Source organism: Lichenostomus cassidix, chromosome 3 (genome assembly GCF_008360975.1).
Source record: "Lichenostomus cassidix isolate B80296 chromosome 3, HeHo_3.0, whole genome shotgun sequence".
Taxonomy (NCBI): domain Eukaryota; kingdom Metazoa; phylum Chordata; class Aves; order Passeriformes; family Meliphagidae; genus Lichenostomus; species Lichenostomus cassidix.
The window spans coordinates 18,740,667-18,884,845 of record NC_139483.1 but is presented as its reverse complement, the minus strand read 5'-3'; the positions used below and the strand labels follow the sequence as shown (position 1 = coordinate 18,884,845).

Sequence of the window (144,179 nt, the reverse complement as noted above, 5' to 3'; positions counted from 1 at the left end):
ATGGGTGTCCAGTGTGATTTTCATACAGGCTTGGTGTCTGACTCCCATAAAACAGAGCCTCCATCACAGACACTTTCACAACTGCATTTCTTTGCATGGCTACAGACTTATTAAATTCTGTGAGCAAAACCTGGCCACATTCTATTTATTGCCATTACTGCCTACAAAAAAAGATTTCACTTTATTCTTATCTACTATTGTTGCATTACAAAAAAATAAAAACAAACCTAAAATAATGGGGGGCAGAACAAATAAAATTGCAAGCAACTGAAAGAGCTCTGTCAGCAACAGAGAGGACTTGCATTAAGTTGTGCCTGATGTGCTGCTCTGAAGCAGCTATATGGACTAGTGTTCCTAAAAATGAATCATCTTTTCCATATTTGTGCAAGTCTAGCTGTCCTTTTGACACTCTAATTCCATGAATTCTTGCAGTAATATTGGTGATTGGATCAAAGTATAGCTTTATTATGTTGTTCTTTTTCTTAAAGCAAGTTATCTGCATTGCTGGGGATGAAAACAGGTTTGTTTTCTAGCAAAGGTAAGTCTATGTGTCTGGTCTTCAAAAAGACCATGCTCTCTATCTGTTATGTTGCTCAGTACAACTAAATAAATTGATTTTTAGCAGAGATTATCACAGAACAATAAAATCTAACTAATAAGAAAAGCATGGATAAATGCCAGAAAGAATTATAACAATGAAACTGCCTACACATTACAGAAAATGTCTAATCCGGGTGAGTAGAAAAAAGGGTTAAAAAAATTGCAAGAATTCAAGAAGCTGAGATGACTTTGGAAACACAGATCAAAAACAAAGAGACTGGAAGTATAATTAACTCCATTACTGCTCAGTCAAATGAAAACAGCTGTGACACCCTGTCTTATTTATGACAGCAGCAAATAGCTCTATTCCCTTGCTGGTTATTGCTGTAGGACAGCAGTGGTTCTACAGCAGGTGAAATAGAAACAAGCTGCTAATATTTATGTCACTAGATCAGGTTATGGATACAAGATTTATGCAAAAGTTCTATAAAAATATCCAAGCAGCTTTTATATCTTCTGCAGCAATCCTTTTCCAATAGCAAACTAAATATCTCTTTATTAAATGTGATCCTACGCTCTAAGTCATCCTGTGGCACAAAGGCAGCTCCCCCACTGCTGAAGATGAGAAAGTGTTTTCACTGCAAACTCAGTTTTGTTCACTCTAAAACAAAAATAAAAAGCTTTTTAGCTTTCAAAACCACTCAGTTATTTGCAAATCCAAGCTAGACTTTTTCATTGTGGAGTCGGATATGTGGTAGCTTGGTGAGAGAACTGTTTGCTGTACTTTGAAAAGTCTGTGCTTTAAAAGTGTGGAAAGCAAAGAAGAAAAGCTTTCAGATTAAAACCCTTACTTTAGTAGAAAATGTCATTATCTCCTGTGATATAAAAAAACCATGTTAGTGGGCAGATTTCCTGAAGCAGTTTTTTACCCCACTGCTTTAATCACTGTGCTTACCACACCTAATCGGTCTTCTTACTCAGACTAACTGCCCATTAAATAATGACTGAAAATAAGATTGTCAATAACAGGACAGAAAATAAAGCAAGTAGGATGTTGCATACTTCACTGCTAACCTTTTTACCCTCTCCCCTGCTCATTACCCTCCTCCTCCCATTCCCCTTCAGTTTTGATGTTGCCTGTACTCCCCTGCTCCATGGTGCATTGACACTTGCTGAGCATCACAGCCCCTACCTGCCACCCCACAGACCCAAACCCTTAATTTCTCCACACCTCTTCCATTGTGCACCAGGAGTTTGTTCTCTAAGCACTTCACTCTGATCCCATAGGGCCAGATTCCAACTTAAGAGGCCCTGCCTTCCAGGGGATTTGGGCAATGCTGACATCCCTGCCAGAAGAGCACATCTCCTCCACTTACCCCCATGGATCCTGCACCAGGGACTCAAGTGGCAAACTGGGTCCTGATCCCTCTCCTAATACAATAGCATATGCCAAAATGCTCCTTCCCACCCCTTCCAACATCACACTTTTCCCCTCCTTCTGGTTGTTTGATATGAAGTGTATCATCAGGAACCAGCCTCTGGGGCTTGGCTATGCTGGAACACCTTAGTGCTGCTGTGTCACCATCCCCAAGTAAGACAGGACTAATGGAACAGATGAATTTGGGGACCAGAGAGATTTCATGTGTCATTGTGCCCCCCATCTAGTTCTTGCCTTTTTTTTTAAATATTTCTCAAAAATCAACGGTGCTGATAATATTCCCTGCAATTTTTTAGACCCATCAACCACATAGTCAAACAAACTGCTATCAAGATGACCTTGAGGGTTTCAGATGTGGGTGGAAACAAATCTGCCCTTTTTCTACCACACAAATATGTGGTTCTAAAGCGTTTAAGACTTCCTTCTGTTTCACTTTTTCACTGAAAATAATGTGCAGAAATTGGCTGAATAACTATGTATGTATTTAGGGATTTAGTTATGTAAACGCACAACACAGAAAGTTTTCCATGTGGTCCCATCATTACACCTTTACTCACCTTTTTTGCACCTGTCCTTAAGAAACCATAGGCATCATCTCTCATCATGGTAGCCTTTAGCATCTTGCCTAGCCTTGAAGATATTTTTTGATCCTTATTCTTCCAGTTATCCATGGTAGAGAATACAGGAGTGAATCCCTGGATCTGACAAAGCTGTGAGCAAAACTCCAGCTGGCCTCGGCAGTGCTAAGGTTGAGCTGCTGGCACTCCTGTGGGCACATGCACAACAGACACTTTAAGACATCTTGGCACCTTAACACTAACACTGAGCTGCTGCTTCCAGCTCTTCCACAACCCAGATGTTTTTGCCTCAATCTGGCAAAATGTTAACCCGAGTTTTGAGTAACAGTGGTAAGAGCTGCAGTTTTTATCTCATAAAGTGATGAATTCCACCTGTGTTTACTTCCTGCAGGATGGAGAAGCAGCTCTAGATGCCCATAGGAAATAAGGATATCATAAACATATTTACTAGCCCTTTTCTTCGGCAATAAAATTTCTCATTCCTGCCTAGTACAAAGCCGTATACCCACAAGATAACTTGTGCAAGCTATGCAAATTATGAAAGTGGTAAATGCATGCCTGGATTTGGACCACTAATCAAACTCTCCCAGACCTCACTGAGATCCCAGATGATTTCCCTGCTTCCAGGGCAGACCCTGCATTTCTTGGCTTTCAGCCTCCCTGCAGCTGCAGCACCAGCACAGCTGTGAAGGCAGCACAGTGTCCAGCTGTGCTGGCAGGGCTGGGCTTCCCACGCAGCCATCCCTGTGAACGCTGCTCACACAGCTCTTGGACAAAGGAGCTGAACCTCCCTGGCAGCCACAGCCACATGGGGCCTCCTTCTGCCTGGCGTCACTGAGAAGACCCAAAAGTAGGGTTTTTCATTTCACCTTTGTGGAGACAGTCAGATTCTAAACCTGATTATGAAATTACATTTTTGTTTCCTCTGGGTGAGTTATTTTGTTGGTGGGCAATCGCAGCCAGCTCTAGGGAGCTGCTTGCTCTGGAGCAGCCCTCAAGGACTGAGAAGCACAGAAGAACCAGAGCACAATGAAAACCTGAGCTGGTCAAAAGAAGGGCAGGGTATAAAGGATGCTTCACAGGGCATGCAGCTGGCAAGGCTGAATCCCTTCAAATCTTGGGTCAGGAGATGGATTGGAAGGCACCTGAGGCACCTGCACAGAGGACTGATATCCTGCAGAATTTAGGGAGTCTTGCACCCTGTTGGACAAACAGATGTAGGAGCACAGGACAGCCAAGATACCTCAAAGGATGCCACAAATCCAGGTTTGGGTTGCTGGATGGAGCTCTGAGAGCTGACACTGAGCCCTGGGCCATTGTCACAGGAAAACATCTTTCTCTTGCCTTCTGTAAAAGGTTGTGCCAAACCCAGGGAAATGGCTGACATGGTAATGTGAGTGCTGAGACAGGAGACTTCATCACTAAATTTGTCATTCCATTTCTTATATTGCCAATAGCATGACTAAAAGCTTCCCTCTATTATAATAGGAAAATCAGATGATCCTGGCTGTTCCTGATGAGGAAGCATATGAGGCTACACACACTCAGCACAGGTATAAACAAAATATTATTTTGTAGCCTTAATGACAGATTCACTTATTTCAACATATCTTCCCAGATTTGGTCTATAACCTAAAGATAGGCAATGTTTAAAAATACAAAACAAGTAGTTCAGGCTACCCTGGCATAATTCTGCACAATTCTTTCAGCAACATAATCAAGAGAAGAATGTAGTCTATGAGGTATTCATATGTTTAGAAATTAAATAGTTGTTGCCTTAAAATAAATATGATGCCATTTGATACAATTTACCCTGAGAGCAGAAATATAATAGTACTCCAAATCAAAACACAGGAGCCAAAAATAAAATTAAGAAAACACATTTAAAACATACTGTTCTTAGTTAAAATAACAGCTAAATGTCAGTTTATATTTCTATATAGGAATATCTTTAAGCTGCAAAGCACCACAAAAATATTTTGTCTTTAATATAGGGAACTATATTAATTCTATTTTGTGAAAGGAGAAAAAAAAAAAGATTTTTAATTAACAGCTGGAAATTGCTTATTAACCTCAAAATAAATTAATTTCTTTATCTGTCCCTAACCCACATCACTGAGATGGCAATAGTAATTAAAAAACAGATAAACTGTTAAAAAAGTCCATAACTTAATGCACACAGGCAACCTGAGTTCTTAAGTGTGCAGCGATAGAGATATTAAAAACCATCACACTGATAAGATTCTGCTTTAAAGATGAGACCTCATATGCCAACTTTCAACAGAGAGTGATTTCTTAAAGTCAAGCCATAAACCCTAAAACTGGGATTTCATGGCGACACTATAATTTATAATACTTCTGCAGTTTTCAATTATTCAGATGCTCATGGCCCAACAAATTGAATAATGAATGGAGTAATGAATTGAACCCTGACAAGATGATAACAGAAAATATTATGAGGAGTCAATACACAGTGGAACCCACTTACAGAAAGATCCCTCAAAGAAATAACTTGTTTGAAGGACACATTTTCTCTTGAAATCCAAAAGACTTGCGGGAAAATGTGTGCAGGAGTTGCCATTAACAAATAACCGCTGAAGGCATAAACCTGCAGAACTGTAGTATATTTCTAGTGACCGAACTGTGAATCATAATCATAAATAGACCAGTTATATTTTCTGTGGATGTAGGTTATGCATTTCATTATTGCTTTTTTTTTTCCTCCCTCTAATGCCACAGAGAGAGAAAAAGAATGGCCATATAAATTCTTAAACACTTTAGCTGCAGGCTTAGCCTTGGAGGTGTGATGATATTCCACAGATGCTAAAGCACACAGGTCTTAACAGCATTTAATACATTTGCATCCACACTGCAAGCCAGAAACATAAATAATAAAAATGATAAATATACTGTTCAGAAATGGCGAAGGTAATGCACGTTTGTATCTCCCAGCTAGTATTTAAAGGAGAAGTGCAGGCAGCCAGCAAATGCCATGTTAAAAAAAAATTACACGGCTTTAAAAAAAAAGAAAATAAAATCAACACAACAAAAACCCCCAACCCAAAATCAGATTCAGACAAAGCACTGTTCTGCATTGGCAAAGAGATGGGTAGCTTATCTTACATATTGAAATTTGATAAGATATTGATGGTTTTGAACTAAGGTAAACAACACTGCCTTCCAAAACTTGCCCCCAAACATTGTGCCAAAAATTAAAATAAGCCTTTTATGGAAGCCTGGAAAATATTGGGCTTACTATAAGAGAAAAAAAATACTGACTCCTTTTAGAGTAGGTCCAAACACAAGGCCAGTTATTTGTGGCATGTTTTGCTTGAATCCAGGGTTGGTCTTCAGTGCTGGGTCAAAACTTTTACTGGGTTCACACCAAACACCCAAATAGGTGTCAACACTGTAAAAGCTAGAAATAAACTGAACAGCTCCAGACTCTTTGTGACTGTACTATTGTACTACCAAAATTGATTCAGTGAAGAAAACTAGAAGGTTTCAGAAGCCCCTGAGCTTATTTTATTTTGTTTCCCACAAAGTAGGGCTAAAAAAAAAATAAAAAGGAAATTCAGAAGTCTGGATGTTTTATATCCAATACTCAAATATTATAGTGGGGAAAAAAGTGTGCTTATTTCTGTCAAGTAGTGAAAGAAGCTGCCTCCTTCCAGCATTATGAAGAAAAACCCCAGTAAGCCAGCAGCCAGGTGGCTCAGGCCACCTTTCAGCAGCACTTCCAGATGGACACCTCTAATGTGCAGTGAAAGCTCATCAAAAAGCTGCATCAGTTCGAAAAAAACAGACCTACACTCTCACATTGAATATGAACTCATCCCAGACTACCTCGGTCGTGGGTTGGAGCTGGGTTACAGTGCACAGCCAGCCCACACCACACACAAACCAATCCCTGCTTATTGACTTCAAAGGAGGATTTAGTCAGCTCTCAATACCTAGAAGATCCTGTTCTTAGGTCAAGGAGAAATTCAGATCTCTGCTGTTAATAGTGTAAATCCATAATTAACTACATGAATGGAAGAAATACAAATATCTGAACTGTGTGTATATGATTTTTCTTTATTGTTTTCCTCTCATAATAGAGGGGAAAGACAGTTATATCTGGAAATTTGGACTAGTACTAGCAGTGAAAAGGCAAGCCTGTATTAAGAATGAGTTGGCTTTGAAAATGAGAAGCTGTGACAAAATCACGGTAATTATACCTAAAAAATCACTTACATTTTTATTTCAGCATTTTCAGCACCCTGCTGGTATTAAGTGACCTCCAGTCATATTCTAAACACTAAATAGCACCTTTTGCCTTCCCATTTTTCTTCAAAAATTTCTTTTCTAACAGGTCTGTCACTGTTCTTTTTCCATGAGCATTTTTTTTCCTACTATTTAACTCATCAGCTGTGGCAGCTTGCATTGCTTATCAAATCCAATATCCCATTATTGAAATCATTATCTAGCCATAAAAACACATTGATTTGTGTTTACTGTTAATATTTTACAGCTTAAAGCACATTTTCCTCACCAGACGCATGATTTGGTGCTCAATTCTGTCATCCTAGCTCATGCTGAGCTCCTGCAACGAAGCCAATGGAATGGGAAGACTCAGTGTAGCACAGAGGTATGATCCTCAACTAAAGACAGAAACTTTTAAGGACTTTATTTGAAATATTGCTATCATTCCTAAGCTCAATTGCTATTGAGGCCAGTGGGAACCACTCCAGAGAAAACCCAATAACTAGTTTTATATGGGCTCAAATTGTGCTCACCTTCCTTCATTTCCCTTTCCCACAAAACAGCTGTGAACTGGAGTGCTAAAGGGAAAGACATGCAGCGCTCTTGCAAAGGATATGGGAATGCTTTTTGCAAAAGGTCTGACCTGGCAATAGTCTGTCTCACCTGAAAATGAGCCTCCTGAACAGACATTCAGCTGTTCTCATAGGGATGCTTCAGTAAAGACATCTCAATTTCAGCCAGGTACCGCCAGTATAATTTTGGTCTGGTGGATCCCTGCCCTGCAAGGTGGGGACTTAAAGGAAAGATTTAAAGTCAGGAACATAACATTTGGAAAATGTCAGCCAGCTACTAATAGAGCAAAATAACCTAAAATATGTATTTCTGAAGCAATAGCACTGCTAGAACTTTTTTCTAGTGGCATTTTCTTCAGCTGGTGTTTGACATTTTTCAGAATTCTTCTTTTTTTTTTTAACTAGATGGCTTTTCTGCCATAGGAAAAGCACTTCCGTATCTTCATTACTAGCTTGCATTCCTCATCCTTTGTCTGGTGTCTTTAAAAAAATAATTTCCTTCATGGAAAAAACTTCAGCCATATGTAGATGGTGAAGAGCCCTGGGCAAGGCTATTGTCTTTACCCTGAGACACTGGAAAACCTCCCCTACAAAGACAGGCTGAGAATGTTGGGGCTGCTCAGCCTGGAGAAGTGAAGGTTTTGTGGAAACCTTATATCAACCTTCCTGTATGCGAAGGGGACCACGAGGAAGCTGGAGAAGAACTCTTCAACTGTAGTGATAAAACAAGAGGGAATGGCTTCAAACCAAGAGATGGGAAATTTAGTATAGATATACAGAAGACATTCTTGACTGTGAGGGTGGTGAGGCACAGGAGCAGCTTGCCCAGGGAGGCTGTGGACACCCTATCCCTGTATATGTTAAAGGCCAGCTTAAATGGGCAACCTAATCTAGTGGAAGGTATCCCTGCCCATGGCAGGATTGCTGGAACTAGATGGTGTTTATGGTCCCTTCCAACCCAAACCATTCCATGATTCCACCTGCATAGCCCTGTAGTGTTTGGCTCTCCATTAAACAGTCTGGGTAAGAAATGACTCAAAATTTTAATATAAAGGTAATTTGTTTCTATGCCTTAACCTACACATTGACAATAACAGGAAAGGCACTAAAACAGGGGTAATTTTTAAGTTCTGTTAAGATTAGTGCTCCAGTATTCTTCAAACATGTTGGGCTCTCCAGACTAAAGACATCTTGTAATTATAAAATTGCTATTTTATTAGGGTTCCAATTGGTTCTGTACAACAAATCTTCATAGCACTAACTCAGCTCTTCTTAGGCCTTGCACAACTTGCTGCTGGTGTTTCAGGACAACATCAGAGTGGCTCAGTAATTTTCACTTCCCTGCACACCACAGAGCAACATTTATGCAAGGAGGTCATGCAGATGCTAATATATGGGTTATCAGCATAAATCCACTGCTCAGTATGGGGAAAAAACCTCTAATTCACCTATCAGGCTTCTAAAAGCTCAAAACTGAAACTCTGCCTGAAATTGCTACCCTATTGCTACCTGAAGATAATTCAGAGGGTATAGGTCATGTTGCTATTCAGTGCACACACACACTGATACTCACACTTATCCAAAAGGAACAATAAAATCAGTCACAGCAATAAACTTTTGGTGCAAAACAAATGGAAACAAGGGATGGCAATTTGACATGAGGTCAAGATTCACTCTGTCTTCTACAGATCCACTCTCAATCCAAGTTTGCTCCTTATCCTATGCCTCCCTCTTCCAGCAGTCATCCCCATGTACTGAATGACAGCTCTGTAGCCTTCAAAACACTAGTGTTTGTACGGCAAGCAAAATGCCCTTATGAAAAAATACTGGGATTTTTAGGGGATTTTTGGTTTTGTTTTGGGGCACAGATACAAAAAGACACTTCCTGTAAATACTGAGGGGGCCTGGAGTTTTTAACTCCAGACCTAATATGATTTAGCACACCAAAAATTCACTTCTTTACCAGACCAGACCAGACCTTGTGGTCCTTGCACTCCTATGGTGAGAAGATATGCCACTGTCCCAAAAGCACTCTACTTCCCTGGAAGTGCCTAAACTTCATTCAGGTTTAAATGTCAAATAAACCTCGTACTGGTATTTTGCACAACTATTAATACCATCAGTACCTAACAACCTGATGTATGTAATTTATCACAAATTTTAGATGTTTCTGTAGGAACTTCTGCTTTATATTATTGACACATCACTGGTAAAGCCAGATGCTTACACAGTAGAATTAAAAAGTGAAAACTCCGGAAACAAAAATTAAAGCATTTAAAACTGCAAAAATTATTATAAATATTGTGCTAAGGCCTTTCTAATTGTTAAAGAAAAATGAAATGCTAAACCATGTTTTATTAAACCATAGCTTCTATGATATCTTCTCTTCCATAAGATTGTCTCATGTTTCATTTTACTAACTCTGGAAACACTCCTAGAGTTAACTATAAAACAGGAAGCAGTTTGGGTTTTTTAAATCATGCTTCACAGTTAAATCTACTAATCCAGTTAAAACTGCATCACTTCAAAGCCTAATGTAGAAAACATTTTTATCTCACGTACTAAGACCAGGCTAAAGAACACTTTTGACTTACAGAGCAGACTGACTTGATCTGCTAAACACACAGCTCTACTCAGTGAGAGCCTGGTTTGGAACAGATTCCTTTATTTTTGGAAATCTTTAGTGTCACTCAGAAAATTCTTTAAAAATGTGTACATACCAAGTCAAATGTGTATATACAGTCCTGCTGGACTCAGTGGGATTCAATGTTTTAAACCACTGCAGCTATGGAGCATTATGCTGGATGAGAGCTGCACAAAATGTCAACATCTGGATTAAAGAATAAGCATCCATAAAATTCATACCTAAATCAAAATTTTAGCACAGTTCTAACTACTCTAAGCACTTAGATAACATTATGTACTTGGACAATCACATATGGGGAACACATACCTAGCATATAGCAGTAAATGTGGTTGGAATCTGCCTGACTGGGAGAGGGACATGGAAATCTGATGGACAACAAACAATGTTAATTTTGGAGACAGGGATTGAAAGGAAACCTGAGTGCCTCCAGCTTCACTGAACACCATCCACAGAATCTGGCTCATGATGTGAAGGTGTCTCCAAGCTCTCTCAAACAAATTTCTGAAGGATATTATTGCAAACTATTTTTCATATGGACAAGTCAAGTAGTCCTGCAGGATTTCATGAGGGAATGCAACCGTACAAACTGAGCAACTATGTAGACTGGTCACCTTATTCAAAATGAATACAATTGTAGGTTTTTTTCTCTCTCTCTCTTCAAGAAGACTACTGAGACAAGGAAAATATCCTTTCTGGACTCTTGAAAGTCCCTCTCCTCTAGTTGCAAGCTCTCTATGTGGCAGTGCAAGCATTTTTCCTTTTGCTCTTCACCTGTCACTTCACACACCTGTGCCCAGCAAGGCCTTCTCTTGTCATGGAGACAAAGTCCAGTGCTGAAGGGCTCCAACTTGAACAGAGAAGACCATCATGATTGCTGTGGGACTTGGTCCTGACCACTTAACCTCCTCCCTTGCTGCTCTCCAGGAGGTCAGGCTTCAGGAGAAGTCAACGAAGCACAACACAGAGATGCTTTTGCACATTCAAGAGGTATTTTTTAATAGTAAAATAAACAAGGAAGGTGGGGGAAAGGAGAGGAAAAACTTCCTCTCTGATCATTAGTGTAAACCTAGTTCTTGGCACACTATGGGAAATTAGTAGCTTTTAAGAAAGGGCTTTTAATTGCTTAATCTAAGTAATGTGGACAATGGCATACGTGTTTTATTTTAGGGTCTATCTAGCCCACTCAGAAAATGTAATGGACCTAATTTTCATTTAGTATAGGTCTGTGCAGTTCCTAAAACATCTAAATGGCTATTAATTTAATCAGGTAATTTAACTATAGCTCTAGAAAAGGCCACCAGCTAGTTGTCACGCAATGATTATGAGGATGACATTTCTATCCCATGATGCCAGAGGCAGACTTTGATACATCATTTTCTTTTTGAAGGTTAAACTCAGATAACCTGCCTTTGGCATTTAATTAGCTACATATTAAACACTCTTTTAATAATAAAATGATTAAAAATTTTATTGCTTCTCAAATGAGGCCCTTTTAGATAGATTTAATGACTTGGTTAGAGCACTGTAGTTTGTGAACCAAACCTTAGTTAGACCAGTATATAGTATAATGATATGCTTTACAGCTTGCAAAATCTGTATTTTATTCAAATGACTGCCATAATCATTTTGGGTAAAACTTATAATGCATTCTTCTGTATTTTTAAGTCTAACTGTTAAATGTCATTGAAAAGTAACTGAGAACCAACTGATTTCAGGATTTAAAGAAATGATCAAATTCGGGTAGTTACATTAAGCTGCAGCAGGATTAATGTACTGTATTTTATACAGAAATTGTTTATCCTTTTAAAAATCATTTTTTCACAGTTCAGTATCTGTTAAAAAAACCCCTCATGTTCACCTAGCAATGATAAAAAAGCGTGAAGTGGCTGACAGTCTCCACTCTTTATTTGGTATAAAAATGTTAGCAATTTAATGAAAACTGACACAAAAAAAGATAATATTTTTCTCGTTCCTGCATGGTAATAACAGTGTCATGACTGCAAAATAGCTGTAAAGATAATAATTCCATGGGCTGTGCCCACAGAGCAAATAGTACTATAAGGCAAAGCAAGACATGGCATTTAAGAATATATATATATTATATTTGTGTGCATATAGATTTCTCTCTAAACTTCAACCAAAGAAGCACCTTATCTACAGATCAAGGTAATTATTAAAAGCTCAAATTTTTGTGGCCAGGACTTTGGCCTGCCAAAATCCCATCACCTTCACAGCCAGAACTAGGTCATCTCCTCACAGGCAGTTAGCTACTGGCAGAGACGCATAATGTAGGAATCAACCTACCATCCAGTCCCCTTAAAAGTGGTCCCTTAGGGAAGAAGTACATTGTCAGGACAGCTGGATAAAGAGGGGAGCTCATCTACAAGTCTGTCAACCTAGCACTTTTCATGGGCATAAAAATGAAGGAGAAAAAACAAGAGCAAACCCAATGAAGAACTGAAAAGTGATATATTTTAAATTGTACTGCCTTGTTTCCAAGTTTTTGAAAGATTTCTCATCACTAAGATTCTGTTGGAAAAATCAGTTGCTCCTCAACATCTACTCAACCCAGTCATGACTGTGTAAAAGCTGGAGCCTTTTTAAACCTGCCCTTTAGAAGCAAGAAGGACAATGTATTTTCTTTGCCAAGATCTATTTGATAAAGGAAAAGTGGGAGGCCATCAGGATTGTGGTTATGCCCTTTTAATTTTCCAACTGCCTTAGTCCCTGTCCAGATGTAAATTAGGACAAAATACAAGTTACTCTGCTCACAGACTCAGCTGAGATGCCACAGGGAGTAGAGGTCTACTTCTCCCTGCTCTTCCCATGTCTCCTGTGCCAGGGCAGCCATGCACCAGTGTCCTTCTCACCACTGACATCCCCACAATTTAACACCTCAGTCTGACACAAGACACCACATATCTGTGGGGTCAGGGCAGGTGTTTGTGGCACATCAACACTGCCCTGAGCAGCCTCTCAGGCAGAGGTCACCTGCCTTTGTGCTTTGGTGGTACCTTGGCCTGGCATGTCCCTGGAATTTGTAACCACCAACCTACCTGAGTTGTTGGCTGACCCTGGTTGCTGTTGTTGGACTCAATCTGCTCCTCTTTTTCAGGTCCCATGGGGCTAAGAAATTTCTGCCTGAGCTTCTCTCTTTCTGTTACCATTGCCTCTGGTCTCACCAACCTTGGGAAGCAGCCTGCTCCTGCTGCTCCCTGGCAGGTTGCTAGGCAGTACAAAATGCTGGGGTTTGGTTTTTGGCTTGTTGGAGTTTTTGGGTAGGTTTTGGCTGTGGCCTTCCCTTTCCCTTTCCCTTTCCCTTTCCCTTTCCCTTTCCATATCCCTTTCCCTTTCCCTTTCCCTTTCCCTTTTCCCTTTCCCTTCCCCTTTCCCTTCCCCTTTCCCTTCCCCTTCCCTTTCTCTTTCCCTTTCCATTCCCCTTTTTGTAGTAGATAAAAGAAAAAAAGACCAGGTTATCTGCTCTTGGGCAGTTCTCACAAAGGCAAAGAGAGAGCATGTAAAATACCACCATTTCAGTTCACCTCCACTTTAGTAAAATGCAGTTAAGCCACTGGGAGCCAGAGCTATGTACCAAGAAGTAAAGGTTTTGGGAGCTATTTCTTCTCATATGTAGCAGACATGTTGCTTCAAGAGACAGTTTATCACTGGGGTGGTGACACTCACATTTTTGCCTTTGCACTACCCTTTTGTGAACGGTGGGGGGACAAAAATCCTTCAAAGTTTGTCTTCAAGCAGGTACACACTTCCACTCCAGAAGAATGATGGTAAGGAAGAAGAAAGGTCAAGGATCTTCTTAAGTACTAGATCTACAAGCATGTCAGTAAGAAAAAAGAAATACTCTTTTTCAGTATCATCCATTTTACTTCCAACACTGTTAAGCTTTCCAGGATAACTTTTGTTTTCTGGGGGTTTTGTTGTGGAAGTTGAACCTTCCTTTTCAAACCACCTAACTCTGCAAGCTATTGTGACTTGAAAGCAGAGGAATAAAGCAAGCAGCAAATCTGTCTTAAAATGCAAATGCCCTCTTCCAGTCATGCATGTGCCTGCTCTGGAACCATGCTCACCTTCTGCAAAAATTCCTGGGCATATCAGCTTCCATATTCTCATTTTTCTTTGTGAATAATGGCTATCCCTTTTCTTATGTTACACTTCTGTGCCCAGCTATTCAGTTTCTGCTTTTACACAGGGGAAAAAGCTATGATCTTAACATCATGGGATGCTACTCTAGTGAATTATTTTACTATGCATCTATGCTGCAGGTGAACTAGTGGGTGAAGAAGGTTCAGGCAACACTTTCTCTTTTTTCTCCTGTTTTGAAACTATGCAGAATTTTTACTCTTTGAATACTACAGAAGGTCTTCCCTAGTGTGGTGGATTACATAGCCAAGGACTAAATCTATATTGAAATACAAATTTTTAGCCATTTTGTGCCTCTTGCAGTGCCCATCAGGACTGGTAAATGTGAACACAAGTCAGAAGCTGTCCTCCAGCAATGCCACCAAGCAGGTACTCAGGTAAAAGCCTGACTCTGGGAAACTCTGCCTGCCTGCAGTGATGCTCATGTTTCACCCAACTTACTCAAATACATCAGTTATAGCTAAGACAAAGGTATTGTATTAAGGGTGCCATATTAATGGTCAAGCCAAGGTAGCCACTTGTTGCCATGAAGTAAAACTTTTCCCTTTCTCCTGGGCATGTGATGCCACAATATCCTACAAAGTCAGTTCATAACGTCAATTAGCATCTAACTTGCCAAGGAGAAAGTTTTCTGGTCGCACAGTCAGCAGAGCTGGCTCACTAAGGAATCTGACAAACCCAGGGCTGGCCTAAGGGAACAAAGCTGGGACTGGGATGGTCTCTTTGAACAACAGTGAGCTTTTTGCTGTCATCAAATTATGTCCTAAATAGGAACTGAAACATAAAAATACCTCTCCAGCACTCCTTCCACAGAAAGATAAAACATGGCTGTAATTTGTTGAGAAAAGGCAGTGATCTATCTTTGTAAAAATCACTGAGTAATCACGTAACAAGACTTCTAGCATTCAGCATCTTCTCATGATGTTTGATGACACAAGCAAAGAGAATTGGACCTGCATCTTATACTTTAGCTCCAAGCTACCTGCAAAGTAGTGAAAAATACAAAGTGGATCTGGAAACAAAGTATTTCGCACTCAGAAACTGCAAGAACTTCAAACATTCAAAACCACATTTCTAATCATTATTTAAAACTACCCACAAAAACAAAACCCAAAGCTCTGCATGTGAAGTTTTAAGGTCATCCCATGATTAAGAACTGACAAACTAAGTATTTGTAAGAAAAAGGACACTAAAAGCACTGTGCCAGCATGATCAGAAGTACAACACTTAAAAATAAAAAAAGGAAGATGAGATGCTTCCATACAAAAGCTCCATGCAAAATTTCAGGGGGTAAATAATCTTTCCTTTGACTTCAATGGCCCTTCTGTGAGGAGTCAAGTGTCTGAATTTAAGAGGTATTTTTTTGCTAAGATAATTGGAAACAGAAGATAAAGCTACTAGGATTCCAAGTTTACCTCCAAACACTGTATGAATGGGAAAAAAAAAAAGGTAATCTTTGAAATGCAGATATGGGTACCCCATCATTTGCAGAAGAGTATCTGGTTTCCTACCTCATTTTCTATGGATACAAATATCCCCTTCCTACTCTTACAACACTTACTAGACTTCAGACTTGTATTTGCTTATGTTTTACCTTCAGAAAGTAGAAGGTGGTGAAAACCACTGTGAACTTTATATGCTTACTTACACACGAGAAGTGCAGTAAAACTATACATATGGTTTTTTTCTTCATTTGGAACCTAACAAAATAGAAAACACACAACTATAAAGAAAAAAACAGACAATGAAGAAGACTTTTATGTTCAGAAAGATACATGGTTTGGCCAATACAATAATAGTGAGGTTTTTAGTCTCTTGGGGGTTTTTAGGTACATTTTGGTAAGCTCTTATGCAATTTGTATTGCTTTTATTTTGGAGAATGGTTTAATGGCCAGAGCTAGAAAGCAGCTTACTGATAGGTCCAAGCTCAGAAGACAAATATTGGTTTGGAGTTCCACATACTTATGGCATGTAATGCTTCTGGCAGAATGACAACAAACCCAAGAAAGTATAAGGTTATTAAGCTTTTGTCATGGTTTAAACCCAGCTGTCCACCAAAGCCCCACATAGCTGCTTGCTCACTCCCCCACCAGTGAGATGAGGGAGAAATTGGAAGGGTAAAAGCTGGAAAACCCATGGGTTGAGGTAAAGACAGTTTAAGAGGGAAAGCACACAAGCAAAGGAAAAACAAGGGATGAATTCACTGTTCCCTGTGGGCAAGCAGGAGTTCAGCCATGCCCAGGGCCCCATCACACTCCATCACACCTGAAAAACAGAGCATCCCCTTTTATATGAAGTTCTGGTTCAGGCCCTGGTGGCCATAAGAGCTTCCATGAGTTAAAGGATCACCATAAAAATAGGAATCACAATCTGCTTTCTTAGAATGACTCTATTTAACCCCAAAATTACTTTTTCTCTTCAAACTGGGTGGATAGTTTCTACTGAATACTACTCGATTTCCAAATGAAAACTAGTTATCCATAAGGATTCATATTTAAATTCCTATTACTTTTTCTACTATTGTGTGTATGAACTCAGAATTATGTGTACAGTTTGTTCCTGAACCCAAAGCCTCATGACCTAAGAAAATGGAGCAATATACTTTTCCAGCATATTCTTTGGCCTGTGCCAGAAAACAACTGATCCTTTTGTTTTATTCCTGGCTTAGTGTCCAAAACAGTAAAGAAGTCATCACTTGTAAGGAAGTGTTTCAAATCATTAGACATATTTTGATCAGACATTTGTCTCATAAAGAGTGATGAAAGACCAAAGTTGACTGCCTTTGTGGCAATAATGACTCAGGAGCAACAAGAAAGTGATTAACTTTCTGCTGATAACCCCATTGACCAGTCTTAATACCTCTTCACCTCCAATAGAAACACCCAAGTGTTGCAAAGAGGAAAGCTTTCCATACAGGTTACACATTCTCAGCAGTCTACTGAGCTCAGCTGCTGTGCTCAGCCACACGTACAAGATGTAACACTGCATTCTCATTACTGAAAATTCTTTGCCTGTAGCAGTCCTTGTTGCAGAAGAAAAGTTGGATGTGCCCAGTGGAAGGGAGCATTTGCTCCACTGTGGAATACATTACCAGTGCAGAAGGCCAAAAGAGAAATTGCTGCAATTTTTTAAAATATATATAAACTTCCCACAGACATGTACAGCTTTTCCTGTGTAGGACAACAGCAAGGATTCTTGCTTTTACAAAACCAAGTAAAACCCAGCTCTGCCTGACAACTACTACCTGCAAAGCACAGGAGCTTTCCTTTCCTTACACGACACACATGAAACGTCACTCCCTGCCACACAACCCCAAACCCCAAAGCTCTTGTTTCTCTGCACATTTGCTGCTTTGCTGTCTCCCCTCAAGGACAGAATCTTGGGGGTTTCATGTAATTTGTATGAAAATGTAATGCTTTCCAGCTCTTTCATTTCTGTTATGCAAAGTCAGTATTCTCCTCTCCAGAATTTAAAGCATACCCAGTGAAACTTGACAGGTAAGGGAGGGTAGGTGGAGGAAGGTCTTAGAGGTCTGAGAAAGCGAATATAATTTACAACGCCTAAACCCATAAAATCTCATTAAATATGTAAAGGCAGCATACCTAGCAGGAGAGGAAACTGGGCAGGGCTGGCCCCAAGCACAGAGGATGTGCTCCACAGAGACTCCCCAGTGACCTTCAGTGGGGAGAGGACTGTGTGTCAGGGAGCTTTCCTGCACTGTGGCTCAAGTCCTGTGGGATGCTCTCCAGCAAGGCAAGATGCTGGGACACCACTCCATCCACCCTCCCTCTGCATCAGCAGTGGGTGAAGTGTGGGCTCTGTGTGTATATTTGTTCATTGTGCCACTCCTTTGCTCAGCAGGGATTGCTGGGGTGTGTGAATGAGAAATCATTACCCTGTTGCACTACATTTAGAAACCATTCCTGTGAAGTATCCATGATTTTTTTTGCAGTTTCTACCATGGGTCTGATCATCTATTGTTTTGACCACACAGGTAAGATGTAGGAAGTCCTGTGAAGTATGATCCACCACAGCCCAGGAAAACACATCATTGGGCAGAACTTACCCTTGTCTCTCATTAAATTCTTCCCTAAATCCTCTCAAACCAATTCTAAGTAAAGCACTATTAAAATGCTAAGTCTAGGAAATGCTCAATATCAACAAACAAATTTTTCAGAGAAATGCTGGTTTGGGGCTTTCCCAGGCATGTCACACTCAGTCTGCAGATGGGGCCAATTTCTATGGGGCCAATTAAATCATATGTCCATTGGTCAAACAATACAGAACCATTTCCAAAGGTTTCCAGATGCCTAGTGTTCACTAAAAGGACGACAAAATACATGATTTACTATGACACCAACTGAAATTCATCCTTGTCCTTTTAGTTCCTTACCCTTTTTTTTTCCCCTCTCTCTGCTTTCTGCTTCAGTGAAAAAAAACTCCATCTTAAGCACAGCACTCAGCCTCTCAGCTTTACTTTGAATATGAAAAACAAATGTTCAAAAGAAATGTACCTGGCTCTGTGAAGGTCTCTAAAATACCAGATGCAGTGAAAGAGCTGTCACAAGTCTTACTGCAAGTATAAAAAAAAAACTCTGGGGTTTTTCCTTTGCATGCTTCACATCTAATCAATTTACAGCCTGACACTATTCCTAGAAAACCTTCTTTCTCACTGTATAAAGGCCTGGTATTCAAGCATTTTTGAGTGATAATTCAATAGGATTAAATTACACTCATGTGACAGTTCAACCTCACTAATGAGGTACATTTCAGTAAACTGTTGACAGAACTGTCTGGAAGGCTTCTTTAATTTACCAACATGTAACAACATGGGAAAAGCATTAGTCAACTAGATGAAGATGAATAAGCACTGGGGTCTGGGGGCATTTTGCATTAACACATGACAACCTAAAAGTGTTTTTGTCATTTGCTCTTTTTAGCCCAAGGCAGTCACTGAATAACTGGTACCTGTTAGCGTGATTGACTTACCAAAGCAACAGAAGGGATTATATTTACAAATGTCTGTATGGAAAACAAGCCAGAGAAATGTCTTTCTTTTTTTCTTAAAAGATAACAGTTGTTCTGTGGGAAGATGTCTTACAGCTACAGCCAGGCTGAAAGAATATTTAAATCTCCTCAGTCTGCCAGAGGGCTACATCAATTATTTCATTTCAGAGTTCTTTAGGACTAGAATGTTTTTAAGCTTGTTTAAAATATATAATTCCATAGAACTGCTGAATAGCAATAGTACATACAATCTTTTACTAAGCAGAAAGTGTAAAAGGAAGAGTAAAGGATGCAGAGACAAACTCTATGGCTTCAAGTGACCCCAAACTCTTCATGTGTATCAGTTTCTGCACATATGTACTTCTATTAGCACACTTAAATGGAAGCTGGGGGATACTTAAGGAACTGGTGACATCATTAAACTAAGGAGAGACTTAGGGAGACTAAAATGCATACAAAAGCAAAGACAAAACAATGCCAGTAATTTTAAACGTGCAACTTCCTGTAGGTGTAAATCAGTGCAGGCAACTTAAAAGATGTGATGTGTCTTGCCCGATGCACTCAACTAACATATCTGCTGCATTTTTAGAACTAGGAAGGTTAAATACTTGCAAATAGCACAAGACTTAAGCAAAACAGGTTGCACCATGACTGAGGGGAAGTGGCCAATGAAGGAAAAGTCTGCCTTTCTATTTAATCAGGTTGCATATTCAGTAGGTGTGTGTGCATTTTATTCTGTTTTTCCTTGGTATCATCTGATGCAATGAGTTTACTTCCCCAGCAGGGACTGGCTGCCTCAGAAGAATTAAAATTTTTCTTGATGGAGGGGGAAAAACAGACAACTGAGCCAGAACACAAGTTTTCCAGTGTAGTGGAAACAAGATAAACATCCTAAAACAAGACTTTGGTATAGGAATGAGGGGAAGCAGGAGATTTTGCAAGCTTACCAAAAGAGAAAAATTGAGAGGCTGAATTCACTTGAAGGGGAGTCAGACCCCAAAACCACATAGCTGTCTGATTGTATTTAATTTGAACAATACAAAAAGAAGAGAAACAAAAGAGACATAAATAAATCTTGCCATAAGCTGATGAGGTTAAGTGATAGATAAGCACTGAGTCTTTTAAAAGATTCATCTTTTCCCATTTGTGCTACTCTGCTGCTGAGGGCTACAATCACCTTAATTTTTTCCATCTGTCCTGGCTGTACTACCTGAAGTCACCACTTCTTTCATCTGTTCCTTATTAAAACAAGACTTCATCTCACCAAGGTAACCCTATTGTCAGTGATCACAAAATGGAAAATCTCAAGTTTTAATGCCCATTAACAGCCCTGCCCAGTCTCTTCAGCATTTCAGACTGGTAAATATGACTGATGAGAACTAAAAGGGCTACTTGGTTAACACCTGGGGAGTAGCATGACTGCTGTAGTCTCATGCTGAGCGTCCCTGTCACCTCCCTGACACTGACACACTGACACCCCTGGCACTGTACAGGAGCAGATCCACAGAACAGCACAGGCACAACATTAAGGACAATCTTAACAGTGCAAAGTAACCCACATTTTTGCTCCCTTCACACCTATTACAAGTTAATTCCCACAAGAATAAAAATATTGAAGGTCTGGTGCTGGCAGGTGCTTCTGTCCTCCTCTGCCAGGAATCCTCTGCATTCCTTCCCCTGTGATCCTCTCTTTAGGGCTGTAGTGTTGGTGTTTGCTATGGGCTGTGCTCTCCTTCACAGCAAGTGCTGGGGAGCCAAGAACTTTTGACTGCATTTGCAAAACTGTTTTGAAAATGTATGGGGAAATGTCTCAAATGACAAATATCCAGAAGAAGGAAGAGGGGAGGGGAAAGGTGATTCTCATATATAGAAGAGCTCATTTAAAATTGTTTCTGAAGACCCTTGCACCTTGCAATCCCAGTGATGGCTGATGGAAAGCACTGATGCCACGAAAGTAGAGTAGGAAAATAGATGCATGCTGTGCCCATAATGTATCTTTTTTAACAGTTTGAGTCTCTGGGGCTAAAAAGGGCTGGTGCGTGACTTTGTCTCTTCCTTTTTTCCCTCAACTCAGATGCAAGTGTATTTATTATGCAGCAAGCCGAAACCTTTTTGTCACAAAAAGTTAACTTTTTTCCCATTGAGTTTTACAATTTATTGGAAAGGGGAATTACTTACAGCATTTTCATGACTGCAGTGCCAGAGCAGCTCACAGTCCTGGTGTATTCATCGTCACAGAATTATTTGAAGGAGGGGTAACACTATTACCCACAATTTGTGAATGGCAGAACTTGAGCTCAGAAGCTGATGCATTTAAACTCAGTGACTTGCCCAACATTACATAAACTTCTCTGCCACAACGAGGCCCTGAACTTGGGTCACACAAGGTTGTCTATATGGAAAAATCAGCAATTCAAGGAGCTTTCTTTTCAGTAAAACCAGCTTCTGAAAACACATTTAATTGGTTCTTACGTCTACCAAAAGTCTACAGCTGCCAGATGACACCTTGAATAATTCTCAGGATAATATGATCAGGCATAAGAATAAGTCTTTTGATGGCTTTTGGTGTTTTTCCTCTTTTGCTATTTTAATATTAATTGTTTTTAACTACAGTGTAGTCAGTGAGACTGAAAATGCTGGCATGCATTGGCTAGCCAGGGAAAGGCTAAGAGCCACAGCATCCAAAATACCACCAGAAGTAATTGTCTCGTCTGTTGAAAACACAGGGATTCGGGCTTTTAAAAAGCACAAAACTTCCCTAACTAGTCACCAGTGTCCTTAGGAATAATTTCAGCTGCTTTCCAGGGGAAATAGGCAGGAATCTTGTAAATTTGTTCCTGCCCGTCAGTACTTGACCCCTTACAGAAACAGAACTACAATTATAAGGAGAGGTGCTTTTAGAGACCAGAATTAATAGGTTTCCTCCCTTTTCCCTTCTAGCAAAAGTACTTGGAATTAGTAGGACTTAAGAAACCACTCTGATCCTCTGTAATGAAAAGCAGCTTTTTTCAAGTCCATCTCATGCATTGCCAAAAACATGTAAAAATTAGGGAAAGTTAAAACACTTTCTGCATTCTCATTTACTTTTGGATGACAGAAGGCAGCTTCAGAGCATACACGAGCCTTAACAACTTCTTGTCCTTGATGAGGCAGTATTTAGGAACATCCATGGCTTATGAACTATATTGTGTTTTCTCTCCCACCCCATGACTTTTCCAGGCACAACAGACGATGCCAGGGAAGTGAGTGTAGCTGAATGAGCACAAAGATCTAATCCATGTAGGCTCTGCAAGAACAGAGAACCATAGAATATTCTGAGCTGGAAGGAACTCACAAGAATCATCAAATCCAACTCTTAAGTGGTATCAAACCCACAACCTTGGCATTATTTGCACCATGCTCTAAGCAACCACATCACAGACATCCAGCAGGGAATTCACCAGTGGGTCAAATTTAAAATCCTCTGGCACATGAACAGAATGACTTCGCTCATACTCAATACTGTCATCCTTTCTCTACAAGGGAAGAAATCGGTCAGTGCAGAACTTGAAGTGGGAGACACAGGGGTGCCAGAAAATCTGGCTTTGAGTGCTTCTTCCCTAAGAGAACCAACATGCACACAGCCTGAGCTTGCTGGCAATGCTCAGCCTCTCCAGCACCCTCAGCAAATGAGCAGAGCTCGGCAGCCTCCCTTGCTCCGTCCCATAAGGGAAGGACAGCAATTCCATCACATCTTTCTGACAGTTTTATTGTGCAGTTCCAGAGCTGGATCTTGGGGCTATTTTATCTCTGTGTTGAAACATCCATAAGTTATTAATTTACTATATGCCCATCACTTTGTTGATTCTTTTGTTCAGTGAAGAGTCCCATAAGCCAGTGTCCTTTATTTAAGATTGTAACACAAGCATTATACTGGTGGCAGTGCCTTTGGGCAGCGATACCTGCAAAACCTGCACTTTCCAGTCCACAGGCAGTGCAGGCAGAAGTCAGAAAAGGTTGTCAGCTCCATCCTGTCCTCCTCAGCTCCAGTTCTCAGAACATAAGTCCCACTCCTGTCTCTGCTGACCAAGGGTAACCTCTGGGGCAGAGCTGATGAGCTGGGCTGGAGATGCAGCACCTCCACAGGAGTCAGCTGCCCGGGGTGGCTCCTGCCTGCAGCTGTGGGCCTCAACACCAGTGGAGCAATGGCCTCAGGTCACACTCCCTGGAGACATCTCACAGCTAACGAGCACCTCAGCAAATAGCTCAGGTCCTACCTTGTCCTTCAAAACATGTCCCTATTCATGTTTGTGCAGCACCACCTAACAAAGGGAGAGAAGAGGCACCATCCCAAAAAATTCCTAATTGTCCTAACAAGTAAGCACCGATCCCAAAAAACCTACATTGCTTGTTTACAGTGTATAGCCTTGAGCTGCACTGAGAGAGTAGCTGGGTGGGCAGAGTGTGGATATCCTGCTCCATCTTCCAGGTCAGGGAGAAAAGCATATCCCAGGCTGCTACTGCTGCTATCACTCTGCTCCTCCAGCTCGGAGCACTGACAATTCCAGGTCCTCTGCCCTTATCTGCTACAAGATCTGCCAGCCAAAAGATGACACCATGTCTTGTTATGACAAATTGCTTAATTACAAGTTTGGCAATATGTAATACTTTGTATTTGCTGCTATCGTTAAAGCTGAAGAAAATGAAAAAAAACATCCATTACCCTGAGAAAAAAGTCTACTCTTACCATAAATTTCTGATAAAGAAATGAAGTAGGTTCAAGTTTAATCACACCAGCAGTAAATCAAATATCAAATTTAAAACAACGAATTACAAAGAGCCTCCTCACAGTCACTTAGCATTGATAAATTAGTAATGTAATATTAAATTATTCATACCTTTTTTTTCCTTAGGACTATAATGATATACTGTACACAGCACTGATAATTTACTTAGGCTGAGTCCATTCATTTAATTATGCTGCTAAACTTGGTAGGCCAATTGGTCATCATGAGAGTTTCCAGGCAAGCTAATCACAAATATATAGAACATGTCCCTTATTGTCCCCAGCGGCTAAGTGCTAAAATGCTATTTAGTGCTCAGAAGGTTAATGTCCTGCTTATGTAAATTGTCCAATTTAACATTCAGCAGCAGTATCATAAATTCTGGCTCCAGGATTTCATTAAACGTATGTTCAAACTAGTTGACCTTAAAGGTTAACAAGCACAAGTTAAACAGGACAATTATTTAACTCGCTTCTTATCAAGAGACTGAAGCGCTCTAGCCATTTAATAGTTATGCATACTTCACAATTAGAATTCTTAAAAGGTCTCTGATAAAGCGGCAGGTCATGAATTTTCATAAGGATGTCAGATAATAACTATTTATCTGCACTTGTTTTTCTTTCTTATAAACTTAAACTTTGATCTTAACATTCAATTAGAAATGATTCCACAGAGAAAGACTAGGTGACTCAAGGAGCTTGTCTTCACATTAATTTGAATCTAAATTAAGCTTTAAAAACATTGCATCCATATTGTCTCCTACAGAAATTAATTCAGAAGTTAGCAACCCATTCTTCATGCAAAAACCACTTCAGCCTTTCAGCGTTAGGCGATCGAAAACCACTGAATGCCAAATTATTACAACAGGTTAACCACTGCATTTTAATGCAAATCACAGGAAAAAAACTATCCCTATACATCACGAAATAATTTGTATCATACACAATCAGCTTGCCTCATACTATTTTAACCAAAGATGAAGACAGATTAGCCGAGATCATTCCTTCTTCACGCTGCCCTATTTCTCACACAGCCTCTTTTCCAGAGGCTTTGGTGAAATATGAACAGCAGCAGCTCCTGGAAGTGGCTGCCACAGCCACCACTACCTATGGCAGCAGTGATGCATTGAGAGCAGTTCCTCTGCTGACATTTCAAATCCCAAACACAACTTCTAAATGCAACAGGATCAAGTCATAGCTTCAGGGATACATTAAAGCAGTAAACATACACGAGAAATCTCTGGAGCTGACAGTAACTATATTCCAAGGAAGTCATAAGAAACCTTTTTTTTTTTCCTGAAGCTCAAAGGTACAAGGTGATTTCATTTTCAGATAAAATAGCAACTACAGTTTTATATTTATAAATCATGCAATCGCCACTGTATTTTAGAAAGAAGAGAAACTAAGCAGAAATTGAAGGGGTTTTTGAGAGAGAACAAGCCTTTTCCTTTTTCAATATGATTATGCTTGCACCCAGCTCATGAGGATTTTTTTAGTACAAAATTTTGTTCCTGAGTGTGTCTTCAGTAAATAGGACCTCAGTACTATTTTAGAGCTAGGGCCTAACTTTTTCAGTAATACATAATAAAAAATGCAAATCAGTTGGAATAAGTCCACGAAGATAGGAAGTTTGCTGCATATATTCCACTATTCTATTTTAAAAAATTTTCTATCCTAAAAGAGATCAGAAAGCTTTGGCACACACTTTGGCATAGGACAAATAGTCAAGAATAAAGTTACGTCACGTAAGCCTTGAGGGGAAGGGACCAGGACTCTGCTACCTGCAGTACATTGAAACAGCCCGCGGAAGTGCGATATATTCTAATTTTGTGAAATTAGCAGATTACTTTGGCTTGCTTCACCAGAGTTTTGTTTCCTAAAAGCACTGTAATTTAATGATGGCAAAGCAGTACATGATGAATACTCATTTGTCTTTCTAAAGGTTATTGAAAACCTTGCAGAAAGAGAAGAATTTTCTAGCATCCTGAAAGTGACAGCTTTTTATGACCTCATGTGTGGCTCCTTTTCCAAACTTCATCTTTTGAATTCTGGCTTCAAATTCTTCCTGAAAGAGGACATAAATAAAACTGAATGGCTAATGGACTAAAAACACTTATGATCAGGTTTTCATAACGAACATTATTAATGGCTTCCTTTGCACATGCACTGACATATAGTGCAATACTCATTTCTAAAGTAAGATTTAGAGCCCTATTTGCAATAAAAAGCTAACAGATGCAAATAAAAAATGAGAGATTCCATTACATAGCGACACACAATGGATTTCTATTAAAGATAAACAGAAACATTTTCTTCTAAAGGCAGAAAGAGCTTCATTAGAAACTCACACACTGATATAGGATTCACATGTGTCTTCCCAGACAGATGTGGGTATGTTTCTTTTATTGCTATCAACAGTTCCCAAACCTTGGGTCTGGTTTGAGTAGCAATGGACACACACATCGTATTTTGGCTCTTCCTAGAGTTGTGAATCTTCACACCTGAACAATCAGGTTGACAGAATCAAGATTATCTCCAAACAATGCAAAAAACCACACCAAACCCAACAAAAAAACCCCAAACCAATGCCCTCAAAACCAACCCCAAATGGATGTATATCCTTCTGCCAGACTTTTAGCCTTTCTCCAACATCATACCATCACCACCTTTTTCTTTTTAAAGGGCAATAATGACACAGAAATGAAATCCAGAAATGAAGACAGGCAACTTGAAGAGCTACTCTTACACAGAACACTGCAGTCTGTCCATTTATTGATTAAGATCACCAAAAATCCTCTGCTCTGGCTTTTCATAAAACCCATAGTTAGGTAAATATTGAAAATATTTCTATTGAAAATATTGAAAGACAAATTGTTTTTCCTGCTGCCACCATGGGACCCCAGGCAGCCACAGAACAAATGCAGATCCACAGTCCTGCAGAACAAATGAAGATCCTGCCAGCACAGGGAGGCTCACTCAGGCAAGGAGGCTGAACAGCCCCACGAGCCTGATTTACTCAATAGGATTTACTCTCACAACAAAACCAAGAACATGTGCAGAACTAAGTACTTTTGAACTTAAAAGTAAAGCTAATTTCTCTGACTTCGTGTTCTACCAATAATTTCCTAACATCCATTCCAAACATCCAAACTCATTGCATCAAAAAAATGTAGGGATTTCATTTGCAGTAATTATTTCTGTAGAGGCTACAGGGAAAAAAAGGCAATTTGAGTTTAATTATTGTCAATATTCAGATGAAAGCTGAACCATTCCTTTTATAACAGGTTTGCCCATTAGCAATTCCATCATCAAGGTAAATCACTAGAAGTGTATAGGCAAGAAAATGAACTTAACAAACAACAACTAGCAATTACGGTTTTGCACAGGAAACAAAACTATGGTATGTAATATTATTTTCCCTGAACACAGTGAGGGATCTGACTTTGTGGGAACCAGGAATTTATTCACTTGTCTTTTACTAAAAATGAAAGACTCCTAAAACACTTTGAAAAACAATCCCAAAGTTAAGTGGGAGGGTGCCTGTTGTTAGAACATAGGAAGAGGAAAACTTGATGAAGACAGATGGGATGATGAATCTCTCCGGCAACTTTCTTAACAGAATGGGCTTCTGGCTTGATAGAGCCACCTCTTCCTTTACCTTTAATTCAACATCTCTAAACATAAATTCACTGAAGATTGTAGATCCCCCTAATTATGTCCCAGGCATGGTAAGACTCTTGATAGATCTCACTTCATTTAAATAAGTCTTAACTACAATTGTTGGCAAAATTCTCATTCAGCTGAAGGAATATTAGCTGGATTCACTGATTTGTAAATGATTTTCACTGTGAGGAGGAGGGAGTGGAGGAGGAAGAAGGATTGATTTTTAAGAATAAATTACTTTGCAGCAATATATCTGAATGCATAGTTTCCTATATTTAAAGTGTTCTTGTGACCTTACTGCTAGCAAAGTTCAGGTTCCTAAAAACATTCCATTACTTGAAAATCTGAGCTTATGACAAGAGACCAGTTGTAAACCAATTCCCATTGAGCTTCAGCTGTCAGGAGGAAAAAAAAACCCAAACAATCATTTTACAGAATATTTGCTGATATGAGAGTTATGGCTTTTCATCAGCAATTGGGTGCAAGTAGCACATCCCAGTAACAGCTCATGTGCCCACAACCTCGTGTATTCAGACTTCATCAAGTAATTACACATAGGCTGAGTAAGCACATGTTTCAAGCTTGCAAGAATTCATTAAGATCTCATATGCTGAGAAGTTACAGGTATGTAAGTCTTGCTGAAGAGGGGTTTAGAAGCTTTTTGAAGCTGGATTTTTTTTGGTGTTTGGGGTTTTTTTTACTGATTGGTGTAGGACAACTTGTGCATCAGGTGGTATTGAAGGGAGTGCAAGAATACATGCACTTGCTGATCTTGTGCAAACAAGTTTGAAGTAAAGGTCAAGTCCAGCTAAAAACAAGGATTTTCCTGTCTTAGGGTCTAAAAAAACACATTATGAAAATTTTAAGCTAGTTTAACATGATCTTTCTTTAGCTCTTACACCATTGCACAAGGGTATTATCTCATCCTACTCAATTATCCCAGTACAGATTTTGCTTTGTAGTTACAATACTGTTTTTGGCTAACCCTTCTGCATCTCTATTTTATAATGACTTTTACGGCCAATGTGAAATCACTGCAGTGAGGCTTCACGTGGTTTTGTGAAGACTGTTATAATAATGAACAAAGTAGTTCTGGAAAATTTTACTATTTGAGGAAATAATTAGGCATAATTTAAAAATATTTAGGCAACAAATATATAAACCTTTCAACTAAAATATATATATAAACTTCCCTGAGTCTATTCTGTAGTAGGAAATGACTCATAATTAGTCACCTTACAGATATATCTTTCTCTGCATTTTGCTGCTTTATAACTTGTGTCCCTGCACAACCCTCAGTGCATTCAAGCTAAGTCACTTTTCTGGCACCTTTGTCCCACTTGGAGGTTTAATTATGATTTGGGTGTCAGGCATTTAGATTTTCTTCTACTACAGACAGGCTCAAGCCACAATATCTTCTGTGATTCCCAGAGAGCAGGAGACAACTTTCTGAGCTTACCTAAGCTTTTCTGGCTTTCCATATATGCAAGTTCACTCTTCTCTTACTAATGATTACTGAGAATTCTTTAAAATTATCTGCTGTGATGAACATAGCTGGCAATAATTTAAATGTAAAAACCCCATCTCTAAAGCCTTAACGATTTGGATACAACATTTATTGTCTGTTGTGCTCTCTCCCTACCCTCCTTGACAAGTCCTTAAACATTTAAAATCTACTGAGGACATAAACCCACATTTTTGGGCACAAGCTGTTTTTCTCATTTGCTCATCATAGCTTCAGCCAACTCCTGTGATGCAATTATTGATAAAATGGAAAAAAGTCTGACATGAATTCCTAAAATTCCAGTCACTGGTTTGTGTTTTGTACTTGATTATGTCAGGTAATATATCACTACCATAATTAATTCCTGTGAAATATAGGAATAAGAATTATTATTCAGCCTGAATAAATGAATGAACAGAGTTAGGGGAGAAGAAACACAGAAGAATTTAAGATTTAGGTACATATTAGGTAAATTAAGTCATTTTATTGATCTTTCATTTTCTATATTAATGACGGAGAAAATAATAATTGTTCCTCAACATGACACATAAACTTACATATCTCAAACCAGGAAGCTGTTTTTTAAATGGCACCATGGTATTGGTTGAAAGCTGATTTAAAATATTTAACAACTGCATGCAGAATAAATTGTGTCAAATAGTAGGGATAGCTGCAAACTCAAGACCTTTAAGTTAGGAAAACACAGATTTCAGATTACCCAGCATCACTGCATGCATACACAGTGTGCAAACCTGTTGCATTCAATGGGCAAGACTCCACAGTTTTTTTTAGAATAATTTTTCAGTCCATGATTCTGAGCTTGGTACTCTTTACGTACACAAGAGTTCTTGTCTTTTTTTTTTTTTTTCATTGCTGAGGTAGCTAACAGTTGCACAAGCATTCAGCTAGATCTACAAACATATCTATGTTTACGACTACAGGCACAAAGGTTTGCAAATGTTGTATTTACCACTCTGTGTCTACCTCCTAAAAACATTAAGATTTACTGCACTGGTGTTTGTGAGGCTCAGGGATCAAATGAATTCACGTGGAAAGAAATAGAAAGTTTCCACCTGACCTTGCTGGGAGCTGGACTAGAACTTTCATGAGGTAAAACATTTGCAGAGGATCAGGTAGTACTTTATTATGATTTATTAAATGTCAGTTTATATGAGTTTTATTGAATATGAGATTAGAGCAGCAGTTATTATATGACAGCACAGTATTCTGTGATTTACTCACGAACTTTTTTCTTCATCTGCAAATACCCTGCAGAGCTGAGGGGAAAACATGGCATCAGCTAAACCAAAGAAATGGAAATGAGAATAAACATGTTTAAATCTTGGGGCACTGGAGAGCTTTATCATGCTCATCTCCTATCTGGTATTATTGATCTCTCTTAGTGCAGGAATCAGGCTATGAATATGACCTACAAAAGTGGCAAAGATTTTAAACTTTATTATGCTGGCATGGAATTCAGTCTTCATTGGAACAGAAAGGGCAATTATTTGGGGAATATATGTGAGTCAAGGCAATTTGTTCAGAAAGGGAATAGGAAGAGAGTGGTAGCAGCCATGGGAGAAAGCTGGAAAAGGAAACAGCTGGAAAGATCCAAAACACTTAGCTGTTCAGTTGGGATAATATGGTCTCAGTACTTGGGAAGCTGAAGATAATGACACTTAAACATGTGAGGAGTGCTAAAATGCTCAATTCTCACAGATGTCAGTAAGAATTTCTAGTATAGAACAAGGGGCTACATTAATAATTTCATTATTTTTTAATTTCTATTCTATTGAAATTTAAGCACGAAGAACTTGATCCAAAGGCCACTGGAGGCAGCAGGTCTCTACATTTACTTCCAAACACATCCAATTAAGTCAAAACTGGAGTGCTATCTTAAAGGCTTTTGGTGGGAAGTTTTGTCTTTATTTGTCATCTATTAGAAAGACAGACCAAGAGAGCTGGGGTTATTTGTCCTGGAAAAGAGAAGGCTCTGGGGAGACCTCATAGGACCTTTCAGTACCTAAAATGGGTGAGAAGAAAGCTGGAGAGGGACTTTTCACAAGAGCCTGTAGTGATAGGACAATGGATAGCGGCTTCAAACTGACACAGGACGGGTTTAGATGAGATATTAGGAAGAAATTCTTGAGTATGAGGGTGCTGAGACACTGGAACAGGTTCCCCAGAGAAGCTGTGGATCCCTCATCCCTGGAATTGCTCAAGGCCAGGCTGGATGGGGCTCTGAACAACCTGCTCCATGGCAGGAGCTCACAACTGGATGATGTTTGAGATCTTTTCCAACCCAAACCATTCTATCATTCTATGATTTTGCTGCTGCTGTTTTTGTAATTAGGAATACACTTGAGTAACTGCTTCAACTGAGCTGTATCCCAGCATTGTTGATATCTAAACTTTCAGCCAAAAAAAAAAAAAAAAAATTAACGTATTTAAAATCTTAGGGAAAAAAAGTCAGGAACGCAAATTCCCGTGCCATCCTTTTTACACTTTCTGGGTTGGTTTTTTTTTTTTCCAAATATTGGCCCTAGTGCATCCACAGATCAAAGTTTTGTACTTCATTAGCCACGGTTTCACTAGCTGAGGTTTAAGTACAGAGCTATACACACAGAATGACAGCTTGTGCCTCTGCTGCTCTTCAGACACTGTTCATAATGATAAACTGGGATGTAACTGCTGCTTTGTCTGGCCTAGAAAGATTTTGCAGGCTGGTTGTATCTCCAGCATTCCTTAGACCACAATTTCAATACAGAAAACATTCAGACCAGAGTGATGGGAGACAATGACAGTCATTTGAAATGAGGTTTGGCAACAAATTTCCTGACAAATGCTCTGGGATAATGCTTGCAGAGAGAAGTGTGCTCTCGGAGATGTGACTTGTTAATTCAGTCAGAGGGAAGAAGATTCAGAGCCGTCATTTATTGGAACCTATTACAGGACTTAATCTGAAGATTTTGACACACTTCCAAGACAAATAGGCTACCACGAGTGAGACACGTTCAATAAGGTGTGTGTTCTAGGAAATGAGGACTGTAATTGCCATGCTGAGAGCTTGTTGGCTATGCAATTTAATGACCTTCTCCTAGCAGTGTCCCTTCTGACACAACGTGGTTCAGAGATGAATCATGCCAAGCACATGGAAAGTGTCTTTATCATCACACGGCAGACTTGACCAAATTACTGCTTATTACTGGCAGGCAGTGTAGGATTTGAGCCCCACAGAGTAAAACATTTGGAATTGCATCTCCTGTAATGCTTGGGCCTTAAACATCATGGGGGTGTTTATAGTTTCCTTCTCACCCTGCAAATCACAGCACTGGCCCAAGTTTTTCAGCACAAGTTTTCTCTTTGCTTGTGAGTTAGACTGAATTTTGTCCCAGATAGCTCCACTCAGCAGCACAGATTATGACAGAAACAAGAAGTCCAATCCTGTTTGTCCTTAGCCAGCACTTAACCAGGACACACTTATTTAGTCTTTGTAATCTTTCCTTGTGAAAGTTTCCCCAGCCACGGAAGAATTTCTGTCACCATTTTCTGACCTCTCTCCAACTTCCAATTTTCCCACCTGATACTGAAGCAGGAAAAGAAATTTGCTACTTGGCTGCAATCCACATCATTGAGGAAAAAATGAGGAAAGATGGAAGTACAAAGACATAGGTCACTTGTTGTGCAGGGTTATGACAACAAAAGAAATGTTTGTAAAAATACAGGGTGCAGAAATCAAACAGCCTTTCTAAGATTGTAAAACCTGCAAAATACTGAAGGCTTTGCTGCATGTACAATCTTCCCCTTTTTACTAGTGATACTCGTATCTCCAGATGTACTTGGCAATGTCCATGGTTATTTCTGCTGCACTGCTTTGGGGCTCAAAGGAATCCTGGAGCTTCTGCCCTCTAGCACATTTCACTGCTACAAGAACAGCAGTTCTTAATAAGTAATTTTTGTTTGTTTAGTTCAGAGTGCTTCTGCGTAAAAATTTGCCTAGGATTTGCTTCTTTTGCAGTTCTGGTGTTCTAGGAGGTGCTGTTTTCAGGATGTGCTTCTTATAGATGCATTAAATTGAATAATTGGATGACTTGGTAGCATTAAAATCTGGCCTTAAAATCGGTGTGTCTGTTTACTGGTTGTGAAGTGACAGAAAATTAGCGTTATTAAGATTTCTCTCACCTCATTTAGGAGAGGTGTTTTCCTACACACAGTGGTTGGCCTGTTCTTTTGACTGTGCAGTGCTAGCAACAAATACCACACTAAGAGAAAGGGGTTTCAGCACATCAGCTGGAGTTTGCAAACATTTCTGGCCTCTCCTTTTGGGCCTTAAAGCAATGTTTGAAAGCGTGGCTAAGTTATCAGGGGACACCAGCGCTGCGGTGGAGCCAAACACCCTACAGAAATACAACACTAATTTATCTTTATCGTTGTAATGTCCAGCCACAGCAGCTCCCCAGGTGGAAGCCAGCAGGGCAGCCTGAGTTTGGCAGTGTTTGAGCTGTTCCCATGCCCGGTGAGCTCAGCATTGCCGGCACAGGAGCCCCGGGCAGCCCCGATCGCGGCCTGAACAGCTGAACGCTCTGCCCACGGCCGCACGGAGCAGCAGCCAGGGCCTGGCGGGCAGGAGGAGCCTGGGCAGCCCTGTTTGCTTTATTTACGGCCCGTTTCTGCCCGGCCGAGCCCCCTGAGCCCGCAGCTCCCTCCCCGCCCCGGAAGCACCGCTCGGCTGCCGGAACCTTTGTTGCCGGAACGCGGGCTGGCGGCGCGGGGCCGGGCCGGAGCGCGGCGCTGGGCGGACCCGGGGAAGATGGCGGCGGCCGTGGCGGGCCCACGTGGGCGCGGGGCTGCGGGCACGGACACGGACACGGACAGCGGTAACGGCAGCGGGAGCGGGGTGGGGCCTTCTCTCCTGCTGCAGCCTCTCCGGCCGCCGCTCTGAGCCATCCCTGACCTCGGAAGCCTTTCCTCTCTGCCCCGTGCGAGCCCGCCGGTGGGTCCGTGGCCCTTCATCCCCCCGCTCCGGGCCCTGCTCCTAGGGCCGGCGCCGCTCGGTGCGGGGAACGCGAGCTCAGGCCGCAGCCCGGCCACCTGCTGGAGCCCCTGCCCAGCGGCGTGTGGCGTGGGTGACATTCCCGCGGTGCCCGGTGCTGTGGCTGCTCCTGCCCGCTCTGCGCTGCCCCTTTGCGCTTTTCCCCGCGCAGCCCGGGGGTACCGGCAGCAGCTCCTCAACTCCCTGCGCCCACCGAAATAGCTTTCGCTCCCGTGTTGGGAGAGGGAGAACGGCTGTGCCCTGTGCGCGGGTTGCGTGTCTGTGCAAGCGGGAGCTGCTTCTCTTCCAAGGAAACCCCTGGGACACTGTTTACAGTGATTTACCCTGAACTCGGGTTCTCCACTCCTTCTCGCCTCCTTGCGTGTTGTGGCGCTGTACCTAACTAGTTGTGTTCACTTCTTAATTATATCCTGAAATTGGATTTCTTTTTTTTCTTTATTCCGGGAGGAATCAAGGCTGTGGCCCTTTGGAGCTGTAGCTCGCGTTGGTTCTGCTTGGTTTGAGCCACAAAACTGAACCCGATGGGAAGCGTTGTGGGGGAGCTGCTTTAAGGGCTCATTGCTGAATGTCTGCTCTGTTTTAACTGTGTGTCTGCACCGTGAGACTGAGCAGGTTTGAAAGAGTAAAGTAGAGAGATGTGTATGTGTATTCCTCACACACACACAGACAATTAGAACTTCCTACATTAAATCTGTGCCAGACATCAGTCTCTTCCATTCAGAATAGGGCCCCAGGTCCTTCTGATAGAGTCAATCTAGATTAAATTATTTTGAAATACCTCTTCCTTATCTCATGCTGTTGCCTGATGTTCTGATGTATTAAAGAATAAGTTACGGCTGGTAGTGGAAACTTTGTTAATTTCTCTGTAATTGTAGAAAGCAAAATGTTGTTGGTATTATTGTCCTGTTTTGTTGATAGAAAATGTTACGTAAAGGAAGTGATACACACTTTTGCAAATTTCCTTTTTGTAAGTCTGATCTGTTTTTCATGGCCAACGGCAGAAGTCAATCCTAAGCAGTGGGGGGAATTCAGGTTTGGACTTACAGTTAAGTGTTAGCTTTTGCATGTATAAAAGATGTCACAAGCAGGGTTGATTCCTTGTTTGAAAGCTAAATAGCAATATCCTAGCATGGACAAGGCCTAGGGGTGAAAATTTGACGTTGTTTTATGTGTAGGAACCAGGATGGGGTGATGCACCTACTTCTTCACTGGCAATAGTTTGAATTTATTTTTTATTTGAAACTCAGGATATGGATACTAAGATCTAAAAGGATATTAAAGGATAAAAAAGATGTGTTTAAGTAGTTACCAAATGTGTTGAACAAATTTGCTGCTTCTAAATTCCAAATTTATTGTAAGGACTGTTGGAAAAAAAAAACCCCAACTATAATTTATTTTGAGTAGAGGATGACACAACACTGTGTTTGCCTTGGTGGTAGTAAAAGTCATACCAATACAGATAATGACCAAGTGATTCAGTAATTATTTCTCTCCTATGTTTGTTTAGTAAACAGGGACTCCTTCTTCATTCCACTTTGGTAACTAAATGCTCCCCAAGCCTCTAAACATGCCTGGGCATTAGAGTCTTTGTTTTTAATTGGTCAATGCCACTGTTTTGCTGCTATATTGTTTGTTAGGTCTTTTTCTGGTTTAAATAGGCACATGGAAAAGGCAGAATAATGAATTAGTCTGGCAACAGGGTGTATGTTTATGTTTGCTAAGTAATTAAATAGACAGTTGATTAATGGGGAATATCATTAATAGCTGCCTGCATGGTTTTATGGAGAATAGATCTTATGAAGCACTCCTGACTTCATTCTCTTAATGGTTTGGTTGATAAAGGTAGTTCATGGGATATAGGAGTGCTTACAAAGTAATGCACTTGGCTCAGTAGTAGTGTGATTTTGAATTTAAATTTTCTTTTTCAAGTTATGTGAGAGTGGTAGATGGATGAAAGTGAGTGAGCTGGTGGGGTATCAGTCCCTTGCTGGTGGGGCTGGGTGGGCTCAGAAACCAGCTCCCTTCTGTCCAGCACTTGATTTTGCAGCCTTGAAAGCTGTAAATAAGATAATTAAAATTTCACGTGGCACAAATATTAGTGGAATAGTAGTTAGTGGTGGCAGGACCTGTGTATGCTCTGCTCTTGATTACACGATTAAGTGGGTGCACTGAAATAACCAACCATATTTTAGCACACCCTAAACCTGCAGCCCATTTCATTGTAGTTAATCATCTGCGCTGTTGAAGACTTCTGTTTTTGCAGTGTGACTCACTGAACAGGGTAGTGAGAACTGAATCTTTGCATGTTTGTTGTGCCATCAGTTTGGCTGTTTTCAGCCATCCTAATGTTACTTAACTCCAAACTTTGGTATTGTAACTTCAGTTCCCTCTTTTTTTTTTTTTTTATTTTGAAGGGCTCATAAGGGTAAGAAAACTTGACTTTGGGGATGTTTTATTTGTGTAACTTGAGCAGTTACTTATCCCAGAAAAGCCCAGTGCCTCTGGTTTCTTTTGAGCTGCCTGATGACTGCCTCGATTCCGTATTTCACAAAGCAGTCTCCCCTGGGTTCATTACGCTTAAGTAATTGTATTTTTGCTGGCAGTGTTCTCTCTGAGCAGCTTTTGCTTTCATGTAAGAAATGCCCCCCAGCTTCAGTGTAATCCCCGTGGCTGTTTGCACTCAAACGCCAGATGTCACTGTTGCAGTTTGTGTGTGACTGTGTACATACACACATATATACAGATGTATTTGTGTGTACAAGCATTTAAAAGTTACACTTTTTAAACTGGAAAATAGAGGGGTTTCCCCCCTACAATTACCAGCCCTAAACATACAAATATTCAATAACCTAATAATAAATATCCAAGGCTGCCTTTTCCCTTTTGCCCAGCCTCTTTCAATCACTTTAAATCGTCACTGAGATGAGCAAGCACTTGCACTGCATAGTTTCTAATAAATTCATTATGATGGTGTGTGCCTGCTTGAGGAGTTAATTTTAACAGTACATGCATAGTTTTACACGTGGCTCTGAACTCACATAACATACACATGTGGAGTAAATGGCTCTAGTGAATGATTCTTACTAGAAACAACTCCTGATACTTTATTTTTGCTTCTTTTTTAAATTTCTTTTTTTATCCCTAGGTTCTGAGTTAAGCTCAGAACTTCCAGAAGACAGCTACTCTTCGGGAGGTGAAGCCCTGGATGGTGATGATGAAGATGAAACAGCAGCCCCTGGCAACACGGCTGAAGAGGCAACAAGCTCCAAAGATGGTCCAAGTTCAGGCTGGGCAGATGCTATGGCAAAAGTGCTCAACAAAAAGATTCCACAGAATAAGTCCACCATCTTGGCCAAGAACAAAACCCTGGAGAAGGAGAGAGAGAAGAAAAGACAGGAAAGGGAGGAAAAGAGAATGAGGGTAAGAAAATGCGGTATTCCATGTGCAGTGACTGTCAAATGGGTTACGTGCAAGATAGTCTCAGAGCACTCTCCCAGATCTGTGCTGAGGCTATATCAGTTTTGGAATCTCTCCTTCACAGGGATCTTGAGTAGCTTAATTTTTTTTTTACTTTCCAGTCATGCTGTGTAAGGCTTTTTCCCTTACCGCTTCTTCTGGGTCATCAGGCAGGCTGAACTTTGGCAGCAGGACTGTTCCAGTCTGTCAGCTTAAGGTGTTTTCATTGTTGAGAGGGTGAAAGCAGCTGCCTTAAGCTTGGTTTTCTAATTGCTCTTGTTAATTTGGGGTGGAATTTACTTTGTTGGCATTACAAATTTAAATAGTTCTCTACCGTGGCAAGTGAGAGGAAGAAAGAGAAGAAAACTGCTTTCATTTAAATTTGTGCTGTGACTTTCCAAATCAAGGCCTCTAGGCTGAGATTGCAGTAATCGTTGATGTGGTGATGAATTGTTGTTTGCTCCCCTCAATCATTTTCCTGATGGGAGTTTTCTATTATGGTGTCAGTGGTCTAAATTGCTTCTGATTCTGAAACTGGTATGAAGAAAGCAAAACCATGTTGGCAAGTAAGTCATTTGTTTGTGCCATTAGTGGAACTTTTAATTCCAGGCTCTGATTGATTCACCTTCAGGCTAGAAATACATTAATAGTTCCAATGTCTCATCCTACCAGTTCTGTTTCAGTGGGATAACCAGGTTATTCACCTGACGGCTTGGGACATGCTGTGGTTGGGCCATGGCTTGCCTTTTAAATACAGAGAGCTTCAGTACAGTATCTGCCCAGTTATGGGTGTCCTAAGTACCTCCTCTCATCCAGTAAATATGTGAGAATACTGCAAAACAGAGATGGGCCACAGGTCCCCAAACTGACTTGTTTACCTTAGAAAAACTTGAAGGCAGTTTGCCTCTCATTGATTTCTTGCTGATGAAAGGTAGGATAGGACAGTTCTTTTGATCAAAGGCCAAAACATGGTCATAAACTCAGAAATTCATAGTGGTCTGCCTAGAATTATAAAGATAAGGACTCTGAAATTCCATTAGAGACTTCTTGCATAAAACAGATTTAATGGAACTTCACCAGGCCTAAAACACTGTTAAATTGTTCAGAGGGGAAGAAAAAATATCACTGCCTTACTCCTGAAGCAGAGGTCATGAAATGCAGTGGTCTCCTATTGTAGCAGAAATAAAGCTGGTGGCATTGTGTCTGCTGGTAAGAGAAAAGTGGATCAGTTTGGTTTTGAAACAGAGAGCCTCCAAAAAAAAGACAAAAATCAGTATTGTACACGTGACTTCTTGTCTGGTAGACACTCAGGGCTCTCCCTGGTGCCTACTGCACTCTTTGCCATGTGTCACTGTTGGTCACAAAGCTATACTGGGTTTAATTCAGCCGGGGAAGTCAAATTCCCAAGGCTCAAAATGTGACATGCATGGCTTGATGGACCCAGGATTTTATTATGTATAAATTTCTCTGTAATCAGCTTGTGATGTCTGGGATTTGAAGGCTGTCTTTGAATATTTTCCTTGTTCATGGCAGTCACTGTGAAATAATTTTTTTTCCCTAGACTTTTGTTACTGGAAGCAAATGATTCTCTAAGATTTGACTGTGACCCCTGGTGTGTCAATGCAAGAAATTTGCTCAGACCTGTTGTCCAGCTCCATATAGGAGCTCCTCTTACTCTTAACCAAACTGAACTTTACAGACTTTTTTTTCCTCCTGCTACATACTCTATCAGAGTATGCTGTATTCTCAAATGTCCATGTTGTTTCACATAACAATATTTATAACGCAGCTCGATAAAAAGCGGGAATGGGAAATGATGTGCCGAGTGAAGCCAGATGTTGTCAAAGACCGAGAGAAAGAAAGAAATCTTCAGAGAATTGCCACGAGGTAAAAGGTTTTCTGAATGCTTTCCTTAAATATATGTATATCAAAAAGAGGAGGAAAAGGCCTGTGCAGGTAATCTGTTTCCAATCAGATTGAACTCTTAAGAAGTGACTAGCAGGAGCCGAGAGATTTATAGAGAGGTCTGCATTGTACAGTATCAGGTTCAACAAAAGATTTCAGAAGCTTTATGAAAGAGTGAAAATGTAGATGGGAATCTAATGTTTGCTTAACAGAAGCGCTTTGTTGGACCCCCTTATTTTGTCAGTTTAATGCTTTAAAAATGCAGAACAGTTGTTTCTACTGTTCTGGTTTTTTGCTTCTCTGCAGAGGATTCACCAGATCCATGGCTGTGAAGTCCAGCTGCCTGTTCACGTTGTGGTAGTGTGGTGTCACAGACCTCATTGAACACATTGATGTGCTGCCTGTATCTGTCTCCTTACTCATTCCTCTGCCTTATCCCCCCACTTCAGCTGCCATTAAGAACTTGCCTGAGTAATTTAAGAGCTGATTTTAGGACGAATAACATGCTCCCAAGGATGGAACATGCTCAAGGATGAAACTGATCTCAGTGCTGTGTTCCCATACTTCCTTCTGAGTCTGCATAGTTATTTGTGGATTTGTTTGTTACTGGTTCCTAGCAATAAGTCTGAAGGAGGAGGGAAAATTGAAAGCCTTTTATATTGTAGTAAATGTTAATTCTTAATCAGACTGAGATTCCAGGTAACCATTTTGGGGGGCTAGAAGTCATCCAGCATCTGCATTGATTAGTTGCTTTGGTAGGGGGTTCATTTGTCTAAATGGAACTTAAATTAAAAAATTAGCTTTGTTGGTTTTTTTTTCCCTGTCCCAGAGGTGTTGTACAATTATTCAATGCTGTCAGGACGCACCAGAAGAAAATGGATGAGGAGGTGAAGAAAGCTGGGAGCTCTGAGAGGAAGCGTGCTAAACTGATGTCTTCTGTTTCAAAGAGAGATTTCATCGATGTTCTAAGAAACATGGAGGGTGCTAAAGGAGGCAAGAGTCCTGCTGGAAAGGCCACAAAAAGTAAACAGGTAAGGCTTCATCTGTGAGAAAAAAATGCATACAAGGTACCTTCTCAGTATGATGACTCTCTGTTAATGTGCCTGCTCTTCATAACGCATGTGATCCAAATGGTTGGGGTGTTTTGAGACTTCTGGAAGGGACTAAATAACTCTTAGCCTGTTTTCCCTGTCTTTTGACTATCAAAGTACAAAACACTGGGAGCTCTTCTGGTAAAACATTGAGCCTTTTATGCAAATAACTTGGTTTAGCTCTATGTTAAAATCCAGTGTTTCATAATCTTTTTTGAATCTTGGATTTTGCACCAGGCATGGAACAGACTGCTAGACTGTGGTGGGTTGTGACGTTTGGAATTTGGCCAATAACATTTAGCTCCTTAAAATTGCTAAAGACATGGAGGCTCTTCATCTTGCATGGTGTATTAGACTGTAATGCTTGTATGTCCCCATGGTTTGGTCATGTCAAACTCACTTCTTTGGGTGATTATAGTGTCTGAAACTGAAGGATTTGCCATACAGAATGAATACCACAACAGAAAGAAACAGAGACATATTCAACCTCATATGTAGGCTTTTCTTTCCCCGATTCTCTGTGTGTGTTGGGCTGGTGTGGCTTCCTTGCTCTTGTAGTGTTTTGGAAAGAAATACATTCGACTTTTTCCAAATGTGTTTGAGACACAGTGTAGCTGGACTCGTCCAACTCTTCATCAGTTCTTTCAGCTCACCAAGTAGCTCAGGGTTGAAAACAAGTTGCTCAGACACACTCTTTCTCGTGTTTCAGAAGCTGCACATTTTTGAAGAGTATTTGTGTTCAGGTTTGAACTCTGTGCTTGGTAGTGGGTGGAATACTGCAGTTGGCCCAGACACACTGCAGTTAACTAAGTACTTTTCTGTGCCAGGAAGAAATACTTTAATCAGTTGGGAGACAACAGTTTGTCATATGTTTTTTGTTTGTGTGCACTTGGGGAACATGCTGAAACACTGCCTGGCATGGAGTGCTCATACAATTTTCATGCAAGTGCAATATTAAAGTATTTTTTAAATTCTTTGGATAATGAGAACAATTTAGCTTGGTGCTGACACTTTATTTCTCCTTAAATAATTCCAGCTTGCTTGTTTGGGTGGGGGGTTGTGTGCGTGTGTGGTTCTCTTTTTTGGGTTTGTTTGTTTGTTTTTCCTCCCTTGGAATGCAAGAATATTGGAACAATGGCAGTGCCAACTACTATTGTAGTCAGCATTGAATCAATAGCTGAGCAAGAGCTAGGACCTTTGTTTTGTGTCACATTGTAGCAGGGCAGTTTTTTTATTAGTAGGTCAGAAAACACAGATTTCAAATGTTTCTGTACTAAAAAAAAAAGTTTTATTTTGGCAGCATCAGTAACAGCATATTTCCATTCAAGACCTCTGGAGATGCTTTGGATGTTGGCTGGTTAGTGTTGGGTTTGAGTATTAATATAGGTGCTGATTTCCCATTGCTTGTGCACAAAAGCTGGCGTAGGGATCAGGGTTTTTGGTTGGGTTTTTTAATTGCATGTCTGCCTAGATAGACCACCAAGCCCCTTCCTCCCTCCCTTGTTGCTTTTGCTTCAGTGAGTCTCCATTCAATACTGAACCAAACTCCTTTTCAAGCTGTTCTTAATCTGCCTTATTTTCTCTTGAGAACATATCTTACTCATTTAGCAGGCTCCCCTCCTGGTAGTTGTTGATGCTTGAGGTTGAGGCCAAAATCTGCTCTTCAGTCTCCTTCTCAGAATTACACAGATATTTAGCCACTGAACAGTTCTGCTGGCCTCCACTGTCAAATCTCTGCTTCTTGGTCTTTGAGGGTGTTTCAGAGGGTAGGAAGCCTGGATGAGGCTTTTCAGTAGTAAATTCCTTGCAGCAGGAGTTCAGCAGATTGTTAGTGCTATCTGAAAGCTTTTGTTTGTTTGTTTTTAGCAGTTGAGAGTATAGAGTGTATTTCGGCTTTGGAAAAGGGGGGGGAAATACATTTATTTCAGCAAAAACAGCGGAAGAGATGCCAATCCCAAACTCCAGGCACTCTGCCATCAATTAAAAGGCAGTCCCAAACAATAAAAACACTACCCCACCCACATAAAACAAGCAGTCAGCAGGAAAAATAGCAGAATAAAGCTTTACCAGTGAAAGCAAACATTTGACTAAAGCCTTGTGCTGTGACATGAGACTTGACTGAATTTGTGAGAATGTGGGAATGCATTTTCTTCCTCTGCAGCAGTTTCTGAATGCAGAATTTGCTGTGTATTTTTGAAAGTCTGGTGATTTCTTTCAAGTGTCAAGGGTTGTTGAAGAAACCCCTTATAAAGCTCTGCTGTGACTGACTGTTTAGCCAAGAATATTTATGTGTGAAAAAAAGAAATTAAATGCTCTGTAAAGGCCCATCTGCAGCAGTATGATTTCAAAGTAGCATGTCCAGCTTTAAATTTTGTTCTCTATTTTCATCAGCTTCATGCATTCCTGGGAAGGACAGGTAACCTGTGCCCCACTAGAACATTGTTTATAGTGTTGTTTACTTTTAGCCATTGGCCTAAATGTTACATGGCATATACCTACCAACATAACTGTGAAGGAAAGACTCTAAGGCTGTGAAAGTTTTCCTGTATCCTTCTTGTGAAACTGTAGCCCTTCTTGGAGTTTTGTGTGCCCAGCTGGGAGTAATTACTTTTCTGAGCTGGAGCCAAAAGCTTTGCCTTTCATATCATTTGCTGTTTATCAAGGTATTTCTTAATCCTTGCTGAGCCAGCTGACTTGTGTAATATTTTTTCCTGTTTTTTTTCCAAGTTACTGTGCATGATGCTTGCCTCTGGGTAAGATCATCTAACTTCTCTCCCCTCACCACCTTGTCTGAAGCCTTGCAATGTGGGAGAAAAATGGAGTAATTAAAAAAAATTAAAATCCCAATTGTTTGTCTTCAGGTGGGCTTTTTTTAAGTTTTGGGGTGGGTTTTTCTAGGAATCTTTTACTGGCAGATATGAAGGCTTTCAGCCTTGTTCAACACAATCCTTGCAGACCAACTTTTCATTTCAGTATGTGTTGGTTGCATCTTCCAGCTTCCCACCTGTAAGACACTATAAGAAACATTATTAAACTACTGGTCTAGAAAGGGTACATATCAGAGATGCTGTTTTTTTCAGGCCTCGAGGCTGAAGTAATTTTTATGTGTGTAGAAGAAATACGAAAGTAGGCAGTGGCAGTAAAGGATTCCTTGCAGGAATCTTATGTTTTTTCTAGGTCCTTAGAAATTTCAGGGTGCTCACAGGTACTTCCTTTGTTTCCAGGGTTGAAGTTTCTGTTCTCTTAGAGTTGCATAGACATGTTGGCTGATGTAGTGAACTACATGAGGTCTTGAAATCTTAATTGTAAGAAATGAGGAAATTCAGAGTTAGCATTCTCAGAGGAGCCTCAGCTCTCCTCCCTTGAAGTGTGTCAGTGACAATTTCATCTTGACTTTTTGCTTGTCATTTGTACTGCACCCTGTAGAGCAGTACTGTGTGGTAAAACATTTTTAGTGACACATAAACAACTGGCCTGAAAGTTACAGATACTCTTTATGACAAGCATAACCTGCACTCATGAACCTTTCATTTTAATTAGGCCTTTGTAGCATGATTTTGCTTCAATTTGTAAGTTTTCTTACACCAGGTCTGCTGCAGAGCATTTCAGTGGTGGAAATAAGAGCAGGATTTCCTGGTCTACTTCAGTAACCATGATCCAAATTCTGCAAGGTAATCTTTCTGTAAGCTAGGCTCACTGCATGACCTGGAGATACAGTTTGCTTCCTGTGTTGTGGTGGCATCTGGAAAAAATTGGTGTATTGGTCTCAAAATATAGTACCTATTCTAAAATAATTTATTGTTGGGAAGGAAGATGAGCAGAGAAGAATACAAGGGCTATTTCGTAGCAGCTATTGCTCATATGGGACTTAAAATAAAGTGCTTTTCCAGAAAAGTTCCTTTTACCTCAAGCATGTTTTATAAATGCTCCAAGTATCTGGTAAGTAATTTGTAAGTGCAGTGATTAGAGTCAGGCTTACTACAGATTTTTCTTTTATTCATAAGACTTTAATTTTCAGCAGTAGTTTGCAGATTGTTCAAGAGCAGGAGGAGTACTATACTTCTGACTTTTACTGCTGTTCTTGCTGGGCTACAAGGAGTGGCCTGGGGGCTTCCATTTTTAAGCTAAATGGGGGTGTAAAATGAGCATTCCAGTTTAAAAGTCAGATCAGTTAAAAAACTGTGAGAGTGACTGCCTTCTTTTTCTTGCAGCTTTGTGAGTATTGGCCATCAGCATGTTCTCCTTTTTTTCCACTGTTTCTACAGTGTAGAAATGGGGAGGGTGAAAAAAACCCACTATTTTCATTCATATACTTTTTTGGCGTGACAGTATGAACAGTTGCTTCAAACCTGCATTAAAAAATTGTTTCTGAAGTATGGGTGAAGGCAGAGACGACTGCTTGAAATTTGGTAAGGTGCATCTACACCTCTTTTAATCTTTTAAGGAAACTTCCTTAGGTGATAATGGCATTGCAGAGTAGCAGAAGTTTATTACTACAGCTGTTGTGTGCTGGTTTTACAGACCTAATTGAAGGAGTAACCAGGCATGCATGTATTCCAGCAGATTTGAGGGGGCAGCCAAGTATTAATTTAGTTCAGCTGTAGCCAGAGTAGATCTATTCTCCCAGTTTTAATAAATGTCTTCCCATCACATGCACAAAAACTTTTAATTTGGATTCCTTTGGATTCTGCATTTGTATCTGTTTTACCCAACTGCGTGTGCATTCTCTTGAAGGTCACCCCATGTATGTTTGGAGCTGATGCTTTCAATGAAGTTTCTTGGGTTTGTACCAGAAGGTTGCTGCCTACCTAAGTGTATGCTATGTTCTTAGGGATAAATGCAGTGCAGCCTGCCACCAGTTTGCTGTATCCTGTATTCCTTATGTTCTTTAAGCTGAATGGTTGCTGTGCAATATTAGAAGTTGGTTGATGGTGACATTTTTACTTTAAATCTGTTCAGAAGTTGTATTGGCTTACACAGTTCGGGTTATCAGCAGGGTTAGGTTTTTAAGATGTGAAAGCTCAGTTCCCTGATGGTTGTCATAGCAGGTAGTGCACATCTGTGTTAACATGGGAATGCAGGACTTGGTCAATATTTAAATGTCAATTTAAATTTGTCAGTGTTTAAATATTTAAATTTGATTGATAAATGTCAAGAATGTGACACTGTAAATTCAACTCCAGATAAGACAAGGGTTACGTGGTGGGCTGGATTTTACTAGGGTCACCCTTTTGCCTGTGTTTTCATAGTCAGATTTCCCTGTCTGTCCTCTTTTTCAGATACTTGATCAGAAGTCAGGAAGGGAAAAGGCTGTGATTTTGCACTTTGTTCCCATCTACCTCTTTATTTTATCCTCTTCCTGTTGTGTGTTCCAGACAGGTTCTTTTCCCCTGCACCTGAGGGCCAAGCACACAGCCCAGCATCCCGTGCCTGAGGCAGGAGCAGCCTTGACAGCTGTTCTCACAGAAAGGCCAATTCCCTGTGTGCCATCAGGAGTCACTCACAGTTCAGCTTAATGCTGTCTGCTATGATGCAGATAGTGTGGGATCAGTGAGGACAGATATCTTAAGAGAATTTGGATGCTGAATGCCTGTTGCATCTGCTGAGGTGATGACCTGAGGTTTGGGGAGGGCAGTCTTCCAGATGTTTATAACTTGTACAGATCCAGGCAAATGTTCATGGAGATAGCAAAAGATACATTGCCAGCTCCAAAATACATCCTTAACTGATTTTTAAATACAAAAAGAATGAATGATGCAAAGCTTTAATGGATTCCTGTAGAAAATGTCTCTCTTCCTTAGAGCTGAAAAGAAAATATTTTGAGTTTGTCTTTTTGTGAAAAGGAGTTAAATGGTTATATTTGAAATATTGCAAAACCCTTCAGCATGAAGCAGTTGAAGTTTGGCAAATTTTTAAGTGAATATAAATAGGGACTTGTGATTGAAATGTCAGGCAACACTGAGACAGCTCCATCTGTCATATTTGAGAGTAACTTGCCTTGCTGTTTGTTTATTAGTGCACAGAATACTATGATGGTGTTCTGTTTTCCCAGAAGATGTTGCAAGGCTTTTTTTGCAGTAAAACTATGTCTAAAACAACCACATTTGAAAAACTTGTGGTATACATCATCTTTTGATCTTCCTGTGAGTATACAAAGCATGATGAGTCAAATCCTATTAGACTTTTATCTGGTAAATCAAATTTGAAGCCTTACAAAAGCAACTCTCCACTTTTGGCTTTGTCCATAACTCTTATAGGCAGGGCAATGTACTCAGAGAAAAATGCATCTAAACATTTCATAAAGTTTTACAGAAAAATGTTCTCTGAAAGTAAGAAGGTTTGGGTGGAGCTTGTGTATCTGAATAAGTTTGTTTCCCCCATCTAAGGATTTGCTATTGGAAATTATCTTGAAAAGTGATTCCTTTACTTTGAAGTTTTATTAAGTTATAAAATGTTCTGATTTCCAGAGTGTTGAACCAGCAGATGTGTATTATAAATTACCTCTTTGGTACCTACTCATCTGTTTATCTTGGTAGATAGACTTCAGGAGTGGGGGGTCAAACTGCTTCCAGCTTGCAACGGTTAGAGTGTTGCTGAGTTCAGTACTTTTTTTTTTTTTCACTACTATTGGAAATCCTGGCCAGGTTTTAATGAGTGTTTCTGAGATTTACTGAAAGATTAGAAAATACACTTTTTTTCTTTTTTCTTTTTTAACCTCGTACTATTACAAATTATACTAAAACTGCATCTTGGAAAGGTCTGACCTCTTTTTGTTTGCTGCTGAACTTTGGACAGTGTTCTGCAGGTGGTCTGTGTCATTTCGTCTCCACCTGCAGCAGTTGGGAAAGCCCATACAGAAACATGGAGGGAGATGGAAAGGTCAGAAATGCAGAGAAAGGGTAGCCAGATGTTTCAAATAAGGGATTTGGATGCTGGGCAGGTTACATCTTCCTTCATCAGGTTTAAATTGCTTTTAGAAAGCAGCCTGGGAGTGTTGAGGGGTATGGTCTGTTCCTTAATGAGCTTGCCACTCACATGTGACAGTGTGAGGGGAAATACAGGAATATAAAATCAGAGAAACGTGAATTTGGACACCTCTAGGATATGTAGCAAAAGCCATTAAAGTAAAAGCAGGGGCAATGACTGTAGGGAGGTTAAATCAGACAAGCTGCTTAGCAGACATGAAAACTTCATCATTTCGTATTTAATAATAACATTGCACAATGGTTAGTTCCTTGTGGGCTCTGGTTTTTTTCTCTTTTCCTCACCCTCCTACCTCATAGCTTTTTGGATCCTTATGCTTCTTCTGGGACTCAAATGTAAGTGGAAATCCTGAGTCAGGAAGAGGAGGCTTTTTACTAGCCCCACTTCTTCCTCATCAGCTGTTCTGTGATATGATTTCTTAAGTGCTGGGAGTGATGGACATGTTCATTACTGCAGCCTTCTTTGTTTGAGACAACCTTTTGGGACTCACTCTGTTATGCCTCTTGCTGAATCATAATGAAAAACAGTGATGATTTCAGCATCATTTTCAGAAAATAGTTTGAGTAATATTCATATTATTCAAAAATTTGCATACTGCTAATTTATTCTTTATACTCCAAACAGCTGCAGATCTGCACGTTTCCTTACTGGGCCAACAGGCAAGATTTTATAAAAACCTGCAGAAAACTTTAGGTACCTAGCTGAAATAGTGTATAAATGTCTTTCATAAATGGGTGACAAATGAGAAAAATCTGTTGTGACTTAAAAATGTTTGTCTAACGTAGACTGTTGAAAGACATGAGGATGTGACTTGTGAGGGGATAGCACAGGGATGGCCTTAGTCTTGACTGAATGCTTTTTACTAGGCACTCTTGTTGTATCTGTGTGTTTTCCAGGTACAGCTTGGTGGTTCAGGAACTGTGCAACTTGCAGCAAGGATGTTGTGGATCTGAGGTGATGCTTAGGTTTATCTTTAAACTCTCTCATGTCTTCATTACTGCAGAAAATGCACATTAATAAATGTAGGACCAGCTGATGGAGAGGTGTTTTTATTACTTGTGAGAAGTTGTGTGGCATTTATTTTAGAGTTGAAATGCAGCATATATAAAAAAGTTCTTTATTCCTTCATTTTTAATCCCATCCAAACAGAAGAATTCTCAGTTCATTGTCTTCCTTTTAGTAATAACCATGGAAACTGGTAAGGAGTTTTCCACATAAGATTGTTCTAACCAGTATGCTTTTAGTATAAAATGAACAATATTTTGCTTCAGACTTGAGGCTCATGACTGGCTAGCAAGAAAAATTGTTCTTTCTGATGGACAGCATTGTCTTTTCCTAGTCAGAACTATGATTCAGCTAGTTTGATTACCATAACTTGCTATACAGATTCTTGTCTGATAAGCAATGGAAGTGTAACATTGCTTTAAATACAAAAGCTTTGATCATGTGTTGTTTCCAACCACAGCATTCAGTGGGTCTTTGTGTCAAGTATTTGACAGCATCAATTAATTGATGCTGATGCTGTGTGGTGTCAATACACACCACCTGTGTGAATTTTTAAAGGTGGATAAAGGGTAGGAGTAATGAGCAAATAACACACCTAGTAATGGCCAGTCTGGGAGGCAGGAATTTCACTGTCAGTGGTATAACTGCTGATAAACAAGCACTGCAGATGGGAAGGTATAGATATGAAGCATATAGATGAAGGTGATAAAGAGTTTTGTTTTTACAGGATACAAAAAACCCAAACAGGACTAAAGATGAGTAGTGATGGCATATTGAAATTGTTTATGGTCTGTAAACTTTCTGCTCTGATGTGTTGCATGACAACCTCATACAGGAAATGTATGAATCTATTCTCTATTTTTCCAGACACCTTCTCTGTAATAACTTGCAATCTACTTTGAACTAATATTTACTTGATACCTACCTAAAAATGCTTATTTGTTGACCTTTTCTTTCTTCTTTATGTCAATGGAGTGTTTTGGCCTGATGGTTGGAAAGATACTGTCATTACTTCATACTTGGAATATTATCATTTTGCCTTGTATTTTAGAGAACTTGAGTTACAAATTAGAGTGTATTCCACAAGGGGAACTGCTAGTATGGGTAGAGGTGTAACTCAACTCTAGGATTGTCTCGTTGGGTGAGTCTTATTTTCAGGTGAGTTTTTATAGTCAGCAGCTCCTGGTGCAGCATGCCCATTCTATTCATCATGCTCATTAAAACAGGGGAAGGGAATCTTGATGCCAGTATGGCCAAACATGTCTTGCCGCAACATGTGGTGGAATTCCTTGTGCAGCACAAGGCTTTCTGAGATAGCTGTTGTTGAATCTAGAGTACAGCACGGGCTGAGGAGTTCCAGAGTGTCCTGTGTGCAGAAGGGCCCTGTGTTAAGCTTGAATGCTTAAAATATTTCTGCTTTTTCTGACAGAAATAATAATTTATGAGGTTTCTGGTGAATCAAGGCTGAGGAAATCTGTTCTCTCAAAAGCTTTGTCTAGGATTCTTCTTTGCAACTGAGCATTTATTAACAATGCGTATGAATTTTCTTCTTTGCTTAGGCCCAGATTAATGCTTGTTTTTAGAAATTCTGTAATTCAGTTCTGACCCCTCTAAAGCTGGGAGATCTTTAAGCCTCTGTGTGCCAACCCAAAGCATTCCTTCTCATTCACACATCCCTGGTTGTAGTAAACCTAGAGGAGGATGTGAGGATGGGGAGATTCCTCGTGCAGGTCGTTAAGCTCTGGGTGGTCTTCTGGCTGTGCTCAGGATTTGTTGTGCTTGTAGTAATAATTCCAGTGTGTTACTTTCAGAGAAGTTTGAACAGGAACAGCAGGTCTCAAAACACACTGTAAAAAAAATTTCATGCCTAGATTTATTTACTAGAATTGCCAGAGCAGATTCTGGTATGTATGAGAGATGTTGTGATCTGAGTAAATCCCCTGTGTCCCTGTAGACACCCACAGTGTGGTGTCACTCCAAGTAAACCAGGGCAGTTCAGTTCAGTTGCTCTAATTTCTCATTCAGAGAGAGGATGCAAATGGGTATTGAATAACTCACCCTGAGGAATAAATGATTGTGCAGAATTATACTGCAGCAGAATAGATTTCTGTTGTGCAGTTCACATGTTCTGCAAGCTTGAAAATGCTTCCCAAAGTGAGTTGCTGTGAGAGTACAGCTCAGAAGTTCAAGATAATAGTGGTGCAGTTTGTTTTCTCAGTTTGCAGATCTGTGGGGTTTTGGCTGTTTGGGATCAGGCTTACATAGGGACTTTTCTTAGAGTCAAGATCTTCTTGCAGTTGAAATCAGATGAAGTTGCAAGCAGCACTAATGATCAAACCTAAGTATCATTTTCCTGTAAAAAATCTTTACATTTTGTTTTCTGCTTATTTTTCTGCTTTAGATACTTTAGCTGCAGGGTTTTTTTATTTCTTCTCAGCCTGGAGGAAATTTATTTTCTTTGCCTATGAGCTCACATATTGCTGAAAATGAACTTGTAAGAAATTATTATGCTGGTGTTCTTAGTTTTTCATTCCCTCCCGCTCTTCTGCCAACTGGGGGTTGTATTATTATTATTTAAAAATGAGATTTAACACACCTCAGTGTATGCCTGGGCTGTTTGTTTGGAGGTTTTCTGAGTTTAAACTGACTTGCTTGGGGATGAGAAACAGAATAGCAGCAGTAATTCAGAGCAAGATGCAGGCTGACAGGGAAGGCAGTTGTCAGATGTATGTGAGAATGCGTTCTGGCAGTTACGCTTTTTAACTTCTTCGTCATGACAAAAGCTTCACTGTGTTTCAAGGTCTTAAATGTTTGTATTGAGCAAAACAGAGGAACCTGGGGAGGCAGTTCAGATTAATTAGACACGTTAGAATTGTTTTCTCAGTGCTTTAAGTTGTTGCTTGAGCGATATTTATGTTAGAAATTCCTTCCATGACAGCTACAAATAAACGTTATTGTAGGTGATGGTAAAGAGAGATGCCCCTGCAAGCTCTGGCATTTCATCTTTTTTTCACACAGAGCAGAGGCGTGGGGGTCCAGTGTGCTGATTGTCATTCCTGGGTCTGAAAAATGTTCCTTTGTTAATAGGCTGCAGTTCCTGTCCTCTGGACACAATCTCTCGAAGAATCTCCACGGTGCTGTAGGTGTCTTTGCTGCTTTGCAGAGGCAGAAGCTTCTGTGTGCTCAAGTGACTGGAGCTGGTGGACAGTGGAGTGAAATCTTTCGTCTGTGTGCACTGATGTCAAGCCATTTCTTTTAATGTTCATTACTTACCAGAAAAACACTATGGACTTTGGTTTGCTTGAGCCTGAGGTTCTGAAAAGCTCTGGGGATATCCTGCTTCAGAAGGGGCAGAGAGCATTGATCCCACACTTTGGGGTCAGTAGTGTCTGACACAACTCCAGTGCTGAGCTTGGCAGGTCTCAGCTGAAGATACTGTCATGTCATTTACCAAGAGCAAAATTTTTAGCTCCAGTTTTTTGTGGTGGTAAAGAAATAATGAAAATGGCGAGATTTCTAACTTGATCTTAATCATACAGCTGCTGCTGCTACTGTTACGAAAGCAGTGAGGCTTTCATAGGCCAATTCCTTCAAAAGCATCCAGGAGGCAGTTCCAGCCTGGATCCTGCAAGGGAGAGCTGTTTGTTCTAAGTGACAGAACTAAGCTTAGTTTGGAGCTTAGTTTAGAGCTTTGTTTGGTAGTTTTATTAGGACTTGGCTAAGAATTTCAGTTCATCTTGTCGTGGCGCAGATTTTAGAGGGTATATCTTCAGAATTAGTTTAGGAATTATGTCCCCACTACAGAGCCATACTTGTGTGAGACTTGAGCTAATGCTGTGATGGCTTAGGTGGCACACCAAGCAGGCAAGGTGGTGGTTGTTTTAGCTCTGTGATTTTTCTTCAGCTGGACTGTGAGTCCATCACAGCAAGTATCAGCACTAAAGTAACCACAGTGTGTGCTTTGGTCTGTCTTATTTCAGCTCCTGATAACAAGTCTGTCTCCAGCAATCAGTAAAACCAGTGATTCTTGAGGTATTTACTAATTGCTGCCTCTCAGACCTTTTGAAATAGGTTGCTACACCTTCTGGCAAAGAAAAACCAATTCCAGTGAACGTATAAAAGAAGAGAGGAAAAAAAACAACACGAGAATGTTTCGCTCTTTGCCTTACTGAAGGATTCACATTATGTAGCATTACACTCTACTGTTTATATAGCCTGCTTTGTTTTCATTTGGGGATGTTCAAAGGGGACTTCAGTGTTGTAGTGAGATGTGCATGAACAGCTGACTGGGAGTTCAAAAGTATTTGTGTAGATTGAAAGCTGGTTTATTTTCCACGTGCCAAGAATCAGTTTTGTTTTATTTAGATGAAACCAGATTATGGCATTAAAAACCCAATTGTATTAACATTCTTACATAAAGCGAGTTGGGAAGTGATGTTACATTTGAAGTAATTGTTAATTATACAAATAGTCTTGCTGCATATTTTCTTAAGACTTTGAGAATGTTTTGTGATGCATTAGATTTGGGGAGTTTTTATTCTGAAGGGAAAACAGAGTAGTAAATGAGTTGGGAATGAAGATACTAAACAAGGCATTTTCTTTCCTTGGAAGCATGCTTAAAATTGATTAAATATTTGCTTTCAAGCATTTAATCTTCATCTTTGAGGCACGAACATGCTACCTCTGTCTTTCTCCTCTGGGCTTGTTGTAAAACTCTATTCAGGCCTTTGTGGTGCCTTATATAATGGGTAATGCTATGGAGGATCAGCATCCCTCTTTTGTTAAGGTCCTGCTTTTGTCCTGTTGTTCACTTGACATAGCAAGAAAGAAGGACTAATAGTTGCTGAATACTAGCTTGTGAAGAATTTGAGGATTGGGCTTTTCAAACCCTGAGCCTTCCACTGTCATTGCTGATAATAATCTACTGTTTAAAAGCCAAAACTAAATAAGAAAAAAAAATCCCTGTTCTGCATATCTGGGAAAAAACAAAAGGAATTCTTTTGGGTTTAGTATTGAAAAAAAAAAAGTAGATTGTTTTGTAAGAAAAATGGGATGTTTCCATTTTGGTATTTCAGATTTAACTCTCTTAAACTTCACCGTTCAAATAGTGATTTACCAAAGATCTGGGATTAAAAAAGGAAGAGTTTAGTGATTTTGGTGATTTTTGAACTGTTCTCTCCTCTGCAAAGGCAAACATATAAAATGACTGCAATACAGTTAAAAAAGGAGGGGAAAAAAAGTTACCCTCTCCTTGCATCCCAGAGCTGAGTACCTGTGTTTGCACTATTGTAATAACACAGATTATTACCATGTGAATATTTTAAGGTCAGTCTAGGGATCCGCCTTATCTGTAGCTCTTTAATTCCAGGTAATCAATTGCCCTGTCTGAGACGATTTCAGGGCTTACTGGGTGTAGCACTTGAAGCAAATTGCTGCAAGAGTGGAAAGTGGTTAGGAGGCACTACCCTGGGGAAAAGGGGAATTGTTGGATGGAAGTAGCCATTAATGAGAGCAGCTGTGAAGACACAAAAGCAAACCCCAAACCAAAACCCAGTGCAAAACATCTTGAGGAACAGCTGTGGAGCTTTTCTTTTTTGAGCTTGGCCAAGGGAAATTCCTTGTGGGAAGGAAAGTGTTAAGACTTGTTATCCTATTTTTGTGAGGGCAGTGTTTCATGAAGAGCTGGAGGAGAAATCACATGTAGCATTTCTACTTTGATTACCTATTAAAAATACATACCTTGTTTGGCAGACTTTTTGCACTCAACTTCTGATGGTGTGATAGAACATGTTAGATTTACAGTAACGGACCTGCATTCTTTTATTTCTCATTTCTCCTGCTGTGAAATTCTGTATACTGCTCACTCGCGAAGACTGCACAACATCAGCTTAAATCTGCAGTGGTCTCACATTCCTAGGTGCGTGACAGAGAACAGGCATGGACAGATGTCTGCAGTGATCATACATTTACTGCAGGTTTTGCACCCAGTAGGCAAATCTTGTCAGCAGAGGATGCTGTAAGGGGTGACCCCATCCCTGTCAGGAGTCACCTAAACCTGGGTGAGTCAGCTCAGGTCCCTTCTTTGGAGTAGGGGAGTGGGGAAAGCCTACCTGGCGTGCTAACTTTATTTCAAAGACCCTGCAAAATTAAATGAGTGTTTTCAGTGCCCCTAATTCCTCTTTGGTAGGACAATTTTTTGCTTGCCTGCTGGACATTGAGCCATGTTGTTCCTCAGGAGTGTTTTGCTGTGCTAAGGCATAAACTGCTGCAATAAGTCCTTCCTCAGTAGGAACAGTTTCACGCTGCTGTTCAGAAGTGTTGCCACAGGATGGGGATGTTGCACTGCCCAAAGTGATCTGTCATCTCCCAGAGCTGTGACCGAGCACTGCTCTCAGTGCGAACCTCAAACTGCACTCCTGGCCCTTTGCTTTATTATTCACCATCCCATGCAGAGGGCCTCGAGTTTATCCACTTCCAAGAGGTAGGAAATTTGGAGTAAGGTGCTGTTGGCTTGCTAGGAGTAGATCGACTTTGTTTCTTTTAGAGGCAGCTTTGTACCATATGACAAGCCCAGGTAGTGAGGTAATAATTCACATAAAGGGGATTTGGTTCATGTATCACCGAATATGTTAAATATTAAATTGGGGGGGGGGGGTTAAGCCTTTATTAAATCCATATTTGTGTTTTAGAAATGTGCCAAGAAGTGTTCTAATGAAGCAGCACCTGGGGGTTAATAAATGATATCATGAATCCATTCTGATTGCCAAGAAAGATTTTAATAAAGGAAGCCATGCCCAGGGTTGACTGTTTCATCCATGAGGAATAATTGTTTTGTTTCCATATTTCTTTTATTGGTTGGTTAAAACAAGTTTGCTTTTTAGCATCAAGTAATTTTTGGTTGTTCTGCATGTTTCTGTACCATTTGCACAAAGAGCTGGCCCTCGGTCTGCTGATTGTAGGAGGCGTTATTTTGCTTGCAGGAAGACCTTCTATCTTGTACTGCCTTTCACATTTATCTCATGTTCCTCTGTTCCTTCTTCTCCTCCCCTCAAACATTCAGGGTGAAGTGAAGTCTGAAGAGGGGCCAGAATGGAATATACTGCGTGATGACTTCATGATGGGAGCATCTATGAAGGACTGGGACAAGGAGAGCGATGGAGAGGGCAGCAATGAACAGGGAGGTGGTCTGAAACAAGAAGATGACAGTGACTGAATGAAACTGAGAACTATTCAAGATAATGTTTTATCTTCTCAAGTTTGTTTGGATAAAAAGTCAGCATTCTGTGAATGTACAACACTTGGAGGATACCTCTTTTAAAAGAAAAAAAAAAGACTTACATAACCTTGGAGTGTTTTCTCCTCCATGTCAAACTTCTATTTAATATAGCTCCATTTGCTATACTGAAATCCTGAAATATTTTCCAAAACAAGTATAATTTTCAACATATTTCCAAAACATTTTGTACAGTCAAAATAGTGGCACTTGCCCAATGAAAGATAGATTTTGCCAAGGTCATTAAAAGTTTATACATTAGTCATGGCAATTGATGTATTAGTGTGCCTGCATTTCCAAATCACAGTTGCACTTTGAAAAGTTGTTGCAATTTGCAATAGAAATGACTTACAATAAACACAGAAATGCCGTCACCTTGTAAAGTTATTGGACTCCTATAGAGTCTTTACTACTTTGGCCAGAAAAGGTTCTGTAGATAATAAAGGAAAGTAACCATTAATGTAATGGTTCTGGTCTTGGAGCATTAGCTTGATTGGAGACAACTCTGGAAACATAATTGTAAAAGGAGAGACTTGACCCTGCTGATTTGGTTTAGTATTCATATATATATATATATATATATATATGGTTTTTGCATTGCCAGTCTGAGATTGTATAAGCTAAGAGTCTGGTAGGAGAGGAAAGGGCAGTCCCTGCTCTCGGTTTCTTTGGGTAGGGAGAGCTTTTCTAGCAATACCACATAAAATTGTGTTCGGTGTGGCTTCATTTGCAGTTCTGGTGTTCTGGCTTTTTCAGTGAGGAGCTGGAGCTCCGAGATCCATCCTGTGGGTTTGGGCAGCTCTAATGCTAATTCCTCAGGTCTGCAAAGGGTCGAGCAAGAGCCCTTCCTCTGAGGTGTACCATAACAGTAACAAATTTGGAAGACATCTGTCAGGGTAACACAGTTGGCTTTGTTTAAGCTACAGCAATTTCTGCTCAGTAGTTGTTCACTTCTGGAGAAGCTAACATACATAATAAGAATGTATTTTATATAAGCATATGCATACAGAAGGAATTGTGTGGTGATTAAGGTGTTCTAAATGAGAGGCTGGGTTTGAATTCTGCTGCCTTTGCTGTTCCAGACTGGCTGTCTGATGCTGTGTCATTTGTTTAACTTTGCTATCACATTTCCCCATTTGCTATGTGAAGAAAATGCCTTGGGGACTATTAATTGATACTTAAAATATATAGTACTGCTCTGTCCATTTCTACAGATGCCTTACATACAAACCTTTCTTTGTACCTGCTTATGGGCAAGATATGATTAGGAGCAACTTTGAAATTTTCAGTCTTCAGCATGGAAATAGGCAGTAGGATTTAGTTTTTCCTAATGAAGGCATTGTCTGAACTTTGTGTGTATTGCAGGGGAAAAAATATAGGTACAAAATGGCAGAGAAACCCATCCCAACAACTGGCAGTCATTGTCTAATCCCCGGCCTATTCATCTGGTATATATTGTAGCATAATTCTTTGAGGGGAACTCAAAGCTAACAGCAGAAATGTTTAGATTTTCAAGCTGTTTTGAGTGTTAAACATATTAGATATCTGAGGAGACATTAGTTTGTGGCCTGATATTTATTATCACAAATGAAGGCATACACCCAAAATACCAAGTGGCAAAACCACAGAAGTTTGACATATGGTTATCCCAGCTTCTGAAGGCTCAACATCTGCATAGCTGTGCAGGGAGAGTTACCATCTCATTAGTGCAGAGCAAAAATGTGCTGCAATGGGGTTGCAGTCTCTGAAGCAGCATAATATTCTAACCTGACCCTGCTTTCTTTCTACAGAGTTCAGCTACTTTGTGTGGAAAAATTACATCAGCACCCTTAAATCTACAGTTGTTCTCTTGTTTCATATCAGCAGTTTCTTTCCATAATCAAACTTCTGGAAAATAATCTTAAATTTTTCTTACGAATGACAACATCCTGAGGTGATTATTAAAAATTTCAGAATGCTTTCCAAATACTTTTCGAATACTTGGGTGTTTATTTGTGCATTTTTGGAGTAATGTTTTGATTAAAGCACTGAAGTGTCTCTTGTGTGTTTAAGAAAAAATGTGGAATCTATCAATATTGCTAAAGATATTTTGAGCTTCCATTTCATTTAGAGTGCATAGCCTTTAGGTGGAGAGCATTTCTTGCCTTTTAAGAAGCATAATACCTACATTTTTTGTATAGTGGGTAGTTACTTAAATTTTATACTGTACCTGGTCTTTGCCTTGTCTTTTTTTTGTGCCGTATGCCAAGAAGCCCCAAGAATTACTGAAATTGCTAACTACGTGTTTTGATTTTAGGCTGTTTTATTTTACAAGTTCTGTTTTTATTGACTAGCAGTTCAAAAGATCTTGTTTGGCCCAGGCACCTTCCAGTCTCTTCTCTGAGCTGCCCTACCCCCTTTTTCAGCAATGTTCTTCCTCTTCAATAGCTACCAAGAACAACCTTCAGCAGCTTTTCCCAGCAGCCAGAGTGCTCGCTCTGTTTTTCCTGCTCCCATGAATATCTCTGCTCAAGCAAAGCTGTGCCGCTGCCCTTCATTCCAGAGAGCATGAATCATCTCAACTTTGTATATTTCTGTACCTATCTATATAAAGCCAATAAGGATGGGGTGGTTCCAGTTTTGTTAGGCTTAGAGCCAATTCCAGAGTATGTAAAGTTTAATATTCTATGGATTGCACGCAAAGCAAGAGTTTTGTTTAATAAGAGAAGGCACAGGGTCAGCTCTTCCCCATGTCTCCTGTCCCCTGGTCTAATTTCTCCTCACATTAATTGTGCTAACTTTTTTTCAGCAAGGAAAGCATGAGTTGGCCTATGGAAAAAACTAACTGTCTTGTCCCTGCTTTGCTTCAGCCTCCTGTTAGGGAAACACTTTAGGAGTGGTGATGGAATATCCTTGTGCCTGATGCCACTGTACCACAGCATCTTCCCTGCTAAAACCTGGAGAGAAGAGCTCCCAGCTCTGCAGCTGTGAGGCAGGTTCTTGTGGGTCCACAAGTAGAGCAGAACAAAAGAGCTGGAAGCTGCTTCCTAGTGAAGATAGGGCTTTTTTTGTCTGATTTGTTTTAAAGAGAGAAATTAATTGGAGGCCATGAAAGTGTTTTGACTATCTGATGCTTCCAGAAGAAGGTGGTCTGTAGAGCTGCATCTGTTTGGAGCTGGCTCAGTAGCTCTCTCCAGGGAGGAAGGCAGAAGTCATCTGGCACAAAACACTCTGCACAACTGAAAATGACAAACTTCTCATTCTTATGAAATGAGTCCTGGCACAGTTAATATACACACAGAGCAGTCATCAGTGTTGTTCACTTCCAATCCCTGCAAATTGCTCAATGATTTCTTCAAGACTTGCTGAGGTAAGGAGTGAGAGGGCCAGGAGAAGACTTGAGGTAGTGGAGACTCAGGATCATGTTACACAGTTTGGGTCCTTGTGCTAAATGAAATGTTAAACTCGGGAGTCTAAGACCTCAGACACTGGAGACTGAACAAGCTCTTGATTAACAGATGGTGGAAGACTCTAGATTTCATTTACTGCTGTTCTGAAGCAGTGGCTTCTAACCTCTTGCAGCATGTAAACCTTAAATGTTTCACCTCTGTAAGTGATCTAGCAGATAAGGGCTTTTCTTAACTATTCTTTTTCAGACTTACAGCAATGGCTGATACTACTTAGACAAAGCATTTTGTTTTCAAATGCATCTTTCCAATTGCTTTTCTGTTTTAAGGGACATGTTGAAAATTAAACTTCGGTCAAACTGACTATCTTCAACACCAAAGATGCTTCTGTTTGTGTAATGCTTCATCCCTTGGAATGAGGTTTTTTTTCTTTTTGTTTAAATCCATGTTTTTAATCTGTTGCATACTAAATTGTTACAGGAATTAGGGCATTTTCATCAAGCTTTTGGATGTGATCTCATGAGCACAAGCAGCTTCCAAGAGGCACTTTGGAAGGTGATTTTAGGAATACTCATAAAAAGCATTATTTCTTCACAGTGCCTCAGTTGATTGAATAGCCCATTCTCTCATGCCAGTGCATGAACTTGGAGCATTTTTTTACAACATTTTCTTAGTGTTTCTTAACTCTGTTTTCAGTATATGTGGTGTTAAATGTGAACTGCTAACCAGGATCAGACTTACATTGAGGTCTTGGTACCACTAGGATTTCTTGCAGACATAGTGTTCTCAGAAGTAGCTGAATGATTAATGGAAACTGTTCTCTTACCAGATAAACTGGTTACACTTATCAGTAACTTCATGTATAATTTAGAAATGGTTAATATAAAACCTGCTGATGTTATATTAATAGTTCTTTAAATCAAGTGTTGTAGGCATGTGTGATCATAAGTAGAAGGTAAGAGAGGGTTGTTTGCCATGAATTAAAACCTGTTTGAATACTGAAGTACTTAAAGATTCCACTAGCTATTTATGAGCCCTTTATAAAGTGCATTATGAATATAATCTTGGAGATTGTGACTTAAGACTGTGGCTATTCAATCCCTCTGTTGCTTTGAACTTTGCTTTTCTATCCTGATAAAGGAGGACATTCTCATTTGTTCAGAACAGAAAAACTTAAAAGTGTTGTTTGATTCAAGCAACAAGATAGTGAAAAGCTTTCTTCATTCTGGGGATTTTGCATTGACTTTCAGGTTGTGTACAGTTTATCTCAAGAGGATTTTCTTTGGTTTTTAAGTGATCCATAATTGCAAGGTTTGTTGGGCAATGAAGTAGACTTTTACTTAGGGCACCCTGTGTCCAGGACAAGAAGGGCCTGTGTCCATTTCAGGAAGGGTGCCTGAGGTCAGGAGCTGAATGAAAAGTGTCTCTAGAGAGCTGAGTACCTGAACTCTTGGTCATTGAGCCTTTGACATACCTGCCCAGAAACCCAATGGGTTTCAAAAGAGTTTGGGGTTCGTAGTGTGCAGTAGTGCAGTATTGCTGCAGTAGTGTAGTTTTGTACAAAAGGTAACAACAGTAGACCCAAGTATACATATACTTCCAGTATGAGCATTGATCAAACAGATCTAGCCTGGGAGGATGCTCTGTTGATATTCATTCTTGTGGATTGTGTTAGCAAAGGGACCAGTCAGGCCTTGCAAGATGCTGAACATCTTTCTGACGTAGCACTGCAACCAGCAGGTCACATCAGGATTGCCAGTGTGAGGGCTGTTCCTGCCATCTGCTATGTTTTGCCTTTTTTTTTTTTTTTTTTTAACTGCTGGAGTGTTCTTTTATTTTAAATTTTGGTGTCATTGCCTAGAATTAAAGAAGTGAAATATTTTATGTGAGGAAGATAGCTCAAATAAGAGGGAAAAGGTTTGTCTTTCTATGTCAATGTTGTGCTTCTCAGACACAGATGGTTGTCTATGATTCTCAGTTACTTCAGTTACTGCTGAAGCACATAGCTGGACTTCTGCCTTGTGATGAATTAATTCCTTTTAATTTCACAAGACTGCAGTGATGGGTTAGTGGACTCAGCTCCTTTATGTGAGACACTACTGGGTCTGATGTGCATTTTCACACTGATTTAACTGTTGATAATATGGATGTTCAAATGATGCTTGAATTTGTGATAGGAGGAATTTCAGCTGTCAGTCTGTGTCCAAGGTGGAGAAGTTTGAAGACTGGTCCACAGAACCCAGCCAAAACCATGGGAGTAGGTTACTTGAACTGCAGTCCCATCTAAAAGATCATTGATTTAGGAGAAGCAGATACTGAACACCTTTGCCACTCCACAGAGGTGGTCTGTTCGAGATCCCCGTCTAAAATAATCGGGATATGGATTGAAATTGCTACTAAGAGAGAAATGGTTCTTTCTTTTCTAATTTAGTTGAAGTCACCAAGCTCAAACCATGTGGCTGGAAGGATGTAGTTTGATCAGCCATTCAGGAATACTGCATTCATTGATTTCAGTAGCCAGGCATAGAAAATGGCTGTAAAAATGTGTAAGGCTGAGAGGCAAAGACCTCTGCACCAATCTGGTGAGCACAGCACAAAAGCTTGGTATTGCATGAGGTGTGGTTTGGTTGTAGGTTTGGTTTTGTTTCATGAGGTAATGTGAAACAATGCATTGCTTTCTGTAAGATTTCTGGGATATTCTTGAACATGTGTTGCTTAAAAACCATTAGGAAAAAAACATTTCTGAAGCTGTGTTTGCTTATTAGAGCTTTTCATGTGTGCAGACTGCACAGGCAGCTTGTGAAGAAGTCAGGATGCCAGATCCAGAGTTATTTGTTTTTTGTAGCTGCAGATTATGATTTAAATATGGCATTGCTGGCTGGCCCATTTTTGAAGTTGCTGCCAATTAATCTTGCTATACACATAATTTTCTTAAAACTTCAACAGTGCAATCAGTGCACATTCTAACTTGAGTTACATGATTTTAATTTGTTGAATAAACTCCAGTAGATGCTGTGTTAGGAACACAATATTTACAGATATCATTTGTGTGTTACTTAATGAGGTATAACCCAAATCATCACCATGCAGTTCAGAAATAGAAGGCAACAGCTGTAATACTGAGAGGGGGATGCAGGTCATGAGTTCAAACCTTGAGATTAAAGGGATGACTTTTACCCTACTGTCTTTACTTTGTCATGCTTGCTAAAAGTAGATGTCAAGGCCCTCTGGTTTATAAACCACTGAGCTTATATTTCTCTGTCTTATTTTAATTATTTTTATTTTTAGTTAGTGAATCTGATAATTTTCCTCTGCTGATATTTAAGTCTTACTGACTTAAGTGGAAACAGGATTTCCTGTGGTGATTAAAACCACAGGTGCTAGGATTAAGGAGGGCCTTTTTTCAGTGGCACATAGACTAAAACTGGAATGATACAGAGAAGATTAGTGTGGCATCCTCAAGACTGCCAAGCAGATTTGGGAAAGCACATGAGGGGATCAAACTCCAGGAGGTGTAACCATGGGGGAACTTCTCTGGCTTACACAAAGTTTTTATGAAGACTTGAGTCTTAACTGATTCAAAGATGGAAATCGGGTGTTGGAAGCAGAAACCTCTTTGTGTGCAGCACTGATGTGTGGAGCCTTTATGGGAAATGTGGATGTTTTTAGGATGGGGGGTTTAGGCTATTGATGCTTAGACCCCCTAATGTCTGGCCGTACTCTTTAGGGACAGGGTGCAACTTTACCCCAGAGAAGCTATTTTATCAGTTATACAATCCAAGCCACGTAAAACATGAAGAATAACGTAGCACTGAAATACAGACTAATAGTGATGTTCTTTTCTGTCCCCTTATTCCCCTCTTATCCATAGGGTGTCCTGCCTAAAGTTCCAGTGGTGGTGTTGTTTTGGGGGTTTTTTGGGTGGTTTTTGGTAGTCTTTTTGGGGGTTAATTGCATTCTACATGTCTTTTATTAAGGTGCATTTTTAAACACAGGGTATACACTGCTGTGTGGACATTTTAGCTTTGTGTTCTTACTTGATGGTGGAGATGATGCCATTGTATAAATTCACAGAGATGACACCTGAATGGCTTTTTGGATCAGACCCTGTTGGCTACTCTTGTGACTGTTTCCACTGAAGTTATTAAATGTATTTGTAGGAATGAGAACTTTTTAAAATATCTGTAGATATGTTTATATGAATACATATATTTATAAATATGCAAAAATGTGTGTGTCTATAAATATATATAAAAATAAAAGTTCTTATTCCTTTTTTATATTTGTTCTATGTATATAAAATAAGTTCTGCTTCATATAAATAAGTTCTCTCTATATATATATCAGAAACATACCTTTGATTTGCAAGTTGACAAGTAGTTACATATGTATATATGGGTAGCAGTCTTGCGTGTCAAACAGCATGTTCTATAAAGTAGCCTTTATCTTCTGGAACATGAGTGTTGCAGGAACGGGCTGTGGTTGTGTGAAATGCAATCCTGGGGCAGTGGGGCTGCTTGTGTTAGTAAGGTCAGCAGGGTTTGCTCTCAAATTCATCCAGGCGTTACAACACACACTAATGAAATGTGCAGCACAGAGCTATGGACTTCTACTTCACTAAGGATAATAAACAGTAAAATCTAAGGTTTTATTATAGTATATATTACAATTTTCCATTATTTGTCATCTCCTCTTTGCCTCACCTTTATTAGGTGCCACCTTGGCTCTCCGAGTTGAACCTTTATATATGTATTTTTATAAAAAGGAGAATTGAAAAGTTTTTTTCCCTAGAACCCTGCATCAGAATGGCTGAGATTCTACATGACCACAGTTATGGCTGCAGATTTCTGTGCATGCCACAAAGAATTAATTGTGCAATCATCCTACACTCGTCATCAGTGTGAGAATTTACAAAAGTCACCTCTTAACTTTTAAAAGTTATTCCTCTCCCAACAATGTTCTTTAGTTTATGAAATGTGACCAGCCACCTTACTTAATGACTTGGTCGTCAGCAGTTTTAGAAAGATTATTGCCTTTGTATTTTGCACAGCGCATTTGCGTATAACCAAAACAATCTAAAAAGAAACCACAAATTGTAAAATCCTGACCACGTAATTTTTAACTTAATAGGAAACGTGAAACCTTTACATTTAGTGAAGTAACTTTCCAGGTGTCCCTGTTTTTCTAATAAACAGTGACTGTTTATTAAAAAAAAAAATATGTAAAAAGACAGTATTGTATTGAATTAAAAGCTCCAAAACAGATAAGTTCTGTTCTTTCCCTATATGCACTCTAAGGCCCCATTCCTACTTTTTGACTTATAAAGCTTCCACTGACAGCAGCCCCAGAGGACAAGGCCATTTCACTGAGGCACAGGGAAGAGATAAGTGTAAGCTGAATTAACCTTCAGTGTCTCACAATCCCAGCAGCTTTTGAAACTAACAGGTAGTCATCAATAAAAGCTATGTTGGAATGAATAAAAACTAAAAAGCTTTTCAAGCTAAAATACAAAGCCTTAATTGGGATAATATATCAGTGATGAAAATTAGCTGTAGAATGTAGAAGCTGGATTACCCATGCAAAAGGTCATGTTGTAATTGAATTCTAATGATATTACACTTTCTCCAGCTTTGCAGAGTGCCTGCAGTTTGGCTCTGTCATTTCTGACAATTTTTGATTGCCTCTTCTGTGTGTTCTGACTTTAGCAAGGTAAAAATGACACCTGTTTGAGTCTAGTTTGCCAGATTTCTGTGGCAGAAAAAGCCTCCTTAAATGTGCAGGGGGGAGATTTTAGAAATAAGATCAGTCTATCATGATGTATATGTTCCAGGTATTTTCCATTTAGATTACATAATGGAAAGTCAATGTTTATGAATGTGGATGTGTATTTGAATGATTTGGCTAGCAGGTAGGTGGAATGATTTGGCTAGCTGGAGCAAACGAGCAGCTCAGGCATGATGGTGGGCTTCTGCAGCTGCTGGGGATTTAGCCCAAGTGGACAGGGCTTTTGGAATGGAGAATGCATGCCTGGGAAGTTCTGCGTGGCAAAAACATCACCATGGTGACATCGGGAAGTTCTAGGGAATCCAGCTTTGTTGCAGTTGTAAGGCAGAATGGAGACATGCACCTGGGTACGCCTGATACCCTGTGTCACACTAAAAGGGTCAGAAGAGAAGCAAAGGGTTTTTTTCAAATGAAAAAAACCCAAAAAAACTAAGATTTATCTTAATTTTGTTTTTTCCTAGATAGTCCAAAAGACACTGAAGAATCATTGCCAAATCGGAAGGAATCTCCGCAACTTTCAAAATCTAGTCAGACTGGTTTGCTGTCAGCCTGGCTGGGTCTCTGGCAGCTGACATGGAGGGCTCCTCTGGAGCTTGGACCTCCTGCAGCTCTGTGGCAGCCTGCAGCTGGGCACTGAACACATGGGGGTTGAGGGCCTCCAGCAGGGCATCCCTAAGGCTTCACAATTTGTGAGACACTGCAAAGTTTGGGTTGGTTATTTGGGTTCTTTTTTCCCCACCAAACATAAACTTGTAAGGATCCAAACACTTTGTAAGCTGGCAGTTTGTATCTGCAGAGGGATCCTGAGAGATGGTGGGAAGTTCCCTGCATGAGGAGGGTGTCCAACACTGTCCTAGTCCCCGTTCTCAAGCCCTCGAGGTGAGTGGCACACAGCACATTCCCAGCAGCCAAGTGTTACAGGGCCAAAGTTGCTGTATAAGGAATTTCTTCATGGTTTCAGCTGTAGCTTTTGGAGGAAATAATTTAATAACCTTTTTCTTTAGAAGTACTTGCGGTTGAGGTACCTTGTGTAACAGAGCTGATTCCTCAGCTGGTTTGCAGCGGAGCTGTGAGATGTAACAGCTCGAGGAACTGTCCCCTTGGTTTTGTACAGGTGTGCTGCAGAAGTGAAACCAGCTGAGTCTACATGTTGAGCCTGCTTGTTTATTTGAGTAATTTTGGAAACATTGCCATTCCTGACACTGCAGCTGTGTTTTTGAGGTCAGAAGGAGCAGGACATTGACATGTATGGCAGTAAAAGAGTGATGTTGTGGCAAAGACGTTTAATCTGGCCTTGCAGGAATTAATGAATTTAAGTGGAAAGCACCATTAACTCTTGCATCGTGAGGGTTCAATCTTGGGTGTGTGTGCAGGGCTGTACATACCCACATGCTGTTAAAAAATGAAGAATAAGTTTACTTTCAGAGTCTGTGTGTGCACATACCTGTCAAAACCACATTTTCTTAGGTCCTCCATCTCTCAGAACGTCATCATTGCTGGTACCCACAGCAGTACAAGGTTAGCTGGCCGTGTTGGTGCAAGATTCCCCTGCAGCAGAGTCCTGCCAAGGCAAACAGCATGTGGCAGCTCTGTGCTGCTGGGTGCCTCCATCACCCCAGCACACAGCCACAGCTGCTTGGAGGAAGCACTTTTCCTTGCTGCTAAGGAAAAAGTCACATTTAATTTGGAGACTGCCGTTCTCCAGCTTTGGAAAACATTCGAACTTTTTGCAGAAAGAAGGTGGTTCCTGAGGTGTGGTCAGCTGGAGGAGGTCTTTGGTGGTGTTTGGCTGGTTTGTGTCTTACATGGCTCTCATTGTGCTTCCAGGTCCCAGTCATCCTACCTCGTTTCTCTTGTGGGTGTTTATCTGTAATAACCCTGGCAATGGCCAAGCTGTTCTTTGGAACACCCATGACCCTTCAAGTACCTCTTCTACATTTCTTCATCTCTGAAAATAGAGGTTCTTCAAAAACAGCCTTGCCCCACTTAGGATGATGTTATTGGAAACTTCTGGCAAGTAAAACCTGTGATAACTTAATTCAGAAGGGAATGTAGAGCTAAAATGGGTGAGAGTAAAGAAACTACTTGATCACTTTTAAAAGTTAATGTACAGTGGTGATAAATGAACTGTAAAGGAAAAGCTTTATGGCATTAAGTTGAGGGATGCCTAGTAGACTGTAGAGTGATTTCCCTAGGGCAGAGTAGGGTATGGATGGAGCCTGCGATGTTTGTTGTGGCCAAAAGAGGCAGCGGAAAAATTGAATTACAGGCATAGCCAAAGCATTTGGAGCTTGAGAGTTTCTGTCAAGTGCAGATGAGGATGTATTTGCACGCTTCTGACAGGAGAGGAGACCTCGGCGAAGGAGCAAATCCTCCTCATCTGTCGTCTCTCCCTCCTTGGCCGGTAGTACCGATTACCAAGGTGTCCGGGGAGCAGCGAGAACTGCCCGAAACACACTTGGAAGTGAAACTGAGGGGCAGTGCCGAGGAGCGCTCCGTGACAGTGCAGCGGGCAGAGCTGCCCCGCAACCTTGAACAGGAACGCGTCTGAGCGGTGTCCAAGAGGCGTGTTATTCTTCCTCTAACGCTAGAGCGCTATTTGGCCCAATTACTTTAATAATAGGTACAAGAAGCACTAAAGCCTTTATTAAAAAAAAAAAATGAAGAAAGAAATAAACTAAAAGCCTGGCAGGACTTGCTTTTTCTTCTCGGGCTGCCTCCCCTCTCCTCGCCGCGGGGTGAGGCACCTCGGCAGCGGCCGGGCTGCGGCGAGTCCCTCGCCGGTGGCGCGGAGGGGAATAAATAGCCGGGCGGCGGCGCGGAGCCCTCCGCTCCCGCAGCCCCTCCACGTCACTTCGCGGCGAGGCGAGCACGTGGGGCGGGGAGATCGTATAAATCTCCCTCTCCCTGCGCGGCCGTGATGTTATCTGCTGGCACCCGTCCCCTCCGCGCAGGGAGAGTAGAGGGGCCGGGGGCGGCAGGCGGGGGGCGCCGGGCGGAGCGCTAGAGCCGCCGGGGACGGGGCCAGCCCCAGCCCCAGCCCCGCGGGGGAGGCCGGCGGGGGGGGAGAGCGGCGCTGCGCTGCGGCCAGCCCGGGGCGGCCGGCTCCGCGCCTGCGACCCGCGGGAGGCTGCCGGGGCGCGGCGGCGCTGCCTCGCTGACTGCGGCGCGGGGTTGGCGTTTCGGAAGGAGGAAGAGGAGGGAGCTGGAAAGGGCTGTGCGGCGCGCAGCGGCCCGGGCGGGGGTGGGTCGGTGCATGCGGCGCGGGGCGCACGCAGCAGCCTGCGGGACGCGGCCGCACGGGGGATCGCCGCTCGCCGCGGGCGCCGGGCGCCGCCGCCGGGCCGGGGCCGCCTGCCGCCGCCGCTGCGGGCCGGGAGCGGGGGCCGGGGCTCGGCGCCGCCGGGCGCACACGTGCGCGCCTCTCCGCGGCCGCGCCGCCGCGGGGGCTGAGCGCCGCCGGGCGCGGGGCGGTGCCGCTGCTCGCCGGGAGCCGTCGGGCGCCGCGGGCGCACGGCGGGGCTCAGCGCCGCGCCGGCACCCTCTCTCTGCCGGCTGCGGCAGCGCCCTGTGATACCCATCACTGCGCCTTCTCGCCCTCCTTCTTTTTTTTTTTTTTTCCTTTTTTCCTTCCCCCTTTTTTTCACCCCACTTCAGATTTTTGTTCTACAGCGCGCTGAGAGCAGCCTCTCTGCCCTTTACTTGATTCGCAGGTTTGTTGTATCTATTTGGGGGCTTTTTTCCTCCTCCTTTTTTGCTGTCCGGCTCACTCCACCCCCGAATTTTATCTAGTTGTAGCAACTTGCTGCCTTTTTTTTTCCCCCCCTTATTATTATTACTGGTGTTTTTTTCACTGGCGCCTGCCGTGCGTTTTCCGATTGCGAGCCGCCCTCGCAGCCCGGTTTTTAAGAGCATTTTGCCTGCAGATCTCCCCTTTGTTTGCACGGATCCCCTTTTTGTTTTTTGATATTTTTTTTCCTTGTTGTCGTTCGTTGTTAAAGTCACTTTTTTTTTTTCCGGGGGGGTGGGGGGGCGCTGTATTTAAACACTTAAAATGCACTGCTATCTGCTGAGCGTGCTCCTCACCGTGGATCTGGCCACCGTGGCTCTCAGCCTGTCTACCTGCAGCACCCTCGACATGGATCAGTTTATGCGCAAGAGGATCGAGGCAATCCGGGGGCAGATCTTGAGCAAACTGAAGCTCACCAGCCCCCCGGACGAGTACCCCGAGCCCGAGGAGGTGCCCCCGGAGGTCATCTCCATCTACAACAGCACCAGGGACCTGCTGCAGGAGAAAGCCAACCACAGAGCCGCCACTTGCGAGAGGGAGAGGAGCGACGAGGAGTACTATGCCAAAGAAGTTTACAAAATAGACATGCAGCCTTTTTACCCCGAAAGTAAGTCCTCTGTTGTTTGTGCATGTGCGCGTAATTTCGCCCCCGGGGCTTAGCGGTGCTCAGCACCTTGAAATAGCACCCCCAAGCATCGTAATGTGCCTTCGCTGCTCGGCTGGCTTGTCATCCTCAGCATCGCTTAGGTGGAGGCTTCTAGGGTTTAATTTAGGTGACTGGCTATACATATGAGTGGCTGGGTGTGTTGGGGGGTCACCTGTTCCCCCAGACTCGCCAGGTTTCCAGAGCCCTTTGAAGCCCCCCGGAATCCCCCAGGGTGCCTGTGCTGCCAGCACCCCGTACCTGAGCAGAGCTCCCCCCTCCCGGGATCCCTGTCCCTCCTCAGCACCGGCTAACTCCCCGGCAGCCCCGAGTACAGCCTCCAGAAAGAGCCAATATCTTTCCACTGCTCTTGTTTCCCTTGGAGTGTCTGGAGCGGGCAGGTTTCCATCTCTCCATAACTGAAAAGAAAAGGAGGTCTTAAAAAAAGAAAAAAAAAAAAGTCGCCAGCTTGTCTTGTCTGTCCCTCCAGAACATTGTCCCGCAGACTGCTGTTCAGATTGGTGCTCAGAGAGGACAGGGACGTCCTCCCTCCTCTTCCCACTTTAACTAGCCTCCCCTTTAGGTTCGTGGGCACTTTTCATTTCAGGTACTGAAAAACTTTTCCCTTCTGGGTAGCCTCGGTTCTTGGAACCTGTCTCAGCCCGTCTGCCTTTTGCTGTTTTTAACGACCTTCTGGTGATCCATGCCACGTTTTGCACCAAAAAAAAAAAAAAAAAAAGAAAAAGAAAAAAAAAAGAGGGTACAAATACTCTGTGCTGACTAAATCCACTTAGAATGATTAATAATCATAACGACGTGCCTTTTTGTTTTGGTAGTGAAGCTTAAGTGCATAGAAAGAAAAAAAAAAAGAAAAAGCACCGCACTGCCTTAAAAGAATCTAGATGATCATCATACCGAGGAAAGTGAAATACCAGAAGCAGAAAATAACTTCACCGTTCACATAACCAAACCCCAGTCCCTAGTCATTTCATTTCACTCGCTTCCCTCCCCCACCACTTGATGCCCCATATACTTGCTGTCTGTTTCTCAAAAGCACATAGCTCTTGCTCAAATAGATAATTCAGCCATCTTGGTAACTTTATCCTAGAGTTTCTAATTGCATTTTCCCCTTATTTATTTTTAGTTTAGCAAGTTGTAGCTTTGGGGCTTGCTCCGTCTTGCATGTGATAGTCCTAGGATGCCAGCCAAGGTATCTGAACCCCACGCTCCGTGCAGCTGCCTCCTTTTCTTCCTTTAGTCTTAAATGACAACATCAGGTACAGGACATCCTGGCAGTCAGAGCCATTTTATTATTGTAATTATGGCACCATCCTTAATAGCCATGATAAATACACTCCACCCTTGTTACCCTTGGGGAAGAAATACTTTCTTTTTTAAAAAAAACCCGCATATTTGGAGCCAAGTGGGTATGAGTAGAGCGGTTCACTGTAATTCATAGCTGTAGCAGGAACACAGAAGTCATGCTTGTTTTCCACGTTGGTGTTCTGTATTATTTTGCTGGTGGTTTTGGTAGAAGTCAGCACTTCTTTTAGAGACCTGTTAGATCATACCCAGGGCAGAGGAGCACCCATGGGCACAGGTTAGGAAGACCTATAGCAGCACCTTGGCTTGGGGAGCTGACTCTGTAGCAGAAAGTCTCTGAGAATTGCAAAGAACATCTGTCCTGAGCACATCTGCACTTTCTCCTTGCTTGAGCAAACTACAAAGAACCAATAGTCTGAAACGCAGCTGCATACTTTCCAGAAAATTAAAATATCTGTGGTGTGTGACTTGGATGGTATCGACAAAAGAGGATCTATTTTTAAAACGTCGTCAGGGGCCAGATTTGTTCTGAGGTATCGATAGAGGCTTTGGGAGAGCAAGGGAGATTGCAGGTATCTACCAACAGAGTGCATCAGACGTTTGGGATCCGAGGGCCAGTTAGCAGCAGATCCAGCACTACTGTGCAGGGCTGTCGCTAACATCACAGTAAGTAGGTTAACTGTTTTTCCACTGCTCTCTAGTTATGCTGGATGGAGCGAACCTTTCCAAAAAAGACAGTAAGGAAGAAATTGCTCCACCATATTTTAAAGGAAGAAATTGAAAGCGCAGCTCTGGCGGCCATAGGCACTTTCTCCTAGGCATCTCGGAGTGGATTTTTTTAACTCTACAGTGGCTGCCGTGTTGGAGAGAGGCAGGAGGGTGAAGGGGATCAGTGTGAATGCACTGGAGGTCAAAAGCTGCTGGAAGGCAGGCATGGGAAAGATCAGTGGTTCAGTTTTTACCACAAGTTGTTAGCATTCAGTAACTGACTACAACCCAAGTATTACAAATATGCTCTAATTATACTCATAGTCAGCAATATATCACTACAGATTGCTGATAGGTCTTCGTGGGGCATTTTGTAAAGTTCAGACTAAATATTTTTAGCAATGAGGAGATTTAAAAGGAAAACTATAAGAGATATTGTATATACCCTAAGGCATATTTTGTCTTAAATATTATCCTTGGCCAACTGTACTGTATAAATACAGTAAATATGAATAGAACTGGCAAGATGCCAATCTCCTGGGATGAATTTTAGTCAAGAAGGTATTTATGGGATATAAATAATACTGTGTCAACATTTAAAGAAGGGATCTGATTAGTTTTGAAATTATTCATATTAATCTTTTCACATGCTGTTAGTTTAAGACTCAAACTAAAGTTGTGCTAAGGTTTACTGATAGTTTGCACTGAGGAAGTGAGGGGGCATCTGGCTTGAGAGTCCACTTGAGGTTAAGGACACATCAGGATATAGGTGGAAATTCAGCAAGTCAGGGACTGCCTGACCAAAAGCAACAGATGCAAAAGAAGTGGCAGAAAAAAATACTACAAAGATGTTTGGAAAAAACAGAAAGCTTTTGTCTGTCAAGTATGTCTTGTGCTCAGGATAATATGCATCTGTATGAGTCTGAATCTCTCCTAAGTCCAGGTGGCAGTCAGAATTTGAATTTTTTTCAGAGCAGTTTAAAGAGGAAGGTGAGATATGGTGCTCTCTGAGCACATCAGAGAGTTCTTGGGAGTTTTGTGCCTAGGCAGAGTTACCTGAGTAAATGCTTAAAACTGGTTACTATGAATGCTGGATCACATTAGTAGTTTATTCCTTACCAGTTCTTCGTTGAATATCCAGGGCCTGATACTTAAGGTAGGTGATTATCATCATTGCACTGATAGTAAACAGAAATTTAATGCCAACACAATTAAGGATTGTGATTTGTAATGCTAATGCATAAGTGACATACTTGAGAAAAACCGGCAGCACATATATCTGGAGGCAGAAGCCTATTCTTTCATCTTCATTCAAAGCAATTTTACCACGGCCAGTGAACTGGTTTGTAGTGAAGGCTTAAGGCCAATGCAGGTAAATTTTTAAGTTTTCTGCATTCTTGAAGATAGGTTCGAAAGTACTCATTAGCCTAAGAAATCACAGTTCTTTAGGTTTGAGCCTGGTTTTTCATGAGTTTTAGGCTACCTTAGTGTGAAGGAGCCTCCACGAGTTGCAGCCTTGCACTGGTTGTTAGGATTAGTCTTCTCAGCAGCTCTGTCCCATGAATATTGCTTTACACAGGCCATCGTTCTGCTGAATATTTGCCCCGTGAAAGACAACATTATAAGCTGGCAGGGCACAATGACATGCTTCTACTTTATCAACAAGGACTCAATTTACCAGCAATTACACATATGTGGGTTCCTTGTCTTCAGGGCACCAGAGCTGCTCGTGCAGACAGCACTGACTGCATCATTACCACAATGTTAACAGCTCACCTGTGTTTGCATTTCGCGTGACACAGAGCCTAATCTGTCAGGTTTTCCCATGTTATTAATGATATGGAAACAGGCTCAGGAGGAACAACTTATTTTAAGACTTTCTAGCTATGCTGGAGCTGTGGTTGTGCTCTGGAGCACCTCTTGTAGGAGGTTTTTTGCCAGGCATACTCTGCATTACAGAGAGGACCTGAAGCAGTGTGAAGTCTTTCCCAAGGAGAGGCGTGGGGGGAACAGTTCCTTATTCCTTGCTCATGAATGACACTTAATGCAATCTTCGTAGGTGGAAAACTCCAGGAAATTGCAAATGGCTTTAGAAAGGCACGGGGTAATTTTCTAGACAGTAGTCCTCTACAGACTGAGAAGGATAATAAAATAACATGCTCTGGTGCACTAATGAAGGGCAGCACCACATGTGTTTCCTGCCTGGCTTCTGAATCACCAGCCACTTTTACTGTAAGCAGGGTGCCAAGCTGGGAAATGGGGTGGGGGAAGGTCCAAGAGCCAGACTGGAATGATACATGGTCCTTGAGTTTCTTCCCGAGGATGAAGCTTACAGAAAAGCTAAATACCCATGGCCCCCCTCTTCGACAGTGCAAGGTCAGATGAACTACAAGACAGAAATACAGGGCTGTATTCCCAAGTCCTTTCTATAACCCTCCTGGAATTTCTCTCTTGTGTCTGTTTTCAAGAGGCACTTTTCACTGTGGTTTGGTGAGTGAGGAGGTTTGATAGAATCATGGAATCATTTAGGTTGGAAAAGACTTTGAACATCATCTGAGTACAACTGACAACCTATCACCTGTGATAGGTGAACTATCACAGTGAAGTTCACTGCTAAGCCATGTCCCTAATTGCCACATCTGTACTTCTAAATACCTCCAGGGATGGTGACTCAACCACTGCCCTGGGCAGCCTGTTCCAGTGCTTGACAACCCTTCTGGTCAATATCCAGCAGTGCTCCTGCTGCTCCCCACCCTCCAGCCACTGGCAGTGTGAATGTTTTATAGTCCCAGAGACCTTTCTGGAAATGTGCCCTTGTTTTCTGCTCATGGCTGGAGATGTGTAGGGAGTGCTCAGAGCTTGTGCTGCTCTTGCTGGCTCTTCTTGCAGGACTGGTGTGAGTAAGTGATTGAGTGATGAAAGCAGAGCATCATCTTTGTTAGCTACTGGGTTTAGCCTTGCTCCTCTTTGGGGCTGTTCTTGAGAACTCTAGTGGTCATCAGGATGGCTGTGTTACTTTGAAGTTACTACTTACAGCATTTTGCTATCAGTTTGAGATTCCCATCTGCACCAGAGCTGAGCAAAAGGTTGAATGAGAGAACTGGCTGTCATTCCCAGTGAGCTTCTTCAACACAGTCCTGAATACACACAGAGCTTCACACACATGAACAGGCTCATTAGCATTAGGGCTCTGTGTATGCCTAATTAGCTTCATGAATTGGGGCCCAGTTTATGGCGCATTTGCAGGGATGAACAAAGCCAGACAGTTCAAATCCCTCTCACTGTGTTGAAATCTGTCATTTGGGCATGGGAGCCCAGTGAGAAGGAAATGCTTTACAGCATTTTTCAGAGAGGAAAGAAGAAACTCTTGAGTGATCCTGAAGAAGGCTGACCCTGTTGGGCAGCTGGCTTCTTTTGCCTTTGCTCTGATGTGCTAGACTGCTCCTGTATTACAGATAAAGGGAGGAACCCCAGGGTATGGTGACAAAACGAGCCATGAGTGAAGACACACAAATGTTTCTGTTCCTGTTGTGAAACCACATGCAGCACGTTTTCAAGCAGGCAGTTTTTAGCTTGAGGATGATACGCTCCCCAGGTGTTATTTAATGTAATAATGCATTACGGATGTTTCTGCTGATTTGTTTAGATTAGAAGGATTGGTTTGGTTGTTTGTTTAGGGAAAGCTTGCACCCTGCCTTCCACCACAGGCTGTTGCTTGCTTCCCCTTCAGTCCGTGCTGTGGACAGTCGGTGCCTAGCTCCAGCATCACTGTCAGTTGGCTTCCTGTAGTAGTCAATCTGAAGCAGCAATGTTTCTTCTTAAAACATCTCCCCCGTTCTTATCCTTGCTGTCTGTGCTGTGCTAATTGATTGCAGCTGGGCACCCGACTGTACAAGACATGCAGCTGCAAGGTATGGAGGAGAAACTCAAAGATTTGTCTGTAACAAGACGATAAAATGTTGGAAAAAAAACCCGCGTGGTGTCAGGGGTTGTGTTTTATCTCCTTCCAGTGTGACTGGTTGTGTCTGAATTTATGAATGACTCACGAGCTGTTCAGTGCAGTACTGTGGTTCCCTTAGCTCAAATGGCTCAGGATTGGCTTTGCAGAAATGAAGTGCTAGACCTGGCTTTGTTAGACCTGTCTGGCCTTTGTAGTTTTTTGCATGCTTTTGGTGCTCTGCAAGTTGGTCCACAATAGAAAAGTTGCCTCTTTGGGTAGAATAGCATTCTTTAAAAGAAGCAGGTTTTCCAAAGGGAACATGGCAGTCCATGCCACTTGGAAAACTTCTGGCTCCTTGTGTTGGAGGTCATGTCAGATGAGTTTGAGAAGCTGTGCAGAGAGACTGCTCGCTCACTGTGAAGGGACAGGCTCTGCTGAAATACATCCTGTGTTGCTGTTTGGGCTCTCTGGCATCCACCTTTGGTTTCCTGGAGATGCTGCACCTCACAGCCATCCCTGCAGCAGATCTGTGGCAGAGAGTGTGGAGAGGATCTTCAGAACATCTCTCCCTCGTTCAGGTTTTAATTTGGGCAGTGACTGAGGAGTGCTTATTTCATATGTGATGCTCATTGACATATTCAGGGTCTTCGTTGTAGAGCTGAGCTTTTCCCCTCTGAACCCCCTTAGGGAGAGAGCCTCTTTCTGTTATATAGTACTTAGTACAGTGTGATGCTGACTTCAGGTTATTAAAAGTAACTGCATAAATTATAAAACATAAGTTGACCTCATAGCTGACCCTGCTTTGAGCTGGAGGTTGGACTTCCAACATGAATTAACCTGTAATCCTTGTAATACTACATTTTAATACAAGGAAAACAGTGCATTGTATTTCAGCTTCCTCAGGGTGGTCTTGATTCAAGTATCACCACATTTCTAAAGATGTGCTGTTTTCTGCCAGTCTTGGATTTGTCCCTCTGCTGTAGCTTTCTTGCAGCAAAATGTTCCTGTTCTTCTCTCCCTCTGCACACGGTTTTATTTGGCTTTTCTTGCTTGAATGTTGCTTTTCAAATAAGCATGGTAAGTTGCATGAAAATAGACTACTGTATTGGACTTCAGCAAAAGCTGTGGCATAGTTTTAGGCAAACTGAGGAGGGGCGGGGAAGGAAAATGTTGTGATACTGACCTTTCACTTTGCTTGTTTGGCTGCTTCCCATCATATCTAACCCACACTGCACTGACAAATACCGCATCTGTCTTGACAGGCAAGTTCACAAATAACCATTCATTCATAACTTGGAGCTGCTGTAAGACTCCTTATGGGTTGCTTAATCTGACAGTTGTGCGTTTGAGCAGCGACTTTGAAGCAAAGACTTTGTAGAATGCCCGTGAGTTCAGTGTGACTTTGTGAGAGCAAAGAGGGAGGTCTGGGGTGAAAGGGGATACTGTACTGGAGGGTGTGTTGCGTGTGTGAATGCGTGAGCACACGTGCGTGCATACATTGCGGAGCATTAAAACATCTGCTGTTGCCAAAGCCCAAATTGGAATGTTCTGGGAAAGATAATTTAATTTTTAGCTTCTGGATTCTTTTCAGTGATGGTAATTTCAACACTTCCTGGGGAGAGTCTATCAGTGGTTATGTGCATCAAATGCAGCAGTAAATCTGTCATTCTTTCCATTTCAGTTTTTCAGGCTTACAACTTCGTTATTTTTCCCTGTTTGGCTGGTGTTAGTATCCAATGTTTTCCCTGGCTTCATCTCTTTTAAACCCCTGCTTTGAATTTTAAAAGGCAAGCTAAGCCTGTTGAAGTTCCTTTTCTTACTTATTTTTGTTTACTTACAGCATTTGCAATTCAGCAGCTAGCTCAGCTGAACTAGTGATGGTAATATATCTTTACCATAGTGATGATTTAAAGATAGGAATCAGAACATGTTGGTTTTCATTCCTCGGGGTGGGAAAAAAAAAATCCACAAAATCCCCCAACCCTGTGGGTGAACTTTGTACTCACAAAGCTGAAAAACTAATAGGTGTTAGCAGCACTAACTCTTTTGAAGTGGTCAGAGAGCACCTCTCAATCACATACTTGATGAAGGCTTCTGCACAATAATACTTTTTAATCCTGAGCCCGCAGTTGTGTTTACAGCTGATCTCCAGTACCCCAGATTGAGAGAGCAGTCCTTGCTTATTTGAGTGGGCATTGTCCAGTAGGTATAAAATTACTTCTTTTGGGCTTTGGGCAAACAGTCATAAAGATCTCTAGGACTGCCAAGATGCACCTTTGGAAGAAGAACACCTGCAAAACGTTCTATCTTCCAAACTACCTGTAAAAACAATGCTGCTAATTCAGCCTCTTCAGCTGCAGCAGTGGGTTGAACAATGTCACAAGTGGTGATCAGTGTTCACCAGAGCCTGTGACAGGCTGCTGCTCCTTGTCCCCTCTCTGCTTGGGCTCATGGGTGGCCCAGACTAGCCAAGCTGAGAGACATCTCTCCCTGGCTATGGAAGGGCTGCTCTGCCCTTTGCATCACAGTTCCTGGCCTTTGTGCTTTGAGGGTTTGGTGCAGGAATTGATCCAGTTGACTGGAGCACAGTGAAACAGAGCACTTACGAATTCCTGGGAAGGAAGAATTATGGATGCCAGGGTTCAGGTCCACTGACACAGGCAGCACTGGCAGTTCATTGCTTCCTTCAAATGCAAGCAGGGGGTATAAGGGATATTTGCTTCAGGGAGGGATAAATGATGCATTGTGTTCTCCAGCGTGATAGGACACTGTAAACAGTCTGGAGATGTGTTGGATCTGTGCAGATCCTTGGTGTTCTCATTCTCACCCAATCTTTGAGAGATCCAACCAGTTTTCTTGGCTGTTGCAGTTGGCTCTGGGCCTCCCTGGCAGAGCAAAGGCTGCATATGTCTTGTGCCAATCTGCTTTATGCTCAAATTTTTCTCGATGCACGCTTTGGAAGTGAAGTAGCCACATTTCAACACTGAGGTATGCTGAAAGATGTCTGTGTGTTTTGCTTGTTGCACTCATTGCGTGTTTATGCAGCCTACAATGGCAGGCTATTGCAGCAGACACACATCTCCAGGTCTGCGAGTGGGGAACAAGTTCCAGCTTTCTTCAGAATAAATCTGCTGTTCTGATCTGGTGGTGTGATAGGAACTGGGAGGCTCCCTGCTAGGACATACAGTTTGCAAAGCAAGGGAGTTGAGTGAGCAGCTTTGGCCCGGTTTGGATGGACTCAGAACAGACCGCTGAGCGCCTGACCTTTCTGTCCCTCTTTGAATCTGGATTCTGCCATTCCAGCTTGCATTTCTCTCTGATGCTCTGAGCCATGTATTTGTGAGTTTCACATTCCCCTTGCTAGTCAGGGAAGAAAAGAGCCCCGAAAGAATCTAGAAAAAGAGATTTTTATGAACGTGGCCAGAATCTGAGTTACAACAATATCATGTGTCTGGAGGAACTTACCTCCTTCCAAGCTGCAGTCCCATTATTTACCCACTTTATTGGGAGACCTAATTTTTTCTGGCTGGAAGTGTATTTGTTGAGGTAGAGTCTGGAAAGGAGTGTGCCTCATGCACGCTGGCCACTGGGCCAGCTATACATATGATATAGTCAAACCCTTCCATTTCTCTGCCTTTTGAGAATATGTTCCCCAGCTTAAAGGCCCTGGTCCAAAACCTGCTGAAAATGCTGGAAGTCTTTCCACTGGCTGCAGAAGTCTTTGGTCAGGTATTAAGTGTCATTCCTTTGTTTCAGGCAACAGCCACATCTCCAAGATATATTGGGGTGTGTTACTGTAATGTGGTGCTTTCCCCTTTACTGAGTTGCCACTGGAGATGTTCTTCTACATAAGGCCTTGCAAAACAAAGACCATGTTTGAAAATAAACACCTTAGTTTGTTTTATTGATGGAATCATCTGATGGCAGATGTCATCTGGGATCAGCATATGGTGGCAATATGGCAAGAACTGCAGAATGCAGAGAAGGAAGAATGAGTTAAAGTTCTGTACTTCTTAGGTATTCCACATCTTCCCCAGTCTAAAATAAATGACCATCTGACTGCAAAGGTCTTGGCAAATAAACATGACATAATATATCTTTATCATCCTCCCTACAGCGAGTTTTTGTCTAGAAGTTCATCACTCCACATCCAGAGGCTTCTTAGAAACATGTGCAAAATCAGGCCTCAGTGCCCAGAGCAGGGAAGAATCTAAAGGCTTTGAGTAAGAATGTGGCAAATCTCTGTGCAGTGGACTATAAAGAAAGGTCAGGGCTAAGCCAACAAGGTGTTTTTATGTTATCAATAAAATCTCAAAAGTCAGTTCTGCATAGAGCTGGAGCCAGGAGGACCATTCCTGAAAGTCAGTGTGCTACATGATATATGCTGAGTTTATAAGCTGGAAAGCCAAGCAGTTTAGGAACAGGAGCTGTGCTTAAAGCATGAAGGTGCATGTGGTTTTACATAAAGCCTCTCCGACTTGATGTGTCTCTAAGTGGCTCACAAAATAACAAGTTAACCTTTGAGATACTTCTTTTTTTGCATAGATGAAGAGCTGGAGCAATTCGAGTCAGTAAAGTCACTCCAGATTTTTTCCTGTAGTGTTGAAACTGGATTCTGTGCAGGGATTGTTTAGGCAAGCAGAACAGTCATTGTGGCCAGGGTTTTAAGCAGCACCTAGAGGAGTGGTTCCATTGTAGCCTTTGAGAATCCCAGCCTTTTGTTCAGATGAAGGCTGAGCCAGTTAAATCTGCTTTGCTGATAAGAAATGTTCTGAATGCTGTTTTGTACCATATTTGTACTACTACTCTATACTTCTCAAAGCCTGAAGGGACTCAGCATCCACTACAGGTTGTTGGGGTCTTGTGTGTTTGCTTGAAGAAAAACGAAAAAAGCTTGGTTTGTATTCTAAGGGGTTCTTCCTGTGTCCTGGTGAGATGACATTTCATTTGATCCAGGATATGAAACCAAATGGTTTGGTTCTTGTTTAATATAAGGCAATATTATAATGTCACAGAGTATAAAGTGCCTTAATTGTAAGGGCAGCCAGACCTTCAGACAGCTTTCTGCTTGAGGCTGTATGTTGCCTGGCAACTGAAGAGATGCTTGTGTTGGGAAGGATGAGATGTTCTTCTCAGGGTACAACATTCCAGGTCTGTTCACCCTCATAGTTAATCAGCAGTTAATATCATGCTGTACTTTAGAAAGGATGAGACTGATATTGCTCTAGAAAGCTTTGAGCTGTGGTAGAATGGACAGATTAAAAAAGCTGGAAGCCCCTATTATGGCCTTCTGGTCTCTCTGTTTGCATATTCCAGGCCACTGTATTTTGAATTAATCCCTTTTTGAAAGGGAGCTCACAGCATGCTTGGTAAATTATTCCAGTGATAATTACATGGATTAGAAATTAGTATCTTTGTGATTTGAGTTGTTCAGCTTGAAGTGCTAGCATTTGAATTTGGTTTAAACCTTCACTTGCTATTTTGAAGATCCATTGTGAAATCTGTGGGCTTTCTGTAGATACCCACAGGAAATGGAAGTTTTGGAGAGGGGAGCTGATCTGGCTCTTCTAGGCTGGCATGGCTGCTGGAAGACCTTGCAATTAGCAGCCAGGAGCTTGGCATGGGCTGCTTTGTCCAATTTCAAGTGTCTTTCAGATGTGTAGAGTGTGATCAAGCCACATCTCTTCGAAGTTAAGTGTGCTGTGCTCCTTGAGATGCTTCCTAGCCTTTTCAGTTACTCTCATGGTTCCCCTCTGAAACTCCTCTGCTTTATTCATGTTCTGCTGAGACTGTGGAGAACAGTACTGTACACAGTATTTCTGGAGTGGCTGTACCATTATCAGGTTCCATGCATGTTGTAGACTGCTCTAATTCGATACTACAGAGCTTATGCAGCTAACTTTGGCAGTAACTTTGCCAGGAGCTCTACAAGGAGAAGCTAAAATTCACGCTTGGGTAATTATTCACTAGGGTCTCTCTTTTCCCAAGTTCTTTTCGGAGGTGCTGAGTATCAGGATGGAGCCTCCTACTTTGCAAGTATGGTCCAGTTTCTCTGTCCTACAGCTGTATTTCCATATTGACAAACACTTATATCTTTAAAATTCAGGATTCAAGTCACTCTATTTTTGGTGCATCTTCTTTATTATTTGACGCATCCATATCATTATGTAATCTGCACTTGGTTAGTAATGGTTTAATTTCCTTCCAGATGAGGGATAAAAATATTAGATAGTAGAGTACAGTAAAATGGGACTTTTGTAGATGCTTTCCTCTCAATAATGGTTTGCTGTCTTGTATTTTAAATCTTATAAAAATGTAAGGCTTTGATTCATTTAGTGCCTGTCCCTGTTGGTGTCCTGTTGTTCCTGTTTCCTAATGAAGCCATTATGTAGCACCAGCTTAAATGTCTTGCAGCTACCCAAGTACATTATATTGAAACAGTTGTCTTACCTACCCATGTCATTCACTAAGGTACAGACCAGTGGGATCTGTTTTCCTGGAGCTGGTGTGGATTATACTCCCTTAGTTCCCCTAAGCTCATTCTCATTCCCATACTTCACATATTTTTTCTGGGATCAGTATAAGGCTGACTGTGTAAGTGCAATATCACAGATTGCCTGTTTAGGATTGTGTGTGAACAATTATGTTCTGCCTCAAATCTTTAAGATATTTTTCAGTGTTTAGGATTTATTGAAAGCTACTTTTAATAATTTACATTCTTCCTTGGACAGCTCTTTAAAAAGTCCTTGTGCAAGTTATCCAGTCCCACTTGTTTTACAATGTTGTTTTAAGACCTTCTGAGTTGCTGATGGAATGAAAAAAAATCTTTTCATCTTGTACTTGCCTGGCTTTTTTATCTACAGAGGTATATTTCATATTTCTGTACTACTATTTCAACAGTTTTTATGTAGTGGAGGCATATCACTGTTAAGCTTCCTTAGTACTTAAGTAAATCTCATCACCAAGTTTCTTGGCCATGGACCTGGGGCACCCATTTGTTTTTTCTTGTCTGTTATCTGCAGTTATTACTTTCTGATGTTAAAGCAGTTCTCAGCAGCTATATTAGTTTTAGTTTTACCTTTTTTTGGTAATATATAGTTGCATTTTTCATCTTCTTAGGGTGGCATTCTTATGGTTTCATTATGGTTCACAGTTTTCTGTGATCAACTGAGTGGTCTTACTTGTTGATTGTGTATCTTTTGAACTTGTCCAGCAAACTGTCAGTCCATTATCCTGTCCAGTTTTCTCTGTAAATGCTTCTGTCCAGTTTATTCAGCTTGTCATTTTATCATCTTTGTATGACTGTCACCTTCATAATATTAGACCCATATGTGTTCAGTTCTTTTGGACTTCCTGATTTTTTACAGAACATGAGGTGATCACTTCCACCTAAGCTTTGAATCTTGCCTGTTGGGCACCTCACTTCCATCTTAAAAATAAATCCCTACTTACATCTGGCCTTTTGAAGTTACTTGGTTGTTGAAGTGCCAGCAACTTAAAACAAGGGTTGTGTAGAAACCAGCTCATCAGAGAGTCAGCACATCTCTTAGGAGCCAGGGGTAAAGACATGGCCTGGCAGAATTTGGTGGCCCTGGTGCTGGGGAAGGCAGTGCCACCCACTGCTCCAAGCTGCAGAGTAGGTGCTGATGGGTTATCTGGGGCTTGTACCATTGGCAGCTCTTCTCTCAGAGAAGCAAGGGGCCAGACACTCCAGCTGTGAGGTTAGTTCTCTTGCCAGAAACCGTAACTTTGGAAGGCAAATAATATTTTTGGGTTTCTTTTCCATGTTCAATAGCACAAGACATGGGAGACCTCCAAGTCACTGACTCAGTTGGTGACTCCATGTGCAAAGTAGTTAGTGGATGTGTTCGTCCTACCCCACCCAGAGGTCTGAGCACTTAAAACTATAAAGAGATTTCACTTGTGCTAAAAATAGTGGAGAGGAGATAATGGATCATAAGTCATCCTAGTAATTACAACTTAGTAAAAGGACCTTGGCATTGGGGTTATCTGTACTTAATTAAGAAGAGTTGATACTCTCACTGAATCCATCCTCTTAAACTAAATTGGAGCTAACTCTAGCGAGTATCTTCATGGAGCACTCTGGGTTGGTTTTTTTTTTACAAGTTACTATTTCAAAGACCATGACCTGATGCTCTCTGTGCCAGCCATGATTCCATGACAGCAGGATTTGTGGCTAGCTGTACATGAAGCTCTGCAGATTAGCTTCTCTAGCTTTTGTTGTACTGTACTGTCCTGTCTGTGCTGCAACTTCTAATCCTTCCATGCCCATCTCTATAGCAGTTTCTGGGCTCAGTGAGCACACACATTTCCCATGCTGTACATGAAGCGTTTTAGGGATCTTCTGAAGTGGCCTAGGAGTCCTGGGCCAGCTGTGGTGGAGAAATAGAGGAAGGAGTTGAAAGCTGAGCACCTTTGGCTGGGCAGGCAGGTGTGTGTTCCCTGCATCCAGACAGCTGGTGGCACTTCTACTAGCTGCAGAGATTTCCTAAGAGAGGCTTAAAATCTCTGTGCTTTTCTGTTCCTGATTTGCTCTGCACCAGGGTGTAAATCATTTTAATTGTAATTACTGTTACAAAGCAGGAAAGATTGAATGGTTTTAATGTGGTTTAAAACTTTCACTTCCCTCTGTCTCTAGCATTCATCTATTGTCTGCTCTCTTTATCTTAATCATTTAAAGATGTGTTGCCTGTGCTTTGAGTCTGTGAATCTTGACTTCTCTGCAGTGAAAAAAACCCCAAAGTAGTTTTCTTCTGCATTTCCTTCTTCGTTACACTTTTACTTCTTGTGTAATTCCTTTTTCTTCTTTTTTTTTTCTTTTTCTTTCTCTCCCCAGAGTGAAAGGGTTGGACAATCCAATCCGCCTTTCTTGAAAATAACTTGCTTTCATTTCCTCCTCCAGCCAGGGAATAGTTTGGAAAGGCTGTTCTCTGGACCCTTGGCCGAGCAGGAGAAGGCAGCCAGCTGTGCTGCTTGCCAGGGGAACAGGAGCGCTTCCTGGCAGAGGTGGGGCGAGAGGAATGGAGCCTGTGCTGTGGGACTTGCTTTCATCTCCTCCTCTCTCTGCGAGGCAGTCCTGAAATTTCCTGACCACTGTTAGATCTTCCAGTTAGAATAGCTAAGTAGTGAGGCCCACTTGTATAGAAAAAAAGGCTATAAGGGAAGAAAATGCAGCTTGCTCTTATAAACAGCAATAGATTAAAAATACTGATCTGTGCTGGGCATTCCAGCTCAAGTTTCTGTGTGCAATTTCAAACACCCAGTAAGGTAAGATGGCTCTCACGTGTCTGGTCACCATCACTATTCACCTGGTGTGTGTCCCCTTTTGGTATAATCATCTACATATGTTTCTTCTGTTAAAAATAGACTCTAAGTCTATGGTTTATCCTGTTCCATTTTATTTAGCATATTTAGGTTTGGATGTGCTGGAATGTTCTGATTCCCATATGTTTGTTGGTTTTTTTCTTCTTTTCCAAATTTCTTGGTATGTTTGGATTTGTGGGTTTGGTTTTGGGCCCCTGAGTGTTGCAGAGTACCTGAGCCCTGTTGCTGAGGTGAAGTTTTGGGCAGGAGGAGTGCATCAGCATTGCATTCTGGCTTGGGATTCCTGCAGACAAGTTGCTGTTGGCAACACTGCAAATGCTTTACTTCTTGGAGTATTCTCTGAAATGAAATGCTGCAGGTTTCCTGGTAAAATCTAATTAAACTTAATTCCTCAGTCTCCATTGCCAGGGCCTTTATCAGAAATACACAAGTGAGAAGGCTTCTCTTTTAAGCCTGTGGGAAACAGTTTGGAAGTATCCATCCCCTTTTATGGTTTCATCACAGACATATTGCAGAAGAGGTCCCAGTGTGAAAATGACTCCTGTGGAGAAGGCTTTCTTTTATTTGCCTCCAAGTCTGACTTGCCTAAATCTGTAACTGTTTGCTTGCCTTCTTCCTAAGGCACTTCAGTGATGCCTGTAGATGCCATGGTTTCTCATGCCACCTTTGAAAGTGATACATCCCTCTATATCTGTACTGGTTCAGCTTTTACCATGAACCTTAGATGAAGTCAGCAAACAGTGAGAGATTCGTGGCTTGGCTTGAAGTCACAACTGAGCTACCACTGGTGACAAAACTCCTCGCCTGAGGAGCTGATTACTGCACTTGCATCAGCAGCGATGGGAAATCTCAGAGCTGTACAAAGCCTCGGCATCATGAGGAAACTTTGCTCCTGCCCCCATGTGTTTTGAAAGGCAGAAGAAGCAATTTGTTGGAGGCTTTGTTTTATCCACTTCTGTGAAAAGTCTGGGTATGGTGAGATGAGCTTTACAAACTTCTAGTTTGGATTGCAGCAATTCATGATCCTGCAGTTGGATGCAGAAACTGCTGATGGCTGACTTGACAAAAAGCAGCCAATGCCATCAAGAGCAAATACATGTTGTGTGCTTTGCAAATGGCGTTTGCCCTGCCAAAATCTTCCTGGTGAAAATTTGTGTCCCTGACTGGAATTTGGAAACCCCATGAGAGCCTGGGATCCTTCTGCCCTAGAGATTTGTTAACCTCAAGTATACCAAAATATCCATCTTATTTTAGCATGATGCAGCAGTGGTAGTGGTTTTGGGTACTGACAGCTAAGCAGGTGGGCATGAGCACTCAGTTCAAGGGCACTGGCATCTATTCTGTGTTGTTTGTAACCTTTTCATTGCTTTAGACAAGGAGCTTCAAACGTTTATTGATGTCCCCAAAGGAAAAAAATCTAAATGAAAGCAGTCTTGTTCTTCTATGCCGGAAAAAGTGAAAAATAGAGAAAGAAGTTCACTATGGACATTGCTTTTTTTTTCCCCTTTCGTGTTATTGAGAGGTGCTAAGTAAAACATCTATGGGTAGGAATGGTCCTGCTGGGGAGGCTGTAACTGCCCATGTTTGGTGAGTCAGGGCTCTCCACAGCTCCTGTAACAGAGATCCTTTTCTTTGCTCCCATTCTGGTCCTTCTAGAGCATCCGCCAACTTTCACCCCATATTGCAGCTGCTGACAGAGAGGTTTTCTGATGTGTGGAGCCAAGGGCCAACCACAATTTGTCCATGTATTTACAGGGATCATTTCACTCCTCTAGAAGTGCAGCCAAGTATTTCTTGATAGAAACATGCTGCATCCATCTAACAACACTATCCAATTGAGGCAAAGTGGAGAATGCTGTAATACTTGTATTACAGTAGTTGCTGAAGTCCCAGTGAGAGATCAGGGCCCTAGTGCGTGAGGCACTGTTGATCTCACAGTACTTTTCTCAGCCCTACAGACCTTCCCATTTAAGCTGACAAGTCAGATAATGATGCTCTGTGGTATTATCAGTTTAACTGCAAAAGGCACGTGTGCTTGAAACCCGAGATTTTCATGTGATCTGAAATATTTCTTGATGTGAGAGTTTTCATCATCTCATCCAGCATGCTTATCTAGGAAGTGATCGTACATGAGAAATGGAGAAACTTCATGTGTTCATTTAGTGCTACTGGTCATTTTTTTGTTTTGATTTGGAGTTGGGTTTTTTTTCCATGGCCAGACATTAATCTTGGCCTTACAGCCCCAATAACTATTATTTCTCATCAGCAGCATGGTGAGTCTGAGAAGAGAAATTAGAGTCAAGAGGATATTTTCCCAGAAGATTACAGCAGTTATAATGGAGGTCAAACTTTTGGCTTCAGCTATTGGACTGTTCCGCTTTAAACTTGAAATACACATCAATGAAAGGAGCAAGTTCAAAGTTTAGCATGAAATAATGCCAAAGACTAAGGAGGAGAAAAAGCATATCATAGTAATTTTACAAAAATTCACCATCACTCTTCATACTGAATATAACTTTTCAAGCAATATAATGAGCAGTCCCAAGATAATGAATCACCAGTAGAGGAAAGTGTGATACAGCATAGCATCCTAGTTTGGGGAATTCACAACCAGGGAATGAAGTATCAGCTATAATTATTTACTGTGTTGTTTTAAGCATGAACTTGGTTTTAATACCACAGAGAATTTACTCATTATACGTGCATTATTATACATGTCAAGTATCTGGTATAAATTCCTTTAACACAAGGCTTATCTCTTTAACTTAAGAAGCTGCTATGATTTATTGGTTAGTTCCAGGATAGTTGCAGCAGACTTCAAGTGCATTACCCAGGAAACAGAATGCCTCGAAGAAACACTGTTAAAATGTTAAGTTAGCTGGTCTGTATGTCTGTAGTTAGTATCCTGTAAAACTCATTCCCACAGGAAGGGTTTTAGAAGCCTGCCACTCGCTCTGGCTGCAGTGGTAGCTTTCTGTGCATGGTGGCTTCAGCCCTGTGCTCCCAGCTGTTCCGACCTTGGAGCATACTGGGAATGGCTGGAGGGGAATCTGTTCATTCCAGTAGAGTTCATGTATTGATGTGCACCTTCTGAGGCCTGACCTACTGAGGTACACTCCAGAAGGACTTTGCATAAATATACCTGACTCTCAGAGGTATCAGTAGGTGTATTCCTAAAGCTTGTTCCAGAACGTGAGCTGTTTGCCAGCTCTTACCACAGCCAGCAGTTACCACTGGAGAAACACAGAGCTGGAGGGACCTGAAGAGGCTGCTCTACTGGTCCTGCATTACTATCTGGTAGCCATGATATTCCAGATAGGTATTGGTGTAACCTTTCCTTAAAGGCTTCCAGTCGCCACCGCAGCTTCCCAGTGCAGCCTTATGCATCATCGTTACCCTTGTTGTCTAAAGGTTTTCATGATGCCTGGAACAAACCTTCCTTGCTGCAGCTCAGAGCTACTCAGGATTTATCCATCATGGACGTGGAAAATGGATCATTGCCCTGCTTTCTGTGGCAGCTGTTTAGATACCTGGTGGCTGTTTTTACGTAACACCCTCAGGAGTCTCTTTTTGGCTGAACAACTCAGCTCATCAGTCCATGTTTGATAGCTCACTAGTAATCTCATTCCTCTGCAGCACCTAGGTGGGTAGATACCTCTGTTTTAACTAGGAACCACTGATAAATGCTTTCTCAGGGCAATTTTCCTGTCTTGCAGCTTACCCACTGTCTGTTTTTGTCTAGACCCTGTTTCTCTCATCTGCTAATGAGCTTGTCAGTGTCCAAATTTACTGAAGTCAAGATAAATGTCATCTGTGGTTTCTCCTCTATTTGTAAAGTTTGTTATCCAGTCCTGAAGGCACTTCAGGTTGTTTGGACACTAATTGCTTCTGACAAGGCCATGTGAGCAGTTATCCAACTCTTGTTTTCTTCCAGGTGCTATCAAATTGTCTGTTTGAATATTTTTTCACTCTCGTTCTGTCTTTAATTTCTTGGTACCCCTTATTTCCCTCACCTCCCCTTTTATTTTATTTTTTTTAATAGACAGCATAGATTGGTCCATTCCAATCTTCTAGTGCTTGACACTGTATTTAAAATTATCTTTTCTTAATTGTAAGAATAATGTATTAATTTGTGCCAGGTATTTTCAGCAGGTTAGGTAATTGCAGAAAAATGTGCAGGTGGCCATAGTCCTTTGCACGCAAGGCTATGCACTAGGGCTGCATTGCTTGTATAAGAAAGGTAGAAGAAAGAGGGATTGAATGTCTGTCAGGGAGACTCTGACAGAGTTGGATCTCTGCCTCTAATCATGGTCTGTGTCTGGGGTTTTTCACACAGTGCTGTGGCCCTGGTTCAACAACTGGTTTTTTACTTGGTTTGTAGCTTGCTATGTACCTGTAGAAGTGAGACAAAGTTTGGGAATCCTGTTGGAATATATTGTGAGCAGCCAACTGAGTAGCTGGTTGTATGTTAGTCACTTGTCAAATCTGAACAGAGTCATCATCATACCTTTTTTGGTTTTCAGAATCAATCTGAGGGATGATGAGTAGTATCTGTGGTATGTACAGTGGTACTCTGTAGTATCTTTTACTCAGGTGCCTACAGGAGGCTATCAGCTGAGAAGAATAGAACTCAGCTGTGACTCTCCCCATCTCACATTATTATTATTATTGGTTCCTTTTGTCAGATGGAATTAGGATTTGATGCCCTTTCAAAAAAATGGAAGCTATGAAAAGAATGGAGAAAATAACTTCTAAGCATTTTCTCTCAGGCCTCTCTTTTGAAATAACTGAATGAATTAAGAAGCAACTTTTCCATGCTCTTTTCAAGAAATCAAAACAAAGCTGTATCATCTTTCTGACTGAGTGTACAATGTTGACTAGGTTTGCTATCCCAGAGCATACAATTGATATTTATGAGAAACATAATTTTGTACATTCTTTGGGCTTTTGTTCTTTGGACAGGGACTACTCAAGTTTCTTGCTAGCACAGTACCCTGCCCAGGTCTTCAGGACAGTGGTGTTTCATCTCCTCTGATTAACAGATATCTCCGAGCATTATTTTTTTCAGTGGCCTGTATTTGATGAAATGGATTATGTTACTTTGCACATGAGTTTATCCTTTTTTACATTTCTTCTCTTCTTTTTTGCTTCAAGTCTCAGTGGCTCCCTGGCTGTATCCAGCTGCCCTTCCCTCCACTCTTGGGGTAGCTGGCGAGGGAGAAAGAGGCATTATGTATTTGCAGTGCTTTAGGCAAGTGGTGCCACAGATTAGCTGGAAATGTGGATTAGCATAAGTAGGTGCTATTCACCTAATTATTAGATTAGCACTTTCATAACTTATTTCCAAAATGAACTATTCAGTCTTTTTCTTTAATTACACTCTGGAGCTACTGGATTGCCTTGCTTAGCTCTGACTTGTCTCCATTCTGACAGGATCCTATTGGAAAGAGAAGTGCAGCACTGAAAGGAAAAATTTTGCATGTGTGTGTGATCCAGGTTAATTTCTGTAGTAAAAGACTTACTTCACTTTTCCTTGTGGTCTGAGAGCACATTATTTTTGCTGTGGTGATGCAGTAAGAACTTATTTATCTGCTGTACAACCCTTGTCTTACCATGTCCTTGCAGCTGAAACATTTTTTAAAATTAATTTTCACAGTCATTTTAATATTTATGATTACCTTTTCCTGTGCTTTTGTGCCTTAGTTTTCCAGTAATACTTTTGTGTGTGTAAAATAACCTATTGTTGCGTAAATTTGAAAATGGCAAAAAATTGTTGTTTGTTACTTGGTATGAGCATAGGGTGGTTAGCTGGTGTCCCATGCTTCCATTTGAATCTGTGATCCTGAGGTGTTAGTAGTACTTGCATGTCAAAAATTCAGAGCCAGGACAAAGATGGCTCCTCGTCATTGATGTAATTCATGTATGCATTTTGAAGACAAATTCCCACTCAAGTTTCACCTCTGAAATGTGGAGCTTTTCCTTTTGATGGAGGGTCAGCCTTGGGTTGAGGAGATCTAGAACAGTCCTGAAGCATTCTGTGTTTTGTATAATAGGTGTGATATGTCACTGCCGCATGTTCTTCTGTATCAGTGATGAGAAGGACTCTGCCTCCAGGGTGTGCAACCAGCACTTCAAACAAAACACCCAACCCAACAACAAACTCTTTGGACAGTTCCCTGTGTCATAGCCACTTCCCAGTGCCATGTTCCCTCTGAGTATGGCCCTTTAGCTTAAGTATCCTGTGTAATTTGTGCCAGGGTGGTATGACTGGAGCAGTAAAGACTTATTTCTGGAGCCCTGCTTCTGTAGGCACAGGTCAGCTGAATACCTGCAGAGCCCCACCAGTAGGAAGTATGACTAATAATGCATGTAGAGCATAAAATTTAAAACTTGCTGTCAAGAGCCACCACGGTTTTCATGCTCCTTTGAACTAATGTGTTTTCAAATCATTCTTTAGCTTATTCCAAGAAGCTGCTGAGGCATTCCTAGTCTGTTTTGATCTTTAAGAAATGCAGACATTGACCCTGTGATTGCTATCCATATTCATTATCGCAGTCATGGTGTTGTATGATGCAATTTGTGGAGCTCTTTCACTGAATGTGATCTCTGTCTGGAGTCTGCGTTAGTTTTGGATTCTTCTGAATCATAAATGGTCAGAACATCTTTTTCTAATATTTAGTTGGATGTCATTTTGTTAGTCTGAAACATATTCCTTTCTATTTTTTGTTTCTTCGTGTGCATATAAGTGTGTCTGTTTGTATGCACGCCTCTTTCTCTAGGGAATTTTGTCTCAAACATTTATGTGTGCCCAAAAAAGCAGAAAGTAAAGTTGCTTGCCAATATAAAGCAAATTTTCAGGGGTATTATTGTAAAAATTTAAAGCAAAATAGGTGAAACTTCAGGTGGAGGCAAAGAGTTGAAATTAACTGAGGAAAGCCTGCCATAAAATTAGGAGGCAATAAGCAATCTGTGGTTGAGCTGGGGTGTAGTTCCCTTGTCTTGGGGATACCATGGACTGGCTGGAGGTGTGTGTCTGTACCCTTGTCACTCAGGTAACTCTGCTGCTCAGTTGTCCTGCGCCATGGTTTTGTTCTGGTGTCTCCTCTGGGGTGTGATCAAGCTCACCAATAAAAAAGGGATCAGGAATTCAGTCTTGGTGATGTCTGAAAGCCAGTTCTCTGCAGATGAATCTCAGGCAGGTGGTGGCACTTGGAGTGATTGATATTTGTAGTATTTCACGGAAAGACGTTTATCTTGCCCTTTGGAAAATCCAACTGGATCAATGTATCTGTTTTATTTGGACACAGGAAAGCCAGTCTAGCCTTGTAAACCTGAACATTCAGCTATGAATAGCACAGACAAGAACTGAGTGTCCACTATGATACACACTTCTGCCATTTCCTCGTGTGTTAACCTGTCACAAAGAGGGGCCACTCCATAAAATGACATTTTCATGTCTGTAAAGCCCCTTGTTGACTTGTGCAATGCAAAAAGAGAGTCTGCACCTGCAGCAGCCCTTGCAGTGAACCGTACCCTTCCCCAGTCTCCTTATTCCCAACTCTCCCAATTCTCTTCCGTCTCAGACACTAGAAGGTTAAAGTATTAAAAAGTGCATATATTGTAACAAAAAAAAAAACTTAATCCTTTTTCAATCTGTATAAGATTTTACTCCAGACAAGGCAATTTTCCAGATTTACATTAAACCAACATTTGAAATGGGATGGTTTTAAAACTCGGAAAACTGTCTAGGACATCTTATTATGTTAACTTGAAATTATTCAGGAAAACAATTTTTTTCATCCTTTTTTTCTCCTTTTTCCCCCTTCTTTTTTCTTTTTCTTTTTTTTCCTTCTTTTGCTCCTTCTTTCTTCTTCTTTCTTTCTTCTTTCTTCTTTCTTCTTTCATCTTTCTTCTTTCTTCTTTCTTCTTTCTTCTTTCTTCTTTCTTCTTTCTTCTTCCTTCTTTCTTCTTTCTTTCTTCCTTCTTCCTTCTTCCTTCCTTCTTCCTTCTTCCTTCTTCCTTCTTCCTTCTTCCTTCTTCCTTCTTCCTTCTTCCTTCTTCCTTCTTCCTTCTTCCTTCTTCCTTCTTCCTTCTTCCTTCTTCCTTCTTTTCCTTCTTTTTTTTTAAAGTATCTTGGAAATATACTGTATAAAGTATTTTGGAAATAGCAAATTTTTGTACTAGCAACAAGAAATAATAGAACCCAAAAGGCTCAAACTCTTGACTAGGTTTTTATGGCAATAAATATTTTTAATTTTTTAGATTTTTTTTTAGTCGTATCACATTTCTGGAGTGATCTGGGGAGGCTCTCACTTGCTCAGAATGGCCATTGCTTATTCACTCTTACTGTGCTTGGGCCAGTAAAGACCAGAGAACACAGTTTAAATCAGACTGGAAAAAGGTGGTTTTGAGTAAAAAGTAGACTGTTGAAAAAAAATATTTTTGTTCATAAGTATCTAGAACATTTCCAGCATTGAATTAAAACAAAGTTCAAATTGGAGCAACAGGGTCTGAGAAGCCATGGTCTTCCCACATCTTGCTACTAGTCAGAGGTTCTTGCATAAACATCTGTGATGAGCATTGGTGTCTTCTGAGATTCAAAGGCTTTGGTTTTTTTTGTTTCTACTTTGAATTTTGAGAGGTAAAACCTGCATTTTGGTCCAAGGCTTCTGAGGATTAGGTCAGCAAGGCATAACTTTCTGCTTCAGGGTCAAGCAGACCTGTAGCCTGTATGTAAATTAGCTAAGTTATACCATTCAGAGCATGTACCTGTTGGGTTGGCCAGCAATTGCATTCCCGTGGGAGAGAAGCTGTGAATGCTGTCTCTTTCTAACTTGTTGTGCTGATGCAAAGTACCTAATCCATACAGTTAATTTGTAGAAGCAAATGTTAAATTCAGAAGAGCTTTTCCAACCCTAGGCAGTCCTGCAGTTCTGAACAGAGCACTTGGAAGTTAGCTTTTGTCAAGGCTGAGCCTGTATGGACATAGCCCTAGGTTAGAAGGTGAGAGAAATGCTTGGAGTTTTTCTTCCCAAGCCATGCTTCATGGTGCCAGTCAATAATGCTTGATTGTAAAGAGCATTTGAACTTAATTGTTGCTTTATGACTGTTGTTACTCCTCAGTATCAGTTGGGTCTCTGTAAACCCAGTGCTATTCTGTAAATCCAGTTATGGAATGATAGAAGTTTGCCCGTGTTGGTCTCTGCTGTTGTGCAGTTCATAATGTGACAGGGAAGGCTCCTACACGAGGACAAAGCATGACAAAACCGCCATTATCTTTTTTCTCTTGTCTTGATTTTGAGGAGGATGATAAAAAAAACAAAGTGTTTATTCCAGACTGAAGGGTCTATTTGAGACACTGCTCTTTTCAGGGACTCTAAAGAGGAACATAGCACTTGTATCTTCTCTTAGGAATGCATTTCTCTTAACAATGGTTTTGATTTTTCAAAAAGCTTGTACAGTCCTGGGATTCAGTGTCTTTATTTGAATTGAATTAAGCCAGTCAAATACTGTTTGGCACTAGGCAACCAGGTACATATGTTGGGATGCCAAGAAGAGACTCTGTGAGCTCTAGATGCTTCACATTCCAGACCTCTTACCTTGCAAGTGTAATGTTTACTGAATTTCATTTCAGCTGCAGATGAAGAGCAAGACTGTGAAGGAGCAGGTAGTTAGGGGGATTTTAAGCTTGCAGAAGAAAAGCTTGAATGAACTGGTACAACATGCTAAATTCTTCCAGGGTAATTGATTTACATGAGGACATGTAAAGAACAGTCATGGCAGTTTGCCCATGGTCAGTTTGCTCAGGCTAAAGTCAATGTGCATTGCAGAAAGAGAAAAACAAGAAAAAGAAAGAGGGGAAAAACGAAAGGCTTATTCTAGCTGTGAATGAAAAGCATTCAAGCTTTTGTGTTTGCAAACATGAATGGATTCTTAAAAGGGCACAAGAGTGGTTCCAACACTTCTCCTCTGCATGCTTTGATAGATTCCCAAATGGCTTCATCAACACAAAGGACTTCTCCTACAGAGGAGATCATGGTCTATGGTTCAATTGGTGCCTGAGATCTTGTTTACAGAGTCAGTAAATGAGCAAAGCTGAAAAACTGGAAGTCATAGATGTTTTTAATGGATGCATATCATGAAATCATGAAATCCAAAACCTAAGTAAAAGTGAGGAAGCTTTACAAATCCACCTTGATACTGCATGTTTCAGTCCCACATCAGTGCTGCCAGATAATGATTGCAGATTTTTGTCTACCAAACTAAGTATCAAGGAGAGCTTGGATCTAGTTCAGTTGGACTTTATTGGATTATGTCTTCATAGTATTGTAGCTGAAAAAAAAGGCTGTGATTCCAAATATGATGTGTAACAATTGTGTAAATTCCTTAATCCTGTTTTCCATTCATTTATGTAGTAATTAAAACCATAAACCTGGAAACTATTTTCACAGGCAACTTTCATTTGCAGAGACCTATTTAATTTCCTTTGGTTTATGGCTGTGTATTCAATTTTACTCTCTTCCCCTTCCAGAAGAGGGTGAAACCTGATGGTGTCACCTTCATTATCAGTCTGTGCCTTGGCTTGGTTTCTTACAAATTGTCCATTATTCCACTGTTCAGAACGTGACAGTGTAATTGTGGGGGGAAGGAGGTTTATTTCGTTTTGCTCTCCTTAGAGAGCACCACAAAATGCACTAATGAGAGAATAATCATAAGCTTAAAGAGGAAGGAAAGTTTTAAGAGACTAATTGAAGAGGGAAAATGCCTGAGTGGTTTAAAGGAATGAAATAGTGGGAGAGCTCCAAGTGAGATGAGGCAGCAAAAGTAAAAGAGCTACCACCAACTGCGATGAATGACAGATGTGCACCTAAAAACTGTGGTCATGGGGCTGAATAAATACGCAGATAGAAGGAGGAAAAGGACAGTTCACAGTTTGTTCAGGAGACAGCAGTTCAAAGATACATTGCTTTGTGTGCAGTAACCTGAAGCCACAGGCAGCAGGCAGGACTTGGTGCTCTGGGCCTTTGGCAGTAGGACACGACTCTCTCTAGGTCCATGTTCAAAGGAAAAGCAGTTTAGGACAACTTACTCAATAGTCATCTGTGACAGAGCAAAGACTGCTGCCCTGCTGGGTTCTGTGGGATGCACTGTGTGATTTAATCTCTGTGCAAGGGACACATGTTGACCAAATTCTGCTAGTTGAAACTGTGCTCTCTTCCCCTGTTAAAACAAAAAAAAAAAAATCCAGGGAGACTAGATGACTCTATCTAGCCTGGAATGTAATGCAGGCTGTGGGGGGCCTGGAGAGTGTTAGTAGGAGGTGGCTGTCCACAGGCCAACTTGAGAAGAGTGGAATGAGCAATCTCTGCAGAAGGCTGATGGTTCATTTTCATCTCTCTCACCAGGAGTTTAAAATGCAAGGCCACCGACAGCATAGGCAGGAAAGCTATTACCCACTCCTGCTCCTGCTCAGAGGAGGGCTTTCAGAACTCAGGTTGGGTAGGTTGGGAAAGCAGTGTGAGCTGCATGGAGGATTTGGTCCTGCAAGCTCTCCTCAGTCTGAGGAGCCTCATGAGGACTGCTTCAACCTGTGCTCCCTCACTGCTACAGGCTCTGAGGCAGGAAATCCTTTAAGCATGTGGCTGCATAAAAAGCTCATAGGATGACTTTGACAGGACTGTGTTTAAAGGGAAGCCAATGCCTGTGCTCTTTTCTCTGAAGCTGAGTTATAGGATTCTTTCCCTGTTACTCTGCTAAATCTGCTAAAGACTGGTTTTTCCACTTATATCACATACATTCAGTTCTAGCTGACTGAATTGCCCTGCAGATGTATAAGAAGAGAAATAAAACGTTGGACTTGAGAACAAGAGAAGTGATATTTGGATTACTCTGTGCTAAGGTAGAGAGGCACATAAACACAGCAGCTTAAATTGAATTGTGAAATAGCCTGAGAATGTCTTTTTGCTGCCATTTCCTTGATTTCAACACCACCGAGTTTGTCATGTATGACGGCTTTGTGGTTGTTGTGACACTGTTGGAGAAAATTGGATTGGGGGGAGTTTTCTTAGTTCTTTAAATAATTCAGAATGTTTTCCAGTCCATTTTTTTCCCTCTCCAGTGCAGCTTTGTTCTGCAGTGGTACATTTTTTGTAAAGTAAATTTTTGTATAGCTGCATTGCCCTGGCATCCTATAATCCTTAGGACATATCCAAGAGATTTCCAGCCATGGATTTCGTAACAATGCTTGCGATTAGAAGCCTTCTGCATGGAAGATTAAAATGGAGATGGCATTCACAGGCTTAAAAGGCAGCTCAAGTCATCCAGCACTAAAGGCACAGGTCGGAGCCTGTGAGGAGCGTGTTTGCTGTCAGAGTGCAGCAGCCTGATTTTACAGAGAGGGACAGACCATGGGTAACCACAGCCGCCCTAAAGGAGGCACTGAGTTCATCTCCTTGGAGAGGGTGATCTTGTAAGCCCTGTTTTCTAGCACTGAGAATATATGCCTGTGCTTCTCTCTCAGGATGTGGTTTAATCATGATCCTCCTCACTGGAGCTGCACCAGGGGTCCCCAAAAGGTCACCCTGGTCCCCTGACCTGGGCTGGCCCTGCAGCACCACTGTCCCGTGGCTCTCACGGGCAGCCTGACCTGTGGGCTGGTTGACTTCTCTGCCGTGGGTGCTGCTGGAGGGGTGCAGATTTCCACACTGACCACAGATCCCCCCAAAGGGCTGCAGGATGCTGCTGCCTTGGCCTCATGCCTGTGGAAACCCTGGAGCTGAGAGGAGGGAGAGATGCAGAGCGTGCAGAGCTGCGTGCAGGCATGCCAAGCTCCTCTCATAGACTGACAGGGAAAATAGATTTATAGCTGAAGTAGATTTTTGTGTGAATCTGACAGATTCAATGAAAGTATGTCTGAACAAAATGTATTTTTTAAATATAGTTCATTAGTAAAATGGCACTGTGTTAACACTGGGAAGCCAGTTTTAATCCTGCTGGCTGGGCTGTGAGTACAAATGAAATTTGTCAAAAAGATGCCAGGGGGAGGAAAGATTTAAAAAAGATAATAAACATATATAGATTTTGTCAAACACACACACATAAATCTAACCTTACACCTAATCCACTTTTGAGAAGGTAAAACGTTTTTCTTGGATAAAAATTATTCAAAGTGACTTGGCTTTGGGGGAGGGGGGTTGGAGTATTGATAGCTGCTTAAGGGGTTTCAGGCACTGCAGTCATCATCCCAATATCTGTGTAAAGCAGTGGGGTACACAGCAGTGCAGCTGGGCTTGTGATTGTGTCTGCCTCTTCAGCCTGCCCGTGCAGAGGTCTCTTGTTACAGGTTGCTCCTTAAGGTACCCCTTCAGTGGCATGCAGCTGGAAGGAGATTGGGAAATGGAAGAGAAAAAAGGTCTTTGTTACAGGGAAAGCTGTTGGTCAGTCCTGTGAGCAGCGGAAGGTTGGTTTGCTCTGTTTTCACTCGCTGAGGTCATTGCAGCCATAAAACCTCAGCTGAACTGCGCCAGCAAGTCGAGTCTTACTTAGCCTGTGAGAAAGGTTTGTGTTCCCTGGTGAGCTTCTTCTTTTTGCCCCACCTTTTTTTCTTTCTTTGTCTTTTCTTTTTTTCCCCCGAAGATGAGATAGACAATTGTACTTGTAATTCTTTCTTATGATTCCTAGCTGAAAGAGGAGCAGCCTTTCATGGAGAGAGATGAAAGACATAGGAGTATTTTTCTTACATTCCAGTGTAAGTAGAATAGCGAAGTACATACCTGACAAGTTTCCAAACACAACACACATCTATTTACATATTTGATTTCAGTGGTGATACATGATAACCTGGGATTTCATTCAAAGGATCCTTATGGGGATTTGAAAGGAGTTCTTCTTCCCTGAATGTTCACAAAATAACTGCTGAAAGCTGAAGGGCCTTTTGTTGGCAAATAATTTCACAGAGAGGCTGGAGACAGTTTCCTTGTGCTGAAAATATTCTCTGTGCTTACAATTGTGGGGGTAAATTCCTGGCCCTTTTGAAAGTGTTGGGAATGTTCGGTCGTTGACTTCAGTGGGACCAAAGCTTTACTCAGGTTTTGGAGAGGCTTTGGTAACTTTATAACTTGTTCCAATGCCTGTTGACAGACGCAGCAGCTTTCCTGCTAGCTTGTCGTGCACCTTCCCAGCAGAAAAGGATCAGTCAGCTTCTCTTGGGAATGCATGGTCATGGGCTTGCTGAGATGGCATCCAGTGCAGGAGTGAGGAGCACATCTGCAGATGTGCTTTTCTCCCTCACTTTTAAAACTGCAGTGTTGCATAAGCAGCAGTGAGATTATAGGGGGTTTATGTGTGAGCGAGTGAGCTGTTGTACTGTTCCTTTACCCCATATGTTTTAACCTGCCACAAGATTAAGACTTCTTTGTTGAGAAACAAAGATAGCAGTAGGGATTGTGTTTACATTCCCTCTCTGGCTCCTTTGCATGACAGGTGATGTGTAAAGAGGACTTTGGGAAGAGGAGAATTGAGGTCAGACCTTTCAGGCTTTCTAAAATGCCTGGAGATTTGTATATGTGAAAGATGGTCTGGAATGGAAAATTCAGCTTTTTCTGCTTTCAGGGATACTCCCAAGTAATTAAGTTACCCTAATTAAGCGTTGCTCAAATGGCTCAAAATTTGGACCTGAAAACAGCTCTAATGTGATGCGTCAGTGTTGTTTGCATGACCCAACCCCTGTGTTTGAGCATGGAGGAGGGAAAACAAGCCAACAGCCTGGAAAGTTTTAAAAGCAGGCAGAGAGAAGAGGGTCTGGTGAGCTCCCATGGTGGAATCTTTCTTCAGGAAATTCATATTCATGCAGCCATAAAGGCTGGGGCAGAAAGTGTCTGTTGAACACTGTGCACCCCGGGGGGACTCACAGGTGTTGTCATGTGAGGTGCTGGTTTACCTCTCTTTCCAGCTACTCCAGCTTTTGCAAACAGGGAAAAGAAGTATCAGGCATGGGGCAGTACTGTGAGTGCTGCTTTGTCCCAAGAGGGGCTGTCCCCTGGGAGGGACTTCATGCTCCTTTTTAAGAAATAGGAGTATTTGGTAGTGATCACACCAAGTATGCCTGGGTTGGAGTTCTGGTTTTGTGTTCCTGAAAGAGACTGGACAGTTTCCCCTTTCATTTTAGCCATAGGTTTCAGTGATTTCTACAGGCTTTTGATTCTCCTCCTGCTTCAGAAGTTTGGATCCAGGTGGTTGATTCAAGGCTCAGTGTTTAGTCAGATTCTTCTGGAAGTTAATACTCAGGGAGTTTTGTTTTATAGCAGAAGTGGTCTTCTGGGCAGCCCTTGCTTTCTTCTGAGTTGCAAAGGAAAAGTGCATTTTTTTTCTAAAAGAATACACTCTTGCTCATCAGAACACACTCTCAGGTGTGTTTTGGGTGACAGAATAGCTGAGAACCTTTTTGCAAAGGTATTTGTTTGGGGCATCTTCTGTAGCCCAGACTCTTGGTGCTGCAGCTCATAGGAGGTGAACAAACATACGTGATGTTGTCCTGTTTTTTTATTTTTGTATGGAACCCATAAGAGAGGGAGGAGAGAAGAAGCCATTGCTATTCAGGATAGATATTTTCTCTTCCTTCTTTCTGGCTGGTGTGAGTAGTATGTATTTTTTCATGCTAAAAACCGATAGTGTTTTGGACTGAGTGTACGAAGACTGGTAGCTTCATGAGAATAATTGTGAAAGGGTGGCAGAGACAGAAAGTCTAGTGGGAAAAAGGATCTAAATGAAGGCTTTCTGGCTGATAAGATTGCCTTAAATCAGGCAATTCAGTGATACAGGAAAATTACAGCCCTTCTTACAATGGTCTCCATACCAAATGAACATCCAAAGTAGTCAGTTTCAGCTGCAGCATTCAACACAGTTGAGATTAAATTTGCAACGTGATTTAACCCGACTCAGGGAAAATAACCACCTCAAAAAAAAAATTAAAATGAACTGTATTGTTATGGCCTTAAAACAGCAGTGGTAGCTTTTCTAGGCAAGGTTTGTTGCCCACTGTAAGACTCACATCCAGTTCCAGTGTGCTAATAGGAATGAAGTGACACAAATTAGAGAGTTGCCATTCTCTTTGCATCTTTATGGTGACCCGCAAAGCCAGGACTTAAACCTGTTTTGTGCAAGAATCCTATGCATCAGCTTTGCTACACCACTAACAATTACTTGAGTTTTATTTTACTACTTGTCTTTGTGAGAACTTTAAACCTAAACTTAAACTTAATCCTATGATTCTCCAGGGGATAATTACAATGTCTCAGAATCGTTTTGACCCAAAAGACGACTACAGGATGTTTTTCACCACTACAGAATTTGAAAATACAAAAGACAATTATATAAGAGTGTTGTCAGAGTCCATCAAACTCCAGAGCAATAGGAGTACCTTGAGGGAGTGTATTATTTGGGTAACTGGAAACCAGACTACCAGATCACTTTGCTGTTGAGGTCATTGCTTTGGCTAGTCATCTTTTGATTCAGGCTTGCTGAAGCAATGAGGAAGTAGCAGCAGAACCAGAAGGCTCTTGTCAGATTTTAAGTAAGGAACACATAATTTCATAAGCATGTCTTCCGAAAATTTCCTCTTTGCCTCATTGTGTCTTTCTTTCCAATCTGGAATGTCTTGGGGTTGTTTACTTTTCTTATATTGTCACAGATCTTAAGTGTGTTTTAAAACAGGAATAAGAAGTGGTTCAACAGTGAAAAATATGTCACAAAATCTGGTAATCAGCCATTCTTAGTTATTCTTTTCTCAACCCACTGTGTTCCCAGCAGGTTTTTTCTGATTTTCAGTGCACTGTCCCTCCTCAGCAGCAAATGGTTGATGACAGATAAAGGTGATACCTCAGAGGCAGCATTGTAGATAAAAACTGGAATAATGGAGAAAGTCTCTTACACTACTTTTTGTAGTATCTGACTTTTAAGCCTTGCTGAAGAGCCTGGAAGACATGCCTGAGGGAAAAATGGCACAAGTGTTCTGTCCCAGGGCACTGATCAGCTAATGGATGTGCTCACAGCTTCATGTCATAGTGGGACAAAGTTTCAGGGGTAATGAGAAGTTGATGTGTGACTGATTTACCCTTGAGGGACAGTCCCAATTCCTGGATATGACCTGTGGCTTCCTTTATTTGGTCCCCTTTGATTGCAGAGAGGCAGTTTCCAGCAGGATTTTGCAGCCACATCAGGGTCAGGAGGGGTGAGCAGAGTGATTATTATGGGTTTTGGGAGCCCAGATGCATTAAACAAGCTTCTAATTTCTTGGAGGGCCTTTCCCTGGAAAAGAGGAGAGGATTTGTGACCCAAGTGTGCCTGACTGGAAGGATGGGATCCTGCTGGAAAGATGTGCTGTCACAGCTGACGAGCTGTTCATCCTTCCAGCGCATGCTGCTTCACTTACCGTGTCTGCATGTCCTTGGAGGCAGCCTGACCCAGCTCCTGGCAGAGACCCCAACCTTGAGCAGGGAGAGAAATTCACACAGAGGGAGAAACGATGTCACGTTTTGCTGCTTGTTAGAAAAAAAGCCCATAGAATTTGCTATCAGTGAGCTGAAATCTAAACAGCCTAAATGGTCCTAATAGTTAGAGAGGTTAGGGAAGCTTGCCAGAGCGTGGAAAGCATAACAACTGCATTTAATAACAATCAAGCTACTCTTATAAATATTTGCATGTGCTGCTTCAAAGTCTACTACACGGTCATTCATGTACTGCAGTTAGAAAGATGAGGAGGGGAAAAAAAGAGAGCGAGAAGAAAAGGGCACTCCGTGTTTTGTAGCTGCCATAATAAAGAATGGGCAAAGCACCAGAAAGAAAAGAAAAAGGAAAAGAAACCCTCCAAAGTTTAATAAACACAAAAGGGAATAAAAATAAATCTTTGGAGCATTTATTACAAGCCCGTGATGGAAGGATTAGATTGAAGCTCTCAGCCTTTCCAGTGTGGGTGTATGTGTGAAGGCGGCCTGTCTGGCCTCTTCCAATGAGAAAAGAAAAGTTGTTTACATTTCCTAACTTGGGCTGTGCATGTAATTGATTTCTTTTTGTTTCAATAGCAGAAATGAAAATTCAGAGGGGGAAAAAAAGCCTCATTTGGATACAATTGAATTTAGGTCTTTTTCCTTGCCAGAACAAAAGCCCAACTCTCAGAAGAGCTGTGTCAAACAGAGTGTTTTGTTTCTCCTGAAATGTCAGTACATGCAGTACTTGTGAGAAAAGCTGTGGAAATGCAGGGCTTAGTTCATCAAACACAACTGCGCAAGGCAGAAGTGTCATCCTTCTGTGCAGGTTATTCCTGATTTGGGGAATATCTTTAGCATGAAACAAACCTTATATCCTTGCTTTCAGTTTAAGGTGCTTGACTGCCTCTTGCTCTCTTCCCAGGCACTCCTGGGGGCCTGTGTGGTGTTTGGGATGGTTGGTCAGGGGATGTGCTCAGTCTCTCCCATTGACAGTGTTCCAACCTGGAGCAATACTGAGGACTGTCGAGTGTTTTGGGATGGCTCTCCTGCACCCCTGCTATTGGTGCTTTTCTGCTTCATCAGAGCAGGGCTGCTTTCTGTCCAGGCTGCTGGCACAGAAGCCTGGAGTATGCTGGACATTGAGCAAAGTCAGTGAGAAGCATAAAACCACAGTGTCCTTGTGCACTTAATCACTCACATTCTGGAGTACATTTTAACCTGGCAGTTCGGACTGTCTCATGTAAAGCAGCTGAAGAAGTTTCAGCTTGTTCAAGACAGGGGAAAAAAAAAAGAAAAAGAGTAAATTTGCGATGCTCGGTGTTTAGCAGCCTAAATGGAGGAGGATGGATGCTACCTTCACCTTCTCCAACTGTGTTGTGCAACTCTTGTCTCAACTGTGATGACTGTGATTGTGATTATTACAGCTGGAAGTCTTCAGGGTTTTTTTTTTTTTTGAGGGTTGATTTAATGAGTAATTTAAAAATTATAAAAGTGGAACCTTTCATTGCATTTACTATTCTCTCTCCCACCAAAACAAAAGAAATCTGTGTTTTCCTAGCTACAGGAAACATATTGATTTAATTCCACTCATTAATGATAATAGTTCAAAGAACAGTTGAGGAGTCTAGTCTGCAGCAGGGTAACTGTGTTTGCAGACTAGCTTGGTCAGAGTCATCCTGGCGTCTGCTGGAGTCATGGGGCCAAAACCAGAGGGGAGTGCAGAGGTATCCAACTGAGTCTGAATTGATACGACTGTCAGGTTAAGGTGGAGTCACAAAGAGAGATAAATTGCAGCATCTGAGATCACTTAAAGGCTAATCCAAAACCTTGTAGACTCCATAGGGTTCTTACCATTTCTTTAAAGAGAGTTGCAAGTCTCATTTCTCAGTCTTAATGCTGATTAATTTTCACATAAAGCCCAATTCAGCAGTCAGCCATTCTTTTACAGATGAAGGTTTCCAGCTATTAAAAGCCTTCTTTTTTTTCATCTGTCCATGAATAATGCCTTTCCCTCTATTGACTTCCTTTGGATACTGTCATGAATGATTGAATAAAGAAATCAAATTTGTTATGTAGTTTTTTGTACATAAAGATGTAAAACTATCTTATAAGAGAGATGAAACTTCTGTAACACCAGAATTCCTTCTCACTCATAGAGGGTGACCCATGCCTGCCTTCCAGTGGAAGGGAAATACTTGTTTGCAGTGTATGCAGATGCACATATGCAAACACAAAAACAGGCACACTAGAAGAGTATTCATTCTTTGTCTTCCTTGTGTATGAAAGAGAGAAAAAATGTAAATGCAGGAATGGCTCAGGAATACCCACTCTGATACATATCCAGAGATCTGTAATATACAATATCTAAAAAAAAGAAACTGGAAAGAAGGCCTACAAATATAGCACAAGAAAGTTCTAGGAATAAGAAGCTAAATATAAAACAAACTGACAGTTAAATAGGACTTTTCAATCTAAAATAAAGTCAAGATGGACAGCGTTGTCTGTGCCAGAGCTAGTGATTGGCTGCTAGTTTGGCTTGTCCACAGTGAACAAAATGGTAGGTTGATGCCTCAAACAAATGACAGGGAAGGACAGCTTACAACTCATCCTGGAAGCATCAATCTTATATATACATATTATTATGCCAAATTATATTCCTAGTAGGATTAGGTTTGGCTGAAGAACAAGTAGTAGTCTCGGAGTTTCCTACAGCAGGAAAAATAAATTGAAGATACTATTTCTCTCTTAAAAGAGGATATAATCTCTGAACCAAGTAGCTTTTATAAGAATTTGCAAAACATATCAAGGTCATGGTTGCGTACAGTTAAGCTTTTCTCAGAAGCCCTTGGTTTGGTATTTTGAGAGACACTAGCGCTGATGTGTTGCTGATGGGAGAGAGGAGCAGCTTTGGTGTGGGAGTAATTTGCATCCTTTAGCCTTTGAGTTCTCACTCTGAGATTGTAGCAGTTTCCTGTCAATAAGCATGGTAGCCAAGAACAGTGATTATGGTGCCTGGGGGTTTTTTTTCAAGCACTGCAGATGTGAAAATCTGAGAACTTTTTTTTTTTTTTCCCTTTAATTAAATGGAATCATAAGGAAGTCTGGGGCTTCCTGTTCATATTTATACCTGTTTGATCATACTGAGGGTCTGCTTTGGGAAGTATTCTTTCAGAGGATTTTTTGAAGTGTTTTGAGAACTTGTCATCTCTCACTTATAATACATCTACAGTTGAGGCCAAGATTATTTCTTTATCATCAAAGATTTTCTCATAGCTACATTTATTATGTAGTCAGTTTGAACTTTCTCAAAGAGCCACAACGAATGGGTTATTAAATGTGTGACTGTGAGGACATCTGTGCTTCTTCAGCTGCAAGTGCCTCCCCAGCCCCCAAATACAATTTTCCTTTTTTTTTTTATTTTTCCACTTCAGTTTTCACACTATAAGAGAAGACAAAACCATTCCCTAGGTTTTAACAAAGATTTTTATCAGGTCTTAAAGTAATTTCATCTCCTCTCTGAGAAGTGTGAGCTTGTCTCCTTCCACTCTCTTCCTCTGTCTCCTCTCTGAGGAGCTTGGGTGTCAGGAAGGCAAATTTGGGTGCAGGAAAATTTCTCCTAGTGCTGCTGCTCTGCACAGTGTGGAAAGGCCTCAGATGATGACTGAAGCCCTTAGGGTTACCCGAGTTGTGCAAGAGTGCCTTGCTGCTTACCCTTAGGGTTTACCACTGGGAAGGAGAAACACTGTTTTGAAACTTAAACTGAGATGTCTGACATTGCTGTTGAAGACTTTATGTCCATTTTTCTGGGTTTTTTCCTTCTTTTCCCCAATATCTAGTAAGGCATGGTTGTGTTTATGGCTTTTACTGCTTCCAAGTGGTCAAAATTCATGTAATCCTGTTTATAGTGTCTACTGTCTGCTTGCCTTTTCCCTTTGTTTTCCTTCCTCTTCCAGCCCTCATCACTATAATCAGAATGATTATTTTGTTCCAAAAATATAATATAATAACTAGGCATGGAATAAAATCTGAAGCTGACTAATTCATGCTCCATATTCTGGGGGAGGTGGGTTTCAGGGAACATCTAGATCAGATGAGCTGCTGTTATTTGTTGTCTTAGCAGATCCCTGTGAACTCTCTGCAAGCCTGAAGGCATTTACCATATACCAACTGCTATGTTTTTTTCTCAGTTTATAAGTATTCAGGATTTTCCACCAGTAGGTTGAAAGAGGGGAGGTTTAAATACATGACCTGAAATAGAGTTGAAAGTAGTTGTTAATCTCTATTAATATGCCAGTCTTATAAAAAACACGTGGGGTTGATGTTTTTACTTTTTATTAAATTGTAAATAGTACTAAATTGGCCACTGGAAGCTGAGCCATGCTTCAGATATTTCCCTGACTGAGTCTGTCTTGTGTTAAAAAGTTTGAAGGAACAACATGTTTTATAACCAAGAGAAGTACTAAAATCACACTGCTCTCTTGCAGATGCCATCCCACCGAGCTACTACAGCCTTTACTTCCGAATCGTCAGGTTTGACGTGTCGGCGATGGAGAAGAACGCCTCCAACCTGGTGAAGGCTGAGTTCAGGGTCTTCCGCCTGCAGAACTCCAAGGCGCGCGTCTCGGAGCAGCGGATAGAGCTGTACCAGGTATGGTGGCACCTCGGACACCTCAGCTCCCCGTCTTTCTGCTGCAGACCTGTCCAGCAGGCAGAACAAACCATGGGGAGAAGCAGTTGAGTCCCCTCTCTCCAAAGTAGCCTCTTGTTTCAGTGCTTTCCCTAGAAAGGTCTTCACTCAAAATCACATGAAGCTGAAATGTGCAAACTTCTTCTAGCAATTGAGCCTCAAGACTCCAAAGTTTTGAGCCAGCAGTGTGCCCAGGTGGCCAAGAGGGCCAATGGCATCCTGGCTTGTATCAGCAATAGTGTGGCCAGCAGGACTAGGGAAGTGATTTTCCCTCTGTACTCCACCCTGGTGAGGGTGCACCTCGAATTCTTTGTTCAGTTCTGGGGCCCTGCAGGAAAGACACTGAGGGGCTGAAGTGAGTCCAGAGGATAGCAGAGCTTGGAAAGGGTTTAGAGAGGGAGTTGTATGAGGAGTGGCTGAGGGAGCTGGGGGTGTTTAGCCTGGAGAAAAGGAGGCTCAGGGGAGACCTTATCACTCTCTAAATTCCCTGAAAGGAGGCTGTAGGCAGGTGGGGATTGGTCTCTTCCCCCAGGCAGCCAGGGACCGGACAAGAGGAAATGGTCTCAAGTTGCAGCACAGGAGGTTCAGGTCAGACATCAGCAAAATTCCTTCACTGAAAGGGTTGCCAAGTATTGGAAAAGGTTGTCCAGGGAAGTGCTGGAGTCACCATCCCTGGAAGAGTTAAAGAAATTACTGGACATGGCACTTAGTGGCATGGGCCAGTTGACATGGTGGTGTTTGGTTAAAGGTTGGACTCTGTGATCTTGGAGGTCTTTTCCAACCTTAGTAATTTTGTGATTCTGTGAATCATTTTATATGCTGTGTTTCAGCATATAAAAAAAAAGTGAAAGAACAAGACGTCAAAAAAGTTATCCCCAGGATCTCGTCTCCTAACACCTGACCTGAACTGTAGTTTGCATAGAAGTCAAATTCCTCTCTTTGGCCTCTGTTCAGGAGAAGCTTGTGAAGTTGCAGAAACTGTAGAAATTGCATTAATAAGTGAATTGCAAAGCCAATTCAAAGCCAATTGCAAAGCCAATAAGTGAATTGCCAGGGTTGAGGCAAGGGAGTAGACAATTCAAGGATTGTGGAGTAAGTAAGAAAATGGCCCATTACTCTCCCACCCCTGAGTGTTGACAAGATTGATGTCATTTAATCTTTAAGGGCTTTAGAGCCTTTAACCTCACTTAACATAGAGTCTGTGCATTTGTGCAAATACTGTCCAGAGCATATTTTGTCTAGAGCATAGTTCACTTTGCTGAGAAACACAGCAACTAAAAGGGGCTCAGTTCCCAGCAGTTTTACGCTGAGTAAAATTCATGGTTCTTCCAGCAACCTGTGGCATGTTCTGCTGAAAAGCCTGACAGATAGGATACCGCCTTTTAAAAGCTTGTGGAACCCCTCTTTAGCTCCGTTCTTGCTGCCTCCATTAGCTGTGCCTGGGCACTGTCCTGGGTTTGCAGCTCTCTAGAGTCCTGCTTGGATCCAGTGGGTCAAATCTGAGGGAGACTTCTCCTTTGCTTTGCATGTTCACCTTTTCCTGCATGGTCTGGTCAAGTGTTTTTTGCTCCACACTTGGAGCAAAGTGTGGAGGCAGTTTGGGTTCATGTGCTCACTGAAGTGGCAGTAAAAGCCAGTCATGGAGGCTGGCAGCAGGAAAAGCGCATTGGTCTGTTTGGATGTTGTTTAAACATAGGGAAAGCATAATTCTCAGTTGAATGTGGTTCAGGTCCACAGGTGGTCACTGGGGGCTGCAACCTGACTGCCTTCCTTCCCAAGAGCAGGATGGCAGAAAAGTTGAGCAAATAATGTGTCACTTGTTGAAAGGGAAAGCTAGGAGTATCTACTGAGAATCACTGGTGCTGCCTGTATAGAACAGCCATCCCAGAGAAACACACTGTGAGTCCCAGCCATGCTGCCACAGCAGCCTGCTGAAACAATTGTATATTCTGGCTTGACCTCACTGTTCAGACATCCTAAAAGGAGTTGATGGCATCTCTGGGCTTTCTGTTGTTCTACTTCTGAGAGCTGTTAGTCAGCCACCTGAGAAGAATACAGCTGTGGTTGCCTGAGCTCAGTTCATTGCCTTTCCGGGCTTGAGGAACGTGGGACACAAAGGGTTCAGCAGAGGTATGGAAGAAAGGGCCTTTGCTTGGCTGGGATTTTGCCTTGTGATGAGAAACAGCTGGGGCTTACTTGAAAGAGCCTGACTCCGGCAAGCCTATGCCCATGGAAATGACTGACACCTGCATCCAGGGCAGGTACTTGGGTCCCTGGATAAATATACGGCTGGTGAGTAAGGCAGTTTCTTTTTCAGGATGGGTGGAGCATAGTGAGTGAAGTGTTAGGTGAGTAATGAGTGCAGGTTATTGCAGGATTAGATCTTTTCTCCACCAAGTAGCAGGCAAGCCAAAGGCAGCATACCCTGAGTGTGTGTTTGTGCCACGCATATTTTAGGCATGTTGCTTTGTTCTGCTGCTTGTAGAGAGGCAAGCTGCCTTTGGAGCATTTCCCTTTAGTCATGTTTATTTCTTTCAATCTTGTATGCAGCTCTTCCTAAAACCTTGTATGGGGCTACTGTAGTTCTGTGGTGGCCAGTCTGAGCTGCATGGGTCCCTTGTCAGCAGCCCTTCTGCTGGAGGATCAGAGTCCCTAAACGTTGCTGCAGCTGATCTCCATCACAACACGTGAGGTTAGCAGGTAGTGTTAAACAGGAAAAGCAAAAGCAGGGAGAAACTGGAGAGAAGGGACCCAAGGTGCTTTTGGGTCCCTTCCAACATGAGATACTTCGTGGTTCTATGGTGTCTTGTAGAACAGTGCTATATAAAGCATCCAAAAACTTACTAAACAAATTCCAGAGGTTAGAAAGAAGAAAATCTATGGAGATGAAGGTGAAGAAGGATGGGTAGGAGGTGTTGGTGCCACAGTGCTGCTGGAGGACCTTCAGGGCTGTGTGTGGATGTATTGGGAATGCAGGTAGAGCTGTCTAGTGGTGAACGAAGGTGCAAGCATTTGAAGTAAAAGGGGGGAGTGAGGAATATCCTCATTTCAGTGGAGGTGGAAGAGGCAAATGTGTTCTGTAAGGGCTGAAGACTTAGTCAGATATCTGACTCCGGCATGAAAAGCCGTGCATGGAGAGTGAGCCTTGCAGAGGAGATTGCTGGTGGAGTTGGCATGAGCAGCTGCCGCTCCTCCTCTGAGCATGAGCTTTGCTTCCTGTCTTGTGACATACGTGCTGGGCTTGCCAGGGCTGTTGTGCCCAGAAGGAACAGTGTGGTTTTTCATCTTGCATAAGCAACATTTAATTATTAGGGGTTTTTTTCTCCTCCAACCAAGTTTCAGGTTGCCTAGCGTTTTGCTTTGTTGTGGAGTTCTTCTTGATGGGGGTTTTTGAAATTCCTCTCATACCTGCAGTTTCAAGGAATGGTTTCCTTTGTCCCCTTGTCTTTCTTAGTCAAGCAGGAGGAGAGGGGCAGAAGTCTTCTGGAGAGAATCAGAGCTCTCTTGCGGTTGACTGAGAGAGTGGCTGTCCCTGAACATGTGCACATCTCCTAACTGCCCTCCAAGAGCTTTCTGATTTTGTCCATTGGCAGTTCAACAGTAGTGTATATACCACTGGTGCAGAAGGGACAACGTTACTCTAAAGGACTATTTTAGGAACAGCTAGAGACAGATGTGCAGGGTAAATTGAAAAAATAAGCAAGCAGAACATAAATATTTTGTTTCTCCGCTTGATTCTTTCTTTGTGTGGTCCTCTGACCTTACAGATCTACCCCTTAAAATGAAAGAAGAAATGCAAAACTGCACCTTTTCAGCTAAGCTTTCCTCAGGCTGTACTTGGCTCCCTTTTCCAAACCACATCAGAAAGGGACTTTGTGTTTTCCTACAGCCCTTGTTTGCACTGACTCTGGGAAGGCAGTCTGGGCTGCTTGGCGTGGTGAGCCAGGGCTGTGGCCCCTTGTTCCTGGCCCCTGGCACAGCAGCAGCAGCAGCAGCAGCAGGACTCTGCTCCCACCTCAGAGGCTGAGCTGGAGCAGAGCATCCCATCATGTTTATGCTGGGAGTGAGTGGTTATGAATCTGTTTGCCAGGTTTTCTGCCATCTGGATGTCTCCAGGCAGTGAGTCCTAGAGATTAATTCTCATGGAGGTGCCCTGAATGCATCCGCAAAGCCAATGGACAAGTAGTAATCCCTGTGTGCAGAAAATGTCTGTTTTCACCCAGAATACTTCTCCTGGTATTTAAGGATTAGTCAGCCACATCTGTGTGTTCCTGCACAGATGGGAAGTGCAGTGCACATACTAAGTAGTCTTAGGATGGAAAATAATAAAACTCACAGAAGTAGGAATTAAGTTACTTTTATAAGGCTGGTATAAAAGCTTCTTTCTCTTCTTGGCTCTAGTTAAGTGAAGCTGCAGAGAATTAAATTCTTTAAAGGCACTATCTTTTCTGTTGTTTCTTCTGCCCGAAAGGGAGGCTTAATCTCATGGTTCTACTGCTGATCATCAGCACGTTGGAGAGTGGGAAGCCGGAGGGAAGGAAGGAAGCAGCGTGACCTCAGACAAGGCGCGCTTCTCCCGTCCTTCCACCGCGCCATGCTCACTCAGTGCGCTTCCCAACGCGCACCAAGACTTCAGAAAATATTAAGAGGATAAAGTGCTTTTGGGGAAGGGAGGAGGAATAATATTAAATAAACAAGTTTTAGCATCCTCCAGTGGCCCTTGCTATGTTTTTAAAGATTTATGCCAAATGCAGGCTTTATTGGAATTTGATCAGATAAAGCTCAGTTGTTATGGGAATGTCTTTGTTCATCAGTTTTCTTGCCTGCTTTGAAGACTTCATCACATCTTTCTTTTATTAAGGTGCTTCTGTATTTATGAATAAAGTCCCTGCACCCTTCAAAAAAAGCCTTGTCTTTTATGAATAAGCATTCAAAAAAATAGACACCACTGCAAAGCAGAACTAGTGGAAACCCTTACAGTATGAAAAGACATCCTTCAGAGAGTGTTGTGGTATTGGGTTTAAGGTATTTTTATTATGTACAGGCAGTCAAACAATAACAAGCAATAATTACTTCCTATGGAAGCGGTGCCACATTTTGTTAGCACATCATAAAGCATCACAAAAAGTGCAGCTGAAGTGCTGTGTTTTATTGTCATCGTTATCTGAGGCTGCTGAGGTGGGTGGGGGTACCTGAGAGGCTGTGGATGGGAGGGATGTCCCACAGGATGTATCAGAGCACAGGGCTGGGGCAAATGAACAGTGCCAGGTTAAAGCTGGGGGGACACATCAGATTACAGTGAAGAATTTGAGGCCAACAGGAGCAGACCTTTGGTCTTTCCATGTTGGGAAGGGCCCAGTCTGTGTCAAGAGCTCCTGTGGAGTTTGCTCGGGGTCTAGGAAGAGCCATCTGTCCTCTAGACAGTGGTAACTCCTCCTTCCTCCAGGGCCTCTCTCCCTGCTTGGAGGTATGACGAGGAAGATGCTGTGGAACATATTACCCCATTATGAGTCAGATTTAAATTTAAACCACAGTCGGTCGTTCAAATACTTTCAGGCCGTGTTTTGTCATGTTTTTCAGTTGGGGAATACGTTTAGAGTGAGCTACTATAGACTTGGGCCAAATCTCCATGGTGCAAATCTGAGGCAATTTACACTGACTGCAACAGAGATCCTTCAGATTGATCTCCGTATAATCAGGAGCAGAGGGGCCTTGCTCTCTTTCCTTGCCAAAAAGTGCTGTCTCTAATGCCATGGAAGAAAATACCATGAAGCAGGATTTGTGGCTATGAGCTGGCACAGGATGTCTGTATTACAGATATCATCTGGGGCACTTGGTTATTACTGACTGCCATCGCTGTGACCCACATCTAAAGTAGTGCATTTGGATCTCACAATTTATGTATTGCTGTCCTGAAACCAGACTCTTGCCTTCTGAAAGGTTACAAGGTCATGTTTGATGGCAAATGTACAGTGTTTTTTGAAGTGCCAAACTCAGCACTGCAAACTAAGCCTGGATGTAATAACTTTCTACTCTACTAACCTCCTTCTCTTTCCCCCGGCAACAGCTCAGGACCAGAGGAAGTTAATTTGCAGTATATTTCAGTTGAATTGTTGTTTTCTCCTTGTTTCAGAATTCCTCTTTCTGGTTCCAAATACTGTATCCTACAAAAAGATATCAGTACACTGGAGACTGTATGGAGTACCTTTGGCAAATACTCTGTGAGGGGCAGTATTTATGGCTGCATCATCCTCACTGTAGTTTGAGAGCATATCTTGGATGCAGCCACCTCTTGCTGGGAACAGAACAGTTATTGAGGATGATTTGAAGAAATATAGAATATCTGCATCAGCTCCTGGCAAGGGCCAGCATGTGCTTCCCAGCTTGACAGTGCCATGTGTAGAAATGCAGGGCACTGGGCTGATGGATTTTTTTGCCATTTGCAGTGCCATGTGCATTATCAGACGTGTAGGAATGTAAGCCATGGGGCAGAAAGCAACTTCTAGGTTTGGGTTCCTGCTCTTTGGGCTAGGGTTTGGTGAGGTAGCCAAGCCCACATTACACTGGGACATGAGCAAGTTGGAACCAAGCACCTCAGTGTGATAGTTACTGGGCTGAGGAACATCAGGTTGGCTTGATGGCCTCGTGCTAGAGAGGCAAGGGTGGTGTTCCTGTTCTGGGAAGGTGTAGGAAACAATGTGAAGCTTTGTAGGAGAGAAGCCTACATGAAGAAGAATAGAAGATTGGAGGAAATGGAGGAGGATGGGAGTGGTTTGGATGGAAGCCTGTAGCTGGTGGAAAGAGAAAACCACAAGGAGAGCTGTGAGTTATGGGGAGCAATGCAGGCAAGAGGAAAGGAAGAAAGAGGAGGGACTTGTGGAAGAAGACGACATCTTGGAAGTACTATGTCCAAATACTCATTTAGCCAAGAAAGCTGCATGCCAAAATGTTGTAGTAAAATGCACATGAAGATGAGATATATCTGTCAGGGACAGGACCAAGGAAGAGAAAAGGGCTCAGGAGACCTGTGCATAAGGGGGAGATGAACACAAGGGTACCCTGCAGGATCTGGGAGATTTGGCTAGAAGACAGGAGAACCCACTCTATTTTTGTTGACTTTGGCTCCTCTTTGTTGATATTTTAATAAAACATAATGTGCCTTTGGCAAGGTAAAGCTAAATGCTAGATAAATTTACGGGACTTTTTTGTTTTGCTTCATTTTATATAAAATGTTTCTTTGGAGCAATCCTAAAATCTCCCAAATGGCAGGAAATTGCCCTCAATATTTCAGAATCTTCCCAGAAGGACCCCAGACCCTCAGTTCTTGTTTATTGCTTATACAATGCAGAGATTTATGCTTAAGCATAAATCAGGCTGGACAGCCTCAGGGCTCTGTCCCCAGCTTACACTGCACATGTATCTTCAGTATCAGGAGGAAGGCCCTGCTTGGGGAACAAATGGAGAGGAAATCCCTTCCCAGGATCCATTCTCTTCTCAGAGCTCATCCCCTCACCGCAGGGTGATGCAATGAGTCAGTCACAGTGACTCCATGACTTCCCCTCCCTTTTTGACCTGCTTAAGTGCTCATCACTTCACCCCCCTCACATTTCACCTTCTTTTACCTTTAAGTGAGCATCAGCCAACACTGTAAGAGAATCCTACTGCAGCTGTAGCCCATCCAGATAGAAAAGAGGTTGGGTTATGTGTGCAATATGTTCTTTTTATTTGCAAGTTTGCATGAAGAACGTGTCTGGCAAGTTCTGAGCAGATGGATCAGAGAGCTATGGGTTTTTTACAAACTTTGGCAAGTACTCCATACCTTTCTTTGTATTTTGGCAGGAACTCTGCATCTCATATACTAGTCTCTAAAGATTCTGCCCTCAGTGTGAGCCTGAATCGGAGACCATTGCAAGTAATGGAAAGACTTCATTGATAAGCAGGGGGACTGTAAAGCCATTTTAACTCCACCACACTGAAGGCAGGGTCTGAAATACTCCTTTGCAAAAGTGGCTACAAGAAGAGCTTGAAAACTCACACTGACAATTTTTAAAAAAATACATAGCTGCTCTCTTGCACTTAGAAGCAGCTAAGATTTTGATAGCCACTGGATTCCCAATTATCTGGCAGAAGGTACTGTATGGAAGCTTTGCACTTTACACCATATGTTTTCACATATAATGAGTAAGAAACTGGAGAGGTTCACAACAGAATCAAAAATTTGCTTTTCCTTGTGTCCAAGATAGGATCAAAGGCCTCAGATTTAACTAGGGAATGAAAAGGGGTTGATAATTAGCGTGGTCATTTTTGAACTTTAAGTTTTAGAAAGAGCTGGCTGAAGGCCCTACGAGCTGTCTGAGGAGACCTTTGAAATCTGGCACCAGGCAGTGAGTGAATCTTTCAGTAGGGTAAATAGTATGTAAGAATTTGGAAGCGACAGGCAACTGCGTACACAGACCTTGGGAATCTGGTCATTCCAGTGCAGAGGGTTAGGCTGGAGTCCCCTGCAGTTTCTTCTAGTTTAGATGAGGTTATCCTAAATGGCAGTTTTCAGCCGTGATGTGCATAGCTGAATTTATCTCTGCTCTCATGTTAATCAGCATAAGCACATCATTTACCACCTGATCTCATTGTTTGGGCTTATTTACTTTGAGCTTACAAGTACATGTCAGGTTATTTCCATTATTTTTAAAAGGGCCGTGAAGTTCCAGTGGAAATCATGGATAATGACTGATAAGTAAGAGAAAGAGTAGAGAGCCTGCCAAGATGTTGTAATACACAAGAACATCACAGGAGTCTGAAACGACAAAGGGAAGGGAAGGAAGGAAGTTATCAGGGGGCCAACAGCATCTGGAGGGAGGAGATCAGACAGTCCAGAATGAAAGGAGAGGAAAGACAGATTAATAGCAGGTTTTCACAAGATAATGCCATATTTACTGCTATTCAGTGACTGCAGAGCCCACACTGGCTGAGAGCAGTGACCATTTGAAGTTCCAAGGCAACACAGGAGACAGGATAGATATTTTCTAGTGGCCATATGATCTTATTACTATGTTTGGAAAGTTCATCAACTTGTTTTAAGAAACTGTAAGTCACCAAAAATATTTCCAAACAGTTGGTGGCCATAATTCTCAAACGCAGCTGTAGAATGCCCTTGTTGTTGCTGAAGCTTGGCCTTTGATGGGTGCCCAGGGTTTTCTTGGCTGCAGCAGATGTATGTCATTGATGCATCAGCCTGGGTATCATCACTGCTGAACCACATTCAGTTTTTTGTTTGTTTGCTTGCTGAGGAGGTGGTGAATTTATTAGCCAAAACTATTCCACTGTAAATTATACTTAATTGCAATTTTCCTATTCTTCTGCATCTGACTGTGGTGACAATAGAAGACTAGAAGTAGTTATTGGCCAGAACACCAAATCTGAAATGAACTAAGCAAGTTGCTGTTCTGGAGCTCTAGTTTTTGAAAGAACCAGTGTGTCTTTATGTCAAATTTTTTCCTTTTAGCTGTGTAATGAGTCATGAAGACAGGCTGTTCTGGCAGCTGCTGTTGGTGGTTATTGTCTAGAATACATACACTAATGTGTTGATTCAGTTATCCCCTGCTTTAGCTGCCTAAATATATGAGCGGGGGAGTAGACGAAGGAAAATTTGAGCAAAATAATTATGTTTCTTTTAACAGAGTCTTGGGGTTTGGAGTTTTTTTTAGTTTTGTTTTTGAACCAGTGTAATTGCACTGATGCTGACTGCTGCTGCTCTGCTCATATCAACTTCTGATATGCCCCATTCTTTAAAGAAGTCATGTTTCTGCTAATTTTGCTAATTCTGCTTTGTTTGTTATCATGAATTATGTAGTGTTCTGAGTACGCTTTACAGTTTATAAAACACGGACTAAGATAATCCTTATCCTTATTTTTATACTCTGAACTAACTGTATGATAGTTTCTTGAGGGTATAAACATGTATGCCTATAAATAAACAGTTTCATCCTCCAGTATTTTAATGAATATTTCAGCTACTTGATACTTAAATTTTTTTTAAATATATCTGTTAATGCTTTCCTGTTAGTCTGAAAGATAAGCATAGCAGGTGACAGAATTAATTTAGAAATCGGTGTTTCTGGAAATTCCTCAGTCTTCTGAAATGAGTTTGTGACAAAACTAAATTTTTTCACCATGGCCCTGGTCATGGTGATTTGGGACATGCTTTCAAGATAATATCATGGGTCAGCCTCCTCTAATGGATGAAGAGCAATACAGACAAGTCCCTGCCAGCCCATAGAGGTTCTCCCCCAGAAGACTGAGCAGAACGAAGAGTAGATTTCAACAGTATTTGTAAAATACCAGAAATCTGGCAGGCCTGATGAGGGTGGCATGTGAGTGCTGTCATCACCAAGATCCCCAGCTGGGCTTCCTAAACATATGTAGCTGTACAAACAAGAGCAATGCTTCGTTTGCATCTGGCTTCTTCTTGAGCCATTTCCTGCAATTAACTGCATTATTCATTTATTCATGTGTTTGTTTCACCTTGATCTGCTTGCAGTAGCTGCATGTACATGGTATCGAGAGACCCAAAATGGATATTTGTAAGATAATTTTTTCCCCAGGTGTTTTCAAGAAGCCTCAGAATTGAAAAAAAAAGTATATGAGGGGTAGATTAGCAGTGGGCATAGGAAAAGGTTGCTAGAAGGCAGTGTACAAGACACTTGGTCAAGAGAAGATTAACAAGTGTTTTGGTTATTTGTTTTCCCGTGAAAGGGAGGAATCACATAAAAAACAGGGCAGAAGAAAACTGAAATTGTTCTTAGAATTTAAAGCATTTTTACTGAATGAAAATTACTCTGCATACTGGTATAGAAGTCTCGTGGATCACCTTTAGGTATCATTTCTTGCTGTATTCAGCTCATGCCCACAGCATGTGATCAAATGTAATAATTTATTATAACAGGCAGTGCTCCATTATCCCTCTGTTGGAAGCAAGGCCGAGTGAGCAGATATCCCTGGAGAGACAATTCCATGTTCAGAACCAGGTCACGTTGGCTTGGAGCTCTGTCTGAGGGGTGTGTGAAGGTGTGCACACTCACAGCCCTACGTGCCCAGCCGGCGTGCATCATCCGCTGCTGTGCTTGCGGGCGTTTGGATGTGTCGCTCCTCTTGAGGGAGGTGGGGCTGCCTGTGTGGAAATTCTGTCTCCTGCTCATGCAAATGATGGAATCTGTGTCTCTGCATGCCATGGGTGATGCATGGGATTCCCCCACCGGAAAACCCTAGCCTTCCACGTCATGACCTATAGTCAGACCAAACTCTTTCGACCTCTTTAAGAGGGAGTGTTTGGGGAAGGTGCCAGAAGGAAATAAGGAAGGATTAAAGCGGAATTTTAACTCAGTTGACTTTCTCTTCTGTGGATTTTCTTTTTCCCCTTTGCCTTCTGTTAATATTTTTAGTGCATTGAAAACTTCTGCACAAAGGCTTTCATTTAGCTCCTGCAGGTACAAGCAGTGAGGCAGCATTTCTGATAACAGTGTTTGATGTGGTTGTGATGGGCTAGGCATGAAGGTGAGGTGGTGTTTATAGGTAAGGCAAGGCAATGTTTATAGGTGAAGGTAATATCTCTTCTAAGACCAATCAGTATGGTTGGAAGAAATAAACAAGCTTTCAAGAGCGAAAGCTGCAAGGCACAGAAAAGGCTTTTATTCTTTTTTGAAACTAAATTAGTTGATCTAGTAAGAAGAAAGGATTGGAAACAGTGAAAGAGAAGATTTTCATTGAGGGTATAGGCTTGAGGGTGTATTGGAAGAAAAGGGTGTTTTGCTGGTGGGGAAGGTAAAAACCAGAAATGTGGGGCAAAGTAAAAAGAAGCAAACCAAAGGGGGGAAAAGGCAGAGACAACCAAAAGTGCTTATTTCATGTAATAATTTTGGGAAGATTCATTTGAAGAACATACTGTAGCTGTAAAAATTTCTGAGTGATGCGTACAAGAAGGCCCCTTTGTTTACCACCATATAGAGTGCAATTGGTTCAGTGTGGATGGAAATAGAATGCAGTATAGAAAAAGAATCTTAATCAGATTATTTTGTGGGAGGAAACGGACTCTGAGGATCCAGCCTAGGATTTTATCTTCCATTAGCTTTCCACACTTGCAACAATACAAGAGAAAAAGAAGGGAAAATGGAAATGGTGAGGCTCGAAAATTATTCTTGTTTACAGGTAATCAGGTTGTTAAGGTCATATATCACCCTAACACTACAAAGAAGGAGAGGTTGAGGAGAAGGAGATTGAAGCTAATATCACTAAGTGTGACACTCATCTCAACAGCTTTTGCCTAAGAACTGCCAGTGCCATGGTGTCAATTGTGGAAATTGTCTTATACTTAGTTTGTGACTTTTTACCTCGTTCTTCATAATTTTCTTCCCGAAGATGCTGCATAAACAACATGGAGAGAAACTTTATTTTCAGATATTGTAGATAGCATAGTATGGGTAATATCCAGCTTTCTCAATCCGTAGTATCCATTCTGTCCCACAGTGCCATACAGTTCTGAAACATGCCAGCACTTTTCTTGTCATTCAGCTCAATGGTGAGGGTGGGTTTTCCTTGTACCATTGGATACGTGCAGTGATGATTTCTTGTACTTTTACAAATGCCTTTCATTCCAGGTGCACACTGCCAGCCCTTGACTTTGTCTTTTGGTAGCAGTTGGGATAAAGACTGGGATAAATACATGTTACTTTTGATACCAAGGCGCAGCTGTGTCTTCAGAGTATGTCTAAGACCAATTATAGTTAACATCAGGAGATTGCTTTTGGCACATTACTTACTTTCAGTCCTTACATCACTGCCAAAACTGAGGTATGCAGTTTCTGGAGTCTTTGGAAAGATATGACTGTGCAGAAAGGAAGAGAAATGAGCCAAGTTCTTGTGTCCCATTTGCCTCACACCCCCCCTCCCCAGCCCCAACACATCTTTGCAGAATGACAGCTGCATTACATCCTCAGAAACACTTGACCTGATAAAGACCAAAGGGAAGGCAAAGTTATATTTGTACTTCTCTGGGACTTTCCCAGCATTGATTACTGATTCTCTCATCCCTCTGGCACTTCTGAGCAATGGTAGTCCCCTTGCTGCTGCCAGACTCTCTGTAAACAGTTGTTCAGACACTTTGTTTGAAGGTTACCTCATAAAAAGGAGTCCCAATATTCACTGTTTGAGTGCCCTTAGTTTCTGCTGGAGAACTCAGCATTGCCTGCTAAGGGCTCTTAGTAATCTTCTGGACTTGACCCAACATCTTCTCATGGCTTTTTGCTAAATGTGTTGATCAGAAAGAAGACAAAGAGCTTGTCGTGTTGCTGTCCTTGTCATAAGACAAATGTTATTCTAGGAGCCATGCTGTTGGCCTTCGAGAGATCCTGCACTGCCTAGCAATAAATAGGGAAACTCTACATGCTGATTCCACATGCTGGACAGAATCTGAGCTTTTCAAGCCTGTTTAATTACAAAAAGTCTGATTTTATCACGATGACATAGTTTCACACCTCTTTTGAAATATTTTTCTTCACATGCATTATGTGGTTTCACCACGATTTTATTATACCAGTGCTTGCTAGATGTCAGGTTGTTCTGGGCTAAGAAAATAGGGGGAAACAATGAGACGTTGTCAGTTAGTCATTTGGAGATGGACTTGGATGCTTAAAGAAAGGAAAAACCCGAAACAATATATGAAGTCGCACAGCTGGCATGCCAAAAGTTACAAAGTGATGTTATCGTGTGGTATCTTGATTGGAGTTGACTTAATGTTGCATGGCATTCCAGCTCCCTTCATCACAAAACTATCAACAGAGTAATAACCAGGAAACCAGAAACCTGTCAGCAGCCAAAAGTCCAATTGTTTTTGTCCTAGAGTTAGGGTAAATAATAGCAGGCTATGCTTGTACGTGGGAAGGGACTCACTGAATTGTTCGCCTGGGAGGAAGGCTGTGGGCACTTGAAATTCTAGTCATGCAGGGCCCAGGTTTCTTTTGTACAGGTATTTTTTTATTGCTTGGTCAGTGGAAGCTTTGCTGAAACATTTGACACAAATACAGATACAGCTGGCATCAAAGTTTGGGTGCAAGCAGCCTCACCTAATGCACAGATCCATGTGTGGCCATCTGTTTAATGTAGGATTAGTGCCTGAAATCAGAAGGAAAGCTGGACAAATGAATAATGCAGTGCCATACAGGTTAGTTGTGGGGGAGCAGGATAATATCTTCAGTGTACAGACTACATTGTACAGGCTGGACCGTAGCATCTTATGCTCTAGCCAGTGTAAGTATTTCTGAAGAAGGTAAAATAGCTTCTTTTGATGATTACTGTGATATCTTGACCGCATGTATTACAGGGTAAGTTTTCAGGATGGTTCTTTCTGTGTGATTTCTCTCACGAAGAAATACGTGATAGGGTGTTTTCTTGGGAGCATAAGCTGATTTCATTAGGGTGTTTTTATGTTGTTCTTCTCCTTACACACCCTAAGAAGATTCTTTCTGAAAACGTGTGTGAATGTGCATCTGCTGCATAAGGGTTTCAGCTGTAATAGTTTCTTCTGTTTTCTAATGTTAGCGGTCCATTTTAATAGCAACCAGGTACATGTTAACCTATAGGCAATCTTTTTTGTTGTTTCTTGCAGGTTTTAAAATCTAAAGAATTATCATCACCAGGACAGCGCTATATTGACAGCAAAGTAGTTAAAACAAGAGCTGAAGGAGAATGGTTGTCTTTTGATGTCACTGAGGCTGTGCATGAGTGGCTCCATCACAGAGGTGACAAAAAGTGCTCTTTGCCTTCACTCCTGCCCCAGCTGCTCCTCCATTAATTCAGGAGTATTTCTGAGTCATTCCACGTGTAAAAACCAACTCCACTCACTTTTATGTTTTTCAGACAGGAATCTTGGATTTAAGATAAGCTTACATTGTCCATGCTGCACCTTCGTGCCTTCCAATAATTATATCATCCCAAATAAAAGTGAGGAGCTTGAAGCAAGATTTGCAGGTAATGAAAGAAAAAAAAACCTCAACTTTTTAAAGTGCTGTGGTGCTTGCTAATTGAGTAGGGAAACAAAAAGCTGTTTCTGCCTCCTAAATGGCATTCAGTTGATTGAAAACTTGCTCATTTGAAAATTATGATTCCCAGCTGGTGGGAAATGCTATTAAAGACACAAGGGTAAAACTGTATCACCTGAACAATTCTGAAATCAGATGGCATGAATAAGCTGTCTCATTCCATGCATGTGGCTTTGATGTCCTTAAGACTCTGAGTTGCAGTTTGCAGCATGCAGAGGATATACATACAATTTTGGATTTAGTGAAGACTGTGGCTTAGTTTGCTATCCACTATTGGATAGTAATGAGAAAACATGCTCAGTATTTTCAAAATAAACTCTTTGCCTGCTCTCCACCCTAGTACTGTAATGAGTCAGACTTGGTAAAAAAGATTGGAATGAGTGGGCGTTAAAAAATTAAAAACTGTGTAGTGAGGGTTATGGATATGTGTGCTCTTTCTGGGCAGCAGACAAGGTGATGTGGAGTAAATATATCAAGGTCATATAGGCTCTCTTGTGTTTTTAAGCCACTAACCTTTCTGTTTCACTAAGGGAAATGTATTTAATTGACTGTATTATAGTTACCATCCACCAGTACATATGAATCTATAGGTATATTAGAACCAATTTTAACCTAAATTTTGTTCATGAAGTTCTCGTTTATTAAAGTGTGTCATGATTTGGTTCACTTGTGGTCCAAGTATTTGGCTGTTTTCCTTGTCAAGTATTAAGTTTTTCTAACCGTTGTTTCACTGCATTGGAATTTTTTCCTGTAAGAAAATACATGTACTGTACATATGATTAAAGCCATTGTGTGCATTTTAAAAAATTGTTAGTACGGTGTTTGGTCACTGTAACTGTATATGTTAGAAAAGGACAGTGTATCTTTTTCTATTTAGATAGTAATGTCTGGTTGGGAAGGTTAATTTTCTAAACGGTCTCAACAAAAGGCATAATTCTTGTGAAAAGCCAATACCTTGAGTCTCTAGCCTGTGCAATTGTCACGACAAGCTAGTAAGGCAGTTAGTGTTAAAAGAGAATACAAAATGTGAGGCCATGGATTGCCATTTCAAGAAGAAATACTTTGATCAGTGTCTTTGCCATGCCCATATAAAGGAAGAGACTAGAATAACTGACTTTCTGGGGAAAATTAGCATGGTTAAATAAACTGGCAACGGGAGACAGAGAATTTACAATATTAGAAAGGAGTGAGAAAATGGATGGGATGGAGAAAACGGATGGGATAGAATTAAGAGTGGGAAATTAAGTATCCAGGGCAGCTTAAAGTGTATTAAAAGGATTTAAAAGGTACATAGCTGTCAAAAGTTGGGAATACTCTCTAACTGAAACAACAAAAGAATCACTGCTTGGGGCATTTGAAACTAAGCAATGCAAATGCAGTGACTGAAATTACCTTTTCTGTTACTGATTTAAATGTTCCTAGTAAATGTACTGAAATGCCATTAAACAGCTGTGAATGTGGGAGGGCTGATACAATAGATAACATAAGAACTGTGAATATCTTAGGCATCTGGGGTTGAAATTTGCCCCCACTTCCCCAGTAAACATTCCCAGCTGGCACCACCATGGCCCAGTTTCTGAGAGATATTTTTTTTTAAGAGATGGTTTATTTAATTTGTGAAGAAAAAGCAACACAATGTTTATCACCAAAATGTATTTTTTGAAGGTATTGATGACTACACATATTCCAGTGGTGATGTGAAAGCTTTAAAGTCCAATAGGAAAAAATACAGTGGGAAGACCCCACATCTTCTGCTAATGTTGTTACCCTCCTACAGACTTGAGTCGCAACAGCCCAGTCGGCGGAAGAAGCGTGCTCTAGATGCTGCCTATTGTTTTAGGTAACTATGCCTCCACATCCAATATTCTTACCCAGTCCTACCAGCCTGGGAGGTGTTATGAAGTTGTTTGTCATGTCTCTTTACTGTTGGCATTTCTACAGAGCACAGACATGTATACAGACTCCTTAGGTTCTCAGACCTAAGGGGTCTGTGTGCAGCAGGTCTCTGCCCGGCAATCTCCAGTCCCACAGAGACAGAGGCAGATTATTGTGACCTTAGACAGCAAAAGCTTAGTTCCATGTGGGATGATTGCCAGATGCATTAGCCCCATAGTTCCAGCCAAATTATCACCTTCATTTTGCTCACCTACTCAGAGAGTCCTGTCTGTAGGACCTGACTAGTCCTCCAGGGAAACCCTTGGCTTTGTCTGTATGAGCAAGTCCTGCCATGTCTAAGCATCCAGTTTCAGTTACAGCATAAGCTACTATTGAGTGGACTTTATTGAGAATTTTTGTTACTCAACTTGCCTGCCTGTAAAGGATCATTCAGGGAGCAAGCAACTGGATTATTTTTATTTCCTTTGTTGTCTTTGTTATGACCGATGTGTTTGTATTTTATTTCCCAGGAATGTGCAGGATAATTGCTGTCTGCGCCCACTTTATATTGACTTCAAGAGGGATCTTGGCTGGAAATGGATTCATGAACCTAAAGGGTACCATGCAAATTTCTGTGCAGGAGCCTGCCCATATTTATGGAGCTCAGATACTCAGCACAGCAGAGTAAGTAATGGATTTGCTAATTTTCAGCTTTGTTTTAGAACTGCAGGTTGAGCTATATTTCTGTGACTGACATCAGCACCAATGCCCAAAGTTAGTTATTGAGATTAAGGGTGATGAAATGTGGCCCTGTAGAGGAACTCACACATGGCCTCAACCCAGTGTTGAAGCAGAAGAATGTATATGCCCAGAGATTTCCTTTTTTGTCATATGTTCATTGATATGAACACATGGTTGGATTAAATGCTTTTTGAGAACATATAGCCTTTGGAGGTGGCCTGGAAAAGGCCTTTCATTACAGAGCAGGAGTGGAAGATGGCACAATGAGCTTAGTCAGCAAAGGCACTGAGGGAGGCACTTTCAGAGTAACAAAAGGGCTGAGTTGTACCACCTGGTCATCACCTACTTTTATGACCTGCCATTTCAAGGTTAGCACCTGCCATGCTATTCATGAAAATATACTGATTATTAAATATACTGATACATGAATTTCATGAAAATATACTGATAGATGTCTTTCTTTTGCTTCAAAAGATACATTTTTTCTTATACTTTGAAAATTTATGTGTGAAGGAGGCACTTTGTGTCTGGGATTTTGAAGAACCGAATCGTAGTTGTCTGAGATGGGACTTTTTATTTTGGGGATTAGATGTGGTATTTTAGCCAACTGCCTTAGGATGAGTAGCATTCTGCTGTGAAGTGCTAATTTCCTCCCAACTATCAATAAGGATGTCTAGACGGTAAATGTAAGAGACAGACATTTGCATCATAGTTGTCATAAAGTAAGAATTTCACCCTCGGGTCCGTACTAAGAATGATGTCTCCCCTTTTTCAAGCCTCCCTTAAAATACCAGATCAATGTCAGCCAGCAGGGAGAACTCTCTGTGTCCAGGGGACAGCTAGAGTTCCTGCTGGTCAGTAAAACCATGATATCATGTTCTTCCTGAGCTTACAGACCCCTTTGTAGCTGTCACTGGCTGTAACATTGTACTGTTAGCAATGTCAGCAGGCAGAGGTGTAAATAAGGTGAGTATGTTTCCACGCTGGTGTGGAGTAATAGTGTACACATTTTGGAACAGCACTTGTTTTTAAAGGAAAGAGGAAGAGCAGCTGTCATGGTCACAAATACGTGGTTTGGATAATTGCCCAAGGAGCCAGAAGTTGCTTAATAAAGTAGTTAGTGTTGCTGTCCTGAACAGATCTTCTGTCTCTCTAAGCTGCAAATGTTGTGTAGAAGTTCTAGGAAAAGGTCACTTGGTGTTTGGCTAAGACATTAATGGCATCCTCAGGAGCACCTATACATCACCAGTGGCTGATCCCACATACTTCCCTTGCAGGGAACCATGCATAGGAATTCAGGGTGACATGGGTGATAACTTCAGTTCATCTGGTTCTCAACAGGAGTCAGTGGACCTTGAGTCCTGGTGCTTGCAGGGTGACATTAATGGACTTAATTAACATAGCCAGATGGTAAAAGCAGAGGAGAGCCTATGCTCTGAAGAGGTCTCTTTTCTCTTTGGTCACTTGTAAAGCCAAAGTCCTGTAAACAACAAATGGCAATGTGAAGAAACAGATAAAAACCTTTCCATTTCTTCTGTACTCATGAATATAATATGTGTGTTGATTCAAAGGGCAACACTTTAGAGACAGACTCCAGGTATTTACCTCTTCTGAGGTTTAAGACTGTGTGGACAAAACGTTAGGAAATTCAGTCATATTGTGAACACCAGATTGAAGTGGAGAAGCATATGAAGAAACCAAAATCAAGGAATCTTCATACTACTTTCAGTGGGCATTCTCTCAGGTGCTGTGGGAGGAAGTGATGCAGAAAGGAATTTGCTCATTAGAGGTAGCTGTCTTAATCTGTCTTTTTTTGTTTCTCCTTCTAGGTACTCAGCTTGTATAACACCATAAATCCAGAAGCTTCTGCCTCTCCGTGCTGTGTGTCCCAGGATTTGGAACCCCTCACCATCCTCTACTACATTGGCAAAACACCTAAAATCGAACAGCTGTCCAACATGATTGTAAAGTCTTGCAAGTGCAGCTAAAGGATATCCCTGAAAACAGCATGACGTGTGTTTATTAAAAAAAAAAAAACCAATGAAAAAAAGAAAGAAAGAGCGAGAAGGAAAGAAAGAAAAATAAAAACCCAGGTTCATCAGTGTTAAAAGAAAAAGAAAAAAAGAAGAAAAAAAAAGCGGTACTAGTCTGAACTGTTTGAAAGTTTGTTTTGTTTTGTTTTTTTTTTAAACTGGCATCTGAAGCAAAACATTGAAGGCTTTTTCCTACATTTCACCTACACATAGTGTGAGATAGACAAGAAGCAAAGTTAAAGAAAAAAAGAAACCTTTTAAAAAATAAACACTGGAAGAAATTTGTTAGTGTTACTATGTGAAAGGAAAAAAACAGGAAAATCCCATGAAGTGGAGTTGCTGTATCTGTCCCGTGCCTTACTTGATCTCTCTGTATTTTTACGCAATAGGCATCCTACCCATTCCTCTTAGCTGTAGAGTTAACAGTGCATTATTTATTTGTGTGTAAAAACTATCAAATGAACATTTCTGTATCGCCATTGGAAAAAAGAAAACCAGCCAATGTGGACAAAGTGGAGCCCAAATAAGCTGCCAGAAATACATATAAAGCCTAAAGGAACACAAGGTCAAAAGAATCAGGAAAGTATCGGTTAGTTTAGTTTGATTAAAATAGAAATCAGTTATTACATTATTGACAAACTCTGCCTTTAAAATACCTTCTTTTTCATGCCAGCTGCCTAGAGAGACTTCTTGTAAGGTCTCAAACCCTTGTTTTAAATACTGAATAATTTACTAATAAAGGACACTCTGTTTCAGTCTCAAAGACAAGTCTATAAGATTTTTTTTTTTTACTGTAAATGATTTAAAATGTCAGTCTAGTAAACCAGTGAAATATTTAACATGTACTGGTCTAATCTTCAGACCTTAATATGTTGCTGTATAGCTATGCTATGGGATTTTTTGTTCTTTTGGTATATGTAACCATACCTAGAGTATTACAATAGGTGGGTAGTAAAAGCCAGCTTAATTGGAAACATATCTGTAGATCTCTATTTGTAAACTATTAAAAAATTACGTACTTTATGTGTAATGTGTAAATTTTCACCATATTTTTGTACTCTGTAATACTGTCAGCTCTCATGACTTTGAATTTGAATTTGGGGCTCTTTTTGATCACTCAGAATCACGTGTTTCCCTCTAGCTGGCCAGTATCAGTAGAGTCCCTATATTTTGACTTGCACTACAAATACATGTTTTATAATAATTGCTATACATGTGCTTTGTATATTGTTCATCATTATGACATAAGCTACCTGACTCCATTTGTTTTTCTGTTTTATAAAAAAAAAGGATGGATTAAAGCAATCTCTCCCCCCCTCCTCCCCTCCTCCAGTTGTCCCCGTTCATAACGCTTGGATCGCGACGCGGTTCGGATTTCTGGGCCTTGTGATTCCCTTTGGGCTGCAGACACTCACACAGATGGGCAGGGAGCGAGGTGTTGAGAGATGTGCCAGCCTGGCTGAGGCGAGGCAAGCCTTGCAGGGAATGGCATTCACCACTGTGCAGGAGGCTGTAGGGAGCGGGAGCGGAGCACATCAGCTTGGCACGCGGGAAATCGGTCCTGCAGCTCCTCTGTGGGACTGCTCCTGCTCCTGCTGCAGCTTCCAGAGCTCTGCCCTTGACTCCTGCAGTGGCACAGTAGGCCCCTTTAGGCTGTTGGGGTGTGTGTAATGATTCGCAGGATCAGACTCTTGATTTTTGCAAGTTTACCAAATTTTTTCCTCGACTGAGTTTTTGTGCTAAAGCTTCTTTTAAAAAGAGAAAAGGAAAAAGGAACATGGGGGTCCTCGGGTTTTGTTGTTGTTACACGTGTTCATATTGTAGAGGGAGTAAAAAGAAAAATAATCACATCACATGCTTCATTTAAAAAAAGCCCCAACTTAAATTAGAAAAAAAACCCAAAATTGTGAAGAAGACACCATCATTTCATTTCACATGATGAATGCTTCTGCACAGCAAAGCTGGAAACCTGCAATACAAGCATTCTTCTTGGATGAGAAGGACATTTTCTGTCATTGCCTTGAGCAGTGCTGGGAGGACACTCCTGAGCTTGGTGTTGTGAGCTCGTTTTAAGAAGTGCAATTTCTTTGGCTTCAGCAGAACACTGATGCAAAACTGAGATGCTGTGGGAGTTGCCCATGGAGCTTCTCAGGACTTCTGTGGAGCTTTTGCTCATTGCCTGGATGGGAACTTAGCCCCAGAGTTGACCAAATCCCACCCACTGACTCAGCGCAGAGGAGCAGGTATGTTAGATTTCTGATTTATTTAGTGAGCTGAGGTGAACAGGTGAAAAATCTGTCCTGCTAACACTTGCTTGAGCCAGACTTAACTACAATGAGAAGATGCACTGAACTCAGTGAAACTCCTCAGGGTAATAGATACTCTGGATTTTGCTGTATAACAACAGCAAAATTAGTTTTATCAGGTTCAGTATGGGAGCTGTGTTTTTGTTGGACAGGAAAGAAGACAAGGGTGAGCACATTTTATAAAACTTTAAAATGTTTTTGCAGTTCTCTGATACAGGAATGCAGCTCAAAACCAGTTTTGAAAAATTGGAATAGGAGATACCATGGTTGTCCAATTATATTCACTATGTGCTGGATGCAGCTGAAAATTTGGATTTGGAGTTTTTCTCTAAGCATAAAACAGTAGTTCTGTAAGTCATTGCCCCAAGATTGAATACTTTTTGTAACTTCTAGTGTTCCTCAAAATGCACTGATAATATTTGAAATTCTCTATTATAACTCTCCTACCTTTTTTTTTTCTTTTTTTTTTTTTTTTTTATTAGGTGTGTATTTCCCTTTAGTTACCAAGGATGTTAGGCCTGATCCTACAATATGCAGAGCTCATGGGTGAAATTCCCCTCTGGGGTAATGTGAGTCCTAAGCACCACTCAGGTCTGATGTAAATACTCCTCAGATGATCTTTAGATGGGTGTGCAACAGCTCAAGGACTTTGTGCTACAGGGCCTGGTTTTGGCAAGGTGATTGCCACTGTCTGAGCAAAGTCCCTGGGAACTGATGGGAAATGTTCAGCATCTTGAAAGATCAGACCCAAGGGGCTGACTGGGGCTGAGGGGGAATCATAGCACTTAGCTGGGTGGGGTAGGACAGCACTTCCTATGTGTTTAGCATCAATACAACTGTATGGTTGGCATGGTTTAAAGGAGAAAAAAAAAAAGGAACTTAAAGGACAGCTGTGTTGTACTTTGGTGATTGATTACTCTGTATTTTAACACATTGTATGTCTGTTTTTGTGGTGCTCTAGTGGTAAATAAATTATTTCAATTATATGCTGGTGTTGATTTTGTATGGCAGTGTTCCTCTGGCACAGGCGATTCCTCAGCTCTGGAATGTTAAACTCCTTGCAGTTGAAACCCTGAGAAGCCTGATTTGGTGTGGGATTTTAGCATGTGTGACCCTGACATGGTCCAGCACGGGCTGAGGTGAAGAACATCCATCCAGGGTGAGGGTGGATCACATCTGCTGTGGGGATCCAACCCAACCAGTATTTCTGTCATGGGCTAAGAGAGCGCAAGAAACTGGTGCTCAACTGCCTTGGTTATATCAGTTTACCAGGAGTAGCCATGTGGCACATGGAGGTGGTTTTTTGACAGAAAATAGGATTCCCTAGTTTGTTGTTCCACTCTATTCACCCTGCAATAGGCAATTGCATTATCTAAGCAAATAAGAATTAAGAAGCCTGGAATTGCAGCTTTTCTTTATCAGGCACTAGTCACTTAAATAAATAAAACTGATGGGAGGAAGGACTGCAGGACTGAATCATTGCTTTTAAAGTTGATAAAATTTTATATGAAAATGCTTCCAGACCGGGGACTGATGAGGAGACCAGGAACTGCTCTTCCTGCTGCCTTGTCTGGCATCTAACGGGTGCATAGCCTTTCTTGGCATGAATGAAAGAGTAGAACCCCAGATTGTTTAGGGTTATTGTGATAAATTATAACAAATGGACTCTGTGGTTTGTCAATATGTTTAAGAATTTAACTTGGGATGAGCATTAAAACAATCTTAGGGGCGATTTCACCACAGTTACGCTCCAGCCTTAATTGATTTCAGTGAGTTTATACAGGCACAAAATTATAGTCCTTCAAAATTTTCCAGATGCCAATTTTTATTCTACTATTTTTAGTTACCCATCTATGTGCCTTTGGTGTGAATGTATTCTGCCAGCCTCATTCTTATCCAAAGAAGCCCTCACACTGCCTTGAGGTGGGAATACTTCGTAGCCCTGTCTGTTGTATTCATGAAATCCGTGAATAGGAGGGTTTGAGGAGGAATGTTGATTGGTAATTGTGGGTGAGAGAGTCGTCATGGTGCTTGTAACTAAAGAGGAACAAAGTGGAGAAAACACAGTGTGCTAAAACAGATTTTATAGCATGAGGCTGAAAGGATGGAAGCTCTCTCCATGATAACGAGATTTATGCAGGGTATTTTGATGCTGGGCTTGTCTTCCTTTTATTAACACAGCCTCTACAGACTGTATCAGTGAAGCCCTTACTCTGCTTGAATCAAATTGTGGTTAATAAATGTGGAATATTCAATATAGGAAAAACCCAAACCATGTTAATGTCTTAAAAACCATTTTTTAGGCCAAAATCTGCCTCTTAGATCAGACAGAACAGATTCTATGAGGAGCCATGAGTTCTGGAAGAAAATAAACCAAGAGGTTATGTAATTATATGTGGTTATAAAGTAGATGTGAAGTAATGTAGTTGGCTTGTCAGTGGGTATGGGTGTAACAGTAATTTCTTCATCTGTATAAAAATAAAATTAAATGGAACAGAAAGCTGATGAGAACTTCCAATCAAATTTGATATGCTCATTTAATGAAGTAACCTGCTGGAATCTAATACAGAACCCCTGGGGTATAAACCTTTCTTAAACCATATGGTGGTCCAAGAAACAAATATTTCCTATAAATGGGATGTTTTAGTGCCAAACCAAGATGATGGCAGGAGGAAGGGTCAGTGATCATTGATCTTTGGGTCTCAGCACTGTTTGCACACTCTATAGGCAGGTCTCGATTTAATTATTCACAAACTCATTCAAAAAATATTTTCTACAAGAAAGAGAGCAAGGAAGATAGAAATGGCAAATGTGACCAGAGTCTCTTTGTGTTCAGTGAAGTGCAGCAGCAGCTCTCACATACTGTTTGATCCAGCTGATTAGAGATGGATGCAACCAAAATGTTAATATGTGGGTACACATTTTACTAAAGTCAAAAACCAAGTGGCTGGGGCTCTGAAGCAGTATTCAAACCTGAACTGCTTTTACGAAATTCAGTGAGGTCCAATCTCTGCAACTGGTTTGTAACCAAACCTTAATCACCAAAGTTGTTGCTGGGGTGTGTAAGGCTTGGAGCTCAATATGTCAGAAGTTCTTGCACTTGAGAGGCTCTGAGCCTGCCAGATGCAAGTCTCACAGACCAGACAACTCTTTATTTTTTTCCCAAGCACAAAGGCACATAAATAAAATTGCCACTCATAAGAATGACAGTTGGAAACAGGAAAAATGTCCCTATGCATCGAGGTGTTTCCCAGAGAGCTGGGAGTGTTATAATCACCTCCTTCTTCAGTGATTAAAATACTAGCATTATGGGACTATGGGATGGGGTTTTGCCATCTGAGGGAACCCACATGAAATGAACTGATGGCTTCATTCCAGTTCCTAGTGTAAACTTGTTGGCAGTCTCCAAGGATATGCAGACTAATTTCATCCATCAAACGCAGAAAATATCTTTATCCAGAAAAAAAGTCTTCTCTTTTTTCCCTTTGGAAAAATGTAAATACAAGACAAAATATGCAGCAGTTCACGGGCAAGTTATGCATTCCTCTGCAGTGTGTAACCTGTTCTCAAAGAGGTGGTCTGGATCAATTTGTGAAATGTTGGGAGGGAAAACTCGATTTGGAGATACTCTGAAATATAGTGTTTCCTCTGCTTCTACGAAACCCTCAGTTACCAAAACAACCCCAAGACAACAACAATGAAAAAGAAAAGCCATAGGACTATAAATAAGCCAATGACCTGACATTTTTTCACCTTGATACCCAGGTATGATGTATAACACAGAATGTGAATCACTGCAGATCTTGAGTGTCAGATACAGCCAACTGATGTACACAAAGTCGGGTCAGAGAAAGAGAAACAGGGAAGATGAGCACAACAGAAGGTTTTTGTCAGCATAAGTATAGGCCCTACATAACACCACAGGAAAACTGGACTAGTTTCTGTTGTACTTTTTGCTTTGGACTGCTTCCATAACACAACGGGCCATTCTCATTTCTCATGCTTTAAGAAAAGGGGCGTCTTTAGGGAGGTAGGAATTTACCTAGGAATAACTGAAAGTCACTGATAGGTTTTGAGATCATTATCAGTCAGGAGACATGATTTACATGAGCTGTTAACAAGACCTTAATTAACTTTTCCTGTAGCTAAGCACCCCTAGCTGTTCTCCTGGCCACTATCTCTTAATTTAGTGTTAGAAGTTCCTCCACTGCTTTGCGGTAACAGATGGTGTCTATCAAATAGTTGAAATCTCAGCAAGTATCCCAAGGACTAAGGAAGAGATCTCAAGCATTAAACCCCGAGGTTTCTCTAGCTCCTGGTCCCTTGAAGCAGTGCTGTAACACACCAGATGATCTGCGGGCTGTGCACAAAGCAGGACCTCAAATGCACTCTCAACAGTGGGCTATTCATGTAAATGCAAAAATATACTGTTTTGATCTCCACAAGATACTCATGGAGTAATTCAAACAGCTCTCTCACTGATCAGGCCTCCTCCCCCACAGTAATAGGAAGAATCCAAGACTCTCACCCATGCCAGGGGAAATTTATCCTCAGAAGCTGATTAATATGGATATGCAAAAATATGTGTCATGGGTTGCAGAGAGGAAAACCCCACTTTCCTGGTTTTTAGCTAGAGTAAATTTCTTCTCAGTAGCTGTTACAGTGCTGTGTTTTGGATTCAGAATGAAAATGGTGTTGGTCACACACTGATGTCTTGGGATTTTTGCTAAATCATGTTTATCCTTAGGCAAGGACTTTTTTCCTCTTGTCTCTGCCAGTGAGGAGGTGAGCAAAAGAAACTAGGAGGGAGCTGGGACAGGTGACCTGAACTGACCAAAGGAATATTCCACACCACAGAACATCATTCCCAGTATATAAACTGGGGGGAGTTACCTGGAAGGATGGCCAGTCCGGGTTTAGGAAGGGCGCTCTGGCATTGGTCAGCAGGTGGTGAGCAATTGCATTGTGCATCACTCGTTTTTTTCCCTTTTTATTGCCCTTACTATTATTTGCCATTATTATTGTATTTTACTTCTTTTTCAATCATTAAACTGTTCTTTCTCAACACACAAGGGTCTCGTTGATTCTCCTCCCCATTCCACAGGGGTGAGGGGAGAAGAGAGGGCAGGTTGGGCAAGCAGTTGTGTGGTACCTCATTTCCAGCTGGGCTTAAACCCACAACACCCATCTACACACTTGCAAGCAAGAATGTACAGAGTGAAAAAGGCAAGAATCAAGTCATGCTTGATCCATTTCTCTGGATGCATAGATTAAAATGTGGTATATAAATTTAAAGACCTCTTTAAAATTTACATTGGTCTGCAATGATTATATTTTTTTTTCTGTATTCATAAGCCTCTCCCTTTATTTGCTAAGTAACTTTGCACTTTCGGGACAGTTTCACTGCATGTATCCTTAGCAGTCTTACTGTATGGCCCCAGGGAGGAAAAAAGGAAATTTCAGAGACTGATTCACTTCTGGGTTACTCCATGATAGCAGTTTGGGTTTGTAACTCATGTTGCTGCATGCAGGAAATTACTTTTGGAGGCAACAGAGTTGAACTGACTGGTCTTATTCCCAGCTCTCTTACTACAGCTTTACTACAGCACAACTGTTTCAACAGGGAACAAACCAGGCTTTAAAGTCATTTGTCTAAGAAGAGTCAGGCTCAGTTTGCTGTTTTACTAGAGCCTTCACACAAAGCACATGTTTGTGAAGTGTTTGAACACTGATTGCTACAGTAGCCTGCAGGAAGGCATTTCTATTGTGCCTTGGAGCTTATATTTGAAATCTAGAAAGATGATGAACATGGCAATATTCTGGAGAAGGAAATTGATCTGATTATCATTTAAACTGGTATATTTTGCAAGGTGTTGCTGTCGTTTTTATCTCATCCAACAGTATTGAAAATAACATTCTTTAATGCTGGAATCAATTCTTGTGCTGTATTTATTGCATGGGTGTAATATATAACTATATAACTATAGCCTGGGGAAAGCTATCCTTTTCAACTGCTTATAATGCTCTCAAACCGTTTTCAGTCTGACCTTTTAATATTGGAATCCAGCCCAGAGATAAATTTGTCTACACAGTTTTATCAGACTTTGCTGAGATCTCTTTGACTTCTGAGAGAACAGGTAAGTGTATTTGCCTTACACTTTTCAATCAGAAAGGCTGTGCACTCATAGCCTGGCTTGAGAGCAGAATTCAGTCATTCACACTCTAGTTTGTTGGGGTCACAGTCAGATTAGTATATCAGCCTTCATTTCAAACATGAAAGCAGGTTTCCAGTGTTCCTGACTTTAAAGAAATACACAAACTCATGAGCTGTGTTGAATTAACACAGCAACATCTACTTGAGTCTGCAGAATAACCAAAGCAGACCATGGAGCAAAGTTTTGCTCTCTGTAGCATTTCAATGGAGAATATGCTCTTTTAAGAGGAATGGCCTTTCCCCCATGCCTCTGGCATATAGCAACAACATCTCATAAGTGAAACAATTGATATATTTTTCCTTTGGTGTTTAAGAATGAAAATGTCAGGATTTCAGGCTCTTGTTGAGAAAAAAAAAAATAGAAAAAGGAAATAGCTAAGCATCTAAACTGTTTTCAGCATTGACAATATTCCTTCCAGAAAAAAATTTTAAAAAATTGCAGCATGAACTGGTCCACCTGTGTAAGTGTTCTAATGAGAAGCCTCTCCATAAAGAGCCCTGTGCCTTCCTGTGTGTATTAAGAGAGCAAACACCTCAGTGTCAATACTCTCCACCCGCTAATGGAAAGGGATGGCAGATGCCTCTTAAAACTGTTTTTAGCTGCACTTCTCCCCTTCAGTTGCGCCTTTATTCACTGCTGAGTGGTGGCAACTTTACAGGAGAATAAAGCTGTGATGGCCCTTGGAGATAAGGCAGATGCAGAAGAAGAAAAACTGTGTTCAGACAAGTCCTGATGTTCAACCACTGTCTGACCTAAGAGAAAATGTAAGCATGAAGGAATCTCATTCAGAAAAAAATGACCACAAAGAACAAGAATTGTATGCTGCATCTCCAGAGACAAACAGGCAGAAGGAGAAGGTTTTATACCAAAGACCTGCTTAGGAAAGTGCAAGAGCAGTGACTCTCTCTCTCTCTCAAGGCACTACAAAAACTGATGACACATCCCTAGGCTGGCCAGGCACCGTGTGGGAGTAGCTTCATCACAGTCTAGTTTCAGCTTCCTCATGCACTTGGGCTGTTTGGTGGTATGTGTCTGTCTCTGAATCTTGATTTATTCCTTTGAAATCTTTTCAAGAGTAATCGGCCACAGAATGTGTTTGTATAAAGGGATGAAAGTAGCAAATGTCCACATGAAAAACAAAGGTCAATCAGACACTTTTTATGTGAATCATCATTACACCCATACTTCCTGCTGGAATAATTAGGAGGTTTGTTTAGAACACTGTGATTCTTTTGATTTATTCCAAATCTGTTGTAAATTACTGAGTAGAGATTACATGCTGAGCATCATTGTACTAAAATAATTCTTAATCCATACCAAAAATTTTCAATTTGCTTTAAGGGAACTTCTTCCAGAGGCTAAAGGACAAATCTGTTTATTCTATCTCATCATTCTGCATCCTGTTTCCTGAAGTTCCTCTGTACCAATGCCATGAGTGCATGGTGTTGATTTTCTGATTATCTGATGTTGACATCTCTTGAAAAAGTGTATGGCATTGAAGTTTGTCCATCAGTTTGCCCCACAGACCATGGATAGCATGTGACTTCAAGATAAGTGGGTTGGCTTGAAGCTGGGTTCCTCCACGTGAAAGAAACCTCCCAATCTCCTAATCTTGGAGCCCATACTCCAAAGTGTTTTTTGGGTTCCCAGCCACAGTCATCCCTCTGCAAGTCTGCTTACCAGAAACCAAACAGACCATTGAAGGTATCTTTCATGATGGAAACAGAACAGGAAAGCCAGAAAGCTCTTTTGATCTGATTATAGACTTGGAAGCCTGGATATATTCCTAGCTAAGGAATATTTACATGAATACACCTAACCATGTGCAACGATCAAATACAGCCAAGTACTTCTTGTCTCAAAAAAGCAAAGGAGACTTCTCTGCAGAACCCATAGTGAAAAGGGCTGGGTAATTTTGGGATGTCCCTAGAGGTGTCCAAGGCCAGGCTGGATCGGCCCAGGGCAGCCTGAGACAGTGGGAGGCATCCCTGCCCATGGTGGGGAGGTTGGAACTCAATGATCTTTAAGGTCCTTGCCAAGCCAAACCATGTTGTGATTCTATGATTAGCTCCAAGTAAATCATGAAGTTGACGCTGCTGAAAAGCCATTGGATTTCCAGCACTCAATTAACATCTTATTTGTTTGATTAGAGCATTTTGGGGGGTTTTAAGATAAAATTTGCTACATTCACTCAGCCTTCAAATCCAGCATTATTTAACTGTTTAAATGAGAAGTATTGTATTTTTATGTTACTAGTTTAATGCAGCAAGAAAACAGAGATCAAAGTATCTTGAGAACTACATTTAATTATAATCGCCGCCACAAATGCCAGAGCAAGATGTGGCTCTGTCATAAAAGAAAACACAGTAAAACAATATTATGCAGTTTACAAATTCCATCAAACCACTGTACAAATAAACAATGCTACTGAATCACACAACAAATCATCTTACAATTAGGCCACACAAGACCATCTGGTTTGCAAACCAGCCTACGAGCCAAAGAGGAAAACTTTGAAGATAAATATTGCCATATGTGGAAGCCCAGGAAAAATATTACTTACTAGCACGGAGCATCATTTTGAAATGTAATTCTCCGTGGGAATTGAAGATTTCTTACTGAGGCTAATATGTTTTGCAAGAAACCTCACAAAATGGAAGCATAAGGTATTACAGATAGGCCCAGAGACTGCAGTGGAACGAAAGCCCTTTCAAAGCAGCTGGATTTAGCCTGTCTGCTGCTTGAGTACCTAAGTTAAATTGGAAGTTGTAACATTTTGTCTGTCCAGGACATTTGTCTAATTGCATAAGGGAAACATCCTGTTCTTTCTCAGTCAAAGTGTACTGATAATGAAATAAGTAGAATTTGGTCTACATGAGCTTTGAATGGCTAAGGTAGCATTATTTTATCACTCCTTATTATACTGATAATCAGAGATTCTTAGCATTCTGATGGAACAATTTTGCAAAACTCAAGGTCGAAGGATCAAGATTTACCAAAGCAAACAGATACTTGGAAAGTCTGACTTCAAGTCACATTATGGTTGTGAAGTTCAGGAGACTGGAATTCTGCATTCTTTGAAAACCAAGGCACTGTAAGACACCTAAAAATAGACATCAACAATCAATAAAGATGTCTAAAATCTTCTCTCAAAGATGTTGGCAAAGGAACATGTTTTTTCTAAAGTTAGTGGTAAGTTCCTCCTTAATATTTGGGATTCAGGGTTGGCTCCTGAAGCATAATGGCCAGTAAAGGAGTATATGAAAAAAAGAAGCCAGTAATAAAAGGCACAAAACCAACATCAGCCATTTTTCCATCTGAACAAATTTTGATTAAAATAAAAAATGCAGAAGTGTTTCATTTGTTTGAAATTTACAATCTCTGTGCTGTTCTACTGGTTTGTTCCCAATTTGTTTTGCCTTATACCATGAAAGACTGTGAACATGTGAAAAGGGTTTATCTCTCATACTTTGAAACAAATAAATACAAAAAAGTTGAAATATTAGAAGGGATAGTCTAGGACATTTATAGAATGATAAAATACACTTTCAACTGTATTGGTTCATATGCATTATTTAGGGTATAAAATTGCTTGAAAGCTTATAATTGACATCTCTGGCTCATTAAATGTTTTCTTTCTGTCACAGGTATTTCTCATAAAGTTGATCAAAGGTTTGGGTTCTCCAGAAAAATGGCTCATATGTTAAGAATAACTCAGAAGTGCTGAAGTCACATTTTTATTCTTGCAGGGTTACTAACGAAATCTGTACTCTTGGTACTGAGGTTTTGGAGATGGGTTTAAGCAATATTTTTACAAACTAAGAAAATACCTTTAAAAATGCAGCCCCTGCCCCCAGTTTTCAGCCTCACCGCAAATGTAACATCCCTATAGCTGTCCTGCTTTTAAAACTTTTCCCAACTCTGGTGTCTAGTGCATCATCCTTTAAAGAGATGTTGTAAAACTAATTGGGGTAGTAGAGCTTTTGTTTCACTAAGACGTGAGGTTACTCACAACTGTGTCATCTCTCAAGCTGTCCTGATGCACACTGAGTTTTCACTCTGGGTCTCTGTTTGCTGCGTTTGTTGAGTCCAGTGATTTCAAGGGAGGTCTGATTTATGTCAGCACATGCCTTGATAAAGCAGAAAGAGAACCAAAATTGTTGTTGGCCTGGGTTTGGGTGATTGTTGCTTTGGGGCACCAGAGTATTTCAGTGTATATTCAACAGATGCTGCATATCACAGGGAGCACTACTGTGCTTTATGCATATTACCAGCTCCTGAGACTATTTCACTCTCTGAAGTTTCTCTAAAAATTCCTTAGATCACAGGGTGGAAAAAACATGGCCTGCACTAATACAGCTGTAAAAATTGAGTCTTTTCTCAGGCTTGCTGGCTGATCTCTTACATGGTTTGAGGTGCAGTCCTTGCATTTGTAGGCTGTTTGGACTACATGGCCAATGCTGAATGGAAGATCTCTACTTTTGGGCAGCAGATTTAGAGATTCAGAAGGTGATAGATAAAGGTCTTCCAGTTTACATCATACATAGATCCCAATTTTGTCAGAGTTATGCTGATGATTAAAATGGTGAGCAAGCAGGCTGTGCAGGCCTCAACTCATGATCTTTGCATTACTTGCTGCTTTTTTTTTTTTTTATTTCAGACAGCAGCAGTTGTATTGCCAGCACTGATAGCAGCCCTACACCTACATGGAGCAAGAGGAAGACCTGATCTTTGCCCTTTCACTGAAGGACAGATGGCTAAAGCTGAGGAGAAAACCAAGGCGAGTCTTGTCAAGTTTAAGGATTTTCTCCCCAAATGACTATGGTCTCAGGCTTTGACAGAGCAGCACCAATTTCTCCTGGCTGGAGATGTGCTCATGGCTAGGCATCAGCACTACCCCAGAGATGGCTTAAAGCATGTGTGACTCACAGAAAGGAGAGTTTTGGATGGGAAATTTGGAAAGGATGTGCTGGGGTAGGGCAGGGAAGGGCAGGGCAGGCAGGAAGGGTGCCCATGGCTAGGAAAAAAGGGCACTTATGGCCATTTTATCTCTGTGTTTCTTGCTCTGTTGTCTGCCTGTCTCTTGCAATTTCCACCACAGCTCAGGCTGCAGCCCTTAGCGTGCAAACAAACAGTCAGAAAGACACCTCCTCCCAAGTGCCTGGATTTTGTCTGAAATGTGAGCAGGAGATGCAGGAGATGAAATCTGCCTCATCCTTGCTGAGGCCTGTCTCTGCAGCTGATTTTGAGCAGCACTGAGTCACGGCAAAAGACATCATGAACTCCCTGAAGCCAAAGAAACCCTTGCCAGCATCCCAAAGGGGATTCCCAGCCACCTCACTCATGTGCAGCGCCTCTGGCATCCAGTGGCTTGCCCAGCTTTATTTATTTATTTGTTTTATTCACCTCTGTTTTGTCTGGAAAAGACTTATCTACGTCTCCTCCCGCGGCTCAGGTCTTTCTTTCAGCCCCTGCCAAATCTAAGAGCCACGTGTTTTGTAAGCCTCTTTGGAGGAGGAGCCACCCCTGGTCCCTTGTCAGGCTGGCCAGCAGCCAGCTCCAGGGAGGTGACCAGGATGTGTGAGGAGAGGGATGCAGTGCCACAGCTGGAGGGAGAGACGTCAGGTAGGAGATGTGGTGTTTGGCAGCCTGCAGAGGCTCTGGGACTTTGCATCACCCTGGGATGTGGCTTTAGCCCTGGGCTGAGCTTCCAGTAGGGACACAGCCCCCTCTCGCACAGGGGTGATGGGGAAGGCAAACAGGATGGAGAAAGGAGGAAAAGCAATGCTCATTGTCACCAGGAAACTTTGCCAGGCTGTGAATGTGGCCCTTAGCACCTGGCTGGTGTAGGCTTAACCCTGGCACAGAAAGCCTCTTTCTTCTTGACAGAGGGTGCCATTCTGGCTGGGACAAGGCTCTCAGCTGCTGCCACAGCCAGGCCACTGCCATCCCTGGAAACACACCAGTTGGAGGCATCTTTGTATTTTCATCCCTGCCTCTCTTGGGAGGCTGTCCAACTAGCATCTCCAAGGAGAGGGGCCAATGGCTGGGACACCCTTGGCACTCAGACTGCACTGGGGGGAAAGAGTGGTCCCTTCCTCCCTTTTGGGGTGGCTCAGGTTGTCACGGGCCTGGCTGTGCTCCTGCCAAAGGCTCAGAGCCGCAGGGTTTGGGGAGAGCATCGTCAGCACTGCTGGGATCCAACGCCCTTCGCTGCGGCTGCACACACAGCACTGTCCTGACATTAAACAAATAGTAAAAAAAGAGAGATGGAGAGAGAGAGTGAAACCTACACCCTCCATTTCACACAGTGTCCAGAAAGCCTGGCTGTCAGCATCCCGCTGGACTCCCTCCAGACAGGTATTCATTACATAGATTTGACTTTTTAAATACGATAGAAATGAGAACTGCAAACTTAATATGTTTTTCTTCTTGGGAGATGAGGGGGCAGGAGGGAGGGGAATAGCATTTACCTCATAATTTCCCTTTCTCTTCCCCCCTCTGTGTAAGCCACATTATTCTTTCTGCAAAGGTACTTGGGGAAACTTGCTAAAATTTTCCCTCATGCTTGAAATTTACTTACCCTGGGTAACAGGAAATGTGGTGTCTTGTGATGTAGATTGTTATACCAGATGGTAATCTTAGCACATGCTATTTGTGTAGATCTGCGGTGCAAGTGAGTCATCAGTCGTAGCTGACCTTCACTGCTGTGAAAATACTTCTTTCAATAATAACAACAACAATAACAATAACAATAACAAACAACCTTTCGACAGGGTTTGGCTCTGCCTGGCGCGAAGACAAGGGCGTGCTGTGCAGCCAGTGAAGGTGGGTCCTGGGCTCTCAGCAGAGCACAGTTACAATCCCTCTGGAGTGGGATCCAGGACTCGTTACGAGTCTTTCCATTGGCTCTGCGGAGCTCTGGATCAGGCCCAGGTCGTGTTGCATCACATTTCTTTACAGCCTCCTTACGTTCCCCTCTCTGCACTCCTCTGTTGACAGAAAGCACTTGCCTGTTTTCTGCCATAGAGGACGAGGCACAACCCCATAATCGGACCTAAATAATGGGACCAGCTTGCTGCTCTTTCCAAAGTCCCTGCAGTGTGCTGAATTCAGGAGAAAGGGAAGACTGTGAGATGCATTACTCCTGTATCAAAATTATGCTTGCAATTTCCCCACTTCAAAGAGGAATATTTTTACCTGAGACAGGTATCAAAACCCATTGGTATTTCAGTGGAGGACATCAACTTTAGCTGTAGCCTCCCACAACACCTGTGGAAGCTCAGCCTCTTTTATATCTTTTTGTTCTCTGCACAGATAATTCTGAACATAGGTTCCTGCTTCAGCAAATCTGCAGATCTAAGCTAAGATCCTGCAAGGACTCTGTTGGTACAGGATTGAGCTCATAAATTGAAATTACAGTTGATATTAGTAGTGCCACTGCAGCCCTGTAGAAATCCAGACATAGTATTTGACTCCAGTGTTTCCTGCAGCAATGAATTCCACTCTGGGAAGAAGCATTTCCTTTCATTTTCCTGAAGTTGTCCTTCTACTGTGGGATTTAAGACAAAGATTCATTTTTCTTTCCATTAAAATTAAAATACTGGATGCTAGCAGAAAGTGGTTTCTGGCTCTTTGTAAATATCAAAACCTCAGACCTTACTAGCTGTGATAGCTTGCCAGAGCTATTCTTCCAGGCATTTCAGCATCTACTTCACTGTGTCCTAGGAAAGAGGCTGAGAGTTTCAGACCAGGGTACCTATTCTGCTTAGAAAGTTGTTTGATAAAATAAATAAAGCATTTAAGTCAGGAGAACCCAGAAGCCTATCAAATGTCAAACTTTTCAAAACCAATTACAACTCACATCTGATAGAGTGAAAATCACACTGGCAATTAGATCAAGAATGGCTGATTAAATTCCTCAGGCTCCCCAAATCACAACGCCAGTATTTGTTTCAAAGACCTTATAATTACTGTATTTAAAAGGCTGTTATTCAATACTCTCCTCTAACTCTAAATTGCTCCTGATGTCAGCTCGAGGTACATGAAATTCTGCCTATGGCATATGCTAGAGCTGATCAGTGCACATGACCTTTATGGCAGTGTGCATATCTTTTGCTTTGTACTAATCTTCTCTAAGATCAGAGGAGATGGATATTGTAGAAGAGGCAGTAAGTCTGATTAAAAGCCTATTTAATCAGTGGAAATACTGGATGTTAATGGACTTTAGATCAGGTTCGTTGTGACTGATTTTGCTGGATCAGTGTTGCAATAAAATTGCCTCTTTTCTTGTGCTGAACTGTACCTATCTCCAAACCAGGAGAGTACAAGTGGCTCATATCTTCATCTTAACTGAATCCACATATTTCAGCTGCTTTGACAAGGGATTGACCAAGAAGAAACTACTTGCAGAACAAAAAAAAAATTACTTTGGAGTGCTGTGAAATCATATATTTCTTCAACAGCCTGTCTTGTTCAGGAGAATGTCATATTTGTTACACTGTCCTGCTGGTAGCAGTGATAAAGTGTTTTAAAATAGAAGTCCATTTTCTTGCTCTCACATCCAGTATATGCAGCCCTTGTAAAAGACAGAAAAATTCCTGATGTTTGAAAAAGTTGCTTTTGGTGCCAAAGCAGACAGAAAACGTCTATGCTCCTGTAGAAATGCAAGGGGAATAAAGCTGTTTCTAAGGGGATAAATGTCTCTCCTATTTCCTATTCCCTGTTACTTTGGTTACTGTTACTTTTAAACATTCCTAGCATTTTGCACATAATAAAAAAATGGCAAAACCCCTGTTCATTTCTAGACACTATTTTCAAACCAAAGCTGCTTGTGTCAAAGAAAAGTGTAAGGACCAAAGTCCACCCCACTCCAGTATAGCAACCCATCCTACTTTTTGCAGGCATGAGACAGAAAAAGAAAAAAAGTAAAAAAGAGAATAAAAATTGC

At 41.5% G+C, this 144,179-nt stretch overlaps 2 protein-coding genes across 2 annotated transcripts; both read left to right on the top strand.

Moving 5' to 3' along the window:
- Positions 1–33,835: 33,835 nt before the first annotated feature.
- RRP15 (ribosomal RNA processing 15 homolog) lies at positions 33,836–56,268 on the top strand. Its single transcript, XM_085054784.1, has 5 exons — positions 33,836–33,991; positions 37,313–37,587; positions 39,413–39,510; positions 40,358–40,559; positions 55,669–56,268. Exons 1-5 carry the CDS (start codon positions 33,925–33,927, stop codon positions 55,819–55,821), a joined length of 795 nt encoding a protein of 264 aa, XP_084910910.1. The 5' UTR covers positions 33,836–33,924; the 3' UTR covers positions 55,822–56,268.
- An 11,869-nt stretch (positions 56,269–68,137) lies between these two features.
- TGFB2 (transforming growth factor beta 2) lies at positions 68,138–130,000 on the top strand. The gene is made up of 7 exons (XM_085054782.1): positions 68,138–69,448; positions 106,768–106,931; positions 121,627–121,759; positions 121,878–121,988; positions 123,725–123,899; positions 124,465–124,618; positions 126,505–130,000. The coding sequence occupies exons 1-7, from the start codon at positions 69,106–69,108 to the stop codon at positions 126,661–126,663; spliced, it is 1,239 nt and encodes a 412-aa protein (XP_084910908.1). The 5' UTR covers positions 68,138–69,105; the 3' UTR covers positions 126,664–130,000.
- The last annotated feature ends 14,179 nt before the right edge of the window (positions 130,001–144,179 follow it).

Excerpts from the sequence above, each read along its gene's own strand:
- TGFB2 (XM_085054782.1), top strand. The coding sequence starts at position 69,106 with ATGCACTGCTATCTGCTGAGCGTGCTCCTCACCGTGGATCTGGCCACC. Across the intron at positions 106,932-121,626 it reads AGCGGATAGAGCTGTACCAG|GTTTTAAAATCTAAAGAATT; the intron begins GTATGGTGGCAC and ends TGTTTCTTGCAG. Across the intron at positions 123,900-124,464 it reads GATGCTGCCTATTGTTTTAG|GAATGTGCAGGATAATTGCT; the intron begins GTAACTATGCCT and ends TTTATTTCCCAG.
- RRP15 (XM_085054784.1), top strand. The coding sequence starts at position 33,925 with ATGGCGGCGGCCGTGGCGGGCCCACGTGGGCGCGGGGCTGCGGGCACG. Across the intron at positions 37,588-39,412 it reads GGGAGGAAAAGAGAATGAGG|CTCGATAAAAAGCGGGAATG; the intron begins GTAAGAAAATGC and ends TTTATAACGCAG. Across the intron at positions 40,560-55,668 it reads AGGCCACAAAAAGTAAACAG|GGTGAAGTGAAGTCTGAAGA; the intron begins GTAAGGCTTCAT and ends TCAAACATTCAG.